The 144179-nt window shown below is 37.5% G+C and overlaps 3 protein-coding genes across 8 annotated transcripts; 1 reads left to right on the plus strand and 2 right to left on the minus strand.

The window, feature by feature from the left end:
- The first annotated feature begins 18021 nt into the window (after positions 1-18021).
- LOC127431213 (cingulin-like) lies at positions 18022-39748 on the plus strand. 2 transcript variants are annotated; one of them, XM_051682579.1, is made up of 8 exons: positions 18022-18161; positions 24737-24858; positions 26132-26218; positions 27687-27825; positions 28010-28108; positions 29322-29511; positions 35074-35206; positions 39002-39748. In XM_051682579.1, the coding sequence occupies exons 3-8, from the start codon at positions 26147-26149 to the stop codon at positions 39074-39076; spliced, it is 708 nt and encodes a 235-aa protein (XP_051538539.1). In that variant the 5' UTR covers positions 18022-18161; positions 24737-24858; positions 26132-26146; the 3' UTR covers positions 39077-39748. The 2 variants fall into 2 exon arrangements, with proteins under 2 accessions (XP_051538539.1, XP_051537841.1); XM_051681881.1 differs by lacking the exons at positions 18022-18161; positions 24737-24858; positions 26132-26218 and having other exon boundaries at positions 27524-27825.
- LOC127440458 (pre-mRNA-splicing factor ATP-dependent RNA helicase PRP16-like) lies at positions 35616-101660 on the minus strand. Of its 5 annotated transcripts, XR_007897483.1 has the most exons (29): positions 101586-101660; positions 100787-100923; positions 100039-100417; positions 99137-99354; positions 98861-99022; positions 94994-95138; positions 94741-94859; positions 94501-94580; positions 94151-94306; positions 93907-94068; positions 93415-93522; positions 93209-93327; positions 88709-88846; positions 88397-88583; positions 87084-87269; positions 85216-85356; positions 85017-85127; positions 82929-83045; positions 82728-82835; positions 82498-82610; positions 76708-76916; positions 75698-75852; positions 74881-75036; positions 74613-74747; positions 74367-74492; positions 73569-73664; positions 73359-73480; positions 68206-68434; positions 64626-66124 (listed from the first exon to the last, which is right to left on the minus strand). XR_007897483.1 is itself a non-coding variant. In XM_051698219.1 (28 exons), the coding sequence occupies exons 3-28, from the start codon at positions 100359-100361 to the stop codon at positions 36092-36094; spliced, it is 3783 nt and encodes a 1260-aa protein (XP_051554179.1). In that variant the 5' UTR covers positions 100362-100417; positions 100805-100923; positions 101586-101660; the 3' UTR covers positions 35616-36091. The 5 variants fall into 5 exon arrangements, 4 of the variants coding, with proteins under 4 accessions (XP_051554179.1, XP_051553380.1, XP_051554949.1 ...); XM_051698219.1 differs by lacking the exons at positions 64626-66124; positions 68206-68434 and adding an exon at positions 35616-36182 and having other exon boundaries at positions 100805-100923; XM_051697420.1 differs by lacking the exons at positions 64626-66124; positions 68206-68434 and adding an exon at positions 35616-36182.
- A 1338-nt stretch (positions 101661-102998) lies between these two features.
- On the minus strand, positions 102999-118800 carry LOC127439825 (cytochrome b5-like). Its single transcript, XM_051696089.1, has 5 exons — positions 118488-118800; positions 109909-110037; positions 107795-107818; positions 107621-107652; positions 102999-106858 (listed from the first exon to the last, which is right to left on the minus strand). The coding sequence occupies exons 1-5, from the start codon at positions 118662-118664 to the stop codon at positions 106768-106770; spliced, it is 453 nt and encodes a 150-aa protein (XP_051552049.1). The 5' UTR covers positions 118665-118800; the 3' UTR covers positions 102999-106767.
- Between the last annotated feature and the right edge of the window lie 25379 nt (positions 118801-144179).

Genomic DNA, 144179 nt, shown 5'->3' on the forward strand with positions numbered 1-144179 from the left:
GTTGTGATTCACCTCGGAGCTGGTTGGATTGGTCCATGGCTTATAACTCTTTTATTGAGGATTTTAAAAAAAGTCTATGGAAGAAGTGAATGGGGAAAATACTTCTGAAACCCAGACACTGAATTCAGTTAAGGTAACTAGATGCAAGTAGGCTTAACTCAGATTTGCTATTTAAATGTTGTTGTTTCAACTTAATTTTAATTGAATGGACTCAAATTTAGGTCATGCAATAATTCAGCTTAAATAATGAAGATTATAACTGATTCTAAATCATGCGTTAAATAAACTTTTATCTCCACAGAAATGCATTGACACCTGTACTTCAAGTTGCACATACACAAGGAGAACCGAAATAGTGTTAACAGGGTCCAACTTGACCAAAGGGGAAAAAGATCACCCTAACGGTGCCATCACATGAAACAACTCTTTGCAACAAAACAATATAAATAATATTTCAAAAGAGTTCAAACCTGAGTAGCCTGCCAGGAACAAGAGTGACAGCTGAAGAGTGATCTGTCTCAACTACAGTGTCAATGCACCACCTGTTACACCCAGGTACCCTCTGCAGCCTTCATGATACACATATCTGCAAAAATATCTACTGACCTGCATGATGCAACATGACCTACTACAGTATACACTCATCAGCTAAAGTGCTCTTGCATCTCTCTACCTGTGTTTGTGCGTGGGTAGCTGGTAGAAGAGGAGTCCACGGTCTCCAGGCTGCTGCTGGAGCTGCAGCAAGCAGAGAAACAGAAGGATCTTCTGGGTTCTTGAGTGGCAGAACTGAACTCTGACATCCATCAGTGGCAGAAAGACTTCAGGCAGCTCACAGAGAAACACAGGAGGTGGTACGCAGCACAACTGACTGTACACACACTTCCTACCGCAGTCCTTTTTGCTACACTTTCCAATGGCATGTGAATTGAAAAAATGAGAACATTTCATCTGGCCATGAAACTGCTTTATTTCCTTAGATCCTCTGGAGCATTTGATTCTGATTGGTCAGTTAGTGCATTCTGCAGACAAATATTTTTGTTTAATGGCAACTGTATGCTGTTTATTACTTTCATAGATTAATATTAGAAGTCTGGATCTGTGACCTGGCTAAAACAATAAAATCTTTATACAGGGTAACACTTCAACAAAAAGAAAAATAGTTAAAATCCCTGGACATGAAAGCTGAAGACACACCTATATATGGATAAGATATAGCGATAAGCGTTTATCGCTTGTTTCTTTATCATGCCTTGTTAGGGCACAGTGTTAGTCTCCATAAATGGTATGAGTGGACTATGGTGGGAGCTTTGCACACTAACAAGAAGATGCTAAGAAACTTTACGAGACGGGGACTGAAAGAGAACCCATCTTTGTAAATATTCATGAGTCTTTAACCTTGTGCGACCCTGCGTCCTTCTGCATGGACATTGTGTTTTGGCTTCGCTATACGCAACACATAATTTAATTTCTTTTAAATGGACTGATCTCAGTTCAGAAGACTTTGGGCTGTCAGTAAAGGGTTAAAATTTCGATGTATGGAGTCATGTGACAAAACAACCTGGCGCCGATCACAGCGGAGTTTGTCTTTGGGAGAAACGCCAACAAAACTACTAAGTAGTAAACTTAACTAAGTTTTTACATTGAAACCTGTTTGAGTCAAAAGATTACAGTCTTTAGTTTCATCCGATATGCCATTTTTTAAATTTGAGCAATTTTTTGCGAAACAGCATGCTGTTAAACACAATGACCACTACAGTGGACAATAACGCTAGTTTTTCATTAGACATCCTATATTCACTGTGCATTTTCACACTGAAAAAAATGTGTTGCTTTCAGAGGCTTTTTATGGAAAATAAGGTGCATTTCGAATTGTTCTGAGACCAGTGCAGACAGACAGCACACTGGAGGTTTAGTCATTTACTAAATAGGGAGCAAGGGAGCATCCTGTAGATTTCCTATGAAGCTAAGTGCATTCACAACTAAAATCTGACCACAATTTCAGTTTCAGGCTGCAGATAATGTTTGGACCACTCAACATGTTTGGTAGACATGGGACAATGGTAATCAGTACATAGATTCAGAATTTATAATGTAAATTGTACATTTTATTTTAACATGGTTGACAGTGATTGGATTAACATTAAGAGTTTGTTGCCAAAGTAGAAAAAACATTGTAACATAAAAGTCAAATCAAGTCAAATAATTTGTATTTGTATAGTTTTTTTATTTGCGCTTTTCCCAATAAACACTGTTCCAAAGCAGCTTTACAGAAAATCAGCTGTAACGTTTTGTAATGTCTATAACATTTCTAAAACATGAATAACCAACACTCCTGGAAACATAATACACATAATACACAAATTAGTCCCGCTGTCCACATATTTGGACATACATTTTTAGGAAAACTGTTTGCTCCAGAATTATTATTATTATTCATATTTATTAGGTGCTACTAGTTACAAATCAAAAAGGGAAATGGAAAATGTGCACGGCAGTCACATTCAGGTCTCAGGACGTTAAAAGCAAAATTGCCATTGAATCATCTTTTACTTCTTTATTTTAGTTGTAGGTCAAATACACTGAACACTCATAGATTTCATCACACGGAGCATCAAAAGTTCTCAGTGGGCCGCATCCATTCAGGATCAAGGAGATGGGCCGTCTCGTCCATCCACTCTCACTCATGTACACAGAGGAATAAAGATGGACCTGCCTGTCAAAGGCCAAAAAAAAAGAGCCAAACTTTAGCATATGCTGTCAATTGAAGTAGAAGCCTGTGCTGGTTTATTTATACATCTTCGACTGGTCAGTCATTTGTTTGGCAGTGTGTCCTTGTATGTTTTAAATGGGACAAACCTGTCACTTCAGTGCTGACTGGATGCTTTGAGTTCCTTGAGAGCTTTTTTTTTTATTTATTTATTTTTTATATTTATTAATTTATTTTTACTTTTTTCTCCAGAGTGAGTGAGCGGTGAATAATACATTGGATTGTGCTCCATGTACTGTTTTCTGTTTTTATCATTAGCATGCAGCCCCAGTTATCTGCCGAACTTATGAGTGCCTGTGAAATGTTTGTGATGTTATTTATTTATGTTGCCCTCTCAATTATTCATTTGTTTATTTATTCATGGCAGAACTAACTGCAATTGGAAAATTCATTTTTGCTGAAGGGCACACACAATCCCCCCCACCCGCCCCCACAACCACACCTCAATTTATCCTCCCTCCCCCTACACAAAAAGAGGGGGGCATATCAGGCTTGTTATTAACTGCTTCATGTGGCACTTCCTCAGACTCAAGGGGAGATGTCCTTTTAATCAAAGCAGACGGCTTAAGAGACAGGGAGAGATAAACAGACAGACAGACAGACAGACAGACAGAGAGAGAGTACTTTACTTGAAAACTTTGCACTGTGGGAAAAGACGGTGGGAGTTTATAGGGAGAGATTTAATTAAACAAGGTTAAACTGAATGGAACTTATACATCCAGGCTTCTTTATATCTCTGAGTGCAGCCATAATGGGCCCCAATTCCTGCTGGATTCCCTCAGGCCCCAATGCTTTCCTTCTTTCTCTGCCAATTCTTTGCTACCATGTTGGCTGTAATTATATGGATTGTAATTTTCTTTAATTTCACACTAGTGCATGCATGTGTTGTAATTAATCTTTTTAAATGATGGTCTCCGAGAGGCTTGTTGTGTGTTTGATAGGTGGGTGTTGGCATGTGTATATGGTTGTGTAACGGGAGCCAGCTGGTACGTGATAGCTGTGCAGTGTGTGTAAACTCCCCTGGTCTCAAGAGGCGCATTAGCGACTGACGCTAGAGGCTGTAGCCTTTAGCCTCCACATTAGCATGTCCGCCTCCCATGCCGGAAGATGCCGCTTTGAATCATGCTCGGAGCAGGTTGAGCAGGACCGGTTACAGTGGTGCCATGACATGGATGGTAGTGAGGTTTAGGGGGTGAGTGTAAGGGGAGCCAACTGGTATGTGATAGTTGTGCGGTATGTGTAAACCTCACTGCCCTGACCTCAAGAGGTGCACTAGCGACTGACACTAGAGGCTGTAGCCTTTAGTCTTCTCATTAGCATGTCTTAGTGATGGATTTTGGCTATCATTAAAAGCGTATACTCTCACCTCCATTTAATGCAGTTTACCATGATTAAATCCATCTGTAGATTTTCCCCCAAAGTCAGCAAAGAAATGCATAAAAAGTATTCAGATCTCATCTAGGCCTGGCCATCGGCCACCCTGCTCTCCAGATACTGGCATCAGCCATTGAACATCCCATGTCTGTCAACCATTAACATATGTTTAATGTTGTCTGTTGTCTGTTTAATTCACAGGGCAGATGCAGGAGGTCACATCAAGGGGAGAGGAGGTTGTGGCCCTGCAGAAGGAGGTGAAGAGACTTCAGGAGATTCTGAAACAGAGAGAGAAGGTGATAGAGGAGGACAAACACAAACCGTCACAGCTCCAACGAGAAAGAGATACCATAAACACACAGGTAAACACACACAAAATACATAACACTCAAAATTGCCCTAACTAGTATTGTAAAGCACTGAGAAATTTGATGGCAACTGCATGCACGATCTTACGTCTATTATGCTAAATAAGCTGATCATTTGTAATGTCGTGAAGGGTTTTCTTATACCAGGGTAAGGTCATAAACGTTTTAAGCAAAAAACTATCAGCACACATTGTTTTTTGACCATTTCCCAGATTTCACTCTGCATGTACATGAACACACCTTTACCGGTGTTCTTACCTGCTTATCCAATGTGCGCAAATGTCGTGTGCGTACATGCCTGTTTACGTTTTGACAAAAGTCTAATGGTCTTTTTGCATTGTCTGATTTACTGAATGAGCTGATATTTGGTAGTTGTCAGCATATTGGTGTGCAAGTAAACACTCTACAAACAATATGATGAGTAAACATGAGTTTGTCATTGTTGGTTTGTTTTTTTGTGTCCTTAGCTGAAGGGTGTTTGTGAGGTCTCCAGTGAGCGCGCTCACGCATACTTTTGCTATCTGCTCCATTGACAAACCACACATAGGCATGGAATTCCAATTAACTCCCTTTAATTAGGCCCTCCCTTGCTCATGGCACAGTTCTTTCATTTATTTTCATTTATTTTAATCTTGCTTATGCACCTTGATTGTTTCATAATATATATTTTTTAATTAGGCAAGATTGATTAAAATGCATTGATTCGGTGTCCTTCTGTGTGTCCCCTCCCCCCATAATTAGTGCCTGTGCCTTCAGCTTGGCTTTAGGTGACTGTATGTGGGTTATGAAAACAATGTTTATCATTTAGAGCAGTGTCTGAAAGTTTGTTGTTGTGGCAGGCACTTTATGAGTCAGTGGAAGCTTTATTATAAGGGTGTGTGGTCTATTATAAGGGGGTCTTTTTGTTGCAGTGTTTCCTGCAGAATTGGCCCTAACTACTTACTAAACAAAATTTTCTAACATATTTCAAGTACTAATTACTTAAATATCAATACCATTAGTATTTTTTGTAACACATTTCAAATACTATAAATACAACCTTTTTTATACCATCAATTGCAACAAAACTTTTTTGTGAATGTGTTTCTTTACCTACATATTGTCATAAATAAATAAATTCAATAAATGAGCAACTTAAAGAATATATCACCCAAAAATGTAAATTGTGTAATACGTTTACTTTCCCTAATTCCAATGCAAACCTGAATGACTTTCTTTCTTATGCTGAACACAAAAGGAGATTTTTTTAAGGAATATTATGCCTAACTTTTCAATACAATGGCTGTTGACAGTGACTTACTTTAAAGGGGTCATGACATATTCTTTTTTTTAATAATTTTATTATCTGCCCTGAGGTCCCCTTATAATGTCAGTAAAGTTTGTTTTGTTTTTTTGTTTTTTTTGCGCCAAAACAGTCATAATTCAATAATATATGTTAATTCTCTACCCTGTCTATGGCACTCAGTTTTAAGCTATCTGGCCCTTTAAGACTTGTAAATGTAAACGGCTACTGTTCTGATTGGCTAACTTCGTGCAGTCCCTCAAGTACAGCTGTATTTGAAATTCAATCTGAAGAAAATGAACACGCTTTACATAATAATTTATAAAACTAAATTTCATAGGGTTTCTGCGGCTCCTTAAAATGTCTTAAATTCAGTTTTCCAAAATTTAAGGTCATAAAAGTCTTAAATATCTTAAATGATACAAAAGTCTTAATTATTATTTAAACAGGTCTTAAATTTGAGGGCAGAAAGACAGGAATCGTGATATGACCATGTGTGATTGTCAAACTTCAAAAGAATACGATTTAGTTAAATAAATACATGCGCTACATCCTTCAAAGTGAAAACACAGTACTGTTGCATTTTCTACAAGCACGCGGGGGCTTGTGAGTGTTTTCAGCGGTTGCAGAGCAGTTCGCAATCATAAGGCTATATCGGAAATTTATGACAAGCGATCACTAATGATCAACTGTTGATGTTTACTTTTAATTATTTATATTGTAATACATTGTAGATTATTGTTGGAGTGCACATTTTATTTCCCTTATCTGTTTGAATGAGCAGCTGGAAGCAGTGAAGCTCTTAAATTTTAAAATGAGAGTCCCCAGTGTATTTCAGCCTTTAAAGTTAAAATGTTAAAAAAGTCAAATCTTTTTTTTATTTTTTATTTATTATTATTTTAATTTTTTTATTGTTGCTTTTTATTTATTATATTTTTTCATGGGTTATTGGTATTTTGGTTGCACCATAAACTGCATCTAATTTTTACTCAATTTGGACTCTTGTAGCCTCTGGCCCTCCCCATCACAGGAAGGATAAAGAACATTTAATATAAGCTACCAATTTGAAAAACTATTGGCAGATGAATTGCCTTTCTTTCAACACATTGTCGTATCAGCAAAATCAGAAAAAGTATCGGTTGACCTCTAATTTGTATTTATTTATATAATGGTACATAAACCAATTTTAATGTGATATGTGTGTGGAAAACATGTAAGTATTTTAAACTTTTTTAGATTGTGAGTTTAGTGGCTTTGTTTAGGTATGGGGATACAGTATTAATTTGATCTGTTCAGGTCTTGAAAAAGGTCTTAAAAAGTCCTGTTTCAGGGTTAACACATTATGTACACCCAACACATTTCATCTGAATGTATCAAAATATTCACTCAAGCATAGCAACTATCAAACAGTCATGACATTTGAAACATTTGTGAATGAAACTGTTTACTCACGGGTCTTGTAGTGTTTACTTGCCACATTTTTCAATAACAGTTCTTTTGCAAAGCACAAGCGATCCTAGATGGTATGAGCCGAAAACATACAATCCACACTGAAATGTTTTGAATACGCAAACGTATTATAATCGATGGTGATGTTGGTTGCTTCAACAGGCCAAAGCAGAAATGCTGGTCTTCACATCTCAAATCTTACATGTTTGTTTACACACAGGACATCATGTGTTTCTCCCAGTCAGTGGCAGCAGCAGAAGCAGAATAAGACACGTATTTAAAACGCACCGCACATTGCCAGAAATGCATCAAAACAATCAAAGACGTCCATCTAGTGCATGCTTACAAAATACCAACAATTAAATATAGCACAGAGATATAACTTGATATTGCGTCTTTTAAAAGAGGCATGAGATGCATGATAACGGTCTAAGCCGGTCATCTAGAAAAACATTTAAATCTAGACACATGAAGGTGTCCTGTGTAAGTCTCCTTTGCTGTAGATGAATCTCTCATGATAGGCCCATCTCATGCCTCTTCACCTGTAAATGACTGTGAGCACCAGTGTGCGGGGCCATGGGTGCAATGACGAAAAATAAGCGTTGATGTCTTGCTGAAGAGGCAGTCATATGCATATGTATTTGGTCCTTGTGACGTCACAAGTTCCACAAATTCCAAACGGGCCGTTTCTAGAGCCTGGTTTAAATAAATGATATTTTTAAATGTTTAAAGCTGAAGTATGTAATTCCTGGGACACTAGTGCCACCAAACGGAATTGCAAAAATAAACTTTGATTTTTAATACAGCTTTCTGAATATGCCCTGTCCACCGTTGGTCAAACAAAGAGATAGTCCTGCCCCCAACTCATGCGATTAGTTGAGTAAATTGTTAGGACAGGTCTAATTGGGTCACTTTAAACTAGGGACTAAACCTGTTCAAGGAGCGAAACCGAAAACTAAAAATGTTTTTTTGCAGAACGTAACTGAAAAGGGGAACAAATTGATTTTCAGTTGTTCCAGACTGAAAACTTTATTTTTAAATGCTTGTAACTGGTTATAATCGGTTAATTTCATTCCAAACATTTTTTATGAAACCAAAGGGTTTAATCACAGTACATTTTTGGAGCTGCACTTCATGTTGCCCAAAAAAATGAAAAATGTGCTTTTGATCCTGAAGGAAACTGCTGCATCACACATTTCTTTGCCTAATTGCCCGTTGTGGATGTCGCATTCTGTGAATAAAGAACTTTTTCACAACTATGTATAAATACTACGTACTGTATACTGTACATGCACGGCTAATTCAGATACAATCAAAACATTAATGGGGTAAAAAGTACATTTCTCAGTTGTTTCCAAATCTTCACTGAATTATTGTTAGATGTGCAACAGGGTATTACTTTTCTGGGCGATCAAACTTATGGTTTTCATCCACCGGGCAATAAAATGGGTAAAAAATTATCCCCTAGGCTTACATTGAAAAGGGGCCGCACATTTCTAGATGTTCAGATAAGGATCAAAACATCATAGAGACCTAAAGGGTGGGTTCTTTTGACTCCGGGCAATAAGCAAATCCCTAGCAATGCCCTAGCAACCACTCACAACACCTTAGCAACTGCATTACACCCAAGCAAATGCCCGAAACACAACATTTAGTGTGTTTACATGCACGCTATTTCATTGATAACTACCAATAATCACAAGAAAACTGAGAAAATCGCCTTGACATGAGCTTTGAAATCATCAGGGTTATTTTTTGCCCAGCTGCGCACATTGGATAAGCCATTAAAAATCGGGGTAATGGGCAAAAATGTATTTGTGCTGATCGGTTTATTCTTAATCTGTATATAATCTGTATATTACACTGATTAAAGAAAATCGTTTAAGCCGTTTACAGGACCACACAAGTTATCAGCTAATTAAGTATAATCTATGTAAGATCGTGCATGTAAACATGCTCACTGTTCAAACCATTCAGAATACCTTAGCAAATACAGGGAAAGTTGTCACCTCTAACATCATGCTGGCATGTCTTGCATAAGCACCACTCTTACATTTTCTTGAGAAAATTTACAAATCTAGCTGTCTTTGTATTTTTTCACTGCTTTTTTATCTCATCACACTCAATTCATACTGCAAACTCACAACTCAGGTAAAATATTATTTCTTTTCCAATGAATCAGTAGCAGTGCAGCAAATTCTGATTGGTTGTGCAACACTTAGTAAAGGATGAGAAGTCCTTTTGAAGATCCAGTTACGGTGAGCGTCTCATTACACAAGCGTCCTGTCCTCCTGCTGTTCTCTGCTTCACTTAATACACTTGATGCTGATCCGTGGAATTATCTACACATTTAGCGCCGCACAGGTCTTTTAATTTTGATCGATACCTTGGTTTATCCTTTACATAACACATTCTTGTCTCTGTCCTCTTCCAACCCCCCCACCTCTCACCGCACCCATCCTCCTAGAATGAAAATGATATTAGAAACTAAATGAGATTTGAAATTGTGTATTTGACAAGTGACTTGATGACGGGGTTTTATTGCAGCACCTGATCCATGGAAATTTTATGCTAATAATTCTGCCGGCCAACCGATCTAGTACAAAATTAATCAGTGGCGGAGAAAAGAAGGGGGTGAGCTCTATAAACAGTCTGTCTTTCTCTCCCTTTCTCTTTCTCTTTCTTTCTGTCAGTCTCATCTGAAAGAGCCGTGGGCTGATGTCTGTGATGAGTTTGGGACTGAAATAGGACTCTGTTACACTGCAGCTTAGCACAGATTCATGCTGTAATGCCAAGGTTTTTAAGCTAGTGTTCCATGAAATTACTCCAATGGGTGCATGGAGTGATATGTAATGGAAAAAAAATAATATATAGAAAATATTTTGTATTTTTTTAATGTGTTTTTAAATGTGGTTAATTTGTTGTGTAGTGTTTATAACCAAGTGAATCAACCACTTATATCATCTTTGAATGGTCTGGTTACTTCTCTAGACCATGAAAGCATCACTAAACAAATGTAAATCTCTCTGTGTCAGACAATATAATGGTGCAGTGAACCCAGGGCTTGAGAAAAGTGTTTAGCATAATGTATTTAGATGACAAACTTTGTCAAGACAAACTTTGATGTTGACTTATATCCTTGTCAGATGGATGGATGGATGGATGGATGGGTAAGTCTAAGATGTGTAAGTAAGACTAAAGTAAGTGTGGGATTTTAGATCATCTGCTACAGAAAAAAACACTAGTATGATCAGTTATAAAAGTCATGGCAACCCAAGTCAAAACAGTCTGAAGGTCTGTGCCAAGTTTAGTGAATGTAGCTTGAAAGCTCTAGAATGAGTTACAGTCAGAAAAAATTGGTCTTGGTTTTGAAAAAAAAACCTAAACCGAATCTGTAGAATTACATTATGTTGGCTTTGTCAAGCCAGCATAATAATGTTTGTAAAAGACCCCATGAAAATCAAAAAATCAAAATTAGAGTTTTGTGGCTTTTAGTCCATGTGTGTTTGCTTTGAGGTCATCTATATGCTAGCATACTCCAAAACATCCACAAAATTAACCTTTTAACAGATATTCAAATTTAAAATTTGCAGTCTTTCTCTTCCAAGAAACCAGACCAAAAATATTGATGACTCATCTTGTATTTCCAAGTTTTTTCTTCAATCAGATGCTCTCTAGAATGAGAATGTCCCTCCCCCTCATAATACCTGCAACTGACTAGCAAGCAGTAAATCATGGTTCATGGCTATAATATGACTATAGACTGAAACGCAGATGTGAGCGCTTAGCCACCACATCGCCAAAGTGCGGTCCATTTGAACATGCTTAACGTGCATTCTTGCATTACCATGGTGGGAACAAACCTCAGTACTCAAAGAGGCGATAGAGTTACCTTCAAACGTCTGTGCCATTAAACTGTACGTGTTATTATTCAGGTAAATTGCTATAAATATACTGACTTTAACTTACTTGCTCAGCAATATTCTCTTCAAACTGTTGCACTGCCATTTCAGTAGTTGAGTTGAAAGTGAAAACTCACCATAGAAGCAGATAGTTCACACTAATCTCGCAATAGCGCCCCATAGTTGCGTTGTGTTATGAATTGCGGTCAGACGCATTTCAAAATGCTACAATGCGTGAAATCGAACTTGCGTTGTGAGTTACTTGCGTTGCGAGTTGCGTCTGCATTCACATACTTGCGTATGTTTCAACCCTAAGGCCTGTTGGCTATTTAAAAAGGAGAACGAGCCATTTGATTCCCCGCTCCCAAACTTCAACACAAATCTTCCTTAAAATTCATCAACACAGGAAGTTTTGTGTTAAAGTTTGGGTGGGGCATATCAAATGGCTCGTCCCCTTTTTTAACTGCACTCATCAAGAAAATTCAGTGGGTCTTAAATGTTGATGAAAGTTTTTATACAGTGAGTGTTACCAAGACAATGTTCCATTTGCATACTAGGGGGTCTTTGGATTGGCTGAGAGTCTGCAGAAGTTATCTGTTGTGATGCATGAAGCCATGCAATACTCGTTCTGCAACTTATACTAGTTTTCGTTAACCTTAAGGGGAATTTACACCATTTCCTCTGCTTGTTTCATTTATCCCATTCAATTGTCAGTTGTTTTCCACTGTGTTTTCTTAGTGCTTTCTTAGTTTTCTTCTCCCGGCTCAACTCCAAGGAAACAGAAGCGTAGGTGAATCACTAATAGAGTCATTATCAGGTTCCACTCTTTTAAAACAACACAATTAGTGCTGGAGTCTTAATGATGCTTGCCAGGGAACTTCAGTGCACTGTGGAGACTCGATCCAGGGCCTACATCAAGCTCAATAAATCATGCAAGTTAACTCACAAAACCAATATACGGTGTTTGCGTGTGTGCACAGTAGTCGGCGTGATTTATTATTTTCACCCTGTGAGACATCTGTTACAATACTCCTTTTTTTTTGTAATGCATCATCAGCCAGGGGTAAAAATAATATTATCCAATCTGGGATCTGCTCTCTCTGGAGCCTAATAATCTAATGTAGAGCTGCTATCAGTGAGCCACCATAGACATGCTTCAGGGAGCCAACAGGCTTCAGTAATTTTTGTCTGACAATATCTTGCAGTTATTATGTACAGTATGCCAGCATGTACTGTATGTATAAAAGTAATTTTATAAGCAGATAGTTCTGAAATTCTGAAGCTGTGTTCATAATAAAATAGCGACATGCACACACCTGTGACTGCACATCAGTTAAAATCAATATTAATGGGATAGTTCACCTAAAAATGAAAATTCTCTCATCATTTACTCACCCTCATGCCATCCCATATGTGTGTGACTTTCTTTCATCTGCTGAACACAAATTAAGATTTTTAGAAGAATATTTCAGCTCTGTAGGTCCATACAATGCTACTGGATGGTGATCAGCACTTTAAAGCTCCAAAAAGCACAGACAGTCATTGTAAAAGTAATCCATATGACTCCAGTGGTTAAATTAATGTCTTCTAAAGTGATATGATCACTTTGGGGGAGAAACACATCAATATTTAAATCCTTTTCACTATAATGTTGTTTTTTTTTCTGGTTGCTCTCCAATACGCATCCATGAGGGAAATCAGTTCACGCTGCCTCTCCCTCTGATGTAAGCACATTGGCATGACGCGAGAACTGACACAATACAACTGGAAATGCAGCTTGATTTGTTTACAAGAGAACGCTGTTCACAAGCTTCATTAGTTCATTTCATTTGAACACGCGAGTGACAGCGTGAACTGATTCCCCTCATGGATGCGCAATGGAGAGCAACCAGAAGTAATAAATTATAGTGAAAAGGACTTAAATATTGATCTGTTTCTCACCCAAAGTGATTGTAATACTTTAGAAGACATTCATTTAACCACTGCAGTCGAATGGATTACTTTTACTACGATTGTCTGTGCTTTTTGGAGCTTTAAAGTGCTGAAAGCCTTATATTGTTACAAACTTTCTTTCGTCTTTGGAAAAAAAGGTGATTTCTAAAGAATATCCTGGCTGCTCTTTTCTATGTAATGAAAGTGAATGAGAACTGTGGCAGTCAAACTCCAAAGTGACAAAAATGCATATTGAAAATCTCCAAAAATGGTCTATACGAGTATTTTAAAGCCTTTGGATTGCTTTTTTGTGAAGAACAATCCAAAATTTAAGTTGGTATGATGCTTTGTGATGGTCTTTTTTTGTAGTTTCGGAGCTTGACAGCCCCAGCCGTCCTTTATTGTCATTATATGGAAAAGAGTGACCAGGATATTAAAAAAATGCACAAACACAAACATTTTTTTCAATTCATTTGGTATTTATGTGTGCAACTTGGATTTTTTTAATAATTAAAAAAAGAAATGTTGTCCCTATTGCTGTTGTCATTACATCATGAAAGCATTTCAGAGAACTACTTTAGAGTTTCAACTGATGTTATGATGGAAATAAGAAGTGAACAGCTAGAAGGCATAAATTGCTCTGAACTGTAATACTGTGTTCTTTTTTTCCTTTGAAGAGACAAGAATTTTTAAATTTCCATGAAAATAATTAATTTTCTCAAGTAACAATTGCTATAAAACAGCCCTTTTAATGGTTTTACCTCGTTTGCCTGGAGAGCACAGTGGTTATGTGAGACAGGTGCTATTTGCATATGGTTAGTAAGTGATCAAGTGAGAACCAGAAGAGATGTCGAGTGCGCATCTGATCATATCTGTACCACTCTAAAGCAAGCAGCGGTCTACGTATCTTTATGTCAGAAGGATCAATTGTTATACATTAAAATAATCCTGCTATTAATCCCAATTTCTACCAAATGTAACTGTAATCTAAATATGTTGGGTTCTTATGTAACTGTAATGGATTATCCAGAATACGAACATTATTACAAGTGTTCCGTTAATCCCCAAGCCTGCCTATGTTAAAATAAGACTAATACATGACCTCTTGTGCTTCATTACTGCCTATGTCAGTGTCTGTAGTGACATCCATTGAATTTGACAGTTGATTCAAGTGTTTTAGCAGGCTTATGAAGTCCAAAAATGCATGCTATAGTAGGTAGGCAGCTAACTAGATTTTTCTTCCCATAACCACTTTATGTTCCCCTTGCTCAACTGGTAAAGCATTGTGCTAGCAATGCCAAAGTCCTGAGTTTGATTCCCAGGGAATATACAAATAAATAAATAAAAAGTATAGCATGAATGCTCTGCAAGTGTTTGACAAATGTGTAAATGTTTTGAAATGCGGCCAGTGTGTATCTCTAATTTTTTCTCATTTTTGTGTGTTCAGTGTGAAAGCCAAAAGGAGGCACTGTGTGAACTGTGTGGGGAGCTGTAGCGGTGGCAACGGGAGGTGCGGGAGCATAGGGAGAGCCGGGTGAAAGAGGTGCAGAATTGTGTATCGCCGCATTTTCACTTTCAGTGTCGACAGACAAATTACTTGTCACTGGAAAATTGTTGCATTGTGCCTGGTTAGGAAACAATTGTACTGCATAATTCTAAATATAAGTGTGTGTTTTGTGCATGTGTGTGTGTGTGTGTGTGTGTCAGGCCTCCTGTAGGGAAGCAACTCTCCGAAATCAGGATGCAGAGTTGTTTCAGCTAAAGGCAGGTCTACTAGAGGCTGACAGGTTGACCACAGACGCAGAGGCCAGACTTCAACCTCTTAGTGAATCTCTCGAGCTGTACAAACATACAGTAAGTACCAGGCCTGCCTCAGCAAGACCGCCCAATTAGAGAGCACCCTGCATAGCCAGGAGGAGGACCTTATATATATATATATATATATAAAAAATTGACAGCTAGAATGCCAAGGATCTGCAAAACTGTCATTGCTCCATGTGGAGGATTTTTTGATGAGAATTCTTTGAAGTAGTTCAAGAAGTTCTGAAAAAAAAATTCAAATTGTAATAGTAATTTTTCACATTATTAATGTCCTGACTATACATTGTGATCAGTTGAATGCCACTTTGGTGAATAAAATACCAATTTCTTTCCATAAGAACAAAATCTGTTCCAAACTTTTGGCTGCCAGTGTCTGTATGTGTGTGTATATATATATATATACACTATATTGCCAAAAGTATTTGCTCATCTGCCTTTAGACGCATATGAATTTAAGTGACATCCCATTCTTAATCCATAGGGTTTAATATGACGTCGGCCCACCCTTTGCTGCTATAACAGCTTCAACTCTTCTGGGAAGGCTTTCCACGAGGTTTAGGAGTGTGTTTATGGGAATTTTTGACCATTCTTCCAGAAGCGCATTTGTGAGGTCAGACAATGATGTTGGACGAGAAGGCCTGGCTCGCAGTCTTCGCTCTAATTCATCCCAAAGGTGCTCTATCGGGTTGAGGTCAGGACTCTGTGCAGGCCAGTCAAGTTCTTCCACACCAAACTCACTCATCCTTGTCTTTATGGACCTTGCTTTGTGCACTGGTGCGCAGTCATGTTGGAACAGGAAGGGGCCATCCCCAAACTGTTCCCACAAAGTTGGGAGCGTGGAATTCCAAAAATTGTCTTGGTCCAAAATCTCTTGGTATGCTGAAGCATTCAGAGTTCCTTTCACTGGAACTAAGGGGCCAAGCCCAGCTCCTGAAAAACAACCCCACACCATAATCCCCCCTCCACCAAACTTCACAGTTGGTACAATGCAGTCAGACAAGTACCGTTCTCCTGGCAACCGCCAAACCCAGACTCGTCCATCAGATTGCCAGATGGAGAAGCGTGATTCGTCACTCCAGAGAACGCGTCTCCACTGCTCTAGAGTCCAGTGGCGGCGTGCTTTACACCACTGCATCTGACGCTTTGCATTGCACTTGGTGATGTATGGCTTGGATGCAGCTGCTCGGCCATGGAAACCCGTTCCATGAAGCTCTCTACACACTGTTCTTGAGCTAATCTGAAGGCCACATGAACTTTGGAGGTCTGTAGCGATTGACTCTGCAGAAATTTGGCGACCTCTGCGCACTATGCGCTTCAGCATCCGCTGACCCCGCTCTGTCATTTTACGTGGCCTACCACTTCGTGGCTGAGTTGCTGTCATTCCCAATCGCTCCCACTTTGTTATAATACCACTGACAGTTGACTGTGGAATATTTAGTAGCGAGGAAATTTCACGAATGGACTTGTTGCACAGGTGGCATCCTATCACAGTACCATGCTGGAATTCACTGAGCTCCTGAGAGCGGCCAATTCTTTCACAAATGTTTGTAGAAGCAGTCTGCATGCCTAGGTGCTTCATTTTATACACCTGTGGCCATGGAAGTGATTGGAACACCTGAATTCAATTATTTGGATGGGTGAGCGAATACTTTTGGCAATATAGTGTATATTAAAAATATGTATAAAAATGTTAGAAAAGTGTTAAACTAAAGCACATAAAAAAAGGATTTAGCCCATTCATATTCTAACTTGCTGTAAAGTGAAGTAAAAAGCAAAACGAGGAAAAAAAGCTTCATAAACAGTTCTGTCAACTTGGTTTTACGCTGGTAAATAAATCAGCAATTATGCTTTAAAAAAAAACACTCATTAAATTAAAACAATGAAGCCTTCAGTGTTCATTTTTTAAACATTGCTTCAAGCTTTTAAAGTAATTATTCAAGACTCAGTAATTAAATAGAGAACAGAGTAAAGAGTGCTTTTTGTTTTCAGCAACAGTAGCAATTAAACTTTTATTTTAAAATATATATACTTATGAAAAGTTATATAAATACATTAAAAAAAGTAATCTAATGCAAAGTAAAACTACTTAAATTATTGACAGTCTTTACCGTGTGATTATTAGATATACATTAATACTACTTTGATGCAGTCAGAATGTCTGAATGCCTATAACAGAGAGCAGCAGATATTAGGCTGCATTTACACATCGCACAGATCCAATATTTTGAAATATTTGATTTTGTCCCATCTGCTGATATATTAACAACTGTGTTTACATTAATATCGCATCAAGAGGGGCATTTTGACCCCCCCAAAAAAGAGCATTTGACTGTTCACACACACAGCTGCATTCGTCACAGGACACGAGTGCAACGGCAGACATACGCATGTGAGCGTTTGAAAGTAGCCAGCTGAAATCAAACAGCGCGTGGCTACCAAATTGTGTCAGATCTTGATACTGCTGGTATTGTTTTTGATCCGGTAGCTATTAAAATATTGAACTGAGCAGAGATTTCATGGTACCCTTAGCCAGTTGTTGCAGCCCCCTGCAGTTTGGGAACCACTGCGCTAGACTAACGTCTTTGGCCATTGTGTTTCTTAGTTTATTCAGCATCTCGTGCAGTAGCGCTGTTTTTTAGATGCCATATCAAGTTAAAAAGAACTACACCCTTTAAAATTAATCTCTAATCCAATTCCAAAATGTATTTGACCATCTTACAAAGGCATGCCACGGAAACGTTAACATACATAACTGAATCATTGTCATTCAAGAATAAGATCGCATGGGTGTCTTTGTGTCGAGGTCTTGATCACCCTGTCAGGGTTTATTTTGTGTTATTGTCTAACTGACTGTATATTGTCCCTTACTTACTGACTGTCTGTATGGGCCAAACTTTCTATACCTGTGCATCCCTGATTGCAACATAAGAATATGTAAGCAAACTAAACCTAAAAGCTGTGGAGCAAATTGCTAAAAGCGAATGTAAGTGTTATTACACGTGCAGCAAGATATTTCATGTTTCCATTAGGGCTGTGTGAGGCTGGCTGATGTTTGTGTGTCTCTTTATGTGGAGGAACAGGAATAGCAGGTTTTCCATCTGAGAGCTCAGGTTATAGCTCTACAGGGGGATCTGCAGGTACACTGCGCTCAGTTGGAGAGTGGAGATGATGTTCTGGGGGAGATGGATTACAGCCGTAAACACACCCAGGAATGTGAGCTGCTCATCAGCACTCTCAGTGAGACCATCGCCGCCCTTCGCCGCCAGGTCAGCCCAACTGACAATCATCATTTACATTTAGGCCAAGTTCAAAATGGCATACTACCATACTACTCCTACTATTTCTGCCATATATGGTAGAAGTAGTAAGAGTAGTATGGATAGTATGCCATTCTGAACTCAGCATTAGTCATTTAGCAGACACTTTTATCCAAAGCAACTTGCAAAATGACGAACATAATTCATCATACAAAAGCCAACAATATCCGCAGTATCACACAGGTAAGTTCTAATCATAGCTGGAGTAGTACAGAGGTTAGAGCAGAAGAAAGACAGAAGAATAAACAGCATTTTACAAATACAGAACACAAGTGCCTTATTTTTGTGGACTGATTAAGTGCTTATGAAAGAGATGTCTTCAGCTGTTTGAATGTTGAGAAGGTCTCAACAAACTGGGTGGGGGTTGGAACTGCATTCCACCACTGAGGAACAGAGAATGTGAATGATCTGGAAAGCGATGGAATAGAATTTTGCAATGGAACCACAAGGTGTCGCTCATTCTTTGATCGCAGGAAGAGAGAGGGGATATACTGTAGACCTGGGCTGCGTTCCACTTCAATTTTCACATCCACTTGCTAACTCCCCTAAGCATTTCCCCGTGGGGGAATCCCCACCGCCATTTTGGAATCCGTTCCACTTCGTTCAGTGAGCGAGGAAAGTTTCTGTTGACAGACCCTCAACCACTCGATTTTGACTGAGGGTGCGAGCCAACTCTGATGTACGCTTCAGGCAGCTCCATATCCCACAATGCAGCTCAACTGTGATGTGACAGCATATCACGTTCCATAAACGCCACCCCCACACAATTCTAATGTATGATGAAAGTGAAGTTAGGTCAATTAAGTAGTTTAGAAAAGTTATATTGAGTTTTAACAGCATAATATTTGTAGCTACCTTAAACTGTTTATCACACAGCTATAGCCTATGTGTTCATTGTTATGTTAACATTTTCGTAGGTGTAAATCTTGATTAATCCATTCTAACAATTCATTCTAATGAAATCTTTTTTTATATAGATTTATACATAAGACTTTGAAATCAATCTCCAAAAACATTGTTTTCTCAGGTGAAAAAATCACTAAATAGTTTCACAAATTGACATCAGCCTTCAACATGCTCCAAGTGATCAAGGGTTAAGGGTGTTCCAGTTAACACTCGCACAACGTAAGCAGTGACGTACATCCGAGTCCATGAGACAGAGTGAAGTTTGCGAGGGAAGGGGATACAAATTTGAAATGAAACGCAGCCCTGGAGGATTGAGTTGAAGTGAGAGGGTGCTGTTCCATTGGCTGTTATGAAGGCCAAAGTCAAAGCCTTGAATTTGATGTGGGCAGCTACAGGTAGCCAGTGGAGCGAGATCAAGAGGGGCCCTCTTTAGACCAACTGCAGTGGCTTAAAGGAATATTCTGAGTTCAGCTCAATCTACAGCATTTGTGGCATAATATTGTTTTAAACAATATGCGTGTAAACATGATTTTAGTGTTTTAAAATCACTTACTAACCTTTTCTGTGAAAAGTAATAGCCAAACCCAATGTCAACAAACCGCAAATGACTGTTAAACTTACAATTTAAACAACTTTTCAGCTCAAATAATGCATGAGGTTTAACAGAAGAATTAATATAAGTGCATTTATAAAATTGTAAGCTTCACATTTCTGCCTCAAAAAATTGGCTACATTCACTTCCATTGTAAGTGAATCACTGTAACCTTGATTTTTGCTTTTTTGAAAGAAATTAATTTACCATGATTTTGCCACGTGGGAACGTGTTCCTGAATCAACATCTTTTATTCGTCCTGGAACAACATTCCTGTCAAACAATCATAGCCCTTACCCAACCCACAACCCTTAAAGACCACATGAAATCAAAATTAGAGATTTTAGTGCATGTGTGTTAGCTTTGAGGTCAAGTCATTTTTATTTGTATAGCGCTTTTCACAATACTCATCGTTTCAAAGCAGCTTTATAGAAAATCATTCTGTAATGCTTATAATGTATTAGGTCATCTATATGCTAGTGTCTCTTCCCGAGAGTTAAATGAACTCTGTCAGGTTCAGATTGCACATCAAGCCAAATGAAACCTAGATACCACACTTCCGGGTGGTATGTGGCTTGTTAGTGTAGCCTGAGGTGTGAACACAATGGGCAAGGGAATCTAAGTCATCTTGGTCCAAAAGCAAATCTAAGCCCTAGATACATTTGAGTTGTCTTATTGGATTATATCGAGCTGCATAAAGCCCCCACACCTCCTACCATGTGACGAGAGAGCATTTGCAGGTGTTCATGCCCCACGGTGTCAGTAAGAGAGCTGTGACAGGCTCTTATGAGGAATTCTGGGAGTTGGAGTTGTTATTGATTTGTAGTTGTTGGGTAAAGATTGCTTGGAGTGACTGGTGTTTAAATGGACCTAAAGTTGTTTTGATTTGCGTGTATATGTGCGCTCAACATACACTGGGGGGCGACCAGGCAGGTGTAAAGTGGAAAAGCTTGCTGAGCCGACGGCATCTTGTTGAAATAATGGGCATTTCTCACAGTGGTGGGGCGACAGGGCTTGTCTACAGCCCAGTAGTGCAGTCACCTCTCTCTGATACAGCTGACACTAGGTGTGAGTTGTCCTGCCCTATCCTTCTTTTTCCCCTGTAGAACCACTGACCCAGCCCAGCTTCTCCTTTCTTATGCCTATGATGCCCAGTGCTCCATTAGCAATCCCTAAACAATGTGCTCACATACACTGTATTGATCTGACTGTTCACAGTCAGAAACTCAGAACACACACGTGTCCTTCAACCGTTCTTGCATGTCTCCTTCTCGTATCCTCATGTGTAGATGCTCTCCTTAAGTGCACCTACTTAAAACTTGCTGGACTGTCTGTGCCTAACAACTTGCAATGCACAGCATAAGATGTGCTCAGTAACTTTTAGCTAACCTCTAAACTTTTAAACAGTAATATGAATAATATTTTTGAAAAATATTTAAACTGATGTACACACATGAAATGAAGAGTCATAGAGGAAAAGCTGCCTTATTGCACATATGGTGCTAGATGCACATTAATGAGCACTACCATGTTGAGATCATTCGAGCCAAATATTACTCGATATTCTCAATAATCCTTTATATTTTGACTTCTTCTACAGTAAGTATTCTCTTTCAGGTCTGCCGCACCATTATTTAAACACATTTTTTCACACAGGTCTATTATTGTAGTAGAATTTATTTCAGCTAAACCCACATTATGTGGCATCAGACGTGTCAGGTTTGAAGCCAATGAAGCAATAGTAAGTATCAAATCATAATTCATGGCTTGACACAAACTAAAAACTAGTGGCTATCTAAAACCTCATGTCCCTGTTCCTTCCATCTTCCTGTTTCAGTAGGAAATACACCAAAAATAGAAAGAAAACTGTGCTTGTCAATTCGAATCATGTGAACTTAATGATTTTAATCAGTTGTTTATATGTCTTTATGTTTCTTTATTTATTATGACTATGTGAAGCACTTAAATTACCATTGTGCACCACTGCCTAGCTCATCTTTGAATTTATGAAGACTCTCAGAACCATGGCAACAGACAGTGATCAGGGTTCCCACGCATCCTGGAAAACCTGGAATTGTGCAATGTAGTTTTCCAGTCATGGAAAAGACATGGAAAATCAGAAAAATACCTAAATGTCCTGGAAAATATTTAAGTATAATAAAACTCGTTAACTGTGTTGCTAACAAGGTTTTTGTTGCATGTACAAAAACATGGTAACGATCGGGACTTGGAATAGGAATAAAATACACAAATTTGTAAAGTTTTGTTATTGCTGCCGGCTGTGCATTGTGAAACAACATCAACATTTAGGCTAACTGCCATGAATGAATCTCTGTCACATACATTCTCTGCTCATCTGCTGTCGTCTCTGTTTGCATCGATAATATACCATCAGAATTGATATGATACAAAATATATAAAATACAAATTGTTTTGTTCCAACATTGCAACATTGAGTTATAAAGTTTAGACAACGATGACGGTCGTACCACTGATTTAAAAAAAAAAAATTATTCACACCCTGAGTTGGTAACATGGTGATTCGGACTTTACACCTCATAATGTGAATGAATTTTCAACAATTCAATAATCGGGAGTCTGCTTATACTGCGGTTGCCACAGATCGTTCAAATTTGGCAAGTCACAATGTACTAGAGAACTTGTGTTCCTGTACTCAATTGGTAGAGCATGGCACTAGCAGTGCCAAGGCCGTGGGTTCAATTCCAAGGGAACACACACACACTGATAAAATGTATAACTTAAATGCACCAAGTCATGTTTGATAATCATTATGCCTATCAAATAAATGTGCATGTAACTTTGGTAACACTTTACAAAGTAACAATTTACAATAAGGTTGTATTCACTAAAGGTGCTGCAAGCAATTTTTTTGAGGAATGGCATGCACAAAATGTTCCTGATCGCTGAAAGATATCACTGAAATAGGTATGCTGAGATATCTCACTGGATTCTATGACAACACTAGACTCTGTAAACAGCAAATAAAGATCTGGCTGTGGGCTGCTGTCAAATCATTTTATGAGCCAATCAGTAGACTTTGAACTGGCATTAGCTATAAAATGCAGAATGTCATGGAATATGACATATTTGGATGAAAATTAAAGCTGTGTATTTATTTAATTAAATCACAGCTTTATATCTGCTTATCTGGAGGTGAGAAACTACTGTCAAAAACACACAGAAACGCCAAAATAAAAGCTCGGTTTAACTGGGCACATGTGTTTTTGCTTAAATTGTTTTGGCACATAAAATTGTGCCTTGAAAAGAGTGGGAACCCTGAGTGTGACAATGAAATATTGTCTTCATTAAGTCTGTGCCCATTTGGGAGTGTTTTATATTCAGTCTTGACTAAGCACAGATTCCCTTTACTTCTGACAGCACTGTGCTGGACTGATTTATCTCTCTCAGGAGCAACTTAACAGGCATTAGGCCCTGTTATCTGACCCTTGCCGACTGAAGAGAGGAAGATAGAGAGCCGATAAAGGCCGAGCTGCATACATTTTTACATGCTGTTTTAGTCCACAATGCTGACTGCCCAATCTTTCTCTCCAGATTACTGCCTTTTTCCTCATCACTTTACAGCATGGAGACAATAAGATTTAAAGCGATAGTTCAACCAAAAATGAAAATTCTGACATCTGCTTACCATCATGTTATTTTATGTTTTTTTTTTTTTTTTTTTTTTTTGTACAACAAAAAGTGTATGGCAACTGTGGCTATCAATCTTCTAAAAGGACAAAAAAGTACCATTAAAGTAGTCCATCCGGCCTTTGCTTTGTGTGAGGAACAGACTGAAATTATTAACAAAGAATTTCAGGAAACACTTTACAATAAGGTTTTATTTTTCACATGTTTCACATGTTTATATGTCCACTTTATTTCATGCAATAGTTAACATTTTAAAGCATTTATTAGTTGGTTAATGTTAATTTATATGAACGTTTTACATTCAAAGTTGTATACATTAATATTAGTTGATTATGCCCTGACTTTAACCAACAGTGATCAACAGTATATTTATAAATATAAAAAAGAATAATAAATTCTGTAAAAACATTATTGTTCATTGTTACATTATTTCATGATACTAATGCATTAATGTTTAAGGACAGACTTACATTGCAAAGGGTAACACTTTACAATAAGGCTCTATTCATTAACCTAAATTAATGCATTTATTAACAGAAACCAAGATTAACAAAAGCTTTTAACATATTGTTCATTGTTAGTTGATGTTAACTATTGCATTAGCTAATGTTAAAGTTGCTGTAAGTAATGCTAGCTGATCTGGAAATTCCTTTGGACTTAGCTATTTAGACACGCCCCCTCTTTACAAAACCCCACCCTACACTGTCAACGAGCAGCAGAGCAACATCTCAGTCGTCACATACAACAGTAGCGAAATGGCGCCTATTATGAATTTGAATATGGCGTTAAACCTGAATGATCCGCTTCAACAACTACAACACTCAAAATGATTGACAGGCATAAAGCATATCAAAGTCTACTGATTGGCTCATCAAATTTACAGAGTCTAGTGTTGTCATAGAATCCAGTGAGATATCTCAGCATACCTATTTCAGTGATATCTTTCAGGGATCAGGAACATTTTGTGCATGCCATTCCTCAAAAAAATTGCTTGCAGCACCTTTAGTGAATACAACCTTATTGTAAATTGTTACTTTGTAAAGTGTTACCAAAGTTACATGCACATTTATTTGTTAGGCATAATGATTATCAAACATGACTTGGTGCATTTAAGTTATGCATTTTATCAGTGTGTGTGTGTTCCCTTGGAATTGAACCCATGGTCTTGGCATTGCTAGCACCATACTCTACCAATTGAGTACAGGAACACAAGTTCTCTAGTACACTGTGACTTTCCAAATTTCAAAGATCTGTTCCTATCGTATGACTTTTGAACACGATTCTAAATAAGAAACTCCTCAATCTGAAGCGGTGGGACCCTGAGTTACTGTGTGTGCATGTGTGTGCTGTCTTCTAGGTTGAAGAGCAGGAAGAGACTGTGGTGAAGATTTAGGCTGATTTTTCTGTCTTCGGGCCACTCATGTTCACTCCGATGCAGACAATGAATCCCAGTTCTCCTGCATTCAGGAACAAGAACATGTGAGTTAACCATTAAACGTGTTCCTCATATTTGTAGTTAGGACACATTACATGTGACACTCAAATCTGCATGGATCCATCACTGCGATCTCTGCCTGTCAAAAAATGGCCTTTAAATGGACCCATCTGATCCCTGTGTCAAACATTACTGTATGCATTGACATTGTGCAACTCAGGGACTATTTATCAGTCATGAGTTGAGTCTTTGATTGAATCCAGAGAGGCTTCACACAGGTTCATGGGCACCTTTGTGACTAATTGTTTATGTCAGCGTAGCAGCCAGCCATCTAGCTTTAATGGAGTGTAGTGGAGCGATCCATCAGGCTGTCGGGGAGCTCGCATGTCAGCTGAGGTGTCAGCGTTTGGCGCGCTCTACGCAAATGGCTACGTGATTTAGTGCCCTCCTCGCACCACTGCCCATCCGCCCCCCATCTCAGATTGATTACCCACCAGCCTCTCTGACAGTGCCCGCCTTCTTCTGGCAACCTTTTAGCAGCGTTTTATAGATGGTTCGAGCTCGTCATTTGGCTATTTATACATATGTAAGTGGCCATGAAATATAGATTTGTCTTAACAGATGTTGGCGTTGGAGCAGCGATATCCAGCGCCTCGTGACACCTCGTTATTTTAATGGTGCCAAACGAAGGGCCCCCAACTGTGTCCGTGTTTGCTGATTATTCCTGTACTTTATTAGTTTAGCAATCACATCTTGGTTAAATGTGTCCTGTCTTCATGCAGCAGACAGACACACAGTGACGTTTCTCGGGAAAAGCAAGGTACATGTTACCTACTCTATTGTGACATGCTGCTTCACCTGTCACATTGTTATGCACATGCGGAACCTGGTTGCCAGGGTAATTAAAATGTGGCACCCACACACAGAGCATCCCAGAGCCTTAATTGAATGGTTAGCGTGTCAGTAGCACAGGCTGCCAGATTGGAGACGACACCTGTCAGGGAGCAAACTGGGTGTTTGCATTGAGTTGAAACCTTGGGTATTTCCTATGAAGGCGAATATGTTTGCTTGCACAGTGGGGATGCTAAATGAAGGCCAGACAGGAGTGTGGAATGGAGTTGAAGTGATGAGCAGCAGGTTTAGGTATAGCCTTAGGGATGGAGGCAGTCGGGGGAAGAGGGGGAATTCTCATCCGCCTTAGGTCGGCCCCTTCAGCGCCCCAGGCATCAACACTGCACCCCCAAGGCACAGTCACAGAAGTTTGACAGCTGTGTGATGACTTTGCATGTTAGTGGAGGTGTGTGTGTTTGTCCTTAGGCGCTGTTCCATTCAATGGAGCGCTACGGTCAGAGTGCCCAGGAGCTGCAAGCGTGCCAACTAGAGTTAGGGACGGCAGTGCGGCAGGTGAGTGAACTCACAGCTCACTTTCTCACTTGCCAGCAATTCTCACACTCTCTGTTACGAGCCAGCTTTTATGACTAAGGTTGTTTTTTGAAAACAGGGAGCATGTTTGTGTTTCTCTCTATCTATTTTCTGCCATCTTCAAGTCTGCACTGAAGCAGCAATGCCTATCACCTCCACATTATTTTCCCTAATTTTCCTCTTTAACAAACATATTTTAATTGATTTTACTTTGTGTTGCTTCCCTTAAGCCAGGGTTGTGACAAATTGGGGGCTCATCCAAACTGGGGGCTCGTCTGGGATTAAAATCTAAATAAGAACAAACAAAAAATTACATTTTCGTCTACATTGTTTTTGTTTGTTTGTTACTTTGTTTTGTGGTATGCTCTTTCTTTCCCATCTCCTTTTCGAGTTAACTCTTCCTAGATGATTATGGTTGTTTTAGTATCTTTGATCTATTGCAGAGCTACCTATTCGGAATCCTGGAGGGCCAAAGTAATCCCAAAGACTTTGATTAGCTGATTCAGATGTGTTTACCCTGCTGAACAAACCAGCAGAGGCTTATTGACAGGCTTATTTGCTACTTTAACCAGCAAGAATATTCCAAGATAGCATGTGGTTTGAGGGATAATTTCGATTGTGAAGCAACGCTTGTTGGTCAGAATCTGTAGCGCTTTTCAATAATGAACCCCTTTTAACTTGACATATTTTTAAAGCACAATACTAATGTGTGCAACGTTGGATTTTTTGTTTTTTGTTTTTTAAACAGAATGTACCACACATTTAAAAGATGGTATCATTATATTGAATTGTTGCATTATTATTATTATTTTGTTATTGCAGACATAACTTGATTCCAATTACAGTTTTGGTGGAACAAAGTCTTCCATGCTAAAAATGGAAGCTCATGTTGCGTTTTGGTTGCTGGTCCTGCAGCTTGGGATGCTGGTGTGCTGGTGTCTCCACCAGGGTTTTAAACTATCTTAACCAGCTTCATGTCTTCATGGCTATACATGTCCACCAGCACCAAACTAGCCTAGACCAGCATAGGAATTGCATGCTGGTTAAGCTGGTCTTTTTAGCAGTGAAAATGAAGACTCACTGGAAGACACATTGCAATACTATGCAAAAGTGAAGAACTTGTGACATTATTACCTCAGAGGTAGGTATAGAAAACGTTGTGCATGTATACAGGGTTTCTGGATTTCTAATCAACAGTGTGTGTGTGTGTGTGTGTGGAGTAATCAGGTTAAGAGGTAGTCCTTGACACCCATGCAGCTTTATATTAAGAGACACACACACGCTCAAATGACATTCTGCTCATCATTTTCTTAAATTCACACCTGATTTATAAATGGAGGCTGGAGTATTTCTGCAAACACACTGTCATCATAGCATCTCTGCAAAAACAAATGCATTCTATATGAATACACAACAATATGCAACCATAAAAATTGTGCGTGTATTGAAGAGGTGCAACGACTGCAGAACAGCTAAGGCAGCTCCAGGCAGGCCAGGGACTAGAAGAGGTGGAGTCTCTAAGGCAGAGGGTAGCCAATCTAGAAGAAGAACTGCAGGCAGCTCTAAGGCAGTGTGCCCAGAAAGAACAGGTAAACAAGTATACACACAAACACACTCATCGCCCGTGTAGGAGGAGCAGGTAAACACAAACATTGTTTGCTTGGAAGTTTAGATCAGAGATGTTTCACCTGTTACCTTTGTTTTCTAAGCCTGTAGGCATGTGGCAAGTGTTTCTCACCCTCACGGCTGGTCACCCACTTTTTTCTCACTAAGGCTACCCAGATGAGAGACGCCCTGCTAAGACAGTCCGAGGCAGATCTTCTGCAGGCACAAGAGAAGATCCGAAGCAGGATGGCAGAGACAGAGATATTCGTAAGGGCAGTCATAAAGTCACAAATGTTTCAGCCTTGGCAAAGCAATATCAAAACCCTTGCCAAGTTGATCAGAGTGTGACACAGTTTTACACAGCCGCAGTGTTTTAAGTATAATTAGATGTGTTTGCTTGGCAAGCATCACAGTTTCTATTGGTCATATTTAGGGTTAGGTTGAAAAAAGTACTTTTGTGGGTAATTTGTCTTGCACTGTTTGTGCCACAGACATAAATAGTACCTCAAATAATGAGCTTGTCGAGGAGAGATATGCCATTACTGTTCTGAGTTATCAGACTTACAAAACTTACCTGGTGGATGATAAAATGGGCAAAAATCTCATAGACCTAAATTAGAAAAGGGATACAATATAATAGAATTATACAGTGACTAAAAACGGTTCAAGGAACAAACCGAAAACAAATTAAAAAATGTGCAGAATTTATAGTGTCTCTTTCAATGATTCCGGAGTGAAAACATTATTTTTAAATGCTGGTAACCGGTTAGTAACATTATTTTGTTCAGATAATTTTTTCTCATGAAAGCAAAGACGAAAGGGTTTAATGCAGAAAATATTCAGAATTACACCACTTGCTCTTGCCTCCCCAAAAATTTTTCTTTTTAGTTGAACATAGAAAGCATGTGATTTCATTCTGAAGGAAACACCCCACATTTGAATGCCTATATTATATATTTGCCTAATTGTCCATTGGTTATGAAAAGAGTATAAGTTGATTTAGGACTTTATTAGCTCCAAAAGAACGATACTGTATGTGCATGTGTGCTCTGTGAGTGCAGAGTCCTGTTATTTAAAAAAAAGAATGTTATTAATCATTCTTTTAATTCATTCTAACTGGTTACCATTTGGTAAGGAGGCCGTGGAACAGCAGAATGGAAAAGTTTCTCTTCAGAACAAACCGAAAATTCGAAATAATAGGTTTTTAATCCCTGGACTTATGTACTAGACTTGGGGGTGGGCTATTATGACTTTAAACAGTAAGTAACCACCTAACAGACACTCAGAACTAGCAAGCACTCAGTCCCTCATAGCATTAAGTTCTGTATGGCAAGCACCATTTACATCAGAAAATGTCAAAATCTATTATTAATATTGTGTTTCTCTCATTGCACTCTGACAGCAAGGTATCTAAAACTCACTCTGGAAGTAAAATCTTTAAAGATCTTGGTTTATTTGTTTACACTTGTATGTGTTTCAGGCCAAGAGCTGGCCCGGCAGCAAGAGAAGGCGCAGTTGTTGGAGGGAGGTCAATGTCTGGCTCAGGAGCAGCTCACAGAGCATGTGGCAGAGGTGGTACAGGCAGAGAAAGCTCAGAGGAGACTCCAGGCAGAGCACAAGAGACTGACAGAAAAACTAGAGAACACCAAACGGGAGCTCCAGGACTCATGGTAAACTCAAAACACCCTCTATTTCGATTTTTCAGTGTGCTTGGAGACAATCCCAGTCTTTAGTTGGACAAAAAAGCAGAAGCTTTTGAAGAGCTGTTCGTTCAAGACTCACTCCCTCAGGACGATAATTTTTCGACATTCTCACACTCATAGTTAGGCTGCTTGTGAAAATATGAGCCAGTTAATCCATATTTCTCACCTTTATGCTGCCTTCAAGTCACATTTGATTGATTGTACATGTTTTTTACAAGATGAGTACATATGGATGCCACCACAATGTCATAATTACCTTTGGGATTTTTCTGTAACTTTTAGACTTCATGAGTTCAGGATGTGTCAGTTAATGAAATCATGGCACCAATTGGCATTAGTCATAATTAAGCAGCAATTGTAAATGCGAACTGTATAATTAGGTATATATTTGTAGTTGACACACAACATCAATTTCATCAAGATTTAGGTTAAAATGTTAATAAATTTATAAGGGAAAATGTACGTTTTAGGTTTTGTAACTGGTCGCCTCTTCACATTTTTACCATTTTTAATCACCTTTTTGCCTTCATTAGTTCACTTAAACTGTCCTGTGGTGTGACTTTTAAAAAGTACAGCACACAATAGTAAATATTTAATGTAGTCTGTCATATAATATGAACTCATTAAATCTGTATGCATAAAAATGGTAACAGAACTGTAAAATGCTGTTTAAAATAGTTTTAGATGGAGTAAAGTATGTCACACAACAGGACACTCAAAGTATTTGAGGTCAACTAATCATTTGCATTTTGTATTCTGTTGATGAAGAATAGATTTTAAGCTAGTATTAGTAGTATTAAGAAACACTACTCTATTAGCTGGTTTATGAGGCCACAGCGACAATATGTTAAGGCATACATGACACCCCAAATGCATCCTTTAATCTTCATTTTTTGAAGTAGCACCTAAAAGCTTCCATTGTCGGTAGGTGAAGAAAAAAAAAAAACTGAGTCCAGAAATACAGTACTGTGTAAAAGTTTTAGGCATTTGTGAAAATTTTTGCATAGTGAGGATTTTTTTCAAAAACAATGTCATTAATAGATTTCATTGATCAATTAACATACAGAGTCCAGTAAACATAAAAAAAAAGCTAAATCAATATTTGGTGTGATCACCTTTGCCTTCAAAACAGCACCAATTCTCCTAGGAACACCTGGACTCAGTTTTACTTGGTTGTTGGCAGATAGAACGTTCCAAGCTTCTTGGTGAATTTCCATAGTTCCTCTATCTATTTAAGCTGTCTCAATTGCTTCTTTCTCTTCATGTAATCCCAGACTGACTCAATGATGTTGAGATCCAGGCTCTGTGGAAGGACTCCTTGTTCTTCTTCTATTCAATTCTATTTGCAAAGGGAATGTTGAAATCTATAATGTATTTCCTACAGTTACACTAAAAGCAAAAGATTTAAAATAACCGTTTTAAGACAGATGTTTTGTGAAAAATATAATGTGCCTAAAACTTTTGCAAAGTACTGGATATAACTAGTCCGTTTTGTTCCATTCAAAACCCACCTGAATGCATATCATGGCGTAATTATGACTTTCAAACCCACAAGTTGTAACTTTACAGGAGGATTTGAAAGCATCATTTGACTCTTACCTCTGAGATTTCTTGCCGTTACTCTGACTGACATCTCAGTGTCTGCCCTAAGTTATGATAAAGACTCTAGAACAGTAAGCCACATGGTAAAAATGCTACCGGCATTATCAAGCAAAGCTGCATTTCCCAGGACAGCTCAGAGAGTGTTTTTGACTTCACGACTCTTGGCATGCTGCCTTTATCTCCCACCATGAGAGCATTGACCGCTCGATGGAGGAATCAGGGCAGGTTTGCATCTATGTGTGAAATCAGATGTTTAAATGGCTGAAAGTGAGCATCCTAACTAGCACCTTGTCAAAGGTCTCTTGTTCAGTCAGTCTTCCTCCGGTGCGCCACGCAATTTCCCATCTGCCAATATGCATTACGAAGGATTTAGTAATTAAGTGGTAAGTTGAGAACTAAATTGGGTGTTTGTGGGCCACAGAGCCACCCTGAGGTCCCCGCAGCCATGCAGATAGGGGATTCTAATTGCTAGGGATATTGATCATTCCCGGCGAAGGCGTGCTGGGGGATTTTGCGAGCGATTGATTAGCTGTTACCGTGACCGCCTCACCAATGGCAGAGAAAGAGCTTGCAAAGTTTTAATAGGATCTCCCCTCGCTCTTCACCACCTGAAAAAGTGACACAGCACCTAGTCAACCACCCGCTTCGCTGCCCAGACACCCTCTCTATGAATCTCGACTTGTCATTCACTTGTTTGGTAAGGTTTGAGAGGTTTGGATTGGACAACACCTCTCACTTCTGGTTCATTTACCTTGTTTCTGGCCTTTCCGATAAACCAAGCATGTCCGTGTCTCAAGTGATTTTAGGCACTGTGGTGGGTTTGATTTGTTGTATTTGTAAAGCATGAGCGTATATAAGTTGGATTCCATCACTCATGCTCAATGAGCTCATCAGTGGCTGCCGTTGTCGTACTGCTCTCATAATTAGTTTAGGTCCTGCTCATTAAATATTCACACTTGCCTTCTCTAATTAAATCTAATCTCTCTCTCATGCGTACCATTCCTGTATGTTATCATGCCTCAATTAAGATGTATTCTGGTCTGTTTGACTGGTTAGCTCAGCTGGAGAGAGATGTTCTGAAAGATGTTTTGGTTTGGACTGAAGTGTCCCATGATGGACTATAACTGTGCACTCATATAGAGCCAATTATTATATAGAGCACACCTATGAACAGCTCACAGTCTGTTTACTGACCATTGGATGCATTTTACACAAAAAATGGAAAGAGTTAACTGAAAATGGAAGGTCGAATCTAAAGTGTTCCCAACGTCTTGGAAAATCTGGAATATGAAGGTAAAATTGTGCCTAAATTATTAGCACGTGCAGAGGAAGATTTGTGAAAGCGTAAATCAAATTGCAAGCGTAAAAATAAATTGCATGCTCACAGAACGTTTTGTAAAGGCGTAAATCAAGTTCCAAGCGTAAAAATAAAAAAGTAAAACATTACCAATACTTTAATGCTTGCATAAGTGTAATTCATGTGTTGTGAATCTGAAATTTCATTTTAACACAAAGTAAATTTGGTGCGTATTCTTCTGACTCGCTTACACTTTTGGCACTTTTTTGCACCTAAAAATGGCCTAAAACATTGCAAACCTGCAATCAGCGATATGCAAGCAAAAAAGGGTGTCATGAACAGCAAAATGGATTGACAGCATAGAATCAGTCTGTATGTGTAAAATAAACTCCTGCAAACGTGTAAATGACTTTTTTTGTGGCATAAATAATTTCCAGAAATAATCCGACATACACTGTTCCATCTTCCCTTTGTTGCATTCACACTTTTGGCACAAATTTCTCACTGAAAAGAGTTTTGCAAGCGTGAGGGGGAAGGCGGGTCTACCTGCTTCTAGTAACCAATAAAATTAGGTTTTCCTTGACCAGTTTACTCTGACCTGATTGGGTTAACAATGTGACAGACAGCTTGTTCTTCATATGGCTCAGCATCATTCCTCTGGATATCTCTCCTCTCTTAAATATTAAACTGTTATATTAATACATACACATTCTTTTATTGCGAGTGTAAAGGTGAGCTGACACCATTTATTGATATAAATCTCAATCTGGTGTTCAAATGTTTCTTCTTGTTGCTGTTCATTATTTTAATTATATTTTAATTACTTTCAGTTATCATTGGCATGATAAATGGATGGATGGATGGAACTTGCTGGTCTCATTGAACTCATTCTAAAAAACAAAATTATATAAGTAAACTAACTATCTGTCTGTTCACAGAGTTTTGTTTTATATGGCTACATTTATTAATTGGCTTTCTAGCATGAGTTTTGTGATACCAGATAATCCCATCTATGCAATTACAGATTCACAACACATGAATTACACTTATGCAAAGCTTTAAAGTATTGCTAATATTTGTTTCTTGTGCTTGCAACTTGATTTACACCTTTACAAAACGATCTGTGAGCATTCAATTTATTTTTACGCTTGCAATTTGATTTACAATTTCACAAATCTTACTCTGTGCATGCAAATTTTTCTGTCACGCTTGTAACTTCATTTACGCTTTTACAAATCTTACTCTGCACATACAAATCATTTAGGCACTATTTTACCTCCATACTGGAAATATTAAGGAATTTTAAAATTGTGTTTTCCATGCCTGGAAAAGTGATGGAAATTAATAACATTTCAAAACTCATGAAAAAAATTAATTAATTTCTAGTGAATATATATATTTTTTCTATTTCTATTTTTTCTCTCTTTTTCACTTTTTTCTAAATATGTCATGAGTTAGCTGTTGTATAGAATAAAACTTGCTTGCAAGCCATAGTGATGGCCCATTTGTCAGTGAATGATTCTTTTGAATCTTTTCAATTAAGGTGTTGAAACAGTTCAATAGTCAAAATTATGCATTAACATCTGAATCAAAATTATTTAAAAAAAATCTGTATCCAGTAATCTCAAATGCCTTAAAAGTTCCTAAAGAGAAGTCTTGGAGATTCATTGGTCAAAAAAGGTGGGAACGCTAAAACCTAAGTGGTTGGGTGATACACAACTTCCAGGATTTAGGAAGCACAGGTTGGAAATAAAGTTATGTTTACAAGGTACTGTACTTGGTTAAAACAAAGAGCTTTTTTGCTGATGAACTGATCACTGTATTTGGCAACGTTTACCAGGTTAGTGACATCTCATTAAATCATTATAAAATATTCAGAGATTTATTTGAGACAATCAGCAAGCTAGATATCCATATGTAGAACTGTTTGTGACCTGCTATACAATTATTTGTTTTTTCCCATGACAGTCTATTATTGTATCAGCTATTTCAGATTTACCCACCCATAAATGGCAACAAAATAAAACAAACTATGGCTGGTCACTTTACATGTTAGTCAGGCAGCCTGTTCCTATTTAAGTAGAAGGATATTGGCCAGATTAAGGCCACATCCATGCTTATCCATTTTAGTTTAAAAACACATCAATTTCGCTATCTTTACGCCTCTCATCCAAACTATAATAGCGTTTTCCTCCACTGAAAATGGAGAGTTTCGAAAATGTTCTCCATTACTGCATACTTTGGAAAACGATGAAGTTAGGATACTGGAAAGGCGTAAATGGATTAGTGTGCATATGGCCTAAGATGCAAAGTTAACCAGACTCTGTGCTGACTTTACTATTACGCAGTCCAAATAATTTTATGCTTGTCCAAACTAGTAAATACTGGTTTGGTGCTGGTCTAGCTATTGGACCAGCAAACCAGCATCTCACACTGAAGACCTGCATGCAAAACACAACATGGCAGGGTTTTGCACGCTGTATGGTGTGGTCATTTCATTCTCCACTGGTCTCACAAACCTGTTGCTCCTTTTTAGTGCACTCTTGTGAAGTCTTACTTTAATATAAGTTGTTAGTCTCATTTGTTCAAGGATGAGGATGGTGAAGAAAGGCTGTTGTGTTCCTCTACAGGTTGCTGGTAGAGCGTGTGAAGGCAGAGGCCAGCAGCTGTAGACAGGAACTGCTCAAGGCTCAGCAGGAGAAACAGCAGATCCAGGAAGAGCTGGCCAGCAGCAGAGAGAACCTCTCAGCCCTGCAGACTAAGGTGAGAGGTGTTTCACACTTGTCCAGCACTGATTCAAGGCTTTAAACGGCTGTATTATTAAACAAAAGTGCTCTACAAAGCCCCCTGTAAGGTCATGATCCATTGTATTGATCTGTATTGATTGGTGTGTGCTTGAGGAACTGTGTGTGAGGCTGCATGCTTACAGGCGTTTATACGGTGGATACATTCTTGTGTGTGTGGTTCAGTGGAAAAATGAACAGGCTAGGCAACAAGAGCAGCTAAACAGAGAACAGATATCGGCCTAAATACAGAGAGATCAGCTCAGAACAAATATGTTGTCAGTACAAAAACAGATACAATATTTATTTCCAGGTTTAAATTCAATTTTGATTCCCAGATGTTCAATTTAGTTTCAGACTTTTGCATCCCGCTATATTTGTGTCAACAAATTAATAATGAGGTTTTGTAGGTTATATCAGCTGTCTACATTAGCGTTAACTTTTGAAGTGTAGGCAGTTTATCTCTGTGCTACTTGCAACTGCCATTTTTTCTCCACCAAATCAATCAGTTTTCGATTGAATTTGCATTTCAACAATTTATTTAGCTCCCCTCAATACCCATTTATACACACCCATGTAAAATATCGACTGCCCTTCACATTTGCGTATATGCGCTCATAGACTGGGGGAATCCCAGACGTTTATGTAAGAGGAAAACCCCACTTTTGCAGTGCAACTCTGCTACAGGTTGCGATAGAAAATGAAGGAAACTAACACAGCTACAACTCTGGAATATCTGGAAATAAAGAGAAGCTACGGAGAATAAAATAGCGAAGGATGCCATGTTTGTTATTTACACAAGTGTAGGTGTAAAATATTGCAGCAAAATGTAACCAATAGAACACTTCAAGGTTAAAATGACCAATTAGTTTAATCCTGTGATGATGTTGCTCTGCCCAGTTAGCCAAAATGTTAGATTGTTCACAGAACTTGTTGGAACAACATCAGAGAGAGACCTGTGAAAGAAAAGAGAGAACATTAGCCAGAAACAAGCCTTAAAACAAGACTTTCTAAAACTTTAGAAAGTTTATTTTCCAACTTTGTGACAAAACTTTATTAACTACAGACACACACGGGAAAATTCAACACACAGCAGTTGTTGTTTCAAACATGATTTGGTCAGTTTTTTCCCCCTTCTATTATGTGTGTGTGGATTTCACTCTGGATGAAGATTGTATGTTGTGAAGGCAACCATTTCACAATCAGACAAGATGGCTAGCCACCCATGACACAGAATACGGATCAGATCTCTTGGATTTGTCTTGCTCTAACGGTTTGGATATTTTGGATTTTTCTTTCCCCCTTGGTACAAGAGTTGAACTTGAAACTGAACTGACAAAGTATCTTAAAAAGGATTTTGATAAGCATTTGATCTATTTTTCAGTGATTTATAAATTCACACAACCAGAGACTGAGTCTTGAGTAGTGTGGAAACATTTTTGTACTTTTGTTCTTTCTGTGACTGTGGTAAATTAATGTTCATTGTTCATTTACATTGATTTGGCTGTATGGTGATTGCCTGAAATGTACTGAACCAAGGTGAAAAAAACATTGAAACAAGTTAAACAGCTAGTGGTTTAGTACTGAAAAAAGTGCTGAAAATTCGGAACTAAACTAAATAGGAACTAAAAATAAGACCTAAAATATTTCAAACCAAACAAATACTTAAATGGGAGCGAAAAAAACAAGGTTTAAATAACAAAAAGGATTATTACTAATAATCTATTGAACTATTTGAAACTTTATTTTCCTTTTGTATTTCATTTTCTTACATTGCATTCAAAGAAACAGACTGTAAAGGGAAACATTTTATTTTTGTTAATATTTATTGTTCTGTCAATATCAATTTATTTTCCTACCAACAATTTATTTATATATTTTCCATATAAACAGCTTTATTTTCTTAATTGTGTGTGTGTGTGTGTGTGTGTGTGCGTGTGTGTGTGTGTGTGATTGCTTCTGCCTCCACTACCTCCTTTTCTTAAAAAAAAAAAAAAAACACAAATCTGAGTTACAGTGAGGCACAATGGAAGTGAATGGGGGCCAATTTTTGAATGTTAAAATACTCACTTTTTCAAAAGTATAGCCACAAGGCATTAACAATATGCGTGTTAATGTGATTTTAGTGTGATAAACATGCTTACAAAACTTTTCTGTCTAAAGCATGGCCATCGCCGCCAGTCAGGGTCATTGCAAGGATTTCTGGGCCCCCTAACTGTATATTGCTATGGGTCCTTTACCTATAAAAAAAAATACAGTTTGGAATTTGTTGTGGGTCCCCCTGGACCTTTGGGCCCCTAGAATCATTACCACCTTTCACCCCATTAGCCTACGGCCCTGCCGCCAGTATTGCCATGGCAATACTACTTTTCTCCATTATTTCGGCTTCATTAACCTGCATTTTTAGCTCTGGTAGATCAAAATAGAATCCACATTTGTGATCCAGTCCTGAATTTACCTTTTGCGTTGTGATTGGTATTGTTGTGATTGGTCAAAACCAATTGGTTGCTCTGCTGTTTAATTGAATGTTCTGCTTCAGAGCGGCCACATTTCCCACCCAGAGAAGATGAGAAGCATGAGCAATGAATGTGAGAGGATAAAATAGCTATCTGTAATACATATTATTTGTTTGTAGTGTATTATAGATTTAGACTATTACCATTTCATTTTTAACGTTGTTTTACTCTAAAAGACAACAAAGAGCTTTCTAACTAATTATTAAAAACGATATTTTATTTAAGTCCTTTCATTGGACATAGTGGATATGGAACTTCTACCATTACTCTAAACAATGTTTTAAATAAAAAAGGAACTTGATTTTCAGAAGTTTAATCGCTTTCCATAAAAAAATATGTATATCACGATATATGCTTAACCACAATTGTTAAGAATTTCACAGTACAATATTTACGTATATCGCCCACCTCTAAAAGTGACAATTACAAACATCAAACTAATTGAGTCCAGTAAGATGTCAGGTCCAATGAGTAAGTGGTGTTTCTGTAAACAGACATGAGCAGCAAAAGGAGACCGCTGGTACCTCATCACCCATTAGTGAGAGTTTGAACAGGTTAGTAAATAGTTTAGTAAGTTAGATGAAGTAAATGTCCAAAAGGAGGTCTAAACCAGGCAGTTTCAAGACTGAAGCATCAAGAGATTGTTGGAAGAACACAGTCAGGAAGAACAGGCCTTGGCTGGAACCAAATAAACTTCAGTTGGTTCAAAATTCAGCAGCCAGAGTGCTGACTAGAACCAAGACATATGATCATATTAGCCTCATTTTATCGTCGTTACAATGGCTACCTGTTAAATTTCATATTAATTTAAAAATTCTGTTAACTACATACAAAGCTTTGAATGGTCTAGCTCCACAGTACTTAAGTGACCTTGTACCACGCTATATTCCATCACGTTCATTACAATCACAAAATTCTGGCCTATTAATAGTTTCTAGAATATCAAAATCCACAAAAGGAGGTAGATCCTTTTCATATTTGGCTCCTGAACTATGGAATAGTCTCCCTAACACTGTTCGGGATGCAGACACACTCACTCAGTTTAAGTCTAGACTAAACACTCATCTATTTAGCCAGGCATACACCTAATTTATCCTTCAACTCACAATTAGGCTGCTTTAGTTAGGTCTGCCGGAACCAGAAACCAGAAACATTTATCATGATCTATAACTCTGCAATAAATTGAATGGCATCTATGCTAATATTATTCTATTTGTATCCCTGTCTCAACCTCGGGACTCCTATCCTGACGTCACCAGAACCGGCTGGATCCAACTCCATTCCTGCTTTGTGTCAGACTCCACTGCTACGTGTCTCTGAGTGATGATGACTAAATGCAGCCGGTGTCAGCCAAACATCACTTCAGTCTATTACGATGAACTTCAGAGGATGAACTGATGCCAACTCCAACCATAAGACATGGGATACATCATATGTCATTGCTTGAACCTTGGATTTAGGACAGACCTCACCGAAATTACCGGCCGGTTGAACTGCGATGCACCTCACTGATCTCTTCCTGCATCACCTCGGTCTAATTATGGACTACACTCTTAAAATGGAATACGTAGACTATCAATTAATTGCCAACAAAAAACTTCATCAGCCAACAAACAAAGGACAATTGCATCTATGTGAACTTCTGCAGTTAATCCAGGATGGTCTTCAAAGACATTAGTCATTAATCTTACAGTTCTTACAAAATCTTTGTTTTAGCACTGACCCTTAACACTTACTTAGTTTAATAATTTTAAATCATGACTTGCACTATACATAATTAAGTAATATTGGCATTATATTCATTCTGTTTAGCCAGAAGGGAACTGGCCCCCACATTGAGCCTTGTTTCTCCCAAGGTTATTTTTCTCCATTAACCAACATCTAATGGAGTTTTGTGTTCCTTGCCACAGTCGTCTTCGGCTTGCTCACTGGGTTTCTAAATACAATTATTATTTAATTACTTATATTTAAACACAATTCACAATCGTATTTTATCAAACTACACATTATAGATATTACAGTTTCATTTTCTGTTTATGCATGATTTTTTGTAAAGCTGCTTTAAAACAATGCGTGTTGTGAAAGGTGCTATACAAATAAAAATGACTTGACTGACTTGACTTGGGGGGTGGCTCCCAAACTGTGGTCAGCTGCCTCCCGAAAACAGAGGAAAGAAATGGTAATTACGGAAGTAACTTGGATGGAAGTGGAAGGGTATAAGGTCAGGGCAGTCAGCCAGCAGCAGCAAGGGCACTGGACCGTATGGGAGGGGACATCTTATAGAGGTTTAGGATGGGCTGACCCCCAGGGGTACCCCAGGCCAGGCTAAGTTTTCTAATAAGATCCACCTACGATACCTTACCAAGTCCTGGGAATTTTTCTCTGGGTTATGGTTAAGAGGAGAGTTGCCCCCTCTGTGAGGCCCCAAGAGCATACTTGCAGCACATATTGATTGGGTGCAAGACAGCCCTGGCACAGGGATGTTACAGGTGGTAGCATGATCAGGTCCTGCGGAAGCTGGCAGAGATGCTAGAGGTGCATAGAGTGAAGGCAAACAAAGGCAACCATGCTCCACAGAGGCAGGATGTTGATTTTGTTAAAAAGAGAGGTGCCGCACATGGCACAGCATGGAGGGAAGCCAGATCAATCTTGGTGCCTGGAAGTGACTGATCAATTAATGGTTGACCTTGGCCAGCAGCTAAAATTTCCTAAATTTCCAGAAGTAGGAAACTGAGGAATAGGGAACCTGGGTGATATGTGGTGAGGGCTTGTGCTGAGGTAGTATACCATATGGAACCAGTGGCACTGAGTTACCAAGAGATACGGTGCCAGTACCAGTAGGGCACTGAGTATGTATCTCGGTGCCATTTGGCCAATGGGCTGGTGCGTATGGTTGTGTCGAGGTATTATGACATATAGAACCCTGGTTGCAAGTAATTAGTGAAGGAAGGATGTCTGGATGGGAAGGCAAGGATGAGAGGCGTTGGAGGGGATCCGGTGTCCAGCTGCGGGGGGTGGCAGGGAGACGTCCCTGAACGCTGCCCCACCACCAGGAGATGTTCTGGGATTAATCGGGCGAAACACTGAAGATAGGTGGCTCCCGGCTGATGACCCCACAGCTGGGCTGAAGGCACTGGTGGAGGTGCGGCAGGCAATAATGCCCAGCAGGTTATTACAGCTGCCCGTGCATCTGTTTAGTTAAGTGAAGATAAGAATCATTACACCTAGTGAGTGAACATGTTAGGATCCATGATAGTAACTATATATGAGTAATTAGTGTTTCTGTAAACAGACATGAGCAGCAAAAGGAAGCAGCTGGTACCTCATCACCCATCAGTGAGAGTTTGAACAGGTTAGTAAATAGTTTAGTAAGTTAGATGAAGTAAATGTTCACAACAAGTAAGTTTAGTGATGATTAGAATCATTAAACCTAAAACCACCTTAAAACAAAACACAGCAGACAGTGAAAATTTTGTAATTTTTATGATCTCCTCAAAAAGAAAAAAAAATCTTGAACCATTCAGTTATAATCTATAATTAATAATAATAAAATGTATGATTGTAATGATTTTATGTTGCTTGCAAAAAAACAAAAACAAAAAAGTGTCAAATTTGGCAATACTACTTCGTGGCATGTGATAGCACCCTTGGTCTAGAGTTATTGCCAATTTCACAACTTCGTTGCCATGACAATGTAATGTCAACAAACCGACAATTTAAACAACTTTACAGCTGAAATAATAGAGTTACATTAGTACATTAATAAGTGCTTTTACTTACTTTTTACAAAATAAGCTTCACATTTCTGCCTTTAAACCCTCAAAAAATTGGCCCCATTCACTTCCATTGTAAGTGCCTCACTGTAACCTTGAATTTGGCTTTTTTAAAGAAAAGGTGTCGAGTTGAAATTAATTTTTGTGGTAATAACTATAATTATACCACAAATGCTGTGAATTGAGCTTAATTTGTATTGAACCCAGAATATTCCGTTAAGCAGCTTTCTCGCAATAAACGACTTTCTGGTGTCCATGTAAACACGGTCACTGTTAAGGGGTCATATCAATTACATTTTTCTTCATCTTTTGCGATATGACTCTGATGTACTATGTAAACACACGGTAACTTTCAGAACTCAAAACTTTCTCCCCTGTCCAAATAGACCATTTATTGAAATTACACTGCAAAAACAGCTTGTTCCAAAATCACTAGATTTCTGATTTCAGAAAGAAACCCGAACACATGCAGTCCATATTTACACTTAAACAATGCCTATTTGTTATTCATAAACTTGGCCAGCCCATTCACTGTAAAGTATTGAGGAGGTAGGATAGATTCTTCTATTTTTTAAACACCAGAAGAACTAACAATAAGGCCACTTTCACACTAGAGATTTAAAATTCTCATTGAAAAATTCTAAAATTGGATTCCTGCGTCATAGTGCGTTTCAGCAAAAAGTTTGAATTTTGCAACTTCTGGTCTCATGATGGAGCTTCACTTTTGTGTACCCTTGCATTTTTCCTCTATGTCCTTGCCACAAACCATTGCCATTCAGATTAATGTATTTGTCGTGTTGGAAAAGTCCACCAAACCTTATGTGGTTCCTGGCTGTGTGTAGCACTTGCTGCTCTGCATATCCTTCCTTCAACATTAGAAAAGAGTGGCTTACTGTATTTGTGTGTTGCTCAAGTTTATTTTAAACAAGATCTCTGATTATTTTAGTCTCACCTTGGCAGGTTTTTATTTTGTTTTTTATTTTATTTATTTTTTTGCACATTTAATTCTGTGAACCTGTCACAATGCAGGAATTTCAAAGGGTTATTGCAGGATGGGGCAGCGTAAAATCAGTTGGATCAAAATGTGTTGTTGAACGTTGCACATGCCATAGGGGTCTTGCACAAAAAAACTAACTTTAGGGGGAAGCAAAATAAATACAAATATTAAATGAGTAATTTAAAAGGGTCATGACATGTCTTTTTTTATTATTTTATTATGTTCCTTGAGGTTCACTTTTAATATTAGTAAAGTTTTTTTTTTGGCACAAAAAACAGTCATATATTTGTAAAACATGATCATTTTTCACACTCATGCCATAGAAGTCATGCTCGAAAATGACTTGCATTTTAGGTAGGAACAAAATAAATAAATAAAAATATTAAATATGTCATTTAAAGAAGTCATGACATTCCTTTTTTATTATTGTATTATGTACACTTATAATATTAGTAAATTGTTGTGCACAAAATAACAGTCATATATTGAATATATAAATTGAATAAAAATATATTACAACTGTATAGTAAAATGTAATATTCACTGTTATAATAATAATAATAATAATAATAATAATCAAAATATCACAAGCAAGACAAGCAAGAATAAAAGTCTGGCAAAAGAAAATGCAATGACATGTTGAAAAGTTATATTTTCACTTGTTAAAAGTTTTAAGAATTTATTGATTAGACACCATTATAATGATGAAATTAAATTCAACTTTAAAAAATGTTCTGGAAAGTTCTGGAAAATAATAATAATTATTAAACTATAATTATTCAAATAATTATTAAATCATTAAAAATAACTAAACTGGTGTGTTCAATAGCACATTATAATATTAGCATATTTTTGCTGTGGTATTGAAATTGGTATCGAGAACCTTGAAATTTCACTGGTATCGGTACCGACTACTGAAATCTTGGTACCGTGACAACACTACTAGCAGTAGGCAGTTATTTTCAGTATTTATGATGTACTCAGGCTTTAATTGTGCATTTGTCCCTGCTCTTGTCCTTAGGTGATCACTCTACAGGCCACAGTGTCCAGTCTGAGGACGGATCTTGAGCTGGAGAGGGAGAGGGGGCAGCACTCAGTACGAGAGGCAGCCAAGGCCGAGCAAAAAAATGAGCTGAGACTGGAGCTCAGCACAGCACAGGCCACTTATAAAGATTGTATGGAGCTGGTAAGGAGCTCTGTTCCACTACTACAGACAAAATGTTCAGTGCATCACACACTTAAGTAAAATATCTCTGGTTTATCCATTATGTGTGTTTTACTGGCCGAGCACAGTAGAGACATGGCAGGCCAGAGGAGTGAGCAGGTCCGTCTGAAGCAGTGCCTGATCCAGTGGACAGAGAGAGCTGCTCAGGAGGAAAGAGCCAAACAGATGAGTGTAGATCTACAGAGAGTACATAGTGAGAGCAGGTGCTCTCAAGAGGAGGTAAGTCTGATACCCCAATACCCAGGTTTATGTAGCTCAACTGGTAGAGCATGGTGTTAGCAACACCAAGGTCATGTTTTTTATACACATATGTGCTACACACAGAGAATTAGTATACTGTATATGTATATGTTACAGCAAATTTAATTTGCATTTTGGTATATGGTATATGTGCTGGAGCAGCTGGGAAGGGTCCGCTTATGTTATACAGTATGAGAGTGGCATCTAGAGGTGAAATAAAAACTGTCACTTCACTGATGCCTTGTGGTGTTTGTTTTGACACTTGAGACAACACTGCATGGAGCGGAACACTTCAGATGAGGATTTAAAACATCAACAATGCAAAGGTATGAATACAGTACACTACAGTACACCTTGTCATATCATTATAAAGTAAATAATTTGTTGACTAGATGCTGCATTAGTAGAGAACAGCAGTATGTTTGCGGACAAGTCTGAGAATCCTCAGTGTAATACGATGACTTCAGATCAATCACATTCTTGTGCTAAAAAAGGCTAGACACAGCACAACAAATACAGTTTAACAGAAAGCAGGTGTCTCAATATGCTTTTAAAGTTCTTTTTAATTAGACACATAATCTAAAAAACAGCGCTCCTGCACGAGATGCTGAATAAACAAAAACAAAGGGAAACAAAGACTTTCGTCTAGCGCACGTTTACATAGATAAACAAATGGATGGTTGCAAAAGCGTGCAGTGTGAACAGCCCCTTACAGTAGATGGAGGTCTTTGGCTGTTGTTTCTTGCTCTCTTATAAGCGTTTCTCAGATTAAGCAATGAGTTGTTGAAATGCTTTGTCAGGAAAGATGTTCAACTTGGAAATGTGTGTCTCGAGATCCTCGCATTCAGTTCCAGTCTGTTGTATTCTGTCTGTCTGAACAGCCCCTGACCTGGGCTCATAGTCTGAGCCGCTTCACCACCGAGTTCAGCCGAATACCACTGCTATCTGTGAATATTGCTACTTTACATACAATTGTACTGAATAAAAAAAACAATGTAGTGTTTTGCTGTTATTATGAAGCTTGAGTCTGGAGTAATAGGAGTCAGTGCAAGTGTAACCATGTGAACTGTCTATTGTAGCGTTTCCCCCTTCATTTTACTTTTGACTTAACATTTTAGAATATGGACTAAAACTTTTTAGTTATTTATTTTATGCACATTAGTTGAAAATGAAATGCTCTTTCTTAACAGCCAGCATAGGAATGTTCTATGCAATAATATAACGGTGCTGAATGGTTTATGTATTTATTGCGCCCTCTTGTGGACTAAGGAAACAACGTCAATTTACAAAATCAGCTGACTTTAATATTCAAATATTACTTCATATATATTAATATTTATATATTTATTTCATTTAAAAAAGTGCAGTACATTTTCATGGTTCAGTCAGTACTGTTTATTTTTGTAATAAAGTTCAGCACTATGTTACTTTGAGTGTTATTTTTTTCATTTAGTATCAATTTTAAAAACTATCTGTTGATTAATTGGTTATCGGCAGGTGCTGCCCAACTTAGTTATCAGTATCGTAAAATCTACTATCGGTCGACCTCTAACACACACACACACACACACACACACACACACATACACACATGTAGCATTTTAATTGTCTTTCCTATTTTATTGGCTCTCCACTGCAGTGTGCACTCTCTGGGTAAAGGTCAGACTCCTCTATATTGTACACTGACAGCGTTGCTAGCAAAGAAAAAAAAAAATGCTAAGAGTAATGAGAAATTTAGTATGAGCTGGAATTGCCACATCATACGAGTGTAATAGTAGTCAGTTAATGTATATAGATTGTAATGCAGGTATAGATGAAGACAAACCTTATATCCTCTGCCTGGAAAGCAATATTATCAAAATGTTATGCTTTATACATCGCTATAAACCAAATAATACTATATTGAGACATTCAAAATCTTTAAAGGTGAAGTGTGTATTTTCGGCACCACTTGTGACACCTTAATATGTCTCAGGTGCCTCATTTCATGTAAGGCTACGAGACTTTTTTTCTCCCGTTTTATCGCTCTACAGGTGAAACTCATCAGTCTGATCACTTAGAAATGTAATAGCACACTTCTCATCAACAAGCCATATGATTTGACATCATTCATGTTCACAGCACAAACAGAGCAGGTCAAGTTAAGAACCAAAATGCAATACTTAGAGTTAGTGGTTTTAAAGAAGTATGAGCAATAGTGATAATGATACTCTCCCTTTTATTAGGGCTGTCAAGCGTTTTTAGGTCATTTTGTTAAGTTTGTCATAGATTGAAACTTAGAAAAACACGTCTCAAGATCCCTGCATTTGGAATTGTGCTCCATCCAGCTGTGTTCGAATGCAAGAACATGTTCTCATCTTGTGCTGTGGCTAGTGTCAAGCAAGCCTGAGTGTGGTTTGTTTTCTGTACAGCTGTGCGTTGCCTATCCAGCTGGAGTTTCAAGCTTGAATTGCTCTAATAGGAATATTCTATTTTATGGTCTGGGGACATGAATAATTGTTTTTAATATATTAATCACACTGAATTAAATCACATTAAATCAACTGCCCTACTTATTATACATTTTACACCATTATAAAGCATATAGACTATATTGAGACCCAAACAACCATACAGAGTTGCAAAAAAATCACCATTGTTCGGGGAAACAAGCAAATTCCCTGCTATACAGTTAGTCCTGCCCCAAACTCACGCACGCCTTTGGTTGAGTCAGTTGAGTTGATTTTGATGTTTTGATACTACCACAAAGCTACAGTGTTTACAGGAAATCAACCCACAAATGGCTAGTTGTTTCTGCACATTAAACTGGCAAAGGAGGAAGTATTTCAACATTGAAATACTCCCTCTATCTTTCCCTCCAGGCCCAAGCGTGTGAGGTGTGGCTGGCGGAGCTGCATACCCAGCTGGGAAGCTCACAGCAGTAGGCACAGCAACAGGTGGCAGTCCAGAGAAGAGGAGTTACTCTTGCTGAAGATGGAGGGGCCTCTCTCAGAGAAAACTACCAGGCTAAAGTAACTCAGGTCAGTCAGACTATTGCAGTATTTATGGTTCTCAACTGGTCGGTCGCAACCCACTTTCTGAATGCGTTGAGGACAACAGGGAAAAACAATGCTAAATGCAAATGATAAAACCCAACTAACCATGTAACTATGTTTAGATATGATAGCAAAATAAACCAAATTATCAGCTTTTAAAGGGGAGGAGAAAATGCAACAAAATAGGCAATATAAATCTCTACTGTATTTTGGTGCAAATTCATTTTTGAATTTGGTAATATGGCTAATACTAATACAATTTGACCTCGAGTACTGTTATCAATGCATTTACAAAACAGTCATTGTCTTACTCAACCTATGTCATGTTAAAGGGGAAGTTCACCCAAAAATGAGAATTCTCTTATCATTTACTCAACCTCATGCCATCCCAGATGTGAATGACTTTCTTTTTGAGATATGAGCTGAGATATTTTTCTAAAAATCTTTGTTTGTGTTTGTTTGTGTTCTGCTGAAAAAAGAAAGTCATACACATCTGGGATGGCATGAGGGTGAGTAAATGATGAGAGAATTTTCATTTTTGGGTGATCTATCACTTTAATATGCATTTGCATATTATTGGGCCTATGCACACCATAGGTTGTTTAAGGACATTTTATCTTAACTTTTATACAAACATTTTTTACTAATTTGTTGGGTCATCACTTGATCCTGAAGCAATATCAGTTGAACACCATTGATTTATACTGTATTATGCTATATATTTGTGTCTGATTTTGTGCAGGTTGAGACTGTACTCACAGATGAATGCTGTAGATCAGAAGTACAGTGCAGCTGTGTGTGAGGTGAATGTTTTGAGGCAGTGTTTAGGAGATGCATGGAGTGATGGCTCTCGTCTGCACAGGGAAAGTAAGCTGGTTGTGACCAATCTGAACCAATGGGTGAAGGAGCAAAAGTAAGACTACAACATAATGCACTAACAAAAAATTATCTAAAAGTACTATGGTAATACCGTGACCATACCAATGCTATTCATAGGTGTACCTTGGAGTACAATGTAAATTCTTTCATTAGTATGATACAGTATATAGTATATTACTGTGCCATGGTACTGCCACAGTACACATATTTTTGAAAGGGTGGAAAGTTAAACACACATTACAAGGCCATAGAGGTCTGCACGGGCCTTTAAATGAAACCCGGCCCGTACCCGAGACCATGTGGCCCTACCTGGCCCGAATGATACCGTCAGATTTTAAACCCGACCCGAACCCGAAATTGCTTACTATCTAATTTCTTCTCCTAGCAAGTACTGTTGCAATAGGCTATATTTTATGTAAGCATATAGGCAACATTTGTAACAGTACTGAAATGGTAAACAAACACAGTTTTAACAAGGCACAGCAGCCCCTTAGTACAGGAGAGCAGAAGGGGGGAAAAAGTACCATTTATTTGCTGAAACTTCACTTGGTGCAGAACAATCTGGAATAAAATTAAACAATGCAACAGTCCCCTCTATACAGCCTGAACTTGTTCAGATTGTTGAATCTTTGTGACAACTGTGCTGAAAACAATCTAGAAGCAGCGCAAAGAATGAAACAGAGTGCAGGTGTCTCAACATGAGTTTTTGAAGTTCTTTTTAACTTGACATGGTGCTTAAAATATGCCGGTCCTGCGCGAGATGCTGAAGAAAAAGCGAGATGTGGTGCAAATGTCAAAGACATTCGTCCAGCATGTGTTTAAGCAATGGGAAAACAGATGTGCGCAAAAACACATTCTGTGTGAACGGCCCCTAACTCGTCCGTTTGTGCGAATCTGTGAGTGAGAGCGCGTGCGCGAAACAAGTTCGGTAAGCCTGTTTATGTTTTCATTAATTACAAACCCGACACGAACCCGAAGTCCTACTTGAAAAACTGACCCAAACCCAGACTGACTATACATTATAATTTACATAACATCAAGTTTGTCTTTTATTGCATTACATCTAGCAGATGGTATCTCATGTTACAGTGCATTGACCCTTTTTGAACCAGCATATAAATATTAGAAGTACAGAAAGTGTCTTGAGTGTATATGAATTTCTGCATCCAGACAGGGGCACTGTCATAATGGTCGTATCATTATCATTCAGCATCGTGGTTCATTGTGACAGCAGCTCACAACTTCCTCGCTGCTGCCCATTATCTCTGCCTCTGCTCCTCTCCAGGCACACTAATGAGAAACTGGCACTCAAGATCAAAGACCAGAGCAGGACGATCATCTACCTGACAGCTGAGAGTAAGCCCTGCTCTCCCTGTCCAAAGCTGTTTCCGCACCTCTCAGCTTGGAGTGTGTACAAACATGGATTTTAGGTCCAAGTAGCTGGTCATGCGCATTCAAATGTAGAGTGAGCGTGCATGTGTGTGAAATGGAATTAGACTGAAACGTTTGTCTTGTCTGCACTCAGTCACCTTCAGGAGAATGTAAAGAGTCTACAGGGGGAAATCAGGAAGCTGAAAGCTGAGATGGATATGAAGAGAATGGAAGCAGAGAGACTGAAGGTAAAGCTCCAGAACACAGCTTCCAAACATACTCAAGCAAAGCTTTTAAACATATTCTAGCACAGCCTCTAAATATACCTTAGCACACAGCATATATAGATGCTGCTGCACAGCCTCTACACATACTCCATACATTACAATCCACAATCGAGCGCAATGGTGACTGGCCACTATTTTTAGCCTTCTTGGTTCCGGAAATGTAAGCGAAAAGCCCCATTCACACCACCAGCAACATCGCGCGAGACCACGACACCATCCCATTCATTTTCAGTGAGAGCACAGCGACTTCCGGCAACACGAGCTGTTGCGGCCATTTGCGACAGAGATCGCCGTTGGAAGCGACAAGACAAATTGAGAATTTCAACTTTATGCAAATGACGAGCCACATTCGTGAGCGACTACCAATGAGAGTGAAGACAGTGTAGCTCACATCATCTGTCTCCAGGCAGGGTGAGTGTGAGATACTGGAGTCGACTCGAGTGCAGGCAAGATGGAGGAGAAGTTAAAAATATAGTCACCTTTGTGGTGCCCAGGTTGTGCCATGTGCCATCCCTAGCATACAGGTCTTATATGCATGTTTAGCTTTCAATCACCAGTCCATTCTGATTTTTCTTCTACTCCTCATGTCCTTCCTAAATGACCCAATGCTGGCCAGTTTCTATTACATTTCCTCCTGTCTCTCCCTTTCATTATATTTTCTCTTGTTCTCTGTTATCCCATACTCTCATGCATAGCATCAGCGAGACCGTCTTTGTTGTGATTAGGTAGGTATTTCTATCAGATGCAGAGAAAAAGGTGTCTTATAACCAGTGAAGTTCTGTGTTACCATTATCCATCTCATTCTGGAGTGTCTGTACTCTCGCTGTGAAGTGATCCAGCTCTGTAAGTAAAGGCTCATCTTCTGTAATAGGATCTGATGTGATTCACACTTGTGAAATTGGAAAGTTTAGAGATGATTTAAGGAACTTTTGGCATGGTGGAGGCCGCAGCTGGATGTGCTGGTCATTCAGCTGGTGTTGACCAAACTGATGAGAGTTTGAATCCATTCTCCTCCCTGTTTTTTCTCAAGGTCCAAAACCTGCCCCACATCCCATCTTATTCCATTATTATTTATGGGGAAAGAAAGAGAGACTTTATCAGGTTATGCTACTAACGAAGTTTTTGATGAAGACAGGTTGAAGAGCCACCAAAGCATCAAGTATTTTATTGCACAGTCATGCAAGGAGCATGGTTGCATGTTTAAAGGAATAGTTCACCCATAAATGATCATTCTCTTATCATTTACTTACCCTTATGCTGTCTTAAACTCATATGACTTTCTTCTGCGGAATGCAAACAAAAATATTTAGATGGAGATATGATGTGAACATATCCATTCAATGCAAGTCTAAGGGGTTCAACACTTCCAGGCCTAAAAAAGGACATAAAGGTAGCATAAAGGTAATCTATAAAACTCATGTGGTTTGACCCATGTCTTTTGGAGCGATATGACCAGTTTTGTGTGAAAACAGACCAATATGTAACTCCTATTTTTGCTTTAAATCTTGACATCTGTAGTCTCCTGGGCACGATCATAATTTGAAGCTCGATTACACTTCCTCACACTTGAAGAGCGTGTATTCTTAGTTTTCTTAGGGTTTCTCCATTTGACCTGAACATAATGTGCCTTTTCATAAAAATGTCAAAATGTCTGATATTTAAAAAAAAAATTACAAAAAATAAAAACTTCACACACAGTCTAAAGGGTTCTCTCTGTTTTCATTTTCTTTTTCTTTTCACATGACATCAAAATGGCTACCTGCATGTTGATTTCATCACCTGACTTTGATTTAATGGACAAACATTTTTCAAATATTCATAAGATTTTAAAACAAAATTGTTTCAATGATTATTGTTTAATAAAAAATTATTCCAATCTACTTCTCAATACCAAAATTTCTTTTTTCAAGAAGTTCATCTTTTAATAAGACTTACGGTTTTATTATCGCCTCTGGACAGTCACATCACTTAAAAAACATCACATTTTTTACTAGAAAATATATAAAAATCATGTTCATCGTAGTAAAGGTGTATTCAATATTTGTGTTGTATGAATTACATTTATAATGTATTTTTGAATAACTTAATAAATTCTTACCAAAAAAGTTCCCATCAATTCATTTATAAATTAAATACCTTTCTATATGTGCCACTTCAAGCACTGATTAGTAATATCATCTAATGCTTTTAAAAATACCAAAAAATGCATGCTTACGGGTAATTCATACCAAAAAAGTTTTTTTATATACAGTATTATTAAAAGCTACTCTTACAGCAGTTATATGAATTTCTTTGCTTTTCAGTTATACGTCTTTAGATTCAATTTTGAATTAAATGTTCTGCATCCTGTTTGCTACCTCAAATAAAATTCTGTTATGTATGGCACACAACCGTGTGTACTCGTAACCACAGGAGTCAGGACTAACAACAAGCTTACTGCTTATTTCTTAAGACCGGATAACTAAGTGAAGCTCAGCTAATGTTCCCGGACACTCCAAATACCTTCGGTACTCTAAGAAAGAGTAAATACAAATAAACAGATAAAAGAGAAAATGGCATGCTCACACAGGGTTGTGATTTATTTATGACATGCAGGGCTCGTTCTTCATGCATGAATTCCCTGCTTTCATGAAGTGTCATTACCAGAGCTCTTTAGCTTACCTAACACACGGCCCACAGATATAGGACTATATGTTTAAATGTACTACGTGTGCCCCTAGAGGGACAGTAAGGGCACGTAGGGACGGGCAGAAGGGCTTGAGCCTTTGGATGAGTAGATGCAGCTATTAGTAAATCAAGAACAGAATCACTGCTTGATTTGTTGTAATAAATAACGTATACTGTAATAGCCTCAGTCTCTCCATCAGAAATGGATGGCAGATTTTATACCAGTGGAGGAGGGTACATTTGGTCGTTTTATGGCAGGCCTTGATCAAGATCATCAGAAGAGATGTCTATCACTGTGCCCTGAGCTACTGCCTTTTTTTTTCTTTACTAATGCATACATATTTGAAGACAAATAAAAGAGTCACTTTTACAAGACATGCTTTCCCCCCAAACCTCGCTATTCATTAGCAATTTCTACTTTCCCGTCCACTTCTTGCAACATCCCGTGATTGATGGAAAGCCTGCCATGTTTATTTGGCCATCGGGGAATGAAATATTCATATTGTAAGCTTTTTCAAGCAGAAGTTATCTGGGTGCAGATAAAATGGTACTTGGGATTAGATTTTCACAGCAGATTGCAGTTATTAAAGAGAAAAAAGGGAGGGGGTACAGGGAAGGTGCCATCTTCTGGAGAGGCAATCTATTTCTTTTCACGCATTCTTGGAGCGGCTGCATAGCCTCTTAATGCACTGGAGCAAAAGTGCTTTGGTCCGCAACCTTTCACGCCTTCCTCTCCCTTTTATATGATTGAATACTTAATAACTTTGACTTTGCTTTGAAAGCCTGCGCCATGGGGCCTGTTTCACCTGTCACATGGTGAGACTTGCCTACCTGGGTGTTTGTCTGCTGCTAACTGCTCTTATTACTAACTGTCTGTCAGCCTATTGCCCGCAGCTCAGCTCATCCGGTGCCACGTGCGTCTTCTTCGGCATGTCATTTTGTACTCTTTATCTTAATATCAGTCTGACTTTTAATGAAGCACTAACTCTGAACCACCATAAGTGGTGTGGTTGTAGGCGCTTGATTCTGGCTTAAAAAGTCTCTCTCTCCATCCACCTTTCCCTGACATACACAGAGCTCATTAACGCATTGAGTGCTCGCATCTCTCGCCGAATGTGACCCTGCCTAATTGTGCGGCAGGTTCATTTGCTTTCCCTGCATGATGTGGTGATTGCTTGTTTGTTCTCCTCAGGGCGTCTCTCGCACATTAAAATGATTGAGTCATTTCATTCCGGGCACATTTACCGAACTTTATTTGATAAGCTCGTTTCCCATGGAACCCACATCCATCTTGTTCGCTTGCTCAAAAATGTCTACCACTGTGGATTATTATTCACATTGCTGATTGTTTCACCGTCTAATTATCTGTGTTTGAATAATTTTGCATGCGCGAGCCTGTTTATCCTTTCGGAATTAAGCAGCACAAAAGGTCTCGCATTAGCCATGCCTTTGATGTCGCCAACAAGCCCATTGTATATGCTAAGCTGTCCGGCACGGTAGGCGAGGAAAGAGGGAATATGAGGAACTGTGACGCGAGAGATGTTTGCTTTTAATAAAGGGTGAAATTTACATGCAGCCTAAGATACGTGTTGCTAAAAAGGATACCTATTTGGTTAATAAGCTGGATTTGTTTTCCACAGAGAGCGCAAGGCTTCACTAAAAACCCTGATGAACTCTTCAAGATAGAGAGTGCTCATTATACATGGACAACTTGCCATAGATATCTTCAATGGCCTTTGACCTTTCATTTTGTATGCAGCTGTGATCAGACACTCAGATGAAGAGAAAAGGAGGGAGAAACTAGAGCCAGACAAATGATACTTGCAACTTGTATAGAAAATAAGCAGAACTTTGTTTACATGTGAAAACTAGATTTTTGCAATTCCTAAAGAAAATATAAATAATGGATGTGGATTCTGAGTGTTTTTTTTCTTTTCTTTTTTTTTTTTTTTTTGCATGTTGCTAGGGCGTTCTGGGTGGTTGCTATTTGGTGGCTAGGGTGTTCTGCATGGTTGCTAAGTCAAAGGAGCCCACATTCAAGTCTTCATGGGTTGCTAGATATGGCTTAAGTGCCTGCTTCAATGTAAGTCTTTAGGATTTTTTTTTTCAGGCAAAAATTCTTCCACATTCTTGTGTGAAAGTGACTTTCACTCTCACATTTAGCCACCTACTGGTTGGGGCTGGTCAAAAATGGAGATTGACAGTAAAAAAGTACATAAATATTTATCTGTTTCTCAAATCAAACTCATCGATTATGTAAGTGCGATTAATACCTGTTTTCCATGGGGCCAGATCCCGTGTCTTTGAGGCTGCCGACGCAATACGCTTTCAGTAGCACAACAGGAAAAGGTAAATACAGTATATTTGAATTGATGCAGAGATGTCTGATGAGAGATGACGTTTGTTAGTAACTTGGCAGAATGGGGTTATTTTGATGGACAATGTCAGTGTTTAATGGTTACTGTTGGTGGTTAGTTAAAATCAGTAATTACATTGTTTAGGGTCAGGTTCTTGTCATTTAAATCATTGCATCTTGCTTGCTTCTACAGTGAACAGTCAAAGAGCCAGATGAAGAAGAAGAAAGCACTTCTTGACCAACTGCAGCTCAAGTGTGTGCTTGCCTGTGCAAGTGGCTGTGCCAGGATCTAGCTGTATTTCACAGAGTCCCCATAAAAGCTGAGGAGAGAAGGTTACTAAAAAGCCTCATCATGTGTTTTCACAGCTTATTGTCCAATTTTCAGCATATTTACATGCACAGTTATTATTGAGCTGCAGCAGGTTTTTTTGCATAGACAAGCCACAGTCTTTATTTGTCTTTTCAAGTATACATGACACAATGCGTAATCAAATATTTGAAGAAAGAAGTCAGCAGAGGAAATGTTAAATACATGTCACATGTCACATTCTTTTAGAGCATGCACAACAAGGCAGAGGCCAATTGTGGTCAGATTAATGGGAATGCTGGCTGAAGCTGAGCTACAAAAACATAGGGTTGCCACCCGTCCTGCAAAATACGGGATCGTCCCGTATTTAAAGATAAAATGATGCGTCCCATATTGAATCAATACGGGATGCGATTTGTCCCGTATTTAAGCTGGTCAGATGGCATCACTGTGAAATAGTTCCAGATCCGCAATTTAACATTACTATAAATTGGAAAATTTGCCTATGGTGGTTAAGGGACCATCTGAAAAGTCCACACATTGTGCTAAAACGTGTTAATACTGTGGAGGATGTGGTAAGGGAACATCTGAAAAGTCCACAAATGGTGGTAAAACTGTGGAGGTTTTTCTATATAAATGTTCAATAAGATCAAACAATGTATGAATACAATCATAAAGACAAGTACAGGTGAAGGAAAAAAAATAAACCAATTAAATAAATAAAAATTATAAAAAAATTAAACAATATGTATAAACCATCCGAAATGTATACATAAGATAAAGAAGACAAATAATAGAAAAAATGTAAATAAATGTATTTTTAACATATAAATGCTGCTATTTATTTTTTTATTTTTTTATAAGTCATGGGTCAGGAAAATTCGCATTTTAGCATATAAGAAAGGATATAATTTTTTTTATTAATAACGCATATTAACAATGCATTTATTGCTAAAACTGTGGAGGATGTGGTTAGGGGCCTTTTATATTAGTAGTTTACATTTCACTAGTAAAAATTTTAGTTCTTGCTATCAAATATTATGTCATAATTTGCAGAAATACACATTCTTGATATAAAAAATTGAATTTCAACTTAATTCTGTAACTGCATTTTTACTAATAGAATTTCACAATGATGTAATTCACTCCCATTCAAAACACATTTACAGATATATGACCAAAGATTAACCACGAAACACATTGGTTCTTTGAGCTTGTTATGTGTTAGTCAATCAGCTCACTCACATGTGACGTGGTAAGCCAGTCTGCTCACATGGTGTAAATTGAATGTTCCTTTGACATGTAATCTGGCAACCAATCATCTTGCATCTCTCTCTTTTTGTAAAATTATATTTGCTCAGTTTTGCAGAGAAGCCAGTTTCACTGAAGCGTGCTGCTAGAGTTTTTTCTCTGAAACCCACCTCCACCCCAGCTTCACCTGTCTAGATCTGCTACATGGGGATTGTTTGTAATGTCTATTTGTGCAGCAGCATGTCATACATGCTTGATGCAGGATGTTTTGCATTTTGTCTAATTGTGCAGCAGCATGTCCACATGCTTAACTCAGTATGTATGTGTATTTTCTAGCAGTAGCAAGTCTCCATACTTGCTCTACAGCAGCAGCGTAGCAGATCTAGTCCACCACTGCCAATATCCTGTCAATATGTCAAAACCACATCGACATGCTTAACCTTTCCGAGAGTTGTCATAACTGAATTATAATTAGTTTCTTACTAGTTAAAATTCCAGTTTCACATATCAGCTATGCACTTCTTACTAGTAAAAACTAAAAATCAATAATTACTAGTGCACATGTCCATTCCTGATATCAACAATTGAATTACTACTCATGAAAATGCTGTTTTTTATATATATCTTTAAATGTACTTCAGCATGTTAGATTTGGTATTTCAGATATCTGGAAATGGATTTCAGATATTAATAAATTGGAGAGATAATAAATATATATTTAAAGGCTTTTTTACTAGTTTCAAACACATTACAGATGTCTGAAATTTACATTGCCACTAATGAAAACCAAATTACAGTTATCAAAAATTAGCATTTTTACTAGTTGTAATTCAACTGTAGATATCAGGAATGAACGTTTGCCCTAGTAACAATGTAATTATTGATATAAAGAAATTAGCCTTTTTACTAAGTAGTACATTTCTGATATCTGAAATTGGAATTTCAACGAGTAAGAAATTAATTATAGATAGCTATCTATAATTGCATTTTAAAACTGAAGTGTGTAACTTTTTCGGTGTTGAAATACTTTCTTCTCTCACAGCTTAATATGCAGAGACAACCATAAGTAAGCCATTTGTAGGTAAACGCTGTCTCTGTGGCACTATGAAAATTCCACTGTTTGTTTTGAGAAACCCGTCTAGATCTTACACTACAACACTGACTCAAATACAAATACGTAACTTGGGGGCGGGTTCAGAAAGCCATTTTTGGAATTCCATTCAGTGGAGCTAGTGTCGCAGACATTACCCACTTCAGTTTTAAACAGGAGCTTGTAAAATTCTGCTTATGAAAATGCAGTTACAGATGTCAGTGTTTTGTTGTAGTTGAAATTCCATTTTTGATATCAAGAATGGGTATTTGCATGAGTAATGACATAATTTTTGATGTCAAGTATTAATGTTTGTACTCAGGGCTGTTTCTGAGCATATGGGGGCCCTAAGCGAAATCCTACTTGGACTACTTCCAACAGAATTTCTCCCTTCCCTCTCGGGCCACAAGGGGGCCCCCTATAACTGTCTAATTGAGCCATAACAACTGCCTGAGGCTTACTCGCAGATTTTGGTATATTTAAAAATAAAAACATTTTTAAAACCTTTGCGGGTCCCCCTGGTGGCTTATTGCTAGAAACTGCCCTGGTTTTACTAGTGCAAATATAATTACTGAGATCAAGAATTAGCATTTTCACTACTAGTAATTCCATTGCTGGTCTCAAAAATTAGAATTTTAACTAATTAAAATTCAACTGTTGATATCTATACGCACGTGATTAAATGTGAAGGGCTTGCGATATTACATTAGCAGTAAAAATGTCAAACACATTGTGCTTTGACTTTCTACTCTAAGTTGTGATGCCTTTAAGTATTCATTCAAAATTGCACATCTTCCTTGTGTTGTGTTATTGCTTGTTGCCCTCACATATTTAGAGTATTCAGTATGCTAAGAGTTTTTGTCAGCAAGTAAGAGGGCTTGTTTGAAGTGTTCCGAGTCAATAGGAGTTGAATCCAAAGTGTCTTAAGTGACAAGCAGGGCTTAATTCTCCCCATACGGGATGAGCGGGCCACCTCTTTCTGTTCCACCAAAATCAATAGACAACATTCTATCTAGTGCAACAGTCAATAAGCAACACTTGGTGTCTGTAGAAACTAAAAAAGGTCAATAATTGTTATTAATGCCCTGAATTTCCCCGAGCTCTGTGTTTAAGGCCAATTCTAGTGTAACAGACTACCACAAGCATTGGTTGTGCCCTGAAGCTATAACTGTAATCACATGCAAAACAAGCGTGTGATTATGCAGTAAATAATGAGAAAGGGTTGTGAACAGCAACGCACAATAACGTAAGTAATACTTGGGGCATATGCATTTGTGTAGCACTGTTGTTCTTTGCACGTCTCATTTTAATGCTCATCCATTAAATGATTAATTTAATTGTTGTTCCAAAAAAGGCAATGATGCATTGCATGCAGCATTATAGAAGAATCATCAGTTATTATTTAAGTTTGTTGAGATAAATTTAGGCTTCATAAATCGAGTCTATTTGCAAGAGTCAAATCTCATTAACATTTTTGCATATTCAAGCTTGTAGCATCGCGTTCACTTATGTTACACGTGAGAACCGATGTTTGGTGTCACTTCGTGCGTTTTAATACGCGCATGCACAAATAAGATTTGATTTTACATTGGACATCAAATTGTGTCCCAACACAGTACAAAAATTGTTCATTGTATATAAGTAAACAAAAATTTCCTTATTCATGTTTTTTGATGATGAGGGTATGTCAGGCAACCTGTCCATGTTGGCACCTACCCAGTTTGGCTTGCTTCTTCCAAATGAGGAATGTATGCCAAAATAGTGTAGTCAGACTTTGTCTTTGACATTAACAACAAAAGATACAGGAAGGATTTTTTTTTTTTTTTTTTTTTTTTTTACGTTGATTAGCCTATTTAGTTTGCTATCTTAAGGGGTCGTTCACACCAAAAACGTTTGGCATCCATCTGCGTTTTTTTTTTTTTGTCAATATAAACGTGTTAGATGGACATCTTTTACATACGTGGAAAAACTTACGCTTCTCGAGACACCTCTATTCTGTTCCATTAAATGCACCATTCTATTCCATTCTAGCTTTTTAATGCAAGAACATGTTCGGCCTGAATGCCCCCTAACTGTGCATGGTTATATGGTTAACAGATGTTAACAAGCACAACCTTACTGTAAAGTGTTACTAATGCAAGTACTGGCAGTAGTTAACGTGAACTAACAATGAACTTTTACAGCATTTATTAAAGGTGCACTCAGTAATTCTTTCTTCATTAAAAAAGTTGATCTCCTAAAGACATTGTAGTTTTGCAGTATATGTAGGCAATCATGACCACTCACATTAAAATGAAGACTCCAGTCATATCAGTAACCTTATAAAAGCTGTTTTAGAGGGTCCGCACATGGGGGCTGCCATGTTAGAATCACATGACCAGCTGAATACTACTCGCCTAATCTCAGTAACCGTCTTGTTATCTGACACTTTCACTCATTGATTAAATGAATCATGGCTGACTGTGAATATTACATTTCTACAATGGCATCATAAACTGAAAACTATTAATTTTAAATGATGCTGCATCCAAGCCGCTAGGTGTCAGTGTAAGTCCAAGATGACACAAAGACAAAAGTTACTGAGTGCACTTTTAATTTTGGTTAATGTTAATTTACACATGTACTAAGAAATGTTAACATTAAATGTTAAAAATGTAAAAGTATGCGTTAGCATTAGGTAATGAACAAAAGTATTTTGAAGAAATTAACATTAACCAAGATTAGTAAATGCTGTAAAAATGGTTGTCCATTGTTAGTTCATGATACCTAATGCATTTACTCATGTTAACAAATAGAACCTTATTGTAAAGTGTTACCTTTGCATTTCATTATTTGTAGTTACCATTGTTTTTCCCTGCTGTATTAACAGCTTACCATATCAGAACAGACCTGCTTATTTTCGGGCATGGCTGACCAGTTACCTCCTTTTAGTATTATTGGTCCTAGAGTAATTTTTATTTCAAACACTAAAGCAAGCAACAAACTTAGTATTATTAGACTTGACATAAAACAGTCGTGTGCATCACTTGGCTGTTAAAATCACAATTTAAAGTGAATTAAGTGAGGGTGTTTTTTATTATTATTATTATTTTTATTTATTTTTTTGCTTTTATTTTGTATTCAAGAATTTGTAATGACACCTTGTCAGCTTCTATGGAAAGTTAAAGTGAGATGGAGGATCACTCTTTATTGCCTTTCTCTTTGTTGGCACTGACAAATACATGACATGATCCCTCCCGCTTTAGTCACCCTAAATCTCGGAGAGGAGAGGAGTGGAGGGCATCTGTTCTAAGTCCCACTGTAAAATGAACAGGCCTTAAGATTCAAAGCATCTCGGGATCCCAGAGCCAATCTGTGAGGTGAGGTTTTACCCTTAAGCCAGTGGCTCCCATTCACAGTGACACCAAGGCCATTATAATTCCCTTCATAATCACAAAGACCTTCAGCAGAAATCTCTTGTAAAAATGACTGCTGTCACTGCCATTCAGGAAGAGGATTTGAAAATGTCAGGCAATATCAGAGATTCGCCTCATTAAAGTGGGTGAGGGGGGCTTCCGCCAAAGACCATTATGAGAGGGAAGAGTTCACACTGCAAAAAATCATCAGTATTCAGTATTTTTTATCTAAACATCCTTCAAACAAGGTCAATTTTACATTGGGAAGCAAAATTGCTTAATATTGTTTTCAGAGAATAGATCTAGAATTAAAGGGACAGTTCATCCAAAAATGAAAACGTTGTCATCATTTACTCACACTTATGTTGTTCAAAACCCAGATGACTTGCTTTCTACAGGGAAGTAATTTCACAAAGGGAAATGTTAGACATTGTATGGAAAAATTATGCAAAGAAAGTGAATGGTGACTGAGGTTTACATTCAGCCTAATATTTTGTGTTCAACAGAAGCGATACAGGTTTGGACAAAATGAAGATTAGTAAATGATGACAGATTTTTTTTAAAAAATTTTTTTTATGTTATACATGTATATTTATTTTAAAATTAGATTCTCAACAATGTCTTGTTTAAAACTTGTATATATATATATATATATATATATATATATATATATATATATATATATATATACACAAGTATATATATAAAATATTTATTTATTTTATTTTTTTTACAGTCTATTTATAGAGTTTCAACTCACTAAATGCTTTCAAAAACAGTATAGGCTTCAGATTTTAATTGTATTTAAAAAAAAACAAAACAACGTATGCTATTTTATGGCTTCTTCATAGCCTCATGTTCATGGTAGTGCCTTTCAAAATGAAAACAAATACTCAGCTAGAAGCAAAAAAAAAAAAAAAAGAAAAAAAAAGACATTTTGTCATGCAGTGTCGTCTATCATAATTCTAATCAGAGAGTATTAGCTCACCTCTCTGCCTGATGGAAATCTGATTAAATGTCCTCTGGCTGTTGTGAATAATTCAATTGTGGTATGTTTGTGTCTGTGTGAGCTCATACTCTTTTGATCAGTACTATAAGTGATACAGAATTTATCTTTCAGGTGTTGTTTCCAAAATTCTGCCAGAGATGGAATCAAAGGCACAACAACAACAAAAAAAAACATGAACTATTGTGAAATTAATGCATGGCATCTAAAATGATGTTGGCTCCATTAAAAGATGACATCTTGAAATTGTAATAGCTCCTCCCTCCAGAACCTTATTTATCAGATGGTGGATTCAGATCAGACAAAACCCCTCCAGGTTTCTTTTTGACCAGAGTAAGTACTGAGTAAATATAGGGTCGGACAACTTGGCTAAACTTGTTGGATCTTTGACTCATGATCAGTGTTTACTCAAAAAAAAAAAAAGTATTACACTACAAATAAATAATTACTTCTTTAAAATTTTAATCAGGTTACTGACTACTTCATGGGGAAATAATCACACTGCTAATTATTTTTTACTTTTAATTCTAAAACACTTTTTACAGAATTTTTTTTTTTTTTTTTTCATATTTCCTCTTTGTTCAAGTCATATACTCACTAACACTCATTTCTCCCTTACAGTGACTTGTAAGGGGGCCCTTCAGCTGTCATATAAACATAATGCATGTTTTAAACGTGTAAAGGTATTTGTAACCCAAGTAATGTGCATAAAGGAAAATTCCGTGTTCGATACAAGTTAAGCTCAATCGACAGCAATTATGGCATAATTTTGATTTCCACAAAAACAAATTTAGACTCGTCCCTCCTTTTCTTGAGAAAAAATATTTGAGCTTACAGTGAATCACTTACAATGGAAGCGAATGGGGCCAATTTGCGGTGGTTTTAAAGGCAGAAATGTGAAGCTTATAATTTTATAAAAGCACTTACATTAACTCTTCAGTTAAAACTTGTGTATTATTTGAACAATAAAGTTGTTTAAATTGATGTTTTTTTTACGGTCATTTTGGGGTTGTGTAGGGTTTACAGGGTTACAGTGTCATGGCAACAAAGTTGTAAAATTAGTTACTTGGAGCTTCACACAGAAAAGGTTAGTAAACAATTTGATCACACTAAAATCATGTTAACATATATAATGTTTGTGGCTTTACTTTTTTCCCTCCCCAATTTGGAATTCCCAATGCGCTCTAGGTCCTCGTGGTGGCGTAGTGACTCGCCTCAATCCGGGTGGCAGAGGACGAATCTGTTGCCTCCTCATCTGAGACCGTCAATCTGCGCATTTTATCACGTGGCTTGTTGAGCGCATTACCGCGGGGACAGAGTGTGTACGGAGGCTTCACGCTATTCTCAGCGGCATCCACGCACAACTCACCACGCGTCCCATGTGCAGCGAAAGCCATTAGATCTGTCTAAAGTAAAATTTGCCTTTATCATCGTTTTATCTTTGTTCTGCACATTAACACTTTTATACACTCATCTTTGCAATGGTATCAGTGTTCTAATAAATAACAATAACAGAGTGTAATAAGCGCATATTAGCGCATTAGTGTCATTCATTCAAAATGTAAACAAGACGAATAAAAAAAATTCTACTGCATATATATTACTTTAATCATTGAGTGGTTAAAACAGCTTCTTTTACTGACTTCATGTGAATTCTACTCAGAATGAGGCATAAAGTCATTGATAACACATATTTAAGGTTTTACATGTAGCGTCCTCATATCTAAATGTACTTATAAATGCCTCCCACATCACTGTGGCGGGTGTCTGAATGTTCGGAAACAGTATACCATTGCTCGGCTGTGAACGAAGAAAGGATAAGAACTTCTACGGAAGTATATTGAGGCCTTTATGCCCCAGCCTCAGTTTGGAGATCAAAGTGAACTCAAATGATGTTTATCATAAAAATGTGTCATTAATATTTGAGATTGTTCTTCATTATTCCAAATCTGAGCACATTCTGAACCTAGACAAGGCTGTAACAATTGTATGAGTAGTCTGTCAATATTAATATAGAAACCCCATTTAAAAGGCATGTTTCTATAACCAAACCTTTTATTAAATCATATGTAAAATGGTTTAAATCTATATCGTTTTACACATTTTTTGAAAATATATTTGAATTTGTCAATTGCCTAAAAAAACCCTTGTCCCTTTCATCTGGTACACCACTTCTATGATATTTACTGTTATTTATTTGCTTATTTTTTACTCATTTTGCTTTCTTAGATCAAGTGTTAGTTGAAAGCCTTACAAGTGTATAAAAAAGCACAACAAATAAAGTAATTAGTAATTTTAATAATTTAAAAAAGAATGTTTGTCCCTTGATTTCATGTCATTGATGTTATCAATGTTAAAATATTCTGAATATATATATATATATATATATATATATAAAAAGCGGTGGAAAAGAACTTCTCAGGTCAAAGGTCAGAAGGGAAAAAAAAAGCTGCTCAAATGTGCGTATAGTGATTTTCCCACCATGTTAAAAAAGACTCATTTACATTTGAAGTGTAATTGTTTTTACATGGTTCATTCAAATGTCGTTGGTTTTACATTGTTTAATGTTCACGTGAAAGATTTTTATTGGGGGGGGAACAACACTCTTTAATGGCATAATTTATTGATTTTAGTCTGATCAGTGGTGTATGTTTTGTGATGCTATTGACACCATCTTAGAAAACACATCTTTAAAAATAATTTGTTACTGGTGTTATTGTCACTGGTGTTACAACACTTGTTTAATTTGTTAAACAAAATTAAATAATGAAATAAAGAACAACAGTCAAGTTGTAAAAAAAAATAAATAATTTACCCTCAACTTTTAAGGGCAAAAACTCAACTGAACTGAAAATGTCATTATTTTGTTAGTCGGCGAGTGAACATATTTGAGAATTACCCTGGTCAGTTTATGACAGCAGTTATCAGTATGCTGACTGATTTGTTCACTTTTTCACATTGAGTATTTAGCTTTATGTAACAAATAACTTAGACTCTGACTCTATTGTGTTGCAAATAATTTTTATATAGTGTTTTCTGTGTATCTGGTAAAACCCCACCCAACTTTATAGCACCCTATACTGTACATACAGTGTGTCAACTAATAGTATTTCCAAATTATTGCAATTTGTTCTGCAAATCAAAATGTAAACATATGAATTTAAACATGAACTCAAAAGCCATCATTAAACCTAAGGATGCTGAGCTAAGGGGTCTCTGCAGAGTGTTATATCAGAGATTAGTATGGGAACTTATGATCTGGACGTGCTCCATTTACCACTTTACAAGTAAAAGTAACAAAGCAAAGACTGTTCAATATAAAACAAATCACACATAAAGTGAACTTTTCACACTTTAAAAATATGGTTATTCCCATGTTCAGTCTTTCCAAAAGCTGAAGTAACCAAAAAGTTGTCAAAACAGGTTTCTACTACTGCATATCAGACAAACACTACAGATCAGACAATAAACAATATACAGATATATTGTACACATCAAAAATGAAAACTATATCAGTTCACTGGACCCCAGTCAAAGCTCACAAACAGAAACAGAGCAGATGAGCTATGACGATCAGAAAAAAAAAAAAAAAAGTAGAATGACCCTCTGTGGAAAGTGGCTAATTATTCTGTATTTTATTTTTTAGGGGAATTCACAGCAGTAGGCATGTCATCGCTGTCTGCGCACAGTACATGCATTCAATGACTTACAGCCCAATTGCATAAAAGCCTGTGCAAAATATGACCCCTCCCTGGTCAGTGTTGATTCCAGCAATGTTCTTGTCAAAATAACAAAGACATGGTACATCCACAGCGGATTGACCTATCAAAGTACAGGAAGTTAATATTCATGGCTGCTCTGTGTTCTATGAAAGAACAGCACAACATCCACATTTCACAAGCCGAAAGACAACTGAATTTGAATTATAATTCAATGATCAAGTGAATATTTCAGCAGTCCATGAATAAATGCTGCCGCTCTTGTTTACACAAACACAGAATCCAATGAAAAAAAACACAAAAAAAACGCTTTTATTCTAATAAAAAATTATAAAGCTATTTTTGTGTGTGTGTGTGTGTGTGAGAGAGAGAAAATCAGTCAATTATTTTGGGCAAGTATGTTCAAATCTAAGAATGACACAGGTGTTTGCTTTTGTATCATTGCATCCACCTTTTTTTTTTTTTTTGTCAGTCCAGACATTTCAAGAGAGACACAAATCACTTTGTCTGAAGGGATGAGCATTTTCTCCTTATACAATTGCTCCTACTGCTGGTCAACCCAGGGAACTGCATGTGACAAGCATTGTGATAATCATTTTTAAATAAATCAAATTTATGGTAGCAATTATACCATTTCCAAATAACTTTGAGCATGATGGCATATTTGCAATATTATGTTTTTGAAATCGTTGATACTAAGCACTACAAGCCAAATTGTGCAGGTGTTCGCTTTGGTGTCATGGGTGTGTCCTCTCTCCTTCCTGGAGTGAAAATCTTCGTTGACCTGTTTGGAAATTATCATAAGATGTTATTTAAGAGGTTGAGCAAAGAAATTCTACAACTTTTCAATGACCCCTTTTTTTCCCCTGGTAAAAAACTGTGAAAATGTTGTATACCTTTTTTTCGAGGCTATATTTAAAAGTAGTTGCCTATGTAGAAATTGACTTATACCTACTCTGAGAAATATTCACTATAGTAAAAATATAGCCAACATCCCAGATTATTTATATATAAGATGCACTGTATATACTGTGTGTGTGTGTGTATATATACAGTATATTATATATATATGTAAGAAATTTACATACACCTTAGCCAAATATATTTAAACTCAGCTTTTCACAATTCCTGACATTTAATCATAGAAAACATTCCCTGTCTTATGTCAGTTAGGATCACTACTTTATTTTAAGAATGTGAAATGTCAGAATAATAGTAGAGTGAAGGATTTATTTCAGCTTTTATTTCTTTCATTACATTCCCAGTAGGTCAGAAGTTTACATACACTTTGTTAGTATTTGGTAGCATTAGCTTTAAATTGTTTAACTTGGGTCAAACATTTTGGGTAGCCTTCCACAAGCTTCTTACAATAAGTTGCTGGAATTTTGGCCCATTCCTCCAGACAGAACTGGTGTAACTGAGTCAGGTTTGTAGGCCTTCTTGCTCACACACGCTTTTTCAGTTCTGCCCACAAATTTTCTATCAGATTGAGATCAGGGCTTTGTGATGGCCACTCCAATACTTTGACTTTGTTTTCCTTAAGCCATTTTGCCACAAATTTGGAGGTATGCTTGGGGTCATTGCCCATTTGGAAGACCCATTTGCAAGAAGCTTTAACTTCCTGGCTGATGTCTTGAGGTGTTGCTACAATATATCCACATAATTTTCCTTCCTCATGATGCCATCTATTTTATGAAGTGCACCAGTCCCTCCTGCAGCAAAGCACCCCCACAACATGATGCTGCCACCCCCATGCTTCACGGTTGGGATGGTGTTCTTCGGCTTGCAAGCCTCACCCTTTTTCCTCCTAACATAACGATGGTCATTATGGACAAAAAGTTCAATTTTTGTTTCATCAGACCAGAGGACATTTCTCCAAAAAGTAAGATCTTTGTTCCCATGTGTGCTTGCAAACTGTAGTCTGGCTTTTTTATGGCAGTTCTGGAGCAGTGGCTTCTTCTTTGCTGAGCAGCCTTTCAGGTTATGTCGATATAGGACTCGTTTTACTGTAGATATAGATACTTGTCTACCGGTTTCCTCCAGCATCTTTACAAGGTCCTTTGCTGTTTTTCTGGGATTGATCTGCACTTTTCGCCCAAATTACGTTCATCTCTAGGAGACAGAATGCATCTCCTTCCTGAGGGGTATGATGGCTACGTGGTCCCATCTTGTTTATACTTGCATACTATTGTTTGTACAGATGAACGTGGTACCTTCAGGCATTTGGAAATATCTCCCAAGGATGAACCAGTCTTGTGGAGGTCCACAATTTTTCTTCTGAGGTCTTGGCTGATTTCTTTTGATTTTCCCATGATGTCAAGCAAAGAGGCACTGAGTTTGATGGTAGGCCTTAAAATACATCCACAGGTACACCTCCAATTCAGTGCACCTATCAGAAGCTAATTGTCTAAAGGCTTGATATCATTTTCTGGAATTTTCCAAGCTGCTTAAAGGCACAGTTAACTTACTGTATGTAAACTTCTGATCCACTGGAATTGTGATATAGTCAATTAAAAGTTAAACTATTGTTGGAAAAATTACTCATGTCATGTACAAAGTAGATGTCCTAAACGACTTGCCAAAACTATAGTTTGCTAATATTGAATCTGCTGAGTGGTTAAAAAATGAGTTTTAATGACTTCAACCTAAGTGTATGTAAACTTCTGACTTCAACTGTGTATATATATACACACACACACACAGGCGGCCAAAAGTTTGGAATTATATACAGATTTTTGCTCTAATGGAAAGAAATTGGTACTACTATTCAAGAAAGTGCCATTCAACTGATCACAATGTATAGTCAGGACATAAATAACGTGAGAAATTACAATTAAAAAAAAAGAAATTCTTAAACTACTTCACCTACTACTGCAATTCTTCCAATAAGGCCTGGACCCCTGAGTCTTCTCTTTACTGTTGTACATGAAACTGGTGTTGAGTAGAATTCAATGAAGCTGTCAACTGAGGACATGTGAGGCGTCTATTTCTCAAACTAGAGACTCTGATGTACTTATCCTCTTGTTTAGTTGTTCATCTGGGCCTTCCACATCTCTTTCTGTCCTCGATAGAGCCAGCTGTCTGTCTTCGAAGACTGTAGTGTACAACTTTGTATGAAATCTTCAGTTTTTTTGGCAATTTCAAGCATTGTATAGCCTTCATTCCTCAAAACAATGATTGACTGATGAGTTTCTAGAGAAAGCTGTTTCTTTTTTGCCATTGTTGACCTAATATTGACCTTAAGACATACCAGTCTATTGCATACTGTGGCAACTCAAAAACAAACACAATGTTAAGCTTCATTTAATGAACCAAATAGCTTTCAACTGTGTTTGATATAATGGCAAGTGATTTTCTAGTACCAGATGAGCAATTTAGCATGATTACTCAAGGATAAGGTGTTGGAGTGATGGCTTCTGGAAATGGGGCCTGTCTAGATTTGATTAAAAATTACTTTTTTCAAATAGTGATGGTGGACAACAGAAAATTGGAAAAGAGTGTTATGGATCTTAAACCCATTGAGCTTTTGTGAGGTCAGCTAGAATGTAAGGTGCGTGAGAAGTGCCCGACAAGACATCTATGGCTTCCAGTAGCACATCAAGTGCTACAGGAAGTGTGGGGTGAAATGTCACCTGAGTATCTGGACAAACTGACAGCTAGAATGCAAAGGATCTGCAAAGCTGTCATTGCTGCACGTGGAGGATTTTTTGATGAGAACTCTTTGAAGTAGTTTACGTTTTTTTAAGAATTGTTTTTTTTTCAAATTGTAATAATTTTTCACATTATTAATGTCCAACTTGTGATCAGTTGAATGTCACTTTGGTGAATAAAAGTACCAATTTCTTTCCATAAGAGCAAAATCTGTACATTATTCCAAACTTTTGGCTGCCATATAAAAATGATCATATATTAAAGTACCATAAAAATGTTATAAACTGTTTTTTTCCCTTATTCACTAATTCATTGTTGTAAGAATCCAAAACAATAATTTTGACCAAATACAAGAATAAGTTTGTCACCGTTTTTAACACTTAAGTCAGTCAAAAATTACCAGAACATAAAAAGAGGGTTGGAAATCAAACTTGCGATTTTTCTCCTGTCGGACGATAAAACAGGCAAGAAAAATTCTTTACACTTACATTGGAGGAGGAATCAGAAAATCATAGTGATTTGGGGATGGGCTCATTTAACTTAGGCCAGTATGCAACTGCCTAGCAACCACTCAGAATCACCTTGCAACTACATAGTAAGGACCTAGAAACCACCCAGAACACACTAGCAACATGCTAAGAACCACTAAGAACACCTTGAAACTGCCCTGGCAAAAAACAAACAAACAAATATCTAGCATGGAGGTAGCGAATTTTTCACAGGCAAGCACCACTCACATTTTCTTAAAATAAAATGTAAAAAACAAAACACTTTTTCCTCTCTAAAGAGCACACAGCACTGTCCTGTGTGTGCTACATGGTTCAGGTCAGGTCATATGAGCTCTGATCTCATCAGCAAATCAAACAGCTTCTCCCTATCAGCTTATTTACATCAGAACCCAAGAAGGAGGCCAGCACCTGAAATCCATCTCCTTTATCATGCTAATCAAAAGTCTAATCCCCGCTTTTAATGTGATTATTGTCAGGACGTCCATCACGCAAGGCTTTGATATAAAGTTAAAAGTCCCGATTAATTATATAAAGTGTTATTGTACAGAACACATCTCCCGTTTTTGTGGAGCCGACAGGTGTGTATAAAATTAATTTCCCGGATTAGTCTGAAAATTAGCGTCTGCCTGTCTCTTCCCCATCTGTAGTGGCACAATTTAAATTGCTACAGTAATGGGGGTCAGAAAGTCAATATTATTTCTTTTTCTCTGCTGTGGAGACAGAAGGTGAAAAAAGCTCATCACGGAGAACATGAGAAGATGGTAGGTGAGGAAAGAGATGAAAAAGATGGAGGCAGTATCGGACAGGGGAGGGAGAGAGGGGGATAATTGTCTTCCCAAAAATTGCAGCGTTAGTATTTTAGCACGGCAGCCTTCTGCTGACTTCTTTCTAAATAGGATGATTCAGATTTTGTAGAACATGAGAAGTCTTTTTTAAGAGTAAGGGAGTGACTCAACAGGCCAGTGCTCCGTTGCCACTACATCTAGTAATAATGAATCATTTTCATGTGTTTTTTTATTTTTTTATGGATTTTTTTATGCCTGGCAAAATTAAACATTTTCTTTTCCGTGATGTACGGAACTATTCTTATTGTTGATTTGAATTCCGCTAATTTGAATTTTATCTAGCTAGCTTACATCAAGTAAATGAAGAAATTGAAGCTCGTCAGGAATGCGAATAAGTGGTTTAAAGGGATAGTTCACCCAAAAATGGAAATTCTCTCATCATTTACCCACCGTCATGTCATCCCAGATGTGTGAATTTCTTTCCTCTGCAGAACACAAACAAATATTTTTAGAAGAACATCTCAGCTCTGTAGGTCTATACAATGCAAGCCAATAGGTGCCAAAATGTTTACACAAGTGAAAGTGGAGGTTGATTGAACAGGGAGGGGAATTTATAATAAAAAAGGACTTAAGTATTGATCTGTTTCTAACCCACACCTATCATATCATTTCAGAAGACATTGATTTAACCACTGGAGTCATATGGATTACTTTTATGCTGACTTATGTGATTTTTAGAGCTTCAAAATTTTGCTACTTATTCACTTGCATTGTATGGACCTACAAACCTGAGATATTCTTCTAAAAATCTCCAATTGAGTTCAGCAGATGAAAGAAAGTCATACACATCTGGGATGACATATGGGTGAGTAAATGATGAGAACATTTTCATTTTTGGGTGAACTATCCCTTTAATGCCACTCTATATTGGAGCCTTTCTTTTTCATTCTTGGTTAGTTTTGTGCAATAAGATGTTATAAATATTTTGCCTATTAATTTGTTGAATATCCGTTAGTTTCAGTGTATAAGTGCTGCGCTTAGTGTCTGTATATCCCTCTGACACGTGTCTGATCGGGGTTCGTATGAACTTAACACAGCGTAATTATACATTATTATTCTTAACACCAACTAGTCGACTAGTAGTTCAGACAACCAACTGACTAGTCAATAATGAAAACTGTTAGTTTTGCACATCCCTAATTATAACTGAGCATTTAAAGGGGTCATGAAATTAGGAACCACATTTTCCTTGATCTTTTGACATATAATATGTCATTGTAGTATAAAAACATACCGTAAAAGCCAAAGTATATTTCCGGTGTGCACGTTGCGGATCACTCTGTGCAAAGTATGTGTGATGCAAATTGCGTCATCAGCACAGCTGCACGACTTGACCGCACGCCACCTAGATTTTCTTGACTCCCGTACGCTGTCCTCGGCTGTGCGCGCCGAACGTGTTCCTATTCGTTTGTGGTCAGAAAAGTATACTCAGAAAGGAAACACGGTCGACCAGGCACGAGGCGATCTGGATCACGCAAAAATGAAGTATACCTGGGTCTTATGTTTCAGAACTGAAAAAAATAGAAAAACAGCATTAATTTAAACAAAGCTCCAGAAACAGCTCGTTTGGAATTTGTGGAACTTGTGGCGTTACAAGGACCAGGTACATCTGCATATGACTGGCTCTTCAGCAAGACATTAACGTTTATTTTTCGTCATTGCACCCTTGGCCCGCCCACAGGTAATCAGTCAGTCACACAGGTGAAGAGGAGAGAGGGCCTATCTTGGGAGATTCATCTACACTTGCCTATCTAGATTTAAATGTTTTTCTATATAAACATGCACTAGACGAACGGCACTGACCGTTATCATGCATCTTGCACAGCTTTTAAAAGACACAATGTCAAGTTAGAACAGCTGCGCAGTTTCTTGCTGTTTTGAAGGCATCCTGGACATTTTTGCACCCAACTGTGCCATTTTTAATTATTAGTTTTTTTGTAAACATGCACTAAATGGATGTCTTTGATAGTTTGGATATGTTTCCGGCTATGTGTGCCATGTTTTAAGCTTTTAAAAATGTATCTCATTCTGCTGCTGATACTGACTAGGAAAATCATCAATGCTCTTATTAATCACCCGAAACAAATTATTTAAGATACGTTTATTGTGACACAAGTATTTTGCCCCATCAATGACTATGCGTTTATGCAAAACTTTTACTCGAATGGTGTCGCGGAGATAATTAATTTCCACAGAGCTGCAATTGTATAGATGATGATTCATAGTGAAATAAAGTTTAATAGCAAATGTTAATATAATTTAGGGAATTTTAAACAAGTGGATCTTGTAAAAACTGCACTGGCATATGATGGCCATTCTGTCATAACGGCCAGTCATTCCATTGGAACATGAGCATCTACCTGAATGGCAACTTTACAAGACCAATAACACACAGTCAACAGAGAATTAAATTAAACCGTCATATTTCCAATATGCACTCATCCAAGGCTCTTTGAGTGAAATGTTATGTCTTTGGGAATTTGCAGGTTTGTCTGGATTGGGCTAGAAAGCTTAAAACCAAGCGTTTCAGACAGAGGGCCAGAGACAGGGTGGAAAATTATTATATATTACTAAATTATGACTGTTTTGGTGCAAAAAAACTTTACTAACATTATAAGTGGACCACAGGGAAGACAATACAAAAAAAAAAAGAAAATGTATGTCATGACCCCTTTAAATGTACTGAATAATGCTTTGCATCGTATGCTATTGTTTTACAGCAAAAGTGTGTTGAATATAGCGGTCATGAAATAAAATTATAGATGTATACTTTCCAGCTACAAATAAAATAGCATTTAAAATTGATAAAAATGAATAAAAATATTTAAAAAAAAATTCTTGGCACATAGAAAGTTGCATTGCTAAAATATATATATATATATATGGGGCCAATGAAAATATTGGCAGGGCAAGAAAAAATCTAAACCACTGACTCAACCAGGCCAGCAAAAAAATATCCTTATTGCTGAGCCCTGGGTGATGGCTGTATTTGTCAGGGCAATGGTTAAAGTACCTGACGCTGCCAAGATTGCTCTTCTTCTCCTGCGCTTCTTTCCGTGCCCTGATCTGCTCTTGAGCCATTGACATCTCCTCCTCCATATTGGAGACCTCCTCCTTGGCTCTCCGTCGGTTCTCCTGAAAGAGGGAATAAAAAAGTGAGTCAGAACAAGAGAGAGAGCCTGGGAGATAAATAGATGTACATTTTAAGGAGGGTGTTGTTTACCTGTCTGCTCTTGTTTGCATGTTTGATACTGTAGAACATAGGCCCCAGCTCTGCCAGCCACTCACCGTCCACTGCCGTTACACACTGCATGTACTCCTGAAATAAACACACATACATTTCAGTAAATCACTATTCACTAGGGCAATGCAATATTTTGAATCATCACAATATTTTGTTACAGATCTCATGGTGATTTTGAGTTCGGCTATTCATTTTAGTAAAAATTAGACTAATAGACTAGTAGTATTATAAATTAATAAATATTCTAAATAGGGCTGACTTATGCGTTACCATTAAAGCTGGAGTTTCGCTTACTGCCCACTGCTGAAAGCAGGTGGTACTTCAAGCTTGAATTGCTGCCATGGTAGGAATATTACTGTCCGGGAATATGATTGTGTTAATGTTTTTAACATGTTATTTTTTACTGAACTGATCGCAATAAATTAAAGCATTAAACTGACATCCTTAATTCTGATAATAATACTAGTTTCGTGCTCGTTCCTTGATTCATGACTTGTGAGTGTGAGAGCGCCAAGACAGAGATATTTCGAGAGCATCTCTCATTTAAGTCTCAGTAGGAAAGTTTGATTAATTTCAGAGTATCAGTTGTTTCAAACTGTCCGTTAAAATGAGTCTGTTCTAATCTCTGATTCATCGATTAATTTGCATCATGACTCAAAAATCTCAGCATGGCATTTTACATGCTTTAAAATGTTTTAATTAAAAATACATGTAGGTCCTAATATGTGTCATATATCAAGTCACATTCAAGGGCTAAAAATGAGGAGAAGGAAGTACCTTTGTGGTCATGACCAGCTCATGGTAAATAATGTAGTCTGGGGTGTAGCCCATCCCAAACAGAGAACTGGTAGGATGCAGATGACAGGTCATCCCTGTTCTAACATTCACATACTCCCCTATTCCCTAAACACATAGAAACACAGGTCAGAAAGAGTCTTCACATATTGCTTTATGAAATCTTGCTTAGATTTTGACAATGTAACACTGGAATCAAAGTTCAACTGCCAGTCTCGTGCGTTTTACCTTTAATTTAGCAGCCTGGTGGAAGTATGCAGCACAAATGCACTTCCTGATCACATCCCAGTCTGAGCCGCTGGAGATCAGGTTCATTTTCTGCTGCACCATGATGTCTTTGAGCTGAGCTCGCACCTCACGCACCTGTGATGCACACAAACAGTTAGTCCGTATATCCTCTATTACAGCAGCGAACACACAAAGAAAATGAGCAATGAGACAAGTTAGATAGACACAAATAAACACAATAAACTTTCTCAAAATCACAAAGCAGTACCTTGCGCATGGCTTTAGTGTGGATGAAGTGATCGTTACACCAGATGCTGGAGTAATTGTTGTTCTTCCACTGCAGGTAAACGTTGAGGTAGGTCAGGTGATCACTCTCAGGCACTGAGAACTTCTCTCTCACCTGGTCGCTCTCCTCTTCTCGACCCTGGACAAGAGCAGCAGTTTAAAACACAAAACAGCACCCACATGAACAGCTAGTTAAGATTTCCTAGGATTATTAAAAACTCAGAATCAAAAATGCTGCAAGAGTTGTAGAGGTCTGCGCGGGCCTTAAATTAAACCTGAAACAAACACGTACACGAGACCATGTGGCTCGACTCTATCCAGTCCAAACGGTATCTTCAGATTTTAAGCCTGAACCCGACCCGAAATTGCACACTCTATAATTTCTTCTCCTAGCAAATACTGTTGCAATGGACTGTAGTTTAACATGTTAATTTCGGCAATTAATATTTTTTGTTTAACACGTTAACAAGAATTAATGGAATTAATGCAGTATGATTGTTCCTTGTGTTCATTTAGTTAAAAAAAAACTTTGTGGAAAACATGTCTTTATTATTTTACACTAGATTATGACCAGATAATTTTTTTTTATTTTTTATATACACTGAAAACATTGTATCTACTTTGCAAAAATAGCTGTTTGATCTAAATGATGGTTCTCCCGATAAAAAAACAAAACAAAAACTCTAAGCCATTTTAGAGCAAATACAGAAATACTGAGAGATGTATAACTAATATTGTCAAAAGGCTGTGAAATATTGATATGTCATTTTTTTGCCCAGCCCTATAAACCTGTTTGTTACCTTTGGTCTGTAGAAGATGGATGGCACTGATAGCATGGAGACAATGATGAGGATGTCAGCACTGCAGCCCATGTCACATGACACAATCAGCATTTTAGACAGAGCCGGATCCAGAGGAAACTCCACCATGAGCCGCCCAGTGGGTGTCAGAGCACCTGAGACAGAAATGAGAGTAGCGAGAGCATCCTCAAATACAGTCAGAAATCAAATGGGATTAGAAAGCACCTCTTTCCAAAACTGCTGACAGTGAGAAAACCATTCAACTCCGTACTCAAATAAAAATAAAAAAAATGATTCTAAAGATTACATGACAGACTAAGAAGATTAGTGTGTGAGTGCAGTGATAAGCAGAGCAGATACTCTTGGCAGGTAAGCCTTAATCAGAAATAATTTTCTGTTAATATAGGATCCCCTGAAAATCTCCCTCCAAAATATGCAGGAAATGAGATTGAGATCCCTTTCAGGTCACACCATAGAGGCTTTTACTTTAGTTGCTACTGCAGAACTCAGAGTAAGAACTTCGGTAAGACCTTAATACTTCACTGTAGCACCTCGGTAAAATTCACAGGCCTTCATCTACTCTGCTAGAATGCAAGTTACCTTCGAAAGAATTTTTCCCAATCAAGTCAAACATATCCAAACACTAGCAGGTCAGTTTACCATGATCCAAAGATAACTACAATGCAAAACTCCCAAACACTGTTTAGTGTAATTAGAGATGGTTTATCTAAAAATGAAAATTCTATCATGTTGTTTCAAACCCTTGTGGCTTTATTCTTTGAAACATTGTTTTCAAATCGCATCTTTTTTTTGTGGTATGGAAAAAATGCAATGTCAGTGAATGGTGACAGAGACTAACATGCTGCCTAATATCTCATTTTGTTTTCCACGAAAAAATAAAGTAATACAGGATTGGAACAAAATATAAATGGTTGGGTAAATTATGAAAGAATTTTAATTTTCGCAGGAAACATCCCTTTAAATGAGAGACTGTGGCTGAGGCTTCTCACCTGTGTTGTCCAGAGCACCCAAAATCCACAGCTGGTACATGGAGTTCAGCATGTTGTCTTCAGGTGGAGGGTCCATGAAGTGAAAGAGCAGAAGTTCTTGCACTCCCAGAGACTTCAGCAGCAGGACAACATTTGCCAGGTTGGTACGCTGGATCTCTGGAATAGTGGTGGTCAGCATTTCATTCTTGAAGGCACTTTGAGTGTATAACCTGAAGTAAACAGAAAAACAGGAGATGAAGGTGAGTGAAGGTAAGTTTTTGTCCAAACCAGCCATGATTTTGACAAGTGACCAAAAATTTTGATTTCTATTTCTGTTGTGTTTCACTGGGAACCCTTGTCCACAGTGAAATCCCATTGGTTCAAATTCCTGCTCTATATAATTGTATAGAAAACAAAAAATATGTTCTAATTATCTCAGATTTTACCACATTACAGCATCATTTTACTTTCAGCATGGACAGGCTAATTATTTGACACTGGAAATGTGTTGCGACACGGTATAATGGGCCGGTCACAACAGATTTTGTGTTCCATTCATGCATGAGCACATGCATATTATTTTCATCTTTCGCTGTGTAGTAAAATTCAAGTTTGGTAAACTCCGACCTGTGAATCTGTACAGCAAAAAGACGACTGACCAATGGAAGATCTAAAAGTCACAGACTGAACTCCTGGCTGAAATGAAGGAAACTCTTGTTCTATATAATACAAACAGGGTTTGAAATTAACTTTTTGGCTCACAAGCCAATGTGGCTAGTAGTTTCCAATGTCACTAGCCACTCAACATTTTCACTAGCCAAAGTTCCCCCACATAGCAAAAAGTGATAAAAGTCACTGGAGACGGTTACTGCATGCATTTGTTTGGACATGATTTCAACTAGAATTATATTAGTTAAGCAGGACACAGGCCTAATGATTTAAGACACCTTTAGAATATCTTCTTACCTGTGTTTTATCATAAGTTGTTTTGAGATGCATGTTTTTTCTATTTGTATTAAGTTCTGTATTTTTTTTATTTTTATTTTTTTTTTCCTTTCAATGAAATGCGCCTTGAGAGGCCTCTTTAAAGGCGCTATATAAAATAAAGTTTATTATTATCTATGTCATGGACAGTTAGAACAGGAGGAAAATCTGTCAATAATTTGTCTATAATTCATGGAAGTTTGAATTCCTTCATTCTAAATTGTACTTGCTTATATGAAAGTTTACCATTGTTCTACCCTTGTTTGAAAGTGGCATTTGTTATGATAAGGCCATTACCACAGGTAAGACCATGGATGGCTCCTCATTACTGTGGATAGGTTAATGTAGATAATCTTTTCTAAAAAATAAACTATAGCATTTGTTGTACAAAAATACACTAATATATAGAAACCTTTAAATACAACTTTTACAGTTGCAATAAAAAAAGTCTCTATAATAGATTAAATATGAATCTATACAAGTTCCCAGTTAGTGGTGGAGAAAAAAAAAAATAAAAAAAAAAATAAAAAAAACTTTTTTGTAAAAAATTACCAAATACTAAAACATTTTAGTAAGGATGATGATGTGTATTTTGAAAACTGATCATGTGCATTATTTGTTTCGTCAGTGCTTTTTATAATGAAGGGGATGTTTAGCAGTTTGAGGGGTTTGATTTCCTCCAGATATTATTCACAGTAACGCCATCTTTGATTTTAATGGGAATGACAACAAGGCTGTAGATAGACTTACCGTCTCTTCAATGGCACGCACGGTATAAAGCTGTGAAAAGCTCCTAGATCACATCTGATTTTCCACAACTCATGTTGACTGGAGTTTTTGTCTACTGGGTGTTCGTGAAAATACATTTTTTCAATGTTTTGTCAGCGGAACGATCCAAAAACACTTTAAACTGCAGTACAGCCCATTGAAGCGACTAAGTCTATCCCTCACAGCCTAGTTGTCATTCCCGTTAAAAATCAAAGATGACGCTGCTGTGAATAAGGTCTATAGAGCTTATTCACAGCGTTTATTGCAATGGAATTTCCTCAAACACTATAAAAATAGCAGCAAATAAGTGCACAATAAGCTATAAGCCTAAATAGCACAATACATACACTGGCGGCCAAAAGTTTGGAATAATGTACAGATTTTGCTCTTATGGAAAGAAATTGGTACTTTTATTCACCAAAGTGGCATTCAACTGACATTTCCGTGAGGCAGCGAACGCAAGTATTGTCACACATGTTACACTGCTGCAGTTAAATGGCTATTATGGGGTGCTTTGATTTTTAAATGGTTTAAAATCAAATGCCATTGAACTTATCTAATTATTGTATGTAAATATGCACACCAGACCAAAAGGGAAAAAAACACTGTCTAACCGTTTATAAAGCACTGAAACTTTACTCAATCTTGACAGCAGTCTCCTTGGCGATCATGATTTCAAGAACGATTACACTTCCTATAGCGGCATCTGGGAAGTGTAATCGAGCTTGAAATCATGATCGTGTCTAGAGATTGCAATGTTAAGATATACAGTGAAAAAGGCGTTCTCACCCAAAACCAACTGGATCACTTCAGAAGACATTGATTAAACCACTGGAGTCAAATGGATTGCTTTATGTTGGTTTTATCTACTTTTTGGAGCTTCAAAGGCCTGGCCACAATTCATTTGCATTGAATGGACCAACAAAGCTGAAATATTCTTCTAACAATCTTTGTTTGTGTTCTGCAGATGAAAGAAAGTCATCCAAATCATTCATTTTTGGGTGAACTATCTCTATAATGGTGAAGGAAATGCATTGCACATGTTTGTTAGACCTCAAGAATGAAGTTTAGGAAGTATACTCGGATTAGAATTTAATCCTACATAAGGTGTGTGACCTTTTCGTCTTTCACTTGTATTCCTAGTGGACGTTTGACTCCTCTAGTGATAAATTTTTCTCATTTCCAACAATGTGTATCTTCCTGGTTTTGACGCTACTGCTACTGCAAGAGAGCAGCTCACAACGAGCCATTTCCAAACAACTTCTGAGCATCTTTAAACATCACAGCTCTCCTTGCTTCTGCATAGAGAAAGATCTGAGAGAACAGCAGATTTCTACAGCTATTCAACTAAATGGATAATCCCTCTGAAGATGGCGTGAAGAGGGACCTCTGGGAAGCTCTGTAGTACAGTGTGTGCATTAATGCATATCAGCAGAGTCCTACTGGCACTTGTGAAGGTGTCTTAAATCACAGGCAGGGATGCCTTTTGAGTTATGTATTCAACACATAAGCCACTCACACACCACCGCAGTATAAAGCACTGGGGTGAACAGAATTGCTTGATGCACAAATTTTTGATTAAGGATTCATGCAACTAACAACACTCACAAGCTGCCAGAAACAATCACATGGAGGCAAAACAATCCCTTGTGTGCATTTTCCTTTGTGTACTAGGGAAACAGCGGGATTAGAGTGTCACTGCATCTTTGAGGGTGTGCAGATTTGAAGGTGGTAACGGTCAAAAAGCCCAGGAGGCTTTGCGTCACATTCTCAGAGGTGTAAACACAAATTAAACTGTGTGAAATCCTCTGGAGATTACCATCCTGTCCCCCTCCTGCAGTCACTCTGCCTTACCGATAGATGCTTTGAAAAATAAAAAAAAAGAGTGACTGGCGAGCATATCATAAACAGCAGAATGAAGATATGACTGAAGCTCTTGTGCACAAATGAACACAATACTCATGCATATCTGTCACCATTTGCACAGAGACCAGACTAATACTAATGACTTAGGGGCCATGATGTTTGAACTACAAAGGAATCTCCCTCAGTGACGGCTGCAAGGTGCTGAGCAGGATCATCTTGAACTGCTTAAGCCGTTAACCAGAACAGGTCCTAGCAACAACCAAAGCGGCTTTCAGAGAAACCACAGACCAAATCTTCTTGATCCGCTGTTTCGTCAAGAAATGCTGAGTATAACGTTACCATATACCACCTGTACGCCGATTTCAAGATAGCCTATGACTCCGTAGATAGGACCTTTCTGTACCAATCACTGGGTCAGTTGGGAGTTCCAGCAAAGCTCATCCGGCTGGTGAGAATGATGTTGAACAACTCAAGGAGCAAGTTGAAGGTATAGGGCAGATGCTCAAGGGAATTCACCTTGAACCGAGGACTGAAACAGGGCGACTCATTGTCTTGTGCTCTTCAAGCTCACACTCGAGAGTGTCATTGTGGTCAAAGCTGGCCTTCAGGTGAACACGTGGAAGACAAAATACATGCTGATGTCATGGGATGGTGTGGGAGCAGACAACAACCTAGCGATTGGAGGCAGGAATTTTGAAAGAACCAGAAGATTCAAATACCTTGGATCCCTGATGACGTAATCAAATGAAAGCCTGGCGGAGATCAAGGAGATCAGGAAACCACTGCTACTTCAGTGTCCTCCACCTACTGAAATCTAGGTCTCTCTCCCAAAAAACACCAAAAAGACCATCTACCGAACAGTCATCAGACCAATGGTCACCTACGGCTGCAAGACACGGTTGCCAACGCAGAAATCAGAAGAACTCCTGAACACCTGGGAGAGAAAGATCTTGCTGAAGGTGCATGGTCCGGTACAGATCAATGGTGAATGGCATGTACAGACTAACAGCGAGTTAGTTCACCTTTACGGAGATCCCTGCATTATGGCGGAAATAAAGAAAGCCCCTTTACACTGGCTCGGCCATCTAGGGCACATGCCGGAGGATAGAGGAGCTCGCCAGGTCTTCAGGCACAAGCCACAAGGAAGGCGGCTTCCAGGACATCAGAGGAAGCATTGGCCGAACAACGTGGAAGAGGATCTCCAGAAGCTGGGATTCCGTGGCTGGAGACTCCGAGCCCTAGACCGGTCTGAATGGAAAAATGTGGTGGAGCAGGCCAAGGCCCTTCATGGGCTGTACTGCCGTGGGGATGTAGCTTTTGCGTCAGTTTTTTCAATGTAGATGGCATGTGCTAGATGGATGTTTTTGTCTTGCTGCTTTTCAGTGTTTCATGCAGGAGCACTACTTTTTTTAAGACACTGTATCCAGTTAAAAGAACTTTCAAAAACGCATATCGAGACAAATGCGTTCTGTTCGTTGTGCTGCGTCTAGCTTTTTTTTAAGGAATAGTTCACCCTGAACAAATTCTGTCATCATTTACTCACCCTCATGTTGTCCCAAACCAGTCTGACTTTCTTTTGAGGAACACAAAAAAACCCACAAACTGTTGTGTTCCGCAAAGGAAAGTTATATGAGTTTGGAATGACATGAGGGCGAGTAAATGATGAGAGAATTTGCATTTCCGGGTTTATTATTCCTTTAACGCATGAAAGTTTTCAGTCTAAACTAGGGATGTAAATATGTTTAATTTCAATGAAAAAATTTAGATTGATCGATTTGTTCGGAGAGATCACTCAAAGATGTTCCCAGGTCAGCGGTTAGTGCTGCATAAAGACACAGAGAGCAGTGGCTCTCAAAAAGACACAAGTTCAATTCTGGCTCATGTCCTGATCTTCTCGCTTTATTTATTGTCTTCTCTGAACACTTTTTTTTTTTTCATTTAAATTGACAAAAAGTAATAAAGATTGATGCAAAATAGATTTCATCAAATGTTGTGTTGTTTATGGCTCCAATATGTCACCAACATCACAGTTTTACAATTATAAAAAGCTCTCCTTTACAGTCCAATGATTGTGAAATGCTTTGCAAATCAGTTCAGTTGACACATTAAAAATTTTCTCTCCTCTACTGCATTGTAAAATCACACACTTCGTACTGTGCAGTTACCAATGTTGACATTCTGGCTTTCTCTTACCTGTAACATTGTCCGGGCCCTGTTCTGCCAGCTCTGCCAGCCCGCTGGTTGGCACTGGCTTGACTGATGGGGTATGGCTGTAGGGCATCCATTCCAATGCGAGGATTGAAAACCTAAACAACACAGAAAATTACACTTCTGTTAGTATCAGATGTTCAAGAGCCATTCCCCTGCTGGTAATTTATAGCTGTAAATACAGCTTGTTTTTGATGGAAAAGTTGGAAGTCTACCTTCAGTTTGCAGTAACCTGAATCCACCACAAACATGATGCCATCCACGGTCAGAGATGTCTCAGCAATGTTTGTAGCAACTATACATTTCCTCACTCCATCAGCAGCCTGTCAGTGAACACAAAGATTTAGTTCACACATCTTTAAATGCTTGTTTAGGAGATCTAATGCCAAGAGTGACCCATAGAGATGAATGTTTACCTTCTGGAAGATTTTGGCCTGCAGGTCAGAGGGAAGCTGGGAGTAGATGGGCAGCACTGCCAGGGGCGGAGCATTGTCTAGATCCTCCAATCGCTCTACAATCTGATCTGACGTCACCTGCAGTAGGACAAACATTACATTTGTGACACAATGGCTCCATTGACCAGGGGTTTTCAAAAAAAATTAAAATCATTGAGGAAAAAAAAAAAAAAGTACAACATGTTGCCTTTATATTATTTTTCTCACACATTATAAATGGGTATTTATACATGCAAATATGAAGCTGCCATTATATTTAAGGAAAGGGGTCCCTCACAAGGAGATCACCACCATTCGGTGGGTCTGCGGATATTGTTGGCTTTTGTATGACAAACTGTTTATGTTCCTCATTTTGTCGCTTTGGATAAAAGCATCTGCTAAATGACTAAATGTAAACGTGAAAATGTAAATAACCGTGGCAACAAAAAGTTTGAAAACTCCTGCCATAGAAAACAGAAATTAACAAGTCTCTTATTTCACACCAGCCTTAAAGAAATATATTGGCTTCAATACAACTTTGTCAACAGTTTTCTTCATCTGTGGTTTTCAGTCGATTACCACAGGATATAATGTTAACTCATCACTCAGTTTGTAAAAATGATCGAAGAATACATTTACAGCTTACAATGTGAGCCTAGCAGGCAAAAGTGCCTTTTAAACCCAAAGGTTTAAGTTTGTGTGTCTTGGTTAAACTTCAGAATCAGTGTTTTTAAAAGTAGTTTTTTTATATTTTAAAAGGTTTATTTGAGGTTAAGCAAGTTTGCCTTTTGTGGCTTCCATTATAAGCATATTACTGTACATATATTTTTCACTTGTTGATATTACTGTCTGTAGTAATCGACAGCATGCCATTATTTAACAAAGAATATTGTTTTAATAGGGGGCCTGGGTAGCTCAGTGGTAAAATACGCTGGCTACAACCCCTGGAGTTCGCTATCCCAGTTCGAATCCCAGGGTGTGCGGAATGACTCCTAAGCAACCAAATTGGCCCGGTTGCTAGGGAGGGTAGAGTCACATGGGGTAAACTCCTCGTGGTCGCTATAATGTGGTTCGTTCTCGGTGGGGCGCATGGTGAGTTGAGCGTGGTTGCTGCGGTGGGTGGCGTGGAGCCTCCACACGCGCTATATCTCCGTGGCAATGCGCTCAACAAGCCACGTGATAAGATGCGCGGGTTGACGCTCTCAGACGCGGAGGCAACTGGGATTCGTCCTCCGCCACCCGGACTGAGGCGAATCACTACGCGACCACGAGGACTTAAAAGCACATTGGGCATTCCAAATTGGGAGAAAAAGGGGAAAAATCCCCCCCCCCCCTTAATTTAAATAAAGAATATTGCTTTAAGACTAGTGATAGACCAATATATCGGCCAGGCCAACTAATCGGCCAATAATTGGCCATTTTACGATTGTTCGTTTGGCCAATTAACAGAAGTGTTAACTTTCCCTTGTATCCAACAGTTTTGTCAATGGATAGAAAAAAAAAAAAAATATATATATATATAAATATATATATATATATATATATATATATATATATATATATATATATATATATATATATATATATTTTACGTTTATGCAAATTTATTACATTTAGCATAAAATAAGTTTGTTTCACATTAGAAATTTTGTGTACATCTGATTTACAGTAAAGTTAATTTGAATTATGTTTATCTACATTTATATCGCCCATCCTGCTCTATAAATCTGCATCAGCCATTGAAAAACCCATATTTGTCAACCACTATTTAAGACATGTTTTTCGAACAAAATGAGAACGGATTGACAAATGTTTTACCGAAATTCTATTTTAGCTCAATTGTGAACACTTTTCTACAAACATACTGTAAAAATAAATAAATAAATAAAAAACAACAACTTCACACAGATGCATATTTTATCAGGACAGATGTTGCAAGTCCTTCCATTCTAAAATGTCAAACTTTCTTCCCCAGTTTCTTTGATACAGAGTATATACTTGGAATTAAATTATATGTATAGTGATTTAATTCATAAAGTCAAATGCATAACCAAAGAATGTTCTCTTCACCTCAATGTCCTCCTGACCAGGCATGAAGATGAGGATGTCCCCAGTCATCCCGCTGAGATGTATCTGTAAGGCCTGTTTCACAGCCGCCTCCACATAATCCTCTTGAGGAGTCTGAATCACACCAACACTCAGTCTAAACATACAGCTGCGAACATACAAACCAGCTTAAACTTAACTAAAGACGCTATTAACACCTCACCTTACTGAACAAGATATCGACTGGGAAAGTCCTGCCGGGAATGTGGAAAATAGGAACATTGCCGAAGAATGCCGCAAATTTGTCCGAATCCATGGTGGCAGAGGTGACAATGAGCTTCAAGTCTGAGCGTCTAGACACCACCTAAACAAACCAAAGAAATGATTTTAAAAATGTGGTCGAAAATTAGTAGTCAGTACAAAATTCAAGCCAACGATCCATGTATACTTGTGAATCTCTTATTCAGAACTTATTCAGTTCCATTTTGAAAAAGTACTAGGCGTTGAATGATGTTTGGTTCAGTTAACGGTTCTTGAACATCTGCTTACTTCTGCTATTTAAAATCAGTGGTACAAAGAACATATAGACATCAAATCTTTCTATTACAATGACCTCACTGTTTTAATGCAGCAACAAATATTTAATCCGAATGATTCACAACAAATTACTCTTATAAGTAGGGATGGAACGATACCACTTTTTCTCTTCCAATCCGATTTCGATTCCTGAACTATCAGTATTGGCTGATACCGATCCAGATCCTATACCAGTGTTGTTTTTTTCTTAATGAGTTTAGAACATCTATAATTCACTGTGTGGAACTGATTAGGAGTACTCTTTGTGTAAAGAAACAAAAACCTTTAACAATACATTATTTCATTATAAAATAAGAAAATAAAAAACAATTACATAAGAGTATGTGCAAAAATTGTTAACTAGTCTGCAGGATGTAGCAGCAAAAATAACAGTAATTCCAGTGAAAGTCTTCAGCAGAAAAGAAGCCAGTTCTCTTTACACATTTTAACTTGTATCTGGACTTGTAAATGGTTTCAGCTCTCTCTCTGTATTATTTCTTTCTTTCATTTTAGTTTTATTAGTATATCAATCCACTTTTCAATCACACATACATGTTTGGAACCCAATTTGTTTTTATTGTAATTTCTAATAATAATAATAACAATAATTTTACTATACATTGGTAATACATTTCAGTTGTAATTTCTTAAGGTTTTTATTTTGAAAGTCCGGTGCTGAGCACTCCAGAAAGTCTGTGTTTGAGTGTTTGTTTGTAGGCTAATTCACAGTAGTGTAATACACTTCTCATTCAACATCTGGTAAAATGCTTGTCCAGTGCCGTTCTCAATGCATGTTATAGGCTAACCGAACTATTGATCATCTCTCCTGAGATGGAGTTTGTGTGGAGTGACCACATAGTGCGCTGAGCAGCGCATCATGAGCCTCTGCACGTTTATGTGTGTGTTGGCTGAGCAGCGCTCGTTCAGTAAAGCGTGGTGCCAGAGAATACTTAGCTGTGCATGCTGACTGTATATTTACTATTAAACACAGCCTTTTGCAAATCACAAAGCTTTTGGATGACTGTAAGAGACTGAATAAAATGCACTAGTTATATGGACTACTTTAATGGTGATTTGAAGGTTATGTCATTCATTGAGCTTGACAGTAACGTCAATGACTAACATGCAGTATCGGATTTGGATCGGGCTCGTTGGACCGATACCCGATCCGGGTAAAACCATCAGAATCGGACACGATACCGATCCGGGTATCGGATTGGTGCCATCCCTACTTATAAGCAGCTTCCTTTTAACTAATCAGTCAAAGAGACAAACAATTTGATCATGTTCAACTCAAAATGAACTGAGAACTGCAGCTATGTTATGTCATACTCAAGTAATTACTGACTGGTTTTTAATTCTTTTATCCAGAATCATTAAGACGAATCATTCTTTTTCCATCAATTTACAAATGGATCAACAAACCAACTAAATCTACTGTGATGAAATAAGTATCCCTTATCCCATTCAATTATCCATCATGCGAAAGTAGCTGAGGACAGTGACGGCTCTCACCTCTCGCAGCAACCCGAAGAGAACATCAGTGTTGAGTGAGCGCTCGTGGGCTTCATCCATGATAATGGCACTGTAGTGGTCCAGGTCTGACTCCCGTAGAGACTCTCTCAGAAGAATCCCATCAGTCATGTACTTAATTACAGTCTTCTCTGATGTGCAGTCCTCAAAACGGATAGCATAACCAACCTGGAGTTGGTTGCACAAACATAGCCATTAACTTAAGAATTCGTCTAACAATTAGTCTGAATAGCTAAAGACACCAGAGAAAGCCTGTTGCATAAAACAAGCTCACAGTAGTCTTTAGTAAGACAAGTCTAATTCGCATTGAGTTGTGGGAAAAGACACCTAACTTAAAAAATTGCAGGCAGTGGGCATCCATTACAATGAAAGTGAATAGTGACTGAGGCTAACATTCTGCCTAACATCTCCTTTTGTATTTCACGCAAGAAAGAAAGCCATACGTTGGGAGCAACGTGAGAGTGAGGTGATTTTCATTTTTAAGTTATTCCACAGTCTCTGAAGTCTTCAGTTAAAAAAAACAAGCAAGTCTTCCCATCCAGCAGGTGGCAGTATTTCTAAATAATATCAATATATTAAAGGGATAGTTCACCCAAAAATGAAAATTCTCTCATCATTTACTCATCCTCATGCCAGCCCAGATGTGTAAGACTTTCTTTCTTCTGCTGAACACAAACAAAGATTTTTAGAGGAATATTTCAACTCTGTAGGACCATACAATAAAAGTGAATGGGTACCAACATTTCGAAGCTCCAAAAAGCACATAAAACAGCATAAAAGTAATCCAAATGGCTCCAGTGGATAAATCCATACCTTCTGAAGCAATATGATAGGTGTGGGTTAGAAACAGATCAATATGTAAGTTCTTTTTTTATATAAATTCTCCTCCCTGCCCGGTAAGTGGCAATATGCATAAAGAATGTGAATCGCCAAAAACACAAGTAGAATGTGAAAGTGGAGATTGATAGTAAAAAAGGACTTAAATATTGATCTGTTTCTCATCTACACCTATCATATCACTTCTGAAGATATAGATTTAACCACTGGAGTCGTATGGTTTACTTTTGTGCTGAATTTATGTGCTTTTTGGAGCTTCAAAGTTTCAATACCAATTCACTTGCATTGTGAGGACCTTAAGAGCTGAAATATTTTTCTAAAAATCTTTGTTTTCTGCCTGTGAAGAAAGTCAGTCATACACATCTGGGATGGCATGAAGGCGAGTAAATGACGAGATAATTTTCATTTTTGGTGAACTATTCCTTTAAGTCAAGTAGATGAAGTAAAAAGGTACTCACATCCTCTCCAAGGTTACTGTTCATTTCCTCACTGACTCTCTTTGCCACACTCATGGCGGCCACTCTGCGGGGCTGTGTGCAGCCCACCATGCCATAGCCGGTGTAACCGTCCTCATGAAGATACTGTGTCAGCTGAGTCGTCTTACCACTGCCTGTTTCCCCCACTACGATCACAATACTGTTATCCCTGTCAGAGTAGATACAAACCACAAAGACTGTATCAGCATACCAAGTGTCCTGACTAAACATTAGTGAGAAACCAGAGAGTGGACACATGACCCCATGTCAGATATTGATGTACGGGTTCAGCACCTGATGATATTGAGCAGTTGCTGGCGAACAACAAAGATGGGTAGGTACTGTCTCTGCTCGAGCAGAGTCTTCTTCTTAGCAAACTCACTGCTCGCCTCATTTTTTTCCTTCATGTGATCAGCAAACTTCTGCTCCGTTCTGATTAGATCAAAGATGAGAAAAATGCTAATTCAAATTCATCATAAGTGTGTGCTGTGGTATTAGAAAGGAAGAATACAATTATTGTATTCTGACCAGGGCTGGGCAATACATTGAAAATTTTCGTGACATGGTCAATGATTTTCTTGCCGATATAAAATCATTCTGAATGTTCTCACTGGGCCAGTTAAGATTTTCTAATAGCAGTTAAGCTTTTAGTCTCCCTCCTCGTCTCATGACTTGCATGTATTAGAGTGATGACGAATCTGTCTTTTCAATACCATTTCAATGCAACAATTCAAAACACCAATTAAGCTATTAGTTGCAAGAAAAAAGTTTTCAGAGAACTCCCCACATGGCAATTTAGATGTTATAATAAAGGATCTGTAGGTAAATATTACTGTTTATTATTAGACAATATGTATTGCTATATACTAGGAATGTGTGAGACTAGATGACAAAACGGTTCTGATGCTGCTGTTCTGATGTTACTATTTTTCCCCATTAAACTGTTCAACATTTTTACACATTTACATTTGGCTTTCTATTTTTATAGAGGCTGCACTTAAATTATTGTCATATTAATGCTACACATTTTAAATATAATTAATAATACAAATATTATTTTAAAAAGAGGATATCTGGAGCAGATACAAAGTTGCATTTCACCTCAGGCTGCGTGTGCTTCTTCCCTCTCTCAATCGCGGCATGCACAGAAAAATGTCCTCTCACTAGACAAGCAAATTCAGCAAAGTAGCTGTGAAATCACTTCGATGATGGTGCGGGAAGCGAATGGCTTGAAAGTTGGATGTTTTCACATTTGAGTCTTCTTTAAATCTGTGCGTGCTTGTTAGCTATTTTCCCGCCGAGAGGGCTTTTTCAAGCACGGGAAAGCCGCCTGGTGAGTCTAATCCCACGGGATCTTTCACGGGACCATGTTCAGGGCCGTTGCTAGTGGGGTAAAAGTTGGTAAAGATTCTAGGGGCCCAAAAGTCCAGGGGGACCGCCAACAAATTCTAAACTGTACTTTTTAATAGGAAAGGGGCCCAGAGTAATATACAGTCAGGGGGCCCAGATTACCTTGCTACGGCTCTGACCATGTTGACGTGTTAATTTTGCTCATCAAAAAATGTATGCTTTTGATTTAGTACCCTAGGAAGTACCCTATTGACTGTTTTAGGATAGGAATGCCATTTTTTTTTAATTTGCTGATTAAGAAGGCTATTTTCAACAAGGTGCCGACTGCTTAGTGGGTTAAACTATCTTTTATTCTGTGTGCACGTCATGTTTAGAACACATTAGGTTTATTGTGGGATACAAAACAGGCCAATTTTTTCTATACTATAGCTATTTTCTTTTTTTGACCTCATAACTGTTATTGGTTAAAGTTCTTTAACAGCTGTCATATTAGATCAATGGCTAATATATGTCGGCACACTGTGAAATACACAACTTTTCAGCGCATTTTTTTTTCTCTCTCGTTGATTTGCCTTAGCCTAATTATTTTCAGCAATGTCCTGATGTGTTAAGTAACTTTTACTTGGTGAATTCCATTTAGAACAGGCTATTAGAGTTGCACTATTGGTGCTGCACTGTTCATACAATTGTTTTCAATAAATAAACCTTTATTTGCTAAAGGTGAATGCGTGTCATGTTCTATATTTAATGTACAATGATCATAATGCAAGGCGAGCACGTTGCAGATAAATGTCCCTTTTCAGCAGAATTTAGTGTCGGATTTGGAATGGATGAAGTATTTTAAATGGGTCGCACAAACACATTTTTGTTTTTTACTGTTTTCTGAAGGTGGGTTTCTTTTTAGACTAGTTGACTCCGAAAGTTTCGTTTAAACGTCAGTGAAATTAGTCGTTCCGCACATCCCAAATTGGTACATGAATTGATATCATAAAATATGTTTTTCTTCCTTGTGTTTATTTAGTGAAAAACATTAAGTGTAAAATCTTGATTGTTTTAGCATGATAACTGTTGTTTAGTTCAAATGATGGTCCCTGAAAAAAAAAAAAAAAAGAAAGACTTTTAACCCATTTTGAACAATACACATACAGTGCATCCGGAAAATATTCACAGCGCTTCACTTTTTCCACATTTTGTTATGTTACAGCCTTATTCCAAAATGGATTAAATTCATTATTTTCCTCAAAATTCTACAAACAATACCCCATAATGACAACATGAAAGAAGTTTGTTTGAAATCTTTGCAAATTTATTGGTGGAGTGCTGCAGAGGTGGTTGTTCTTCTGTAAGGTTCTCCTCTCTCCATCGGGTTCTTGGTCACCTCCCTGACTAAGGCCCTTCTCCCCCGATATCTCAGTTTGGCCGGGTGGCCAGCTCTAGGAAGAGTGCTGGTGGTTCCAAACTTCTTCCATTTACGGATGATGGAGGCCACTGTGCTCATTGGGACCTTCAATGCTGCAGAAATTTTTCTGTACCCTTCCCCAGATCTGTGCCTCGATACAATCCTGTCTCAGAGGTCTACAGACAGTTCCTTGGACTTCATGGCTTGGTTTGTGCTCTGACATGCACTGTTAACTGTGGGACCTTATATAGACAGGTGTGTGCCTTTCCAAATCATGTCCAGTCAACTGAATTTACCACAGGTGGGCTCCAATCAAGTTGTAGAAACATCTCAAGGATGATCAGTGGAAACAGGATGCACCTGAGCTCAATTCTGAGTGTCATGGCAAAGGCTATGAATACTTCTGTACATGTGATTTTTTTCGTTTTTTATTTTTAATAAATTTGCAAAGATTTCAAACAAACTCCTTTCGCGTTGTCATTATGGGGTATTGTTTGTAGAATTTTGAGGAAAATAATGAATTTAATCCATTTTGGAATAAGGCTGTAACATAACAAAATGTGGAAAAAGTGAAGCGCTGTGAATACTTTCCGGATGCACTATAATCATGATTTATATTAATTATCTTCCAAAGGCTGAAAAAAAGCATTGAGAGATCTTATTTACCTATATCACCCAGCACTAATTCTAACTCTGTTATCTTGTTGCTGTTATGCTATGTTTGTTTGTTCATTACTTTGCTAGCTGTCATGTATGATCATAAAATTACCATACCTTATGCACTGTAAAACACTAAAACACATTAGAAATAGGGATGCACCGATACCACTTTTTCTCTTCCGATCTGATATCAGAAATCTCAGTATCGGCCGATACCAGAGTTGTTGTTTTTTTTTGCATAATCAGTTTAGAATATCTTTACGTTATTGTGTGGAACTAATTGGGAGTACTCTTTAATATGTAAAGAAACACAAACCTCTAACTGCACATTATTTCAATATAAATGTATAGCTTATTAAGAAACACTTTATTATTAACTAGTATACTGGATAATGTAGCAGCAAAATTAATAGTAATTCTAGTTTTAAAGTCTTCAGTAGATAAGAAACCAGTGTTTTTTTTTTTTTTTTTTTATGTTTCAACTTACATCTGGACTTTAAAGGATTCAGATCTCTTTTTTGTTCAATTTAGTTGTAAGACATCAGTCCACTTTTCATTCACACAGTTATTTTTTGGAACCCATTCAACATAAATATTGTTATGAATTGTAAAAACATACTAATAATGACAATAATAATAATAATAAATTGTTATTAATATTATTATTATTGTTGTCTTTTAATTTTAATTTTAAATACAACAGTAATATATTTAAATCGTGCACTTTTGAAACCCTCACGCTTTTATTTTGACATTCTAAACTCTTCAGGAAGTCCTGTATGTGTCTGTATGTAGGCAAGTTCACAGTAGTTTAATTTGCATATTCAAATTCTGGTCAAATGCACCTCTGGTGCCATTCTAAATGCATATTATAAGTGAACCGAACTACTGAGCATCTACATCTGAGATGCTGTTCTTGAGCAGCGCTCAAATATTGCGCACCGCTGTGAAGGCTAAAAACAGCCGTGAGTGCATCACCAGCCTGTGCGTGAGTTTGTGTCAACAGAGCAGCACCATTCACTAACACGCTGGCACTGTGCATTCTATATATTTACTTATTAAACACAGCCCTCTGTGATTCACAGAGCTATTGCATGTCTTCAAGTGGCTTTGAATAAAATGTACGAGTCATATGAACTGCTTTAATGGTGTTTTTATGGTTCTTTGTGTCATATTTGGAGTTTGACCGTAACAAACAAGACTAACACACAGTATCGGATTTGGATCGGGCTCGTCGGACCGATACCCAATCCGTCTAGAAGCTTCAGTATCGGAGCCGATACCAATCCAGGTATCGGATTGGTGCATCCCTAATTAGAAATAGGACGCCTTTACATAACTAGAGGAAATTATTTATGTTAGACCATGAGAATAACACCAATTACCTATAATCCACAGCTCCATCCTCTCCTACAGTCTTTCCACCTGATCCATCCTCTGTTTTTTTAATGCCCATGATGTCACCTAGTTTGGTGCCCGCCAGCTCCCAGTGTTTGTGTTGTGCCTGTAAGGCAGAAGAATAAAATATACCAACAATTTCAAATGTACCTATGTACACTGCTGCATAAGCATAAATACAGGGAATAAGTACCTTTTTCCTTTCTTTCTGCTCTCTGTAACGTCGAACAAGCTGACTGCCCTTGCGGGAGATGATGGCCATGTCTGAGGTCGCGTCTTTCACTGGAATGACTGGTTCAGGCTGGAGTTATAGGACAAACACAAAATTAGCAAAAGACTCGATAGGAAGGTAGGAAAAAAGGAAGGAAAGCAAGAGAAAGAAAAGAATAAATCAAGAAAATAGAAAGCTAAAATAAAGCAAGAGAGAAAGAATAGAAGCAAGAAAATAAAAAAGAAATAAGCAAAAGAAAAAAGAAAAAGATCAAAGAGAAAGAAAAAAAAGAAGAAAACGAGAGAAATAAGAGAAAAGCAAGAAAGGAAAAGAAAAAAGCAGCAAGCAAGGAAGCAAGAAAAAAAGAAAGAAACAAGGGAAAAGAAAAGATAGCAAGAAACAAAGCAAGGCAAGAAAAACACTGATTAGATTATATTGGGCTTTTAATTTAAAAATTGGCATGATGGTCTTTACCTGCATAGTGAAGACAATCCTGCCGTCCAGGAAAGGAGGCAAAAGGTTATGGACAAGCAGGTGGACTTTGGCGGCATTGTCTTCTTCAAAATCCTCGTCCACCTCCAAGCACTGAACCACTCCACTGGTGAGCATGCGGTTGGTCTCCCAGCATTCATTATCCTAGAGAGACACACACATACTTTAATACAACATCCATGTGGCAGTCTCTGTACTGTTCAGAAGGCTAAATGTGCAGTGTTACCTCATTTATCTGGCGTTTCTGTGCTGAGATGCGCTTCTGGGTCTGTTTCTGCAGGATCTGCTCCCTCTTCTTCACATATTCTTCGGAGCTGGACATCAGGGGGTTGTGGAACTCATCATAGCCCTCGTCCATCATGTACCAGTCCCTATCAGCTTGCTGTTAGAACATCACACAATTAGTACTGATCAAAGCTACATCTACACTAATCAGCACCAACTTATGTGTGAATCGTGTCACCAACATTAATCGGGCATGCCACAAATACAAACTAGGACTGGTAGATATGGCACTAAAGATTGTACTTCTCAAACCTCAACATCAATACAATTGTGTAAAGTTTGAGCACTCACCCTCTGATCTTCCTCCCACTGTTCCTTCTCTTCCTCATTATTAAAAAGGATGCCATTCTCTCCATCTTCCCTTTTATCTCCTACAAAATAAGAGTCCCTATAAATACAATATTATGACCACCGTGACAATGCATAATTTTAAATAAATACGTATATAACATACAGTTTTAAAACAGTATAAAGTATCTTATACATACTAGTATTTGCAATGTTGTTCAATAAGAGAATGTGCATCTTTACCTTTCCCTTGGGAAAGACGAGGGGTGGAGCCCAGATGTTTCCTGTCATTGGCCCACTCATTGTATTTGTATGAGGGAGTTGGCAGAGGAGTGTCTGCTAGATATTGAGCTCTGCTTGACCTAAACATCAAAAGAAAATATGTTTTTTTATATTAGTTAATATTCTTTCTGGTGAAAAAAAAAGACCAACACAATTATCCAAAAACAGCATTAAACCAAACATTAATCAACGACAGCGATGAAGCGGTTCATACTTGTCTCTTCTTTCACTGTCGCGGACTGAGCGGTCATACTCTCGGTGTGAGGAGGCAGGAGAGGGGCTCTCCCAGTGTGACTGGCGTGAGCTGCCAAATCCACAATCATCTTCATCCCAGCTGCAGCGTGATGGAGTGGCCAAGTCTGTGTGGACATATAAAACATGCTTAACATTATTTCAGTCATGAAAACTCTCGAAAAGATTTAGCATGTTAATGTACATATTGATGCGATACTGGTCTTGGCAGACTAGATCTGCTATGCTGCTGCTGCACAATTAGAAAAACACAAGACAGGAGCCTGGGTAGCTCAACGAATACTGACGCTGACTATCACCCCTGGAGTTGCGAGTTCGAATCCAGGGTGTGCTGAGTGACTCCAGCCAGGTCTCCTAAGCAACCAAATTGGCCCGGTTGACAGGGAGGGTACAGTCACATGGGGTAACCTCCTCATGGTCATGATTAGTGGTTCTCGCTCTCAATGGGGCGCGTGGTAAGTTGTGTGTGGATCGCGGAGAATAGCATGAGCCTCCGAATGCTGCGAGTCTCCGCGGTGTTATGCACAGCAAGCCACGTGATAAGATGCGCGGATTGACGGTCTCAGAAGCGGAGGCAACTAAGACTTGTCCTCAGCCACCCGGATTGAGGTGAGTAACCGCGCCACCAAGAGGACCTAGTAAGCAGTCGGAATTGGGCATGCCAAACTGGGGAGAAAAGGGGATATATTATTAAAAAAAATAAATAAAAAAAATAAAATAAAAAGACAATGCATCAAGCATGTATGATATACTGCTGCAAAATTAGACAAATTCAATCTCCATGTAGCAGATCTAGACATTTGAAGCTGGGGAGGAGGAGGGTTTCAGAGAAAACTCACTGCTCACTACAGTGAAACAAATTGAGCAAATTTAAATGTAGGCAAAGAGAGAGTACGCAAGTTGATTGGCTCCTCAATTAGACGTCAAAGGGCCTATCAGCTTACACCATGTGAGCCAGTAAACTTATCATGTAACATGTGAGCGAGCTGAATGGCTAACAGGTAACAAAGTTCAAAGAACCTATCTGCTTGCGCCATTCAGAGTTTCATGCCATTTATCCAAATAAGACATGTTCCCAGAATAACATATTTGTTGGTCCTGGAATAGCATTGCAATCACCCAATCAGGCTTTAGGGTTCAGGCTAGGGATAGGGGCTTAGAGCTGGGCGATATGCAAGAAATATTTTCACAGTATTTTTATTTAAAAAAAATAGTGATATCCGATTATATCGTCAACCCCTCTATCATTGATGATCATTGGTTATTTATTGATTATTTTTGCTTTATTGATTTTGCTTTAAAAATTAAATTCATTTTTTGAAACAACTTTTTTTTTTTTGCATTTAAACCAAAAATATTTCTAAATTCAACTTGCACTTCAAATGAAAGAAAAAGCAATTAAAGTAACATAGTGGTCAAAAAATCGTAAATAACCATCTCCCCAAAATACATTCACCGTATCCAATAGGAATGGGATGATATGGTTATCTACGATATGAGGTTCACGATTGATATTATCTCGATTCGATATGATAACACTTAAATGTCAAAGCATGGCATAAATTTGTGTTTATTTATTATTTTTTAAATGTTTGTGCAAAATTCACATTATAATTTCTCATCAAATTAAAGATCTTAATACACAATTTAAATGCTCAAAATTTAAATAATAGAGTTTCTCATATACCTTGTCACTATAAGAAAAGATCACAAACAAATGAGCCTTCAAAAATAGTGGACTACATTTAGGCTGATCAGGTGCAGAACAAGCAATAGAACTGAACAGAACCTGTTCCGAAAAAGTGTGTGAAAATGATTAATTTTTTAATCATTTGTTTTTCTTGATTATTATAATCACATTTTCACTTTTTTAAAATATAAAAATTCTACATTCTATCAATTAATATTATTTCTTGAAATTGTATATATAATAATGATATGAGCTGTCAATGTTTGAAATAATATGTACAATTTACAAGTAATATCATTGAGTTTACATTCATTTGTATAACAAGCGCTATAATGGTACTGTCACTTTAAGAGTTTAACATGCATCTCACAGACTCACACAGGTGTTGTGGTTCATTTAATAATGAGAGAGAAGTCTCTGTTTTTTAGCGCATCTGTGCTTTTTGTTGTTAAAATTAATATTTCTTTTTACTTTTTTATCTGACTGTAAAGAACAGAAAGGATATTAAAAGACACATTATTCAATGAAAGTGGAGTGCGGGATCTCATCTTTGATGGACACACACACACGGAAGAAATGGTCCGTTTTAATCTCAAGCACTTTTCAACAAAACAAGGCAATTTTCCAGGCATTCCAGTACTTCAATTTCTAAAAGCTAAATTCAGGCACTTTAAGCACTTCAAGGACCTTGTGTGAACTCTGTAAACAGTGTAGAAAAAAGTAGCCTGGGTAAAATCAAGTGACAGAGAGATTATGATATTTGATGGGTCATTTCAATTATGATCACATGGACAGAAAACAATGTTTCAAATTTCGAAATATCGAGTTTTGCTTTGAAATGGTTTGTCAATTTTATCGAAATTCAATATATCGTCCCATTCCTAGTATCCAACTTTCTCCACCGGCCTCATTGGCTGTCATGCAAGCATCCGTCAATGACAACAGGTGGAAAAATACAAATTCACAAATTAAGACCTGAAGACAATTGTAGATGTAAATGTGTTAATAATAATAATAATGTTAATAATAGAAATAGAAATAAGCCATCACCTCTTGAAATTTCGACACAACCCACATAATTTATACTTTTAATAAAACGGCTACAACAGTTTGTTTACTTCATTTAGTGTGTGCTTAAACGAATAGAAAACACCAGTTTTCCTATTAGGTTTAAACGCAATAAATTCCACTGTTTTTATCGAATTTGTGTTTGTATTGCGTTTCTTTAATGCAGTTAATGCTGCCTAAAGAAAATGTAAAAAACTTAAATTTTATGTTCAAGGTGAACGTGTTTATGATTATTTTATGACTTAATCACTTTCATCTTTGTTTCTTAAATACAAAGATATATACATATCTTAAGTGAACCTGCAGAGTTGCGTTCACAATGCATGTTAAGTGTGAACTGCTCCGTGAAAATAAATACTTATCTCCAAGCACCTCCTGAGATGGTCTGAGGTCATTTGCAGCATGCAAACTGTTTTCAGATGATTGAAATAGAGAAGAATGAGAGAGAACTCTTAACATGTGCATGTTCCACGAGACACGCTCGAGCTGCACGCTTCCGAACAAACAGCGAATCAAACACGCATCGAAGGCTCTTCAAAACATAATCAAGTGTGTTTCTTCAAATGGATGTCTTTGTGGAATTTTTTATCATGTGTCACTCCTAGGCGCCTAACCGGTCGCTCGCCACAGTGGTGGGTAGATGTGCAAAATTACCTACTGTGCATGGGCTACTATTTTATATATCTGCCGACTTCCCAGCTCCATGTTTTTGTCTTTTCCTGATATTGTCGATCATCGTCTATCTATGAGTGTCATAATCGGAATCGGGATATCTGTCAGACTCAGATATTGTCAAAAAAAAAAAGATTATCATCATCCTATCACCCAGCCCTATCGGGGCTTCAACAATATAGTTTGGAATCCATGATTTTCCTCTGTCTTTAGGGTTAGGGCTATGATTGTTAATAAGGAACGTTGTTCCAGTACCATCAAGAATGTTGATCCAGGAACACATCCTATTTAGATAAATCTTATTGTGTCATATAACACAGGATATACATAGTCAACTGAAAGACACCTGACAATCAGTAGTGCGAAAACTGATCAGAATAGTTTGGGAGTCAGACTGACCTTTGGGTCTGTTACGTGGTGTATCAGGCTCATCACGGCGACTACCCCGGCTGATGCGCTCAGACCAGCCATCCCTCTGTGAACACTCACTCCTCACACTGACATCCCCACGCTCAGAGCGACTGCTGCTGGATCCTCGACTGTGGCTGCTTTCCCGTTCATCTGCACAAACAACATGTATGACAACCAAGCATGAAGAGCATGAAATTCAAGGTGAACAGACGGGAATTCAATGCTCTTCAGTGAGATCTCACAGGTGTTGCACACTTCACTGACCTCTGTCTTTTCTTCTTTCTCTGTCTCGGTAGCGGTCTTGATCTCGCTTCCTGTCTCTGGGCTGGTCTCTATCTTTTTCTCTGCTCCTGTCTTCTTTGGAAGAAGCATAAACCCCATGTTCACGTCTATCTTTCTCCCTCTGTTGATGTTTACACCTGAACTCCTCACTAACTCCTCCAGGGTTTGACGGAGTTTCTGAGCCAGTGACGCGGTACTTTCTGTAGAGGCGCATAACAAATATTAAATGATTACATGATTCCATTATATCTATTCATTGGTATTCATATTAATAAAAATGTTAATACAATTCACAGGAAGTATGATATAAACAAAATGATTGAAAACCATACAATGCCCATCCCACCATTTCCATACAGCCACAAAATTACAGACTAAAATGAATGAAAAAAGCAAAAGCATTTAAACCGAGAGAGGGGAAAAAATTTATTCAGGAGAGATTTGTTATATCAGATCTTATACTGCTGTTATAAAACCTCTTTAAAGTGAAAGAATGAAAAAGTATACTCCCTAAGATATTCCAGAAGTATGTCCTTCATATTTATAAAATAAATACATTTTAATAAATAAATAGGATAAAAATAAATTATAATATAAATACTTTTAGAATGAAAATATGAATAGCAAAAAGTAAATAAAATAAATACATCTAAGATAAATGAAATGATAATATAAATAATATTATAATGACAATATGAATAATAAAAGTAAATCATAAATACAACAATAAATAAATTATATTTTAAGTCATATAATTAAAATGGCAATATGATTTTTTTTTTTTAATAATTAAAAACATTTTTTTTTTTTATTGAAAAATAAATCATGTAAATACTTAGGTGTCTCTTCACTCGGGAAGACAGCTCAATGCTTTAAGACCTCACCTTTCCTTTTTCCCATTCCTGCTCTCACCATCCTCCTCATTTTCATCATCAGACCCAGAATCACTTTTCCCCTCCTCCCAGTCCTTGTACGATGACACCTTGGATTTTTTGGGCTGAGTATCTGTATCCAGCTTTTCTTTTCCCTCATGCTCCTTGCGTTTCTGGGCAGCCAGCTGATCCAGGCCCAGGAGTGAGGTGTGAGGAGCAGGTGTTCTGAACACGTGCTGTTCTGCTGAAGTGCTCTTCTTCTTCACTATCAGCACCCCGACCTGCACGCTGGGGTCACTTCCTTCTAGTCGATGCAGGGCGCCGTCATCATCCATCTTTTAACAGGCGTATTGTACGGCAGCTCGCTGAGCTCTATCTGATGTTCAAGTATCTATAACGAGATCAGCAAAAACGGTAAGACTTTGCTGTGTCTCAAAACATAATGAGCCCCCAACCTAGACCTATGATGCTTAAAAATGCATTATTTTGATATGCAGCTCACTAGATTTAGAAACACAAAAAGCAAACCCCCTATTTAAGTAAATACACACAGGCTAGTCCCACCTATGCATTTTAAAAACTTTAATAAGATTTTGCGTGTTATAAGAAAAACCAGGAAATCTATACAATGGTCAGGTTTAAGTGTTACCTGGTCATATAAAGATGTTTACCATCTAAAGATATTTATTTTGGTGTGGTAAAACAGGTGAATATCTATTGAAATTAATTATGTAAAATGGACAGTAAAAAAAGGAGTTACATTTTGGTCTGTTCTCACCCAAAGCCGTTTAGATCGCTTCAGAAGACATGGATTAAACCTTATGGATCACTTTTTGCTGACTTTGTGATTTTTGGAGCTTCAAAGTTCTGGTCACCATTCACTTGCATTGTATGGACCTACAGAGCAGAGATATACTTCTAAAAATCTTTGTGTTCAGCAGATTAAAGAAATGTATACACATCTGGTATAGCATGAGGATGAGCTTTTAATTTAAGATATAAGCTTAGCCCCAGCTACTCTTAGTACAATAAAGCTGTAGTAAATTGGTATTAGCCACAACTGTCATCAAAAAAGTGAAATTAAACAACATGATAAAAAGGTTAATTTTACTATTTTTAAGCAGATTCCAAATTAATGTGTTGTTGCCTTAAAGTACTACTAATAACTGCAGTAATTATGGTATTTTGGTTACCATGGTAAATTTGTTGTAGGAGTTAAAAAGCATTAATGACTGATCTGTTTAAGGGTTTTAGTCTTAAAATCAGAAAGAAAAAGCGCTGTGAAAACATCGTAAACAATATTATCTATATTAACATTTATTGAACAAAAGCAGGATTGTATCTGATTTAAAACCTGCTCACTGATATACAGTGGGAAGTCTAGATGTTTGGGTAATGCGGAACCGCGGTTAGGTTTAGACAACTACTAATTTAGGAGAAAAAACACGAGGTTTTACCTTACACGCTATCCTCACGCTCATAGATTTAAATACATCAAAACTGTCCCGTACGCTAAAATAAAAGTTATGCGATGTGTGAGAAATATTTAATTTACTTACCTCGAAATGGCTTAGCAGCTAACGTCAACAACATCTACAGTAGGGCGCCATCACCATCCCAGAATTCACAGTTAAGTGACGTCATATCCGCTTCATTATTTTGAACCGGATCTTTTTTAACGATTCAATCGAACCGAGTCGCTCAGTGCTTCTGAATTACTTGACTGAAAAAGCAGTAAACTGTGAGATAAGTGACACTGGAACCAGAATCAGTACAATATTAGACACAATCTTTTCACAAAACTGACACTTCTTTTTAAAATCAAGTACTACAATTTATCTGAACATAATCTGAATTAGAGTGGCAACAGGCAAAGTAAAACATAAATGCAGGGGCGTAATTTCCAGGGGAGATGGGGAGGGAAGGTAACCCTGCAGGCTGCAGTATACTGAGCGTCCTCCTTTAAACAAGCCGTCCTTCGTAGGACAAACGGAAACGGAACATAACATGGTTGCTATGACAGCACGCCACTCTTTAACAAGCGCGAGGGCTTTGAGTGAGAAGGGAACCAAGTCCCTTTAGAAGGGAATGTATGAGGTAAATTTTAGGAGAGTTATAATGATGTAAAGAGAAATGAAAATAGAGATTTCAGGTGTAGTTTTAGTCTAATACTTTATTTTAATTAACATAATTATACTAATACTCTGCACCCATCTACTGAGGTACTTCAACTTGGGAATTAACATTACTTGCATTTGAACATCATATTTATGGGCAAATTGGCGTAATTTTTGTTTTAGACATTTCCGTTAAAGCAAAGAATTGTGTGTTGCGAGTGCCCACGAAGGATACACCTCATGCATCCTCCAAATTCCCATGAAAGAAGGTCGCATTCAAAGGCTGTATTCGAAGTGTCCTACTCGCTTTTCTGAAACGAGACAGCCTTGATGACGTATGCGGCCGACAAATGCGACCTCCAGAGGATGCAGCCTTCCAAACGAGACACAGCCTCTGACTACCACCCCTGGAGTCGTGAGTTTGAATCCAGGGTGTGCTGAGTGACTCCAGCCAGGTCTCCTAAGCAACCAGATTGGCCCAGTTGCTAGGGAGGGTAGAGTCACATGGGGTAACCTCCTCGTGGTCGCTATAATGTGTGGTTCTCGCTCTCGGTGGGGCACGTGGTGAGTTGTGCGTGGATGCCGCGGAGAATAGCGTGGGCCTCCAGATGCGTTACGTCTCCACAGTGACGCGCTAAACAAGCCACGTGATAAAATGCACGGATTGACAGTCTCAGACGTGGAGGCAACTGAGATTCGTCCTCCGTCATCCAGATTGAGGCAAGTCACTACGCCACCACGAGGACTTAGAGCGAATTGGGCATTCCAAATTGGGGAGAAAAGCCACAAAAAAAAACAACAAAAAAAAGCAAGTAAAGCACACTAATAAATAGACAATTATAATTCACAAAACTATTTGCATTTTTAAACATTTATTGAAACACAGCTGACTTTTTTATGACAAACACCCTGACATACCAGAGATATTCTGTAGTGGACTGAAAAATTATCATTTTTAATTAAATAGATAACATTTACCTCATCAGTATTAAAAACAAAAAAGTATTTTTTATTTTTTTTTCCTGCTGTTGAACTAGAAGACAGACAAATACACTTGTGCTTGATCTAGTTCTATGAAAGCTTTTTCCCCAACACTACATTTAAATTATAACAACATTTAAAAGTGACTGTATGAAAATATGATATCTACACATATAAAATGCACATAAACATCAGTTTTTTCACAAAGCTGGGCACATTGGCTCAGCATGGCAGGAGAAGTATTAATCTGCAAATTTCTTGGGGCAGGAATGTCAAGATTTAAAAAGGCAAACATGACATGACAATTTAGGAAATTAAAAAAATAAATCTGTATGAATATACTAAGAGATCTTTAACTGCCAATCAGAAACAGGTTATATCATTCAATAATAATGATACATGAAGACATTTTGAAAGTGTATCCAGATGACTTCTGAATCGGAAATGCATATGAATATACAGCATATCATTTAACAATGATTCACTCAATGGGTTTCTTTCAAAGCTACCTGAATTATTCTAAAAAATTGTTTGGGAAGGACATACAATGAGAGACAGAATAACAGAGGTATGGAATAGAAACATTAGTAACAAAAATGAACAAGCAACATAACTTTTTGCAGGAAAACATTTTGGTTTACTTAAGAACGTCAAAGGCAACACTTGCATATAATGGTTCTTCATGAAGTTAAAAAGTACATGCAAGTGCCTGCAATGCTAAGAACGGTTTAACAGAGAAGCATATGCATAATAGTAATGAATATATAAGCAGGTACTCTACAGGTTGTACAACAGTTCAAGTATCAAACACTTCCAATAATTTTCTCACCAACATTTAAACAAATAGCTTTCAAAAACCATTTAAACATCTCCCAATAAATGCATCATTACAGAAAGGCTAAGTATTAGAATTAGAATCAATTTCAAGTTTGCAGATACAGGTACCACACTATATAAATCTTCAGTGTAAGAAAATGCATACATATCTAGAACTTTAAAGCACTGTATGACTGTAACTATGCTACAATTCTTACATTTCAGCAATTGCGTGTTGCCTGATGTTGAATTACACTGCATTCATGGAGAGGTGATATGACAAGACTTTATAGCTTTCATTAAACCATGTTGTATTTAAAAAAAGTTACTTCTTTTTAATAACATATAACAGGGCTACTAATATATATATATATATATATATACCGATCAGCCACAACATTAAAACCACCTGCCTAATCTTGTTTAGGTCCCCCTCATGCCGCAAAAACAGCACCAACCCGCATCTCAGAATAGCATTCTGAGAAACTATTCTTCTCACCACAATTGTACAGAGCGGTTATCTGAGTTACTGCAGACTTTGTTAGTTTGAACCAGTCTGGCCATTCTCTGTTGACCTCTCTCATCAACAAGGCATTTCTGTCCACAGAACTGCCGCTCACTGGATGTTTTTTGTTTTTGGCACCATTCGGAGTAAATTCTAGAGACTGTTGTGTGTGAAAATTAGGGGTGTAACGGTTCAACTTTCTCACGGTTCGGTTTGTATCACGGTTTTAGGGTCACAGTTTCGGTACGGTTCGGTATTTAGTATGTTCAGACAAATACATATATTACTTCCAAATCCAAAGTAAGAATACTGTATTTGGTAACAAACAATTCAACAGGTTTGCCCTTAATAAAAAGCATGGTTTTAGTACAGTAACCATCATTTAATCATGGTATTTGTAGTAAAATCATAGTAACCACAAAATCAACATGGTTACTGTCATGTTTACAATATATAGTATAATCATGGTTACTATATGGAAACTTAAGTATTACTGTTGTAAAACCATGGTTAATTGTATAAAAAACCCTGGTGACAGCGGTCATGGTTATTACAATATTACTATAGTAAAACCATGGTTAATTTTCTTTAGGTACCTTAACTATAAAAAAAATAAAAAAAACTTTTCTAATTACTAAATCAATATTTTAACTTAATATCTTCACTATTACGCTACATGCATCAACATAAAGTGCATTTCAAACTCAACTCAACATTTATTCAACATTAAGAAACTGTACATCACTATAGAAGGAATCTTGCTATTAACATGGATACGAGAAGGGTCCGGGATGTCATGGCTCGAGTGTTTTAATCATAAGCAGAAATCCCACATCTTCATCAACGGAGTATGGCAACATAATTTCATGGCAATGAACACCACAAGCGTTTTAGTTATTGTTTCATGTATGTCTGAATTAACATGGAGTGCCTGCTTAAAAAACGGAAGGGAGTGTGTGCAGTTTCGGTTCACCTATCTTTCTCCAGGTGATATTGGCGTACATGATTAATCATATATCGATGTATATTACCAATATGCGGCACTCGTGTCGAGCAATTTCTACAAACAGTGCCTGTTTTGTAAACTTTTTTGACCATCGCTGTTGTAACTGACTGCAAAAAGAAAAAGTTCCAGACAGGAGATTTAAATAACACAGAGGGCTTCTCTATCAGCGGCTCGTTTTCTCTAATTGCCATTTTCAACTACACACAACGCGTGCAGAACAGTGATGTTATCAGTTGACCCATGTGAGAAGCAGACAGAGCGTATCCATTTACAGATCCATTCAGGTGCATTAGCGGTGGTTGTAACGGTGTATGTCTATTTGACACTTTGTTTTCTTCGCCAAACCTTGTGCTCCAGATGCGTCATTAAACTTGACGTGAACCACGGTGCCAATGCTTACCGAACCGTGGGTGGCGAACCGTATGGTTCGTTTTTTTTACCGAGAACCGTTACAACCCTAGTGAAAATCCCAGAAGATCAGCAGTTACAGAAATACTCAAACCAGCCCGTGTGGCACCAACAATCATCCATGCATTACCTAATCAGCTAATGGTGTAGCAGCAGTGTAGTGCATAAAATCATGCAGATACGGGTCAGGAGCTTCAGTTAATATTCATATCAACCATCAGAATGGGGAAACAATTTGATCTCAGTGATCTGGACCGTGGCATGAGTGTTGGTGTCAGATGGGCTGATCTGAGCATTTCTGTAACTGCTGATCTCCTGGGATTTTCACACACACAAGTCTCTACAATTTACTCCAAATGGTGCCAAAAACAAAAAACATCTAGTGAGCGGCAGTTCTGTGGACGGAAACGCCTTGTTGATGAGAAAGGTCAACAGAGAAGCCCCATCCGAAAACAAATCCCATCCCATCCCATCAAAGAAGCTGGATCTATCTGGATATAATTTGGTCAAAATCCTGACAAACATAAAATAGCAGCTATGTCGAGACTGTGGATCTGTGATTTGTCAAAATACCAGCTAATTAAGTTTTTTCAGCAAGAGCTGGACTATACCTGAAATTCCCAACTATGCTCTGGATTAACTTGGATTTGAATTAATTTCCAAAAATATATTAAAAAGACAGTCACAGAATCTGTTGGCAGAAAAAGTGGCTAAGATTGGTAAAAACAAGAGTATAAAATAAACTGCAAGAGAAACCAGTCAAAATGAACCAATTGGCTATTAATCATGTCCAAATCTTGGGTAGAAATAAGAGAGGATGAGCAGGAGTTAAGATTGGTGAGTTCAGAGACTCACTCTGTCAAACAAGTCAAGGCCTCCAGACAAAATAAATATAGCTGTGAAAATGTTTAGGACGATTTATGCTCCAACATGTAGTAACGATACATGATGCCCATGAGCGCAGCGGCTATGGCAGGAATTAACCAGGTGCTCCATGACCTAAGCAAAAACAAAATGAACCAGTTAAAACCAAACTCAAAATTGAACTTGCACTCATGCAGTTTGGGAACTGATGTTTATTTCAGGCCTTTTCAAACTGGGGTCCGGGGACCCCCAGGGGGCCACAAAGGGGTCCTACAGGGTCTGCAGAAAATTACTGCATATGACACATTGCATTTCGTTCTGCTTTCTAAACAGGTCGTAAATCCTGAGCTTATTTTAGATTTTTTTTTATTCTGTTGACAGCCATAGTTTTTTACAGTAAGAAATAAAAACATTCCTTGCAACGTGCATTCATTGAAAAAGTATGGACGTCTATCTTTGTTTCGGCTTTAGTACAAATGGCAATTAATAATAATAATAATTTAATAATAATTAATAATTTTATTTATCACACATTATACATTTGCACATATACAGTGAAATTCCTTTTTTTTCACATATCCCAGCTAAGCTGGGGTCAGAGTGCAGGGTCAGCCATGATACGGCGCCCCTGGAGCGGATAGGGTCAAGGGCCTTGCTCAAGGGCCCAACAGTGGCATCTTGGCGGTGCTGGGGCTTGAACCCCCGACCTTCTGATCAGTAACCCAGAGCCTTAACCGCTGAGCGCACTCAGTATAAATGGGTCTTTACGAATGAAAATATATAGCTGCCTTTAATATTTTAGGAAGGGGGTGCTTTGCAAGGGGATCATCGTATTTGGGGGTCCTTAGCATCAAAAAGTTAGAAAACCCATGGTTTATTAAGAATATAAATATTTACCTGGACTCCCTAGAAGTTGTGATGTAAACTTCCTAAAAGAGAAAAGTGATAAAAATGAAGCTTTAAAAGAAGAACACATTAACAAACTGCAACCATTTTTACAGCTGATATATTTGTGAATTAGCTACAAATATCAGTAAAGTATTTTGATACATATACAGCATTTTTTTTTACCTCTGATTCTTTCTTTCGATCATCCTAAAACAGAAAAAGGGAAAATTGTTTACGTTAAAAGTTAACATATTGAGCTGCATTTTTATAACCCAGAACTGTCAAAACAGAATGTACTTTTAGAGTCTAGCTGAAACTGAACTAATAAGATATATGCAAAAACTGAAAATAAATAATGAAATGTCATTACCGGATCCTTTAATTAAAACTCCTGAGTCAAGAAATTCTCTCAAAGAATTTCAAATCTTTACTTGGGAGGTCCAAATTTTTCCCTATTAAACTGTTCAGCATTTTTTCACATTTACGTTTGGCTTTATATTTTTACAAAGGCTGCGCTTAAATTACTGTCATGTTAAATGTAACATTTTAAATGTCACTAATAATGCAATTATTCTTAAAAAAGGAGATATCTGGAGCAGATACACAGTTTCATTTTACCTCAGGCTGCACGTGCTCTTCCCTCTCTCACTCATGGGGCGCGTTTTGGAAACGTTGGCTTGAAAGTCGCTATGGATGTTTTCAAATTTAAGTTTTCTTTAAATCTGTGCGTGCTTGTAAGTTATTTTCCCGCCGAGCAGGCTTTTTCATGTGCAGGATAATCGCCTCAGGTGAGTCAGGTCCTGTCTTTCATGGGACCATGTCGACGTGTTAATTTCGCTTATCAAAAATGTATGCTGTAAGTAGCCTAGAAAATGACTAGGTATGCCTTTTTTTTACCTTGCTGATTAATAAGGCTATTTTCAACAATGTGCCGACTGCTTACCGATTAAACCATCTTTTATTCTGTGTGCACTTCATGTTTAAGACAAACAATACATTTGGTTTATTGTACATTTCTTACATGCCTATTTTTTTATCTACCTATAGCTGTTTGTTTTTGTACATCGTAATTGTTATTGGTTAACGTTCTTTACCGAGCAGCTGTCATATTAGATCATAGACTAATGCATTTTTTTTCTCTAGCAGATTTGGCTTGTTAATTATTTTCAACAATGTCCTGACTGTTTTAATGTGTTAAGTAACTTTTACTTGGTGAATTCCATTTAGAACAGGCTATTAGGTTTGCTCTATTGGTCCTGCCCATTTCATTCAATTGTTTTCAATAAATATTCCTGTATTCGCTAACGTTGATTCAGTGAATGCCTGTCATGTTCTATATTCAATGATCATAATGCAAGGCAAGCATGGCACAGATAAATGCCCCTTTTCAGTGGAATTTAGTGTTGGATATGGAATAGATTAAGTATTTTAAATGAGTCACATAAACAATGTTTTCTAAAGGTTTCTTACTTTTTAGACTAGTCCCTAATGTTTACCTGAAGTGACTTCCAGACGTGTTATTGATACTGAGCGCATCTACATGAGAGGCAATGAAAGAGTGTCATAGTTTAGATGCTCATAATGATTTTTCAGAATGATAATGAGATATTGGATCGCTCCTATTATAATCAATGAAGCTGTTAACGTTGTAAGCGCGTGACTTCTATACTACTCCAGCTACTCTGAGATCTTGGCAGTGTGATACTGCAGATTTTTGTGTGACAAATTGCTTATGTTCCTCATTTGAAAGTTGCTTTGAATAAAAGCGTCTGCTAAATGACTAAATGTTAATGACTTGCGCAGATTCATTCATTATAATACGGGCGATCTATAGTCACTTTTAGAGCCTGTAAAGAAATACTCTGTCTTAACTGCCAGCTAAACTCTACCTATCAAACTTACTATTATTTGGCAAAAATGTAATGCACCTACTAGAGATAAGATGTGTGCTACAGTGGTTCATGCGTCCATTTGTGTTTGTTCTTTCGGCAATCGAAACACTTTAATTTCGTTAGTTCCAGGCATCCAGCCACTGAACAACATGGTCCAAATTTTGATAATGAAATTCTATTAATCGTATTAAAATTAGTCATGTTAATCGTTAAAGATCACTATGAATGAAGCACCTCCCGCTGTTGTTTTAAATGAGTTCGACAACTAGCTGGAAATGTTCAAGGGACAAAGACGTCACTTCCTAAACCAACGAAATGGTCTATAGTTATCTACAAAACCATAAGATTTTGGGTTTGTACCACTTTGAAACTGACACATCAATAAGATAAAATAACAAAGACTACCACTTGGAGTTCCCCTATGTAATACTGCTGGAGCATCTCTCTGGCATCTGTGGAATGGCCTACATCCTCAAAGCTCTCCGTTGCATCTGTTCCTGCTTGCTCCAGTAGAACTTCCTCACCTCCTGGATGCTGTAAAAGAAGAGAAGAAAAAAAGTTTTCTATTTCTATTAAAAGTCAAATTATATGACAATGGAAATTATATCACCAATTTAATATCATGGTTGCCATGTTTTTGGGGGGCATGTACCATTGTAATACCATTGTATTCTTGCAAATACCTTGTAGTACCATGTAAATACAATGATACATGAATGTGGTAATCATTCAGTACCATGGCATTACAATTTGTCTAAGGGTAAACAATAGAGGTAGACCGATATATCGGTTATATCGAGCCGATAGTTGCTTCTTGGAACAATCAGTTATCGGCAAAAATCTATCTATTTTCTTATATATATATATACACTACCAGTCAAAAGTTTTGAAACACTTGACTGAAATGTTTCTCATGATCTTAAAAATCTTTTGATCTGAAGGTGTATGCTTAAATGTTTGAAATTAATTTTGTAGACAAAAATATAATTGTGCCACCATGTTAATTTATTTCATTATAAAACTAAAATTTTATTAAAAAAAACAAAAAAAAAAACAACTTGGACCAAATAATAAAGAAAAGCAGCCAATAAGTGCCCAACATAGATGGGAACTCCTTCAATACTGTTTAAAAAGCATCCCAGGGTGATACCTCAAGAAGTTGGTTGAGAAAATGTCAGGAGTACATGTCTGCAAATTCTAGGCAAAGGGTGACTACTTTGAAGATGCTAGATTATAAAACAGTTATTTTGGATTTTGTTTAGTCACAACATAATTCCTATAGTTCCATTTATGTTATTCCATAGTTGTGATGACTTTACTATTATTCTAAAATGTGAAAAACAATAGTATAATAAAGAATGAGTAAGTGTTTCAAAACTTTTGACCGGTAGTGTATATTTTATTTATCCGTGTTCCCCATGTGTCCAGTGCTGGAGGAGTCTACAGTCAGAACAGCGGCCTCTAGAGGCTAAATAAAAAGTAACTGCATGGGGATCTTCCATATCTTTATTTTAATATTCAGTCATATTTTTTTATCCTCACTTCAATGCAAATTTTGGTTTGATAATCAAGTATTCTAAACTGAAGCAAAAAAAAAAAAAAAAATGCAACTAAATGGAAATTGTGTCTCCAAATTCATATTTTGTGAATAATAAACCTTTAGAGAATGAGAAAAGATGTTTTATTTACCTTAATTCTGTAACAATTCACATGTACAAGATATAATACTCACTTGTATTCATTTCATGTATCCATGTTCTTATCCTTTATGTTCAATATTATCAATGATTCTCTGTACATTTGCAAAGTGCATCTCCATATTAGGGATGGGCATTTTGGTCATTTTGTCTACTCGAGTAATCAGACTAATTACTCAAGTACTCGTCGAGTACTTGAGGGGCAATGACATGTTCATAACTTTATTTATAATAACATGTCTGACAAACGTCTATAGCTGCTGCATTGTGTCTTGTTGTTCCAGTGTATTGTCTATTCATCATTATAGGCTGTTATAAAATAAAATGTTACAAAATGTACAAAAGATTGCATAATCAAAATATAGATATTTTGTCATTATGTGAAGATTCGCTGCCCAGCTCGGAAAGAATGTGCACAATGCGCATCTGTCTGTTCTTCCTTCAGGTTACCATAGTAATCTTAGTAAGCGCGCACCAGTTTTTTTAGTGACTGTCTGAACCGTCTATTTTCAAATCGCATTTGGCTTATCAGGAGATGCCATAACCATCGCGTTTTTAATATAAGTGTTAAGCTGAAGTTCAGTTTTGAAGACGCTGCATTCTGTTGCATTTAGCTGCGCTCTGTCAAAGTGTTTGAAACACTCGCCTGCTGTATATGCGTTGCTACAGCACGTTGAGTCCACTGCCATACTGCCTGTGTGTGTGTGCATGCGTCCAAGTGTTCGCTCTTGTGGGGAAAGCCTCGATGCTCCGTATTGTGTTTGCTGTGATTCATGAAGCATTCCATTCAACTCGGAGAGTCAGAATTTCCACCTTTCAACTGGGGAAAGTGCAACGGAATGTCACTTTATATCGGACATTTAACTTAGAAACTCGTGTGGAAATCTTCATTCAATTCGTCGAGATGCAGGTGTGTGTTACTTCATGCAAACATGATGCCACCCAGGGCAGGGAGGTTTACAGTCAGTGACAAACGTTCACTTTTATTAAATAATGTCCATTAACAAGTCAAAGTTCTTACATTAAATGATAATAAAACGTGTTTAGCAAACATTTTGCAGAGAAGGGGTTCAAAGCACGGTTAATCACACTCTCTTTTGATTATCGTAACGATAGCGTTGCAGTGTTATGTCAGTTTGGTTGCTATGAGATGTCTCTGACAATCAATGTACCCCCCAAAATCACAACTTAATAAATCTCAAAATTAAAACTAAGCTTCCTCTTCAACACGTTTGTGTTTAGTTGTCAGGTAATTGTCACTGGATTTTGAATTAAGTGAAAATTCACATCATGCGTGATCACTATCGATCACTGTTTTCATGATCGATCATTGCTGCCACGTCCGAGTACCCGAGTACTCGTGCCCATCCATACTCCATATGCATGTTGCTACTGTATGTGTATAGGAACTTCTCCTTATGTTGTTAAACTGGGGGCCTCTCAATACAACCTTAGAATGAGGTCTTCCTTCCTGATAAAGTTTGCAGAGGAATTTAAAGATTCGGTAGTCAGAACAAAAGTCCCCCTCTCTAACACTCTTCTTAATTTATGACTTGCACGTGTGGAGTTATTTTCTTCACATATCCTGCACACAATAGTTTCAGGCCCCAGTGGGGTAACTGCCATTAGACTGACCTCTCACTTTAAGTTCACACTGCTCACTTTCTTATCGGTGCGAAGCACAATTGAAGAGGACAAATCCAGCAACACTTGATGAAGGGAGAAATTTATTGAAAAAACAACACGTTTCGATCACAAGCCTTCATCAGAGTTTACAATGTTAAGAAAGAGCAGATTCAAAGCAATTATTTAAATACATACAAGAGTAACATCTAGCCAATGAAATGGGCAGGACAATCTCATCCACTAATCAGGGAACATCAATTTTAATTGTACTAATTAAACAATAAGTAGGTCAATAAGAAAAACACACCCATCAAATTGAAAAAGGAGAAACTTTTTAAATAAAAAAATCCTTTTCTATTTTAATCTTCCTTTTTATTCTTTGGCATTGAAGTGATAAACCCTTCTGCAAAATTTGGTAATATGGATCAGATTAGAAAAAAAAAAAAAAAAGAAAAAAAAATTTTGTATTTTTTATTTAAAAAGTTTATCTCCTATAGATATAAATGAAGAGTCTGTAATAAATGAATTTGTATAAATTGTTAACATTTTATTTGTTTTTTTCTTGTGTATCACGTTTTGACGTGTATTGGCTTTATGTTTGCAGGTCTTGTATAAAGTTGTTTCTAATGATGTGCAATTTGATGGGTGTGGTTTTCTTACTAACCTACTTTTTTTTAAATTAGTACAATTGAAATTAGTGGATGAGATTGTCCATCCCAAGTGTTGCTGGATTTGTCCTCTTCAATTGTGCTTCGTCCTCTCCATGCACCTACTTGTCTGTTGGTGAAGTAGACATTCTGTACTTGTGAATAAACAATACCTTGTTATAAACATTGAAGGGGACAGAGGAAGTGCCTGCATGCAAACCAAGCTATATTTTTTACCGAGTGGGTACATTAGACTTCAGACTTGTTGCTCTCTGCTTCAACTTCTCTCTTACCAGAGGCCTCTGATTTAACTTTAACTTGACTGTTCTTGTTCTTGCTTATCTATTAGATAATACAAAGATAACACAATATATACAGATATATTTAGATTTATTTTACTAAGAATGGTCTTCAGTACATTCACATTAATATTTATTTTTTTATTGTTAAGTTTATACTCAGTATTATTATCATTACTCGATATTCATTGTATTTTTGATTATATTTCATTATATCAATGTGATTCCAATCATATCTCTTTTATCATACTTATTTACACATTTATTAACTTTTGACATTGTATAACATTCCTTCTGCAAACTCTCTAGTCGTGTGAAATAATTTAATCTTCTGGACGCATCACGCATCAACTATTCCTTATTAAACCTCATCGGGTGAAATATATATATATTACACACAGAGTATATACGGTTATATAAATAAGCATGCAAAATACTTCATCTGGTTAATATGTATGCTATAAAAAGCTTAATTTGGTAAATACTGAACTAAATATAGAGCACTGTAATGCATTGCTTATTATTTGGATTTTGGTTAAACAATAAACTGCATCTGGGATTTTATTCATTTTGGACTCTTGTAGCCTCTATGTCTGTGCCCGCCATAATAAGGAAAGACTAAGAAAATCTATTAACATTCTATAAATCCATTTTAAAAACTATTGGCTGATTAATGGCTATCTGCCTTTTTCACCACCTTAGATATCGGTATCTGCAAAATCCACTATCGGTCGACCTCTTGTAAAAAAATACACATTCCTCAAATCACATATTACATAAATGCAGATTTTGGAAATAACTCCCAAATTAATAATTAAACTTTTCAAATATTCGGTCAATTACTGCTCCAGGACAAAAAAAAAAAAAAAACAACATAGCCCGTGTCCAAGGGCAAAATACCAGGGTTCCCACTCTTATCGACCAATACATTTCCATGACTTTTCCAGTCATTTGTGATTTCTGGAAACCAGTTTTGACCAATTACTTTGATTCAGACAGATTCACTAATGAATCTTTCAGACCATTTTGTGAACCATTTCGACTAAATAACTGCAAAGAACCAACTCTACAAAAGGACTTGCTCACAAACCGGACAACGCTGGGTTACATGCAAGTTCTACTCTATTTAATATTTAGGGTATTAAATATTTTAGAGCACATCATAACACTAAATATGACTTTTATTAACCACTGGCGACTAAATATTCAGATTTTACTCGCCAGAGATTGAGTTGTGTAGTGACGAAGAAGAACTTGAGTGCTGCGATCCCTTTACTGAATAAGATGCTAGCAAATAAGAAGCTGAATTCAGCCTCATCTTTTACAGCGTGTTGTGTCTCTTGAGTGCGAACTCTGAAGGCAACTGACCTGCAGTGGGTCCGGATCTATCGTGATTGCGCTGTCACCATCGCTTTAGTTCAGCCGTGATATGTCACTGACATTGTATTTACCGACGTCATCTCTGACTTCGGTTAAACTTTTCCCCGGACTGTTTTCACAACATTCTCCTTGTTAAAGCATGGCTACAAACAAGTAACATGCTTGTTGGATGTCTGTTGGAAGGTAAAATTGTTGCAAAACTTGAGCGCTTGTAGATTTGAATTTGAGAACTTGTACAATACACAATACACATTATACAAGTAAAAGTTTCCTTTTGCTTAATTCTGTGTATTTTGTGTCCAAAGACGAGACCCAGGCACCCCGTTTTCAGTTGATGTTTCTTTTAATATCCTTTCTGTTATTTACTTCTCTCTCGTTAATGAGCACTCATTTAACCGTTAACATTTGCTCCCGGAGCTGCCGGTCATCTTAAAGAGACAGTACCAATTTAGTGCTTATTATACATATCAATGTAAACTCAATGTAAATCGCACAAGTGCATTTAAACAAACATGTTACAAAATGTAGTAAGTGTAATAAATGTGTAAATACATAAATATTTAAAAGGCACAATCGTACATTGTGAAATATTTTAACTTCAGAAAACACTGTAAATATTAAAGAATTTAACAAACAGGCTCGTGTCATTTTGGTTAAAACATTTTTTTTGTTTTTAGTAGTTTTGATATAGTAGCACTTAAATTATTATTTTTATAATATCATTATTAATTCTATTTTCATTATTAAGTTCCAAACTTGCAAATATTTTGTTAAAAATGTATGAAATTTGAAACAGTATCAACAGCTTGTATCATTATTAAAATGAAATTTCATGACATCATATAAATTGACAGAATGTGAAATTATCCATTTGTACACAAGCTAAAATGTGATAAAAAAGGATCAAAAGCAAAATTTGAAAATGAAATGTACAATCTCGCATACTATATTTTTGAGTGAAGTCAAATATATGAAAACTAATATATATGAAGATGCCCCTTTCTCCTCCCTGCTAATTCAGAGTCTGGGAGACGGAGCTTTAACTTCTATCAAGAGATTATGGGAGAAAGATTTAAACTTGGTATTGGAGGAGGGAGTGTGGGCTAGGATTCTAAAAAACGTCAAGTCTGCATCTAGAGATGCAAGGGTGCATCTGATGCAATTAAAGATTTTCCATTTGGGGCCTGGGTAGCTCAGCGAGTAAACACGCTGACTACCACCACTGGAGTCGCGAGTTCGAATCCAGGGCGTACCGAGTGACTCCAGCCAGGTCTCCTAAGCAACCAAATTGGCCCGGTTGCTAGGGAGGGTAGAGTCACATTGTGTAACCTCCTCGTGGTCACTATAATGTGGTTCGCTCTCGGTGGGGCACATGGCGAGTTGTGCGTGGATGCCATGGGGAACAGCGCGAAGCCTCCACACGCGCTATGTCTCCGTGGTAATGCGCTCAACAAGCCACGTGATTAGATGCGCGGATTGACGGTCTCAGACACAGAGGCAACTGAGATTCGTCCTCTGCCACCCGGATTGAGGCGAGTCACTATGCCACCACGAGGACTTACAGAGCACTGGGAATTGGGCATTCCAAATTGGCGAGAAAAGAAAAAAAAAAGAAAAAAAGGTTTTGCATCGATTCTGTTGGACCCCTTCTGGATTGTATAGGCTTGGTCTTAAAGACACACCCACCTGCTGGCAATGCCAATCAGATGGAGACACAACCCATGCTTTTAGTGGTGTGTTAAGATCCAAGAATTTTGGTTGAAGGTTCAGAGTTTTATATGTGATGTATTGGGCACTCAAATTTCATATTGCCCCAGACTCTGTAGGCGATGGGGCGGTCATCAATATAGGGGATAAACACATAAAAAATTTGATTCTGACCAGTGTTATGATTGGTAGGCAGGTTATTTTAAGGGGATGGAAGTCGGATGGAGCACCCTCATTTCCGGAGTGGTGTGCAGAGATGGGGAGGGTGGCAGCTTTCGAGGAGGTATCAAGTAGAAGGCTGGGGTTGTGGGATTTGTTTGATAGGAAATTGGGAAATTATTTAGCGTTTTTTGGGGGACTCTCAGGGGAGGGGCTGTGGAAAGAGAAGTTTAGTTTTAATTATGTATGATTATTATATTTTATTTTTTTGTTTTCTGTTTTTGTGTGTGTGTGTGTGTATTCTTATGTGACCACAGGGGTGTTCGTTGGGGGTCAGGGTGGGGTTGGAGATTGGGGAGGGATAATAGTGGGGGTTACATGTTGATTAAATGTATATATGTTGTGTTTTTCTTTGATATACATCTATGAATCAATAAAAAAAAAATTTATTGAAGAAAAAAAAACAAAAAAAAAAAAAAAAACAAAGATGCCCCCTTCTCAGTTTTCTAAAAATCTTCTTTAGTTTTCAGTTGCATTATGCTTACATGTTGCCAAAAGCCTGGAGAGTAAAAATACTAATGTACTAGCCAATGGCGACTGTTTCTCAAACGTGTCCATAGAAGGCTGTTAAACATATTTCGATGATTTTTCAATGACTTTCAAGATTTCACTATCCATGACTTCTCCGGGCCTGAAAAACACAATTTAATGAACTAAACTACATATCCCATAATTCCAGGCAAAGCTGTTGCACAACATTCAACCTCTAACCTCTATTTTCACACGGTTTTCAGGGTTTCATGTTAAACAACTTTCATAAAGCATGTTGCCGCAATAAATCCTGCCTACACGTCATTTATAAAACACATTCGTGGCCATTACATGTTAAAATGCACTTTCACGATCTGCTCGATTTAATATGCGTCCTGTACAACAGCGTGAAGTTATATCACACAAAATGAAAACCGGATTTTAACAATATAAAACTCGCCACAAACCCTAGATATGTTACATAAAACTCAATCATTTAAGATTGAGCTCGGGTATTATAAATAGTGGGAAGTGTTTGTTGAAAAATGACAGCTTAACACGATCAGGCTAGCCGGGTAGCTAACTGGCTACAACACCTGTTATGCACATACACACCTGGCCTGCACTGCAATACCTTTCGATTTTATTTATTAAATGTATTTATTTTTATAGTAAACAATAGCTAATGTTGTTAGGTTGACTTGCACTCAAATGTTCGTTAGTTTAATCCTTTAAATCGACATTTACTGCACTGAATCTAGTATGCTAACTCACAGAAACGTTGAAGATCTTGTCATTAACCTGTGCTTTTGGGACCAGAGATAATAGCTGCAGCCACCATGTACTAGAGCATATTGTAAAAATAAGCAGTGGCCCATATGTTAGATATTAAAATAATAAAACCATGCATATTGTGTGCAGTACAAGCCCTCTCTTACCTCCTCCATGAATTTTGTGATATCGTAAATTTTATCGTGGATAATGAGCCATGTGTCTTCGCTCATGTTATGGGCTTGCACCTCCTCGCGTGAGTAGTACATGACACCGTTCTCCTTTTCATCCTTCATGTCCTGGTTTTTATTTATATTCACGGAGCTCTCTGTTTCGTCTCCCATCTTCACTCTGTTTCGGTGGCTTTACTACAGGAACTCAACGTAACCAGCGCCACCCGTGACTTTTTTGCTTGAAGTTGGTTCTTTGAATTATAATAACCCGACGTGTTTGTCCAGCTCTTGTCTAGCCGGCACACCACCACCAGTCACGAGAAATGATCCAATCCATTCATTTGAACCAAACCAGCCAATCAGCGCTCGGCTCAGTCTGCACATGCCCACCGACGGATCCAACAACAGCCAATCAGAATCAAGAGCTGAACATCATGAGACCGTCACACGTCACACGCATGTTACACGCATTTTTGCGTTACGTTGCATAACCGCAAAAGTCGTTAATGCTGAAAAGTCTCAAACACACTTTTTTTGACTGAATTTAGTTTTTCAACAGATTCATTATAGTTGGATATTTACTCTTAAACACATACGTCTTTAGTGACCCGGGACCTCATTCCACCCTCTTTACTGTACCTCATATTTTTGGAGTAGTGCCTACATCTCTTTAGTATCCCTCAACATTTTTCTTGGTGTAACACCAAAAAAAAAAAAAAAAAAAAAAGAAATAGTAATAATAATAATAATAATTATATATATATATATATATATATATATATATATATATATATATATATATATATATGTGTGTGTGTGTGTGTGTGTGTGTGTGTGTGTGTGTGTGTGTGTGTGTGTATGTGTGTGTGTAATAGTGTCGCTTCCATAAATCATATTTGTATAATCATATAATATCTACAGGCTATAAAGGTCATTCTTGGGATTCGTTAATATTTCAACTTAAAAATAATAATAATAAAAAAAAAAAACTTAAAAAAAAAACTTAAATTAAACTACATTTGATTAATTGTCTGAATACTCCAAAACATTAGGCACATATTAAACCTCCAAAAAATCATATTTTCCCCACATCAGGCATCAAATCCCTTTTATTAGGGATACCTCAACCCCGTCACGGACATAATGGAAGTAGTTTGAAAATTATTCTACACCATATTTGTTATAAAATAAGCATCTACCTGCTGCTTATGTGTCCCTCATGTCTACAAATATACAATTTATGACATATTTCTTATTTTTATGTGATAAAGCTACAAAAAGTCAAACTTTGTCTGTGGCCTCTTTGTTTTTTGTTATTTTAAGTTTATTAAATTCAGATATTTAACTAAAACCCCAACTTTTTTGAGCTAGCCCTTAACATGTCAGGCTGTGCTCAGCAAACAATATATTGATTTTTAATTGTGTTCCCATTTTAATGATCAAATATTATAACTCAACCCCATCACAACTCTCTAACCACTAGACTTGCACCCACATATTTTTAACACCATGTTTCATTCAAGTAAATATATAGAATTTATTTAGAATACACTGTATATAATACATTGACTATTCCATATTTTTGTTACAGTATTCATAAATGTACTGAATAACTCAACCCGCCACAGGATTACAGTGCAGAAATGTGACAGGGTTGAGAGTTGTGGATTTATATATACAGTACTGTGCAAAAGTTTTAGGCACTTGGGAAAAATGTTGCATAGTGAGGATGTCTTCAAAATTAATGCCATAAATAGTTTTCATTTATCAATTAACATCATACAAAGTCCAGTAAACATAAAAATAAGCTACATCAATATTCGGTGTGACCACCTTTGCCTTTAAAACAGCACCAATTCTCCTACTTACACCTGGACACAGTTTTTCTTGGTTGTTGGCAGATAGGATGTTCCAAACTTCTTGGAGAATTCGCCATAGTGCCATGTGTTTTTTACTGATATGTGTTTTGTGAAACGTAATTAGTCTCATTATTGAAGTGGTTCATATATAAAATAATTATAAGCTGCAAGCTGCAATTAACATGGTACAAGTAGTCCTACCATTTAGCCATTCATTGAAATTCATCATGCCTTCAAATTCAACAGTATAAAAGTTGTGTGAATGCACTGCTTTTAGACCACTACCACTGTGAGAAACAAGTTTAATGTAAGTATCTTCAGGGACTGAATCTTCTTTGTGAAAACCAAATAATTCAGGTGTTGTCTGGCACTCTCTAAAACTATTTCAGAATGTTTTTTTTTTTTTTGTTTTTTTTTTTAAGATTTACGCTTTCAAATTGGATGACAAATTTCCATTAAACTGAACTGAGTATTCTTTGAATGACATCCTCTCATTATCATTTTATGCAAAGGAAAAATATATATGGAAATAAATGAGTGATTAAAGAAATTTAGAAATATAGAATTAAAAAAGAAACTTTCTATTTTGCATTCCCTTTGACATTTTTGCCTTACCCCAATCATTTATGTTTTATATTGTATTATTATTGTATTCTTTTTGCATTGATGGGTGCCTTTATTTATTTGTTTATTTGTATATCTCCTTGCACATTTAATTATATATGTATGGTTTTATGCATGAATATGTGGACTTATTTAATTATTTATTAATGTGTTTGTGTATTTATATATTATTTTAGCAGGTCCTCCATAATTTTAGGCAAGTTTCTTAGCACATCAGCAAAACTTGTGTAACTTTATTTTATTTTTTTTCATCGTCTGTCTTAATGAGGATTAATTTTGGCCTGTCCTCAGCCCTGTGTTTCCAATGGATTTTAGATTGATTTTAATTATTGTTTCTTTTGTATGTATCCATTTGACATGTTGTTTATGAAGCAATAAAATAAAAAAAATATTCTGTTTGGGTGTTAGCAAATATGGATATGATGGATATGGATGTGTCCATATTTGAAATATGGACATATAAAAAAATTTAAAAAAATAAAAAAACTTGTAAATGCCTTGTAGTGTCATGATCTTGAGCATAAATCTTTATGACTACTGTAAATGATCTGTGAAAGTGTTTTAAAGGCATAGGTTGTCCCAACATATATTAAAGGAAGATTATGGGTTCAGGACAAGTTAAGCTCAGTCAGTGGTATTTGTGGCATATTGTTATTTACCACAAAAAAATATTTAAACATCCCTCCTTTTCTTACAAAAAAAAAAAAAGAAAAAAAAAAGGGCAAAAATATGTGTTACAATGAGGCACTTGCAATGGAAGTGAACATGGCCAATCTTTAAATGTTAAAATTCTCTCATTTTCAAAAATATAGCCACAAGATGTTAACAATATGCATGTAACATGATTTTAGTGTGAATCTAAAATCGGTAGAAAGTTAACGTAACAGATGCCACCATAAATACAATGATTTCAACAACTTCACAGCTAAAAAATTAAATATAAGTGCTTAAATAAAATTATAAGCTTCCCATTTCAGCCTTTAACCTCATGCAACCCCGTGTCCACATGCGTGGATGTTGCATTTTGGCTTTGCTTTATGCAACACATTATTTAAATAAATTTAAACTGACTGAATACTGTTCACAACACTCTAGACTGTCATTTAAGGCTTAAACGTGACACAACAACATGGTGTCAATTTCCATGAAGCGCTTCTACGGGCGCAGAGCCAACAAATGTTCCTCTGGTAAGAAACTTCGTACATTTTTTCCTTGAAACCTGTTTGGGTGTAAAGAGTAGCATCTCTAGTTTCCTTTGAGATTCCGCTGATAAACATGATCTAAAAATATGTGGATTTTGGGACATTATTTCCTCAAAAGTTGAAAAAACATGTTTTTTAACATTAACATTTACTTTAACATTAACATCTGTGTGTCATTTCACTTTATTTTAATATAAATTTGGTTATGTTTTATTGTGTTATCACTGTACAAATTGGTTCTGTTTTTTATTTTATTTATTTTTTATTTTCTCCCCAATTTGGTATGCCCAATTCCCAATGCGCTATAACTCCTCGTGGTGGAGTAGTGACTTGCCTCAATCCGGGTGGCGGAGGACGAATCTCAGTTGCCTCTGCATCTGAGACCGTCAATCCTCGCATCTTATCACGTGACTTGTTGAGCGCGTTACCACGTAGACAAAATACACGTTAAAAATACATTCTCTGAAAAACCTAAATATCTTATGCAGTGTTGTTTCTAAAACAAGATAAATCAAATTGATCTTGTTTTAAGGATTTGAAGATATTTTTACAGGAAAACAATACAACAATTATTATCAAGAATAAGATATTTGCCCTAATATCAAAGGTCTTACGTGATCCAACGTGAATTTTCTTGATAAAAAAATATGATCGTGCCTGGTAACGTGCATGTAAAATGGCTAAAAATAGCATTTTAGCTTAGCGTAAAGCTAACAATTTACACAAGGTTTATTTCTATTTCTTCTGCTCCAAACTTACTTCATACTTACTTATCTGTCTGCTCGTATGAATGTAACACATCATAAGAAAGTGTTTCACTGCTGTTCAAATGCACTTTGGATCGCATCATTTATATGTATAAATTTTTCCATCTGAAAGGACTAAATATTAAATGAAACAAATGACAATAAAATGCAAAGTAATCTCCTCAGTAATCAAAATACTTTTTGAATGTAACTGTATTCTAAATACCAATGATTTAAATTGTAACTGTAGTGGAATACAGTTACTTATATTTTGTATTTTAAATACATATTCCCGTTACTTGTATTTCATTACTCCCCAACCCTGTGAATACGTAAATAAATCTAAAGATATACCCATGGACTAAGTCCTAAAACTGACAGTACATTGTCTCATGACTAATGAAGTAAGCAAACGAAAGTTAAATTATAAGTTGAGCTGAGGCCTCAGAGTTGCAGTCAATGCAGAGAGCAAGAAGAGCAGAATGATAGTCTGCCCCCGAAAGATTTGTTAGGGTCTTTATGTGTACGTGCCAAAAGCACACTTCTTTGAATGTATAAGAGTCCTGTTTGAAGATGACATGTTCGAGCTTAAAGTAGTGTCAGGTCGAGCTGTTCTGACATTTGATGGTACGAAAATTGCGGTTATGTCTAGAGGCCCAAAACAGACCCACTTCCCACTTTTGTGAAAGCTAGGTTTCGTCAATCCCTGAGACAGCAAGATAACACATCAGTGGTGAGGCATCCTGTTTCTGTGCCACAACTGCACATTGTTTAGACAATAAAGAATAAAAAACAGACACGACGGTCTCTCACCCAAACCAAGAGGCCACTCACATGAACCATGATACAATATCATACAAATAGAATTACTTAATATTCCAGTATATATTTTAGTATTATTGAGAATATTGATAATATGAATGCATAAATAAATGAGTACATGAATGTGAATATATGAATATTACTTCATAATTTATTATAACTTTATATATATATATATATATATATATAAAAACATCTATTTAAATACATCACTTTGGAGTAAGGATGAAAATAAGGGGCATTTTGAACTGTTCGGAGACCTATGCAGACAGACAGCACACTGGAGGTTAAGCCATTCACTAAGTAGAGAGCAAGGGGACATTTTATAGCTTTCTATGCAGCTAAGTGCAATCACTCCTAAAATCCGACCAAAAGTTCAGTTTGGCAGACATTGCACATGGTTATCAGTAGGGTACAACAGGGTTAAAGGCATCCCTTAAGGAATTTTCTGGTCATAAAATGTATCAAGGTAAAAAAATAAATAAATAAAAAATGCTGGAAAAAGAGTCTCTGGAGGAGTGGGCGGAACTGTTGGAAGAGGAGTCTCTGGGGGAGTGGGCGGAGCCGTGGAAGACACTGAGGGTGGAGCCGTGGAAGACTCTGAAGGCGGAGCCAGGAGAGGCTCGACGAAGGTAGCCTGGAGAGGCTCGAGGGGGCGAAGCCACAGAAGGCGGAGCCGTGGGAGGCTCGACGAGAGCTGGTAGCGACTGGGGAATGACCTCCATGGTCGTGAGCACGGGCAGCGACTGGGGAACGACCTCCGTGGTCGTGAGCACGGGCAGCTACTGGGAGAAGGTGTCCTTTTCCTTCTCCTTTTCCGGACAGCTGAGAGCGTAGTTACGGGAGCCGGCGAGGCCACAGGCATTGGCTCTGGAACGGTTGAGGCTACAGGCATGAGCACTGACCCGTTAGCCATGGCAGGCGTGGGCGCTGGTTCGTTGGCCGTGGCAGGCGTGGCCGCTGGCTCATTGGCCGTGGAAGGCTTGGACCGAGGAGCCGTGGAAGGCTTGGAGCAAGGAGCCAAAGATGCAGGTTTTGGCTCAGGGTTCCCACCATAATCCATTGTGAAAGGGGAACAGCAAAGTTCCAGAGCCTTCTCAACATATTCACTGAGCTTTCAGTGAGGATCAGCTGGAGACATCAGTTACTTCAGTGCACTATTCAGACCGGTCCGGAATAAAACCACCAGAGAGCGGTCTGGATAGTGCACTAAATTCGCTAGTTCTAAGAACTCACGGGCGTGATCCTCAACTGGACGGTCCCCTTGCTTGAGAAGCAGAATATGAACAGCCGCTAGATCCATGTTGGGTCAGTTCTTCTGTAACGGATTGTTGCTGAGATGAGACAGGAGACATTGGATCTATGTGCAGGCTTTAATAAAAATGATGACAGTCAAACAACAAACGGGAACTCAAAACAACAACAAAACAAGAACTGGCAAAGAAGGAACTAAACTAGAGGGTATTTATACATACAAAAGCTAATGAGGGAATGGAAAACAGGTGAGAACAATCAGGAACAGATGGCAGTGATGAGGGCAGTGCATACTGGGAAATGTAGTCCAGGAAAACACTTCAAAATAAGAGTCCTAGGAAACATGAGGGAGACTTCGATTAAAATTACATTTTGTTTTGTTGTGTCGGAATACGGACACTAATGCTCCATGTTCTGTTGGTTTTGTTCTAATTGTGTTGACGTTTTCTCCCTCATGTATTTCAGGTGCCGCTGGCGCACGAAATCAGCCTTTCCATGGGAACCCTGATTGTTTCCATGGGAACCCTGATTGTTTCCATGGGAACGCTGATCATGCCAACTTTCAGCTGGCGAGTAGCACCTGCCCCTTGTTTGTTCCTGCTTATTTTAATCCCTTCATGTATAATGTTCGTTGCTGGATTGTTGAATGTAGTTTGTTGTAGTTTATTGTGTGTTATTGTAGGGCTTTACTGGTTGTTTAGATCAGTGTTACTATCAGAAATAATTAATAATTATTTCTGTAGTTATTAATTAATATTTAAATTAATTAATTGGATCTAACTCATTAAAACCTCATGTGGGACTCCAGTAAATGTAGTGTGCTACGTTTAGGAGCAAGTTTGGTTATTAGCAATAATTAATAATTATCAAAGATAATTATTAATTATTAAAATCAATAGAACATTAATGAGAATCAATGTTAGCTTTTTTTTTTTAATCCTTTAAATCAACAATTATCAAAGATAATCATTAATTGTTAACATCGATGAAACATTAATTAAAATTAACACTAGCTTATTGATCATTCAAATTCAATCAAAGATAATTATCAATTATCAAAAATCAATAGAATATTAATAAGGATTAACACTGACGGGGAACCACCCTGAAATCAGGGACTAATAACCGAATAGTAAAACAGTCTCAATATTAGATTGTTTTCTTAGGAAAATCGACATCTGAAGAATATCGATTTTCGGGAAAAAAACAATGAATGAAGGTTTGAATCCGAGCACTGACATCCCGTCAGCATGACACAGGCGTATGCAAAACCAAAACAAACCAAAACACTTCTCTTGGTAATATAAACAAAGTTTATTTATGCAGTAATATCAATTAATAATTAATACAATGCAGTCAATAAACTTCCGACTTACAACTACAAACTAAACAGTGATATGATTAGATATGGAAATAAAAATAATCCTATAACACATAAGGTGTGTGTGTGTCAGTGTGGTTAGTGAGAGAGAGAGAGAGATGATTAAGTGACAGCCCTAAAGCTGAATTCGCGATAGTGGGATAGAAAGCAGCTGTGTTCATCACTCAGAGACCCGGTTTTACGAGCGGGGCTCGTAAAAGTCCTGCGTTATTTGACTCTAATGGATGAACTCAGTTTCTGTCTCACCCGCAATGGCGAAATTGCACAATCCAATTTGGTTGGACCACAATACAGCAAAACAAATTTGTGATAATTAATACCCTGAGTATTAATAATGAGCGGACATGGCGATCCGTAAACTATACAAGCAAAAACCTTGAAACACAAGAATAACACGCTATAATATTCTATCTCTGCCCAGACGTAACCTCTTACTTGAATCGCATGAGGACACAGGTAGAATGTGTTTTCCTCCATCCTTTAACTTTGACCCGGTTCCTTGAGGCTTGTGTGATGACGGGAGGCCGTTTCCTCGCTCTGTTGGCGGGCGGTACAGCTGTTGATTGTCAGCGGGCAGTACGGCTGTTGATTCTCGGCGGGCTGGCGGAGAACTCAGAAATGTCGACTTGATTGAAGATGGAAGAGAAATCTTTAATCTCTTCACTTCTGTAGGCAAACGGATGAAGATGCGAATTGCTCGGCGGTCTCCTTCAGATCCGTTAGAGTGTTTGGTTGAACACAGAGTAATCTCAACTCGTCCAGCGAGATGGAGATTGTATGGCTACAGTTTCAAGTCGGACATTACTTCCTTGTGCCACGAGGTTGCACCGGAGAGCAGCAAAAAAAGCTACGTCTATATTCGGTGGACGAAGTCGCTGGAAGCAACTCACGAAAAATTTCAGAGGTATTTCAACTCCTGATGATGTCATGTTTGAGGGACGTTCTGTTGTGTGCCTCATCCAATAGGAGTTGAGAGATCGATCCTTTAGTGAGCAAGGCTTCATGGATTTGTAGTCTGTTTTGAACTCCCTTTGTTTGATTTTGGCGTGATTTTTATCAGTATATTTACGACATGGAATGTGTGGGGGCTGAGTTAGGTTTTACGACTTGTGTTAGGCCTACCTTTGTCTTCTACCTGAATACATGAGGCCCAACATAATCATTTTAGAAAGCTGTTTGGTGTGAAATAACTTACCTCACTTTCTCTGCTTAGTTGGTCCTGTCTCGTGTATCTTTTTTGTTGCCCGTCCTTGCCCGCATGTCAGGAGTGTGGTTGCCTTCCAATTTGCTATATGCTTGTTTTCTGTGCTCACGAATCTTCAACAGAGGATTACTCGTCTCTGCCTGCGTGTCGGGAGAGTGATTGCCTTCCAGTCTGCTGTGCGCTGTTCTCTGCACCTCACTATGCTTCAACGGAAGACTCCTACAAATCTGCTCCTGACTTCCACAATGCACACACTCGCCTGCGAACACACTATTCACAGATTTTCCCATTGCGAGGCCATGGCACGCACGCATCCACAAACTTCTCCCCGCTATTGCAACTGGTACCGGGATCCTCGGTTTTCGCAGGCACAGTTGAAGTGAATATTTATTGTTAAGAATCCTTTGAACTGTTCCTCTTCACTTGGGTCTCACTGTCACTCTCACTGTTCTGACAAGTAAGCATTTACAATTTAATTGTCTCAAACAGATTAAAGATAATTTAGGAAGAGTCATTATTGTTTTGGCTGAAATACGGGGGCAAATTTTATTTTGGCTTATATTTATGCACCCAATGCTGATGATCAGAACTTTTTTATAGACCTTGAAGGGAAGTTACAAGCAGCTGGGATCCTCCATGATATGGTTTTGGATGGAGACTTCAATCTTTTAATGGATCCGGTCCTTGATCATAGTGATGCAGAAGTGTGTAGACCCTTTAGAGCTGTGGTTCTCAACCCTGTTCCCCTAACACTACACATTTTGGATATCTCCCTAATCGAACACACCTGATTCAACTCATCAGTTCGCTAGTGGAGACTCCAAGACCCGAATTGGGTGTGTCATAAAAGGGAGATATACAAAATGTGCAGTGTTGGGGGGCCTCCTGGAACAGGGTTGGGAAACACTGCTTTAGAGCAATGTTGACACTACAGAGGATGTGTAAAAATCTTGGTCTTACAGACTTCTGATCTGAGAGGGAATCTGATCTTAAATCATAAGATTTACTCTTGGATAGATTTATTTTTATATATATCTAAGTCACTTAATCCATTTGCCGCTGATCGCACAATTGGGAACATTTTAACTTCAGATCATGCTTTGGTGTGTTTAGAGATGTTGCCGCGTATAGAGAAAACAAAATCATATAGATGGCACTTTAATACATCCCTTCTACAGGACCCAACATTTCAACAAATTTTAAAGACAGAAGTAAATGTTTATGTGGAGGCCAATTGATCCACAGTGTCCTCTGTCGGTGTGGCATGGTCACCTGACTCACTGGGAGGCGCTGAAGGCAGGTCTTAGGGGGCGGATCATACAATATGCCTCATTCATTAAAAAGATCAAAGCACAGGAATTCATGGAATTGGAAAAGAGTATTAAAAGTGCTGAAACAGAGCTGAAGCGCCGAATGTCATCCAGTGGTCTTAGAGAGTTGACTCAGCTAAAACATAAGTACAGTACTATTTTGTCACAGAAGGTAGAGTTTTGCTTATTTAGGGCAAGACAGACATACTTTGAGTCAGGTGACAAGGCAGGGAAACTACTTGCCAGATACATAAAACAGAGAGAGTTTTTTTCCCCCATTCCTTCAGTGAAGTCTTCTGGAGGCAATATATTTACCTCTGACACAGATATTAAAAGGCCTTTAAAGAATTCTATTTTGATCTTTATAGCTCCATGTCTTCGTCTACCGATAAGGATATTAGCAACTTCGTAGAGCCATTAGAACTTCTTAAATTGGCGAATTATCAAAAAGACTTTCTTGACTCAGATATTACTTTGGAGGAGCTTGTTGATGTAATCAAAGCCTTGCCAACAGGTAAGACACTGGGGCCAGATGTTTTTGCCGCAGAATTTTTTAGATTTTGTATCACAGAACTGGCTCCACTTTTGTTAGAAGTTTACACAGAGTCATTAAAGAAAGGTGAACTACTGCCAACCATGGCGCAAGCCCTGATCAGTCTCATTCTTAGAAAAGATAAAGACCCAAATGAATGTAAAATTTATCATCCAATTTCCCTGATCCAGTTAGATGTAAAAATATTGCCTAAAATTCTGGCTAATCAGTTAAGCAATGTAATTACATCTCTTACACATATAGATCAAGTGGGGTTTATTCGTGGTCGTAGTTCTTCTGATAACTTGAGACGTTTAATAAATATTATGTGGTCAGAAGCGAATGATTAGAACCTGATTGCTGCCATCTCACTTGACACTGAGAAGGCATTTGATAGGGTGGAATGGGACTATCCTTTTAAGATTTTGCAAATGTACAGTTTTGGGAACACTTTTATTGGGTGGATTAAGTTACTGTATAAACATCTCTCAGTGGAAGTGCAAACTAATGGATTAATTTCAGTTTATTTTTGTCTTGGTAGGGGAACCCAGCAAGGCTGTCCTCTCTCCCCTTTATTGGTCTGTCTTGCCATGGAACCATTAGCAGCTGCAATAAGAAAAGAGGATGATTTTCCTGGTATTGTAGCAGGTGCATAAACTTTTACTCTACGCAGATGACATAATATTATTTGTCTCTGACCCTATAAGATCTATGCCTAGCCTTCACAGAATACATTCAGGTGTAAAGGTTTTCCATATGTTCAGTTTTGATACTTACCTAAATATTTCCTCAAGCATATAGCTGAACCCCAAATTATGTATTAACAAGTCCCCCTTTTGCTGGAAAGAATGGATGGATAATGGTGTTACTACACTTGGTGACCTTTATGAAAACGGAGCTTTGAGATCATTTGAAAATATAACACAGCAATTTGGGATTTCTAGATCTCAATTTTTCAGGGATTTACAGCTGTGCCATTTAAATTGTACTGTTTTTGGTAATAGTACACAACCCCCTAAAGCTGAAGACACTCTTTGTATGGTGCTCACAGCCTTTGGAAAGGGGAATGAAGCTTCAGTGTATTAATCCTTGTTGATTCAGAGTCTTGGTGATGGGGCATTAACAGCTCTTAAGAGGTTATGGGAAAGAGATTTGAACTTGGTATCAGAGGATGGGGAGTGGGAAAGAATTAAAAACAAAATGTTAAAACTATGTCTAGGGATGCAAGGGTACGCCATATTCAGTTTAAGATTTTGAATCGTTTCTATTGGACTCCCTCTAGATTGTTTAGGCTTGGTTTAAAAGACACACCTACCTGCTGGTGGTGTCAGTTGGAGGATGGAGACAGAGCCCATGCTGTGTGGTTCTGTGCTAAATTTTAAGAATTCTGGAAGAAGAGTCCAGAATATTATCTGTGAGGTTTTGGATATTCAAATTACATTCTGCCCCAGACTATGTATATTGGGTGATGGGGCGTTTATTAAAGTAGGTGACAAATATACAAAAAGCTGGGTCCAAACTAGTGTAATGATTGGCAGACAAATCATTCTTAAAGGATGGTAGTCAACTTGTGCTCCCTCATGTCAAGAACTGTTCACCAAATCAGGCAGGGTGGCGGCATTTGAAAAGATGTCAAAGATTATACAAACAGCTTGGCAGATTAGATGCATATGTAAAGAAATGGAACAAATACATTACCTTTCTGAAAGGCTCTCGGTGAGGGCCATGTGGAGAGAAACCCTTTTTTTCACTCTCTCTCTTCGTGTTTATATGTGTATACTCAGGCTTGGACTACGGGACTGTTTATTAAGGGCTAGGGTGAGGTCGGGGACTGGGAGGGGGATAAGGTATTAATAGGGGTTAAGAGGGATAATGGTTGACTCTGTGAATGTATATTTTGCTTTGTTCTGTGTTATTTTTGAGAATCAACCAATAAAAATGTTAATCTGAAGATGATGCTTACTCAAAATAACTACAGAAAAAAGTCAACCATTTCCTGTTCATTTCAAAGACATTTGGCATTTTATTACATCTCAAGTATTCTATAAACAAACTAATCTCCACTTTGAACATTTTTCATAACAAATCTATTCGCCCCACTTTAAGAAAAAAAAAAAAGCAATGTGTTTAATAGGGGCCTTTAGACCCTACAACAGGGGGGCTTTTTACTCCAAATACTATTTTTTCACTTATTGAACAGTTATTGAAAAATGTAATGGCCTTAAACAAAACTGAAAATGATAAATAAGTATTTTGTCTCAAAAGAAATGTGTTAATTTCAGGGATTTTCATTAGCTACATAAATTTGCAACATTTAAATATATATATATATATATATATATATATATATATATAGTGCGCCTTTCCACCATATATATATATTACAAATTACATCAAACTGCCTCAAAATCAACCTTTAGATATTACATGCAAAGATCTCATGGATCAGGAATATTTTGCAGTGTATAGTGACAAACAGGTGTTTAGGAAAGTGCTGTGGTATATTTTGTTGCCATTTAGTGTTTTGGGAGAAAATCAAATCAAAGGAAACAAACAATTTGTTGAAATATATATATATATATATATATATATATATATATATATATATATATATATATATATATATATAATGTTTGGTAGGCCTATTATTTAAAATTTCACAAATTAGTCCCGCTGTCCACATATGTGGACATCATTTTTTTAGGAAAAATGTTTGCTGTAGAATTCTTATATATTGGTGCTACAAGTTACAAATCAAATGGGAAATGGAAAATGCACACAGCAGTCATGCTTGTGTCTCAGGAGGTTAAACCCCCCCAAACATTGGCCCCAGGCCATTCACTTCCATTATAAGAGTCTCATTGTAACCCAAATTTGTAATTTTATTTAAACAATTTTTTTTTAAGGAGGGACCAGTCGAAATTATTTTGTGGTAAACATTATGCCACAAATGCTGTCGATTGAGATAAACTTTTATTGAACCCGTTTTACAAAAATACAAGTATCAGGCTACATGTAGCTTGAGATGTCACCGTGCAATTTATTAACACTTAAAGACATTCTTTCCTTACAGAAATGTACTTTAAAAAATTACTTATTTTTTTTAAGGACAAGGCACCGATTGATGCTGGCCACGTGCGTGACGAGCCACACCTGAACTCAATTGTATCTCGTCACTGCGGCTATTAGTGCGCCTTTCCACCAAGGACCAATTAGTCAATTGGTGCGTTTTCATTAATCGAAAAGAGGGACTAAATAAGGAAATCATAACACCAAAATAGATAGCCACCAGAACCGACATTTCTCCAGGCTGCTGTTTAAACGGCTACTCCCCCTGGGGACTCGATTGCTCGACACCGGGCTATTCGGGGAGCGGGACCGCCAAATGATGGGACTCCGATGCAACAACTCCCTTACCTGCAACAACACCTCCTCATGACCCGTATCACACTGCGCCATGGTGAACTGGCCTTTATTTCCCCTTGTCATTGCCGCTCATTTACAACTACAGTTGAAACTACTTGTTAAATCAGGTGTGTTAAATAAGGGCGACATACTATCGTGCAGGCCAGGACAAGTCTCCAAGAACGACTTGAAAACCCTTGTGTTCGCCGAACACGGATGCGGTCACTTTGGGGAGATTTCATTTTTGGGTTTATCTGAATTTCATCTTATTCACGTTGCAATAAACTGCTGAAAATGTGGAATTTTTGTGGGTATAGTGCGGTATGGCTTCTCTCCAGTATGCACTATCGTGTGTGGTGTGTTTTTTTTTTTTTTTTTTTTTTTTTTCCCCCCTTTCTCTACCACATGGATTGTGAATGGGATAAACTTTCCACAGTGGATTGGATATTGATGGCCATTCTCACTCAAAGTGCCTATTAACTCCTTTCTAAATATTCTAATGTGGTTGATCTTTCTTTCCACAGTGTGAATGTGTTGGGTCTTCCAGTTTACATTGGATAATGATGGTTATTTTTACTCCCAAGTGGACTGTATGGATTGTATTTCTGGCTATTCTCACTCTCTGCTCACATGGACGCCACTTTCCATAATGTGAACGTGTTAAGTCTTCATCCAGTGTGGATTGGACTGTGTTGATGGTGGTTCTCTTCTCACCCAGGATGCACAGTATGGACTGTTATGATGGCTATTTTCACTTAAAATTTATATTTTAAAGTGATTGAACTTTCCACAATGTGAACACTTGTTAGGTTTTGATTCACTATGGATGGGATTGCATGATGGCTATAACGACCGATTCGCTTGAATTTGCAGGTGCTCTTTGTGTGCCATGGTGTGGTGCCATGGTTTCTCACATACTTTCCACACTGATCAGTTAAATGGCCTTACTCCCAGGATGAGAGTTTGTATGTTTCAGACGGTCTGTCACTGACTCCCATGCCACACTGAAAACAGTGGTGTACTTTCTCTCCCAAATGAGCTCTTTTCATATACTGTATCTTTTAGGCTTGATTGGAATGTTTAAACTTTCCTCACTGATGGCAAGTGAAAAGCCTCTGTTCAGAGTTCTTATGTTATTAATATTCTTTTTAAGCTTTTGTATTTGTGTTTTTTCTTTTTGTATATTAAACTTAGTGACGTGTTTTATGGTAGGTGTCTTGTTGATGAGTGTTCTAACTTGTGATATTCTCCATGTCCTTTTGTGCATGAAACTTGCCACACTGAGGGCAAGGGAGACGTCTCTGTGTCCAGTGTGAACTGTAATGGTTCACCCTAAAACCAAATATTATCACCCTCTGTTGTGTTTTGAAACAATAATTTACAGTTATATCATTCATGCACCACATTCCAAGTCTTCAAAAGCCATTTTGATAGCTTTGTGTGGGGGAACTGACCAAATTAATTTGTATAAATTCACCCTAGCTCTCAAATCTCATGCATTCACATGCTAAAACGTGGCATGCCAGCATAGGGCTGTTGCCCCTTTTAAAAATAAGTAGCTTTTTTTTTTTTTTAAAAATGTCCAGGATTTAATGGTTCACAAGGAAATTTGGAGTGAACTGAAACTGGTTTGCACTGTGTGGGCCAAACACGATTGGTTATGGAGACAGGCCTGCTTGGAATAATTCGCAAAAGCACGTCTGTAATATAACTTAATGTGTTCTTTAACAAAATCCCAATTGAAAATGGAAATCCATATTTGATTTGGGAGCGAGAGGAAAAAATAGTAACTCCTTTACAGCACTGAAGTCGAGAATATTTGAGGGGGAGGACAGTCTACTAAGTCTCATATTTCGGTGCTTTAAGATCTACTGACACCTATAAAATGTTGGGGTAGAAAAATAATAGGTATAAAGAGAACATTTGTATACAAGAAGGGAACAAATGCAGTAGGGTTCCAGAGCCTTTGTACAGTCTCATGGTGTTGAGCAAGTACTTCTGATGCTTTAAGGTTTTAAAATTTACACTAGATGGCAGTATATACATTGAGATGGCACAGTGTGTAGCACTGGGGAGAAAATAATACTTAAGTTTCTTTGTCATATGGGAAAAAGACATCACCAGATTTCAGTAGTATGTTTTAAGGCAACCAAATTCTATTTATTTTTCTTTTAAATTCAAATTGCTATATGTTCCGAACTGTCAACAAGGCCATATACTGTGCCACACCAAATTAATTCTAGTAGGCAATGCTTGTAGAAAAATTAAAGATGCCAGTGCCATAAAGGGCACATAGTTTGTTGTACATTTAATATGCATTAATACTGAATGCACTTAGGAAAAAAGTAGGTGCCACTGGCAGGTACTGTTTTGATTTTTCTAAACACTGATTGTGATTATTTAGATGCCTTTGTGTGCTGATTGGCACTGATTAATTCCCCACAACACAGAAAATTTCCCCTAAATGTTTATACTAATAGTAAATTAGTATGTAACTATGTAATATTAGTTATAGAACTACCCCTCTCATACACTAGTTGTTAGTACAACCTAATGCTACATGCATCACTTGCATAATAATGCAGACAAACTCAGCTGAGACAAGGTAAGGGAGTAGCCGCATATATTAAAGGTGGACCTGGTCTGAAATTATTCATCGGCCCTCTTTATTTCCATCCAGCCATTCTTTCCTCAGGAAATGAGTGATTGGGATCTCAGATTGGTGCTACTAAACAGCTTGGAATGTTGACACAGACAACTGGATGGCAATTGCCACTTTCTGTTCTCCCTGTGCCATATGGAGCAATGCATTATGATCATTCAGAGAGAGGATGAATCACAATTCACAAAATGATATGAAGAGGCTCATGCGTAAAAATCCATTCTGTTATGAAGCAGTAGCTGCTGTTGTTTCTTGTTTATTAATTTGCTATCTCATATTAAAAACCAGTGTTACTTTGTCTGAATTAGACAATAAGTCATCGCCCATCCTTCGTCAAGTCCAGGATGTGGTTTTTCCTGCTCTTCTCCTTTCGATCACCGTCTGTGCCATGAAGTCAATGGCAGCAGAGTGTGCAAAGATAAGATGTGAGAGGGCTGCAGGTTTTATTGAAAGCTGTGAAAACTAGGAAATCTCATGGCATGACTCGATATGTCACCACAGCAACGGTTCATCCTCTACACAGACTGTGGATTAGACAGGTCAGTGAGGAACATCATATAAAGACAGGCCTGACAAAAACAGGTCAAAGATCACTGCAGAGGCATGATAGCATTTGTCTTTAATATACCAGAGCTTAAAAAATATTTTATAGCAGCAAGCTGGATCTAGTATGCGCATGTGCGGTAGATCCAGATTGTCAAGGTTTTGTCTATTCTACTAAGATTAAAGAGTGCTATTGAATTTAACAGGCCTGAAAGGCAGAATTATTAAGATATGATAATATAAAAACCTTATGAAGTTCCTTGCAAGTTATAGTTGCCACAGAAGGTATAACCGTGCAAAACATTTTAACAAACAGTGAGTGTTAAGAGCATGTACAAAGAGGCCAATGCAAGCATTACAATTAGAAAAGCTTCGGCTGGCACAGATGAAGATGTCAGATGTCACTACACATGGCTTTATCTAAAAATAAAAGAAAAACATGTTTACAATGAATGGTGTTTGCCTGTGCAAATGTCACCACCTAGATAGCTAGAGTGTTGTGGGTGATTGCCAAGGTGTTGCTATGCGGTTGCTACGGTGTTCTGAGGGGTTTAAAGCAGATGGTTTTGTGGTTGGTAAGGTGTTCTGGGCAGGTAGTTTTACATATGGCTTGAGTTCCTCCTTCAATATAAGACTATATATGAAAAATACCCAGATGACCTACTACATCCGGCAGATTCTGAAGTGCACGTTCACTGGACACTTTACTATCCCATAAGAACATAAGAGCTATAATCGGGCAGTTGTTCCTTGTAGTTAAATTGTAAATTTTGAACAAAACCAGTAGATTCTGGTTGTTGTTAACAGTTGTTGTTACTACATCATACATTTTGGAAGGGCCGTTTCTAGTTATAGGCGGTATATGTGGCCGCTTAGGGCCCCCGAGCCAACAGGGGGCCCCGCAAAGCAAGGTGTTTTAAAAAATATATACTAAAAGCTGCGTGTAAGGCAGCTGTTATGGCTCAATTAGACAGCCCCTTGTGGCCAAAGAGGGAAGGGAGAGGGGCCTCCAAGTAGGATTCGCTGAGGGCCCCTATATGCCCCAAAACGGCCCTGCATTTGGGTTAAGGGACAATTTCCACGTTTGCAGATAAAGTATGTCCAAATCAACTTACAATGCAATCAAGCCATACTGTATATTTTAATCAGTACATGCATTCACTGGTATGAACCCATGACAATGGCATTGTATGGATGTTCAAAACTAACAACTTTCATAATCCTGAATGCAGAATGACACGCTTCAATGTAACTGGAGCACTTGAGAGTCTCAGGGTGATCCTCGCTGCGCATTCAAAAGTTTAGAACTGCAAGATAATGATGCAGGTACAGATTTTGTTCATGACATCAAGCAATTTAAACCTTTTTTACTGCAACCACTTATTTAAACAGTGTCAGACAGAATCAGCAAAGAACTTTAATCTGTCAAAAGCACCTCACAAATACAGCAATATTACTCACAGCAGAGGATTGAACATCCATCAGTGATCATCTTGTAATGTATTATTGATGTGGCGCTTTCATGGCTGAAACAGCAGAGAGGTGCATGAATGGACTAAATTTAAAGGGATAGTTCACCCCCCCAAAAAAGAGAGAATTCTCTAATAATTTACTCACCCTCATGCCATCCCAGATTTCTTTCTTCTGTGGAACACAAATTATGATTTTTAGAAGAATGTTTCTTTTCTGTAGGTCCATACAATGCAAGTGAATGGGTGTCAAAATTTTGACGCTCCAAAAAGCACATCAAGTCATCAGAAAAGCAATCCATATGACTCCATTGTTTTAATCCATATTTTCAGAAGTGATATGATAGGTGTGGTTAAGAAGCAGATCAATAATTAAAGGGATAGTACACCCAAAAATGAAAATTTTCTCATTATTTACTCACCCTCATGATATCCCAAGTGTGTATGACTTTCTTTCTTCACCAGAACACATTTGAAGAAAAATATCTTAGCTCTGTAGGTCCTTAAAATGCAAGTGAATTGAGATTTCTCTTTTGAAGCTCCAAAAATCCCAGACAGTCAGCATAAACATCATCCATATGACACCAGCTGTTAAATTAATGTCTTCTAAAGTGACACGATCCCTTTTGGTGCCCAAAAGATAAATATTTAAGTACTTTTTTAACTCTAAATCATGCTTTCTGCAGTGGTACGCACGTGTGACCTAATAACATTGACATTTAAAACATGCGAGAACTGAGGCAAGTGCATCACAGCCGGAAGAGCAGCACTGTTTACAAGTGAGAATGAGGAACACTGTACAGTAGCTTGGTTGGTTTTGGTTTAGATCTGTATTTATCTGTTTCTTTACTCACAGTGGTGCATTTGTGTGCTCATCCTGGATGTCTTAACCGAGTAGAGAACGTGAGATTACATCTGTATCATGGCAACGCAAATACATCACACGAGAGACTGCTTGGACTCCACCCTCTCGTGAAGCCTAACGGAAGAAGTGATGGTTTATGGTTAAAAGTACTTAAATATTGATCTTTTTTCACATCAAAAGCGATTGTGTCACTTTAGAAGACATTCATTTAACAGCTGGTGTTGTATGGATCATATTTTTCAATATTTCTTCAAATGTGTTCTGGTGAAGAAAGAAAGTCATACACACCTGGGATATCGTGAGGGTGAGTAAATAATGAGAGAATTTTCATTTTTGGGTGAACTATCCCTTTAAGTCCTTTTTTGCTTGAAATTATTCTCCATGGCCAGCAGGGGGCGGTATGCATGAAGTATGTGAATCACCAAAACATAAGAAGAAGAATGTGAAAGTGATATGTTTCTCACCCACACCTATCATATCGCCTCTGAAGAGTCTTATGGATTACTTTTATGCTGATTTATGTGATTTTTGGTGCTTCAACATTTTGGCACCCATTCTTTTTGTGGACAAAAAGAGCTGAAAACAATTCTTCTAAAAATCTTCATTTGAGTTCAACAGATGAAAGAAAGTCATACACATCTGGGATAGCATAAGGGTGCATAAATGATGAGAGAATTTTCATTTTTAGGTGAACTATTCCTTTAAATCTTTAAAAAGGTGAAACTACATACATACTACTTAATACATACATTTATACTGGCTGAAAAGTGCATTCTTCATCAAATGCAGTACAAATTTTTCATCTGTTTATCATAGCTATGAGGTTTCAACACGTTGCTAGGTTGTTCTGGGTGGGTGCCTACTGGCCCAAGTCAAAGAGCCACCCAGAAGTCTGTAGGACTAGATATAGCTTGAGTCCCTTTTTGTACGTTTATGAGATTTTTTTACCTGTTTTATTGTCTGCCAGATGAAATAAATAAATCTGATTTCTCAGAAAAGGACTAGCACACCTCTACTCAACAAGCCACTCAATTTGACATAATATTAATGCCCATGTAGCACAAACAGTGTGAGATGCACCAAAGTGTAATAATTGGGGTTAGGGGTTTGTTTAAATCTCTTACCCTAAGTATGAGCAATTGTAATAGTGAGACTTGCCTAAGAGAAAACACAATCACTACTTGCTAAATAGAATGTTATAAAGAGCCCATGAAGAGTTTGTCTTGATCTGATCTGCAGGTAAATAACGATATGCATTAGCTTTACATTTTTTCTTATGGGACTTTGAATATGGGTCAGATCAAACAACAATAAATGAGCTACATCTCTTTTATTGTTCATGTTGATTTGGATATAACAGCTGGCATCTCCATTTTGTGCTCTGTATTCCCTCCCAATGGCTTCCACGTGATATATAATAGTCTGCTACACTCATTCTAATTGGATCACCATGACAAAAAAAAAAAAAGCTACAAAGTCGTTGCAAGCTAGTTGCTGATCCGCAAGAAGAGGGTTTTAAAATTAGATCCTTGTTTGCTGCACTTCACTGCTTTAATGAGAGGTGCAGCCCCCAAGGTATTGCTGTAGCTTCCTAAATGGTGGAGTACTGTCATTAAAGATTTGCTATTAAGCTGAAGATTGTAGATTTAGTGGAATAATTGAATGACAATTGTTTTGCACAGAAATCATTACTCAATTACAGGATTTTACTTTGTATTTTAGCAATGGGAATGTTCCAGGCATAAAGTGTTGACTAAATTCTCTCTCTCTCTCTCTCTCTCTCTCTCTCTCTCTCACACACTATTTCAAATCACTTATTCTCATTTTAAACCTCGTTCTAATCAGAATAATGACATTGACTAAACACATTGTGCTAAACACAAACACAGACCTTCCATGCTGTTGAAAAGAGCCAAGGTGCAAAACATTGACAAAGATCACTCCAAATTGACCTATGCAGATTTATCTCTAAAACCAGCCCAGCAAAGCTTTGTGTCTACTACATTGATCAGCATTATGTCTGAAGGGTGCTGGAAGCTGATTTGATATGACCACCATAATAGGATTTAGGTGAGGCCTTATCCTTCAATTCTTCTCCATTATAGAAACCAAGAAAAGCCAAATTGCTCACATCCTCTTCCGCAGGTCTATAATGGTCTCCAGGAGTTGCTGAGACAGCACTGAAGTTCACAGCAGATGTTCCCACATCACACATTAAGAAAACCTCCATAAATTCACAGTATGCCCACCTCTTCTGACACTACTAGACCACTGACTTGCACCTTTGTCTTTTTGTCTAATTTTCAAATACTTTTTTGCTAAAATTTTGTAATGTTGGTATTCTCCTCAGAGCTGGTTGGTTTTTGAAGAACTTTATTAAATCCCTATGGAAAAATAATTATAGAAAAACACTTCTGGAACAATGATGGCAGAAAAAGTGGGCAGGCACTGTTACATTCTTTAGTCATATTTATTACATATTTGACCAATATAGGCTCCATCTCATCAAAAACTTTACAAAATCTGGGGGAATATTGTTGGTCTAACATTTGATTTTATATAGATGCAAATTTACATTTTTAGTTTCTGTGACTCAAAAACCCCCTTAAGCTGGATAAAATGCAATTTCATTTTTTACAGTGTAGAATTATATATATAAAAATCCTTATTCAGATGTAACGAACGAGTGGAAAGTCATGAAAATGGCTGTGATATCACTGGTCAAAACCACTGGTTTTGGAACGCTGTTTGGACAAGTGGGTAGTCCCTTCCTAAATTCACGGCATTGCTTGAGTCAGATTTGCTATGTCAAGCTGCTCAAACAAACAGCGCTACAGTATACACCCTTTGGGAAAATCATCTAATGAAAGGCTTACTTTAAGTTGTCTCTACACATTAAACTGAGATAGGAGAATGTATTTTTACACCTGCATCAACACATTCAGCATTTGTAAAGTTAATCACAAACAGTTAAGCCAAACAATGAGTGATGATGTAGGGAGTAAATAGGCTTTGACGCTTTATTTTTTTTACAACAAATTGAAGTCTTAACATTCTACATAAACACTTTTATAAAATTGTCTTATTTACACACAAAAACTTAAGTAGCAATAAGTCATTTTTTTCCTCGTTGTATAACACTCCCAGGCCTACAGCTCTTTTTATACATATTTATGTAACCGCCACACAAGGCTTAAATTCATTCCCCTTTCACCATTGAACAAGTAATATTCTGTAGCAAATGCTTAAGATAAACAAACTTAAAATTCAGATTTACAGTGTGATTTTACAACACAGTCAAAAAGAAGTACTTTCGCAAAATTTCACCCTTTGAGCATAACCACTCCAGTTCAGCATACACTGCAGCAATATGGTTTTCTTGGAATCTGTTTATACACATGAGTTTGGTTATGCTGGTCTTACAATGTCCCTGGATGAATAGAGAATATCTGACATAAAAAAAATAAATAAAAAAAAGCCTACCAAGTTGGATATAAAAATGAGTGTTTGTTTCAGAGATGCAACCAAAATGTCACAAAATAGAAAAAGGTTAAAGCCAAAAAGCATAGTTGATCTGACCTTTACATTGTGTACCTGGCTAATTACTTCCTTTTTAGCAGAAACTGCATTATTAAGATTTAAAGGTTAACCTTCCTCAGTTGTTTGATATCGGGTTTACTAGATAAGGTAATGTTTCAAAGGCTCTTATCACGTGTCTAATTTAGAATGGCAATCAACAATGCAACATCATTTTGTTAAGATACATGACATTTCCATGATAGTAATACATTTGGCCTGAGAAAATTTGATATTGTGCCATCAAAGAGTAAAAAGGCACAAATAGCCATTACACTAAACAAGAACAAAGCTATGCACAAAAGAGCCTTTCAGAATAATAACCTGTGATAAAAAAAAAAGATAAAAAAAAGTGTATTTGTGTAACTTCTGTCCAGGACTTTTGAGGATATCCATTGCTGTCATAATGTCTCAATTTGACCTGATATTTTAAAACTTCATGACTGTTTAAAGAATCCTCAACCTGGTTGTGGTTACTGGATGCTGGTCTCAGTTGCCATGAGTGTGAGCAGAGTACAGGTGGACGACATGCTCGAAAACCTCTCATGAAGAGAACGGTTACTGTTCCATCTAGAAACGATAGAGGACTCTGCCAATTAGACACAACCAGAATCCATATCTGCACCTGGACAAAGTCCTAGACATAGTTTCTGAAGGACCAAATGGAATTTCCTTCTAAAACTATGGTTGAACCAGAAGTAGAAGATACAATTGAGAAAGCCATTGGAGGTTGGTAACCACACTGCAATAAACTCTATCCACTCCGGGACATCACTACCTGAAATGGCTGTAAATTAGGAAAACATGCATTAGGACAGTTAATAATTATTTCTTCGACAATTTAGTTTGACTTGTTAGCTTCATTGTATTAAGTACAAAATAAATTTCATTTACTGAGCATCATCTAATCCATGTAACCCATTTAGGAAATAACTTATTTCAAGGCTAGATCAATGCAGCCTTCAAGTGCACCTTGGAGAGTTGCTCAGAGTTGGGTATTCGTTATTTTGACCTGCTGTGCATTCAAGTCGGAAACAAAATACGGAAGACAAACTTAAACAAATACTCAGTTAAAATTTTTTTTAAAAACTGCGAATATGGCACAATGTTGATTATCACAAAAAATAATTTTGACTTTGCCCTCCTTTTCTTTAAAAAAAGCAAAAATCAATATTTCAGTGGGACACTTACAATGAAAGTGAATGGGGCCAATTATTGGATTTATTGGTTTAAAAGGCAGACATTTTAGACATTATTTTTTCTGTTAAAATGCATGAATTATTTGAGCGGTCAAGTTATTTAAATAATTGTTTTAGGGTTTACAGCATTATTTTGTCATGGCAACAAAGTTGTAAAATTAAATATAACTTCAGACAGAAAAGGTTAGTAAACGATTTTATCACACTAAAATCAGGTTAACGCATATTGTTTACATCTTGTGGCTATACTTTTGAAGTATTAAAGTTTACAGACTGGCCCCATTCACTTCTAATTTAAGTGCCTCCCAGTAACCCTGATTTTTGCCTTTAAAAAAAAAAAGGAAGGAGGGAGGGAGGGAGGGAGGGACAGATCAAAATTATTGTTTGTGGTAATCAACATTATGCCACAAATGCTGCCGATTGAGCTTAAAGCCGAAGAATGTAACTTTTTCTGTGTTCAAATACTTTCTCCTATCCAACCTTAATATGCAGAGACAACTATAAGTAGCCTAAGCCATTCATAGGTTCATTTTCTCGAAAACTGTATGCACTTTGTCACTGTGGCACTATAAAAATGATCTGTTTGGAGCGACTTGTCTATACAAACACACTGACATTGACACGACCAATGGCAGGAGTTGGGGGCAGGACTATCTCTTTGTTTGACCAGTGGCAGACGGGGGTGTATTCGGAAAGCTGTTTTGAAAACAAAGATAATTTTTGCAGTTCCATTTAGTGGCGCTAGTGGCGCAGAAATTTCATACTTTAGCTTTTTGAACCCAGAATATTTTTACTTTAACATACAGAGTAGTGATGTAGACGGTTAACCAGTTAACCGATTAAACGGCATTAACAATTTGTTCTATTTATTTGTTCGACTATGTGTCAGTTAAAATTAAACAAGGTTAATTAAAGAAATAACAGAGAAGTAATGTTATTAATGGGATTATCACATTATCACGTTTGATGGGTATTATTTACACACAAGGGCGCTGTTAACATGTAAACCACTAGCTTCCACTCAGTCTGATAG

Source organism: Myxocyprinus asiaticus, chromosome 1, assembly GCF_019703515.2.
Source record: "Myxocyprinus asiaticus isolate MX2 ecotype Aquarium Trade chromosome 1, UBuf_Myxa_2, whole genome shotgun sequence".
Classification (NCBI taxonomy): Eukaryota; Metazoa; Chordata; class Actinopteri; order Cypriniformes; family Catostomidae; genus Myxocyprinus; species Myxocyprinus asiaticus.

Bases quoted from the DNA above. Each gene is read 5' to 3' on its own strand.
- LOC127431213 (XM_051681881.1), top strand. From the start codon at position 27,570: ATGGAGGCTGGAGTATTTCTGCAAACACACTGTCATCATAGCATCTCT. The intron at 28,109-29,321 runs GTAAGGGCAGTC...TATGTGTTTCAG, and splicing joins TGGCAGAGACAGAGATATTC to GCCAAGAGCTGGCCCGGCAG. The intron at 29,512-35,073 runs GTAAACTCAAAA...GTTCCTCTACAG, and splicing joins CGGGAGCTCCAGGACTCATG to GTTGCTGGTAGAGCGTGTGA.
- LOC127440458 (XM_051698219.1), bottom strand. From the start codon at position 100,361: ATGGATGATGACGGCGCCCTGCATCGACTAGAAGGAAGTGACCCCAGC. The intron at 94,069-94,150 runs GTAACACTGCAC...GTGTCTCTCTAG, and splicing joins AGAAACGCCAGATAAATGAG to GATAATGAATGCTGGGAGAC. The intron at 93,523-93,906 runs GTAAAGACCATC...CTATAACTCCAG, and splicing joins GGATTGTCTTCACTATGCAG to CCTGAACCAGTCATTCCAGT.
- LOC127439825 (XM_051696089.1), bottom strand. From the start codon at position 118,664: ATGGGAGACGAAACAGAGAGCTCCGTGAATATAAATAAAAACCAGGAC. The intron at 110,038-118,487 runs GTAAGAGAGGGC...CTTCTTTTACAG, and splicing joins TCACAAAATTCATGGAGGAG to CATCCAGGAGGTGAGGAAGT. The intron at 107,819-109,908 runs GTAGTCTTTGTT...TTTCTGTTTTAG, and splicing joins ACATAGGGGAACTCCAAGTG to GATGATCGAAAGAAAGAATC.